General features: G+C 50.4%; 7 protein-coding genes across 17 annotated transcripts; 1 reads left to right on the top strand and 6 right to left on the bottom strand.

The window, feature by feature from the left end:
- Positions 1 to 1,280: 1,280 nt before the first annotated feature.
- LOC136650928 (zinc finger protein 777-like) lies at positions 1,281 to 17,062 on the bottom strand. Of its 3 annotated transcripts, none has more exons than XM_066626890.1 (7): positions 16,916 to 17,062; positions 13,729 to 14,121; positions 7,482 to 7,608; positions 5,700 to 5,816; positions 5,100 to 5,207; positions 4,453 to 4,566; positions 1,281 to 2,685 (listed from the first exon to the last, which is right to left on the bottom strand). In XM_066626890.1, exons 2-7 carry the CDS (start codon positions 14,101 to 14,103, stop codon positions 1,784 to 1,786), a joined length of 1,743 nt encoding a protein of 580 aa, XP_066482987.1. In that variant the 5' UTR covers positions 14,104 to 14,121; positions 16,916 to 17,062; the 3' UTR covers positions 1,281 to 1,783. The 3 variants fall into 3 exon arrangements, with proteins under 3 accessions (XP_066482987.1, XP_066482986.1, XP_066482988.1); XM_066626889.1 differs by having other exon boundaries at positions 13,729 to 14,118; XM_066626891.1 differs by lacking the exon at positions 16,916 to 17,062 and adding an exon at positions 16,667 to 16,778 and having other exon boundaries at positions 13,729 to 14,118.
- Positions 17,063 to 20,100: 3,038 nt separating this feature from the next.
- Positions 20,101 to 37,903, bottom strand: LOC136651883 (zinc finger protein 777-like). The gene is made up of 5 exons (XM_066628616.1): positions 37,514 to 37,903; positions 35,116 to 35,242; positions 27,896 to 28,009; positions 22,259 to 22,513; positions 20,101 to 21,479 (listed from the first exon to the last, which is right to left on the bottom strand). The coding sequence occupies exons 1-5, from the start codon at positions 37,775 to 37,777 to the stop codon at positions 20,353 to 20,355; spliced, it is 1,887 nt and encodes a 628-aa protein (XP_066484713.1). The 5' UTR covers positions 37,778 to 37,903; the 3' UTR covers positions 20,101 to 20,352.
- Positions 37,904 to 42,946: 5,043 nt separating this feature from the next.
- On the bottom strand, positions 42,947 to 54,318 carry LOC136651967 (zinc finger protein 398-like). The gene is made up of 5 exons (XM_066628746.1): positions 54,214 to 54,318; positions 49,754 to 50,128; positions 48,730 to 48,856; positions 48,302 to 48,418; positions 42,947 to 45,698 (listed from the first exon to the last, which is right to left on the bottom strand). The coding sequence occupies exons 1-5, from the start codon at positions 54,241 to 54,243 to the stop codon at positions 44,794 to 44,796; spliced, it is 1,554 nt and encodes a 517-aa protein (XP_066484843.1). The 5' UTR covers positions 54,244 to 54,318; the 3' UTR covers positions 42,947 to 44,793.
- A 1,812-nt stretch (positions 54,319 to 56,130) lies between these two features.
- Positions 56,131 to 71,172, bottom strand: LOC136651966 (zinc finger protein 398-like). Its single transcript, XM_066628745.1, has 6 exons — positions 71,032 to 71,172; positions 67,063 to 67,461; positions 65,761 to 65,887; positions 65,025 to 65,129; positions 63,436 to 63,543; positions 56,131 to 58,065 (listed from the first exon to the last, which is right to left on the bottom strand). The coding sequence occupies exons 1-6, from the start codon at positions 71,053 to 71,055 to the stop codon at positions 57,161 to 57,163; spliced, it is 1,668 nt and encodes a 555-aa protein (XP_066484842.1). The 5' UTR covers positions 71,056 to 71,172; the 3' UTR covers positions 56,131 to 57,160.
- A 383-nt stretch (positions 71,173 to 71,555) lies between these two features.
- Positions 71,556 to 77,965, top strand: LOC136651707 (tigger transposable element-derived protein 3-like). The gene is made up of 2 exons (XM_066628331.1): positions 71,556 to 71,657; positions 72,311 to 77,965. The coding sequence occupies exon 2, from the start codon at positions 72,345 to 72,347 to the stop codon at positions 74,280 to 74,282; it is 1,938 nt and encodes a 645-aa protein (XP_066484428.1). The 5' UTR covers positions 71,556 to 71,657; positions 72,311 to 72,344; the 3' UTR covers positions 74,283 to 77,965.
- A 2,374-nt stretch (positions 77,966 to 80,339) lies between these two features.
- LOC136651708 (gastrula zinc finger protein XlCGF57.1-like) lies at positions 80,340 to 100,427 on the bottom strand. Of its 5 annotated transcripts, XM_066628335.1 has the most exons (5): positions 94,926 to 95,191; positions 93,433 to 94,672; positions 90,987 to 91,107; positions 84,109 to 84,222; positions 80,340 to 83,288 (listed from the first exon to the last, which is right to left on the bottom strand). In XM_066628335.1, exons 3-5 carry the CDS (start codon positions 91,018 to 91,020, stop codon positions 81,949 to 81,951), a joined length of 1,488 nt encoding a protein of 495 aa, XP_066484432.1. In that variant the 5' UTR covers positions 91,021 to 91,107; positions 93,433 to 94,672; positions 94,926 to 95,191; the 3' UTR covers positions 80,340 to 81,948. The 5 variants fall into 5 exon arrangements, with proteins under 5 accessions (XP_066484432.1, XP_066484430.1, XP_066484431.1 ...); XM_066628333.1 differs by lacking the exons at positions 93,433 to 94,672; positions 94,926 to 95,191 and adding an exon at positions 100,369 to 100,427; XM_066628334.1 differs by lacking the exons at positions 93,433 to 94,672; positions 94,926 to 95,191 and adding an exon at positions 100,369 to 100,427 and having other exon boundaries at positions 80,340 to 83,285.
- A 4,245-nt stretch (positions 100,428 to 104,672) lies between these two features.
- DHX30 (DExH-box helicase 30) lies at positions 104,673 to 138,118 on the bottom strand. Of its 5 annotated transcripts, XM_066628444.1 has the most exons (21): positions 137,951 to 138,019; positions 136,027 to 136,107; positions 133,734 to 133,788; positions 124,630 to 124,760; positions 123,424 to 123,534; positions 121,748 to 122,103; positions 120,520 to 120,643; positions 118,416 to 118,565; positions 117,940 to 118,092; positions 114,803 to 115,624; positions 112,677 to 112,755; positions 111,413 to 111,517; positions 111,056 to 111,231; positions 110,015 to 110,221; positions 109,311 to 109,392; positions 108,949 to 109,142; positions 108,698 to 108,857; positions 107,347 to 107,504; positions 105,671 to 105,774; positions 105,377 to 105,516; positions 104,673 to 105,006 (listed from the first exon to the last, which is right to left on the bottom strand). In XM_066628444.1, exons 2-21 carry the CDS (start codon positions 136,057 to 136,059, stop codon positions 104,771 to 104,773), a joined length of 3,576 nt encoding a protein of 1,191 aa, XP_066484541.1. In that variant the 5' UTR covers positions 136,060 to 136,107; positions 137,951 to 138,019; the 3' UTR covers positions 104,673 to 104,770. The 5 variants fall into 5 exon arrangements, with proteins under 5 accessions (XP_066484541.1, XP_066484542.1, XP_066484543.1 ...); XM_066628445.1 differs by lacking the exons at positions 136,027 to 136,107; positions 137,951 to 138,019 and adding an exon at positions 138,045 to 138,118; XM_066628446.1 differs by lacking the exon at positions 136,027 to 136,107 and having other exon boundaries at positions 137,951 to 138,025.
- Positions 138,119 to 139,522: the final 1,404 nt, after the last annotated feature.

Raw genomic sequence — 139,522 nt, 5'->3', positions numbered from 1 at the left:
GGGTGACAGTTTTATGCCAAGGCTATGTATGTCAGAAGGGTAACAGACCAGAGGCTGGTGAAGGAGCCAGAGCAGGGGGCACACAAAAGAACTGCCACTTGAAAAGGAATCAGATAGGATGGCAGACCCCCACACCCTCCCACCCTCCCTCATCCCCTTCTCTGCTTTCAAGCCTTCCCCAGTTTCTGCCTCATCTTGCTGACAGTCAGGATAACCAGACCAAAGTCAAGATTCCCCAGGTCCAGAGTGTGTGTGTGTGTGGGCTATACAACACACATCTTAGATGGGATAAGCAGGCACAGAACCTTAGTGCAGATAGTCAACTGTCTGTGCACAGACACAATTTCTCACCGCAGTTAGAAGTCTGGGGGAAGACATTCTATTGACAACTCTCCTGGCCTTTGTTCACTGCTGTCACAGAGAGCTATTAGGACCGCAGGAACACCTGTTATGTAGAGATCCCCCGGGGGGGGGGGAGAAACACACACAACATTTCTCCCAAGAAAGAGGTGCTTCTCCCAGCCCATACTTGGCTGTACTGCCCCTTTTGGTAACAAAGGCAAAAGCCCCTCCATTTTGGCATCCTTCTGCCAAAACACAGCAATGAGGAGAAGGCAGGATCAAGCAGATTTTCACCTGACAGCAGCTGTCACTGCGCTTGAAAGTGAACTTTAAGAACAGCTCTCTGGCAAGCCAGAAATGCTCTGCTACTTCTCTTGGGGAAAGGAAAGGGGTTGTGTCAACCAAGCTGCAGTCCTAGGGCATCAGCAACATACTGAGTGTCAACACCACCCTAGCCCACATGTCCCCTCGCACCACTTGGGAGGCAAAGTCACTGCCGTTTTATACACGGGGAAAAGAAGCCAAGGGAGTAGCTTTCTGAAGGCAGACCAAGCCCAGGACTGAGCAGGGTCAAGGGATCCAAGATAAATTCAACACCACGGTGCAGGCAAACTGCCAAAACCTGTTCTGGAAAAGCTCTCTGGGGCAGAGCTGGACCCTGCCCCTGGGAGCTGGTCTGGTGGGCAGCAGAGATGGTCTCTCTTTCTGCCTCGCCTCTACATCAGCTGGGAGCCTTCCAACAGGGCCTTCTAGGCAGAGTGCATTGCTCCTTGTACAGATTCTAACAAGTGGAGTTTTATTGCAGCTTTAAAAACAACAAGTGGAGTTTTATTGCAGCTTTTGCCTTTCCAAGAGGTAAAGAAATACTTAACGTACTTGTTCATCCAGAAGTTCTGATTGCTGCAGAAAAATGTTCACTAACCACCAACACTCAGCTCTCTTTTCTCATCAGTTCTAGTTTATTTTTCAGTTTCCACAGAACAAAAAAAAAATCAGAAAATATATAAAAGTGTTCCTTTTTCCTAGTCCACGTGTACAGGAAGGGTAAAGGGAGCACCCTCTCTGGATCCACAGCACTCCATCTCGGCCAGTTCCGAGTGAGCACATTCTGGTGGCTCAGGGCTACACGGCAAGGCTGGGGAGGGACAGCTACAGTATTGTACACGCCAAACCAGACAGAAAGACAAATCCCAGAAGCACTTCGCTACTCACGACTCCACTGCTGTAGTCCCTCTGAACGCTCCCTAGAGAGCCTCTCTTCATTAAAAAGAAACGTTCCAATTGCTATCAAAGTACCGAGCCTACGGGACCCTAAACGCCAGGCTAGCAGGGAGACTACAGGAAGGCCCCTGCAAAGCCCTGTGTGTCTTTTACTGAGGTAACAGTTGATGCCCCCCACCACACCCCCGGGGCTACTGCAGAGCTGCAGCCAGAGAGGAGCCTAGATGAAGATGGCGTCCAGCAGGGCCTCCCGGACAGCAGTGCCCATCAGCCGGTTCTGCTCCCGCAGGTGGATCTTCTGATGTTGCAGGAGGTGCTGCTTCTGTGTGAAGCTTTTGTCACACTCGCCACACCGATAGGGCCTCTCCCCAGTATGGATCCGCTGGTGTCGGACCAGATCTGAGGGGTGGCTGAAGCTCTTGCCGCAGTACAGGCAGGCCAGAGAGCTGCCGCCCCGCCCTGAGTGCAGCCTCTGGTGGGTGACGAGGCTCTTCTTCTGGGAGAAGCTCTCAGGGCAGCGGTTACACTTGTACGGCCGCTCCCGCCCGTGGCTCTTCTGGTGCTGCCTGTAGGCAGACTTGAGGTTGAAGGTTTTCACACACTTGGTGCTGCCATATGGCTTCTCTCCGGCTGCTCCCCGAGGAAGGGACTTCAGGTTGTGACTCTGCTTGAAGGTCTCCTCACATGCCACAGATGTGTAGGCTCCCCCTCCTGTGTGGATGCGCTGGTGCAGGGTGAACTGCTGCTTGTAAGTGAAGCTCTTCTCGCACTGCGGCCTGTAGCAGCCCTCTGCAGCGTGGCTCTGCTGGTGGAGCAGGAGGCTCTTCTGCAGCCGGAAGGTTTTCCCGCACTCGGGGCACACCAATGGCTTGTCACTTGGGCGGTCCCGCTGGTATGGTGGAGCAGGGCCACTGCCACTCAAGCCCCCCTCGCCGGGCACCGCCTCATCCCCTGGACTCTCAGAATGCCGCCTCTGGTGCATCAGTGCGCTGTACCGACTCCCAATGGATGTGCCCTGGTGGGGACTATGGAGGACAGTTCCGTCAGTGCACTGCAGCCCCAAGCTTTCGCACAGTGCCCTCTGAGCCTGGAGAACTTCTGCCTTGAAGGCAAGCCCATCCTCTGGGGAAAGGGAAAGGAAAAAGATTAGTGCAGGCTCATACAAGTGAACGGTCTGAACGCTCACTTGTACAACCTCCCAATCCCAGCTAAGCCCCTGTGAAATGCCAACATGGGTACTGCTGTTTCCTGCAAGGGAGTTTTGGCCTCTGAGGGCCTCCTTGGGATAAGAGAACATTTGTTCCCTTGCCCTAAAGTAAGCCCTGACAACCACTATGGGTTGAAGTGTGCAGGCAGATCAGGCCCAGAAGGGGGACAGGAGTCTGTGGGTGCCAGTGCTGCCAAACCCACCACTTTCCTAAGCCCGAGCCGCCCTTCTCCCCCACCCCATTACGTGCTTGCCTGGATCCCCCTGACTGCACTCATGGATCCCCCTCCAACTCACGAAAGCACCTTCTTTCTCCCGGGTGCCAAGTCTCTCTCTTTCTTTCTGGTCAAACAGGACAAACACAGGCTGAAGGCAGGACAGCTGGGCCAGGATGTGGCCCTCTAAGTCTCACTGGAATGCTGTCGCTTGGACATTTAGCCCATGGAATGTCTCACCCTCTCCCTCATCTCCACACCAAAAAAATGGAAAAACAGGGTTGATGCAAGAAGGGCAAAACAAAAACCTCGTAACCACCAGCATCCTCAGAGTGCTGGGATAATTCAAAGGCCACCAACACAGTGCACAGCAGAAATGCCTGCCCAGAGCATCCAGTTTCTGATGTGCCTGTGATTTTATCAAGCCACCAAGGAACCTTGTAGATGGCACAGAACTCAGCAGCCTGGAAATCCCAGCTTTTCTTTAAAAAGCCAAAACAAGACCTTCTTGACTGCAGAAATCAGTTTTATGCCAGGGGGCTCTTGGAAACCGGCACAGGGTCAGGCAAGACAGTGTGCTTTTTCCCCTCTCCACCTCTCATTGACATGGATTTGCTCATTCTAATTGTAGCACTTGGCTTTTCACAGCATTAAACCGACTCACTTCAAGCACCATTTAGCAGAGCAGACGGCCCTTCGTGTCGCTGCTCCTTTAGCCACACCCTTGCTGTCCCCTTTCCCCAAGTGTGTGGCACTGTCTGTAAGGATCACTGGCCAAAAGGCACTCGGGCCATAACAACAAAGGTGCTTGAAGTGACACAGACCAGCCTGCCAGACCACAGTCACTGAGCAGGCAGAAGAGAGCTCTAGTGAGCAGAGCAGTCAAATCGATGGAGAATTGGGAGAGCAGCCTTACCTCTAGGCACAGTTAGATTGCAAAGTGGAAATGTAAAAAGGAGCCTGAGAACAAAACAACCCACAGTAATTCAGCAAGCAATAAACATGACAGCAGAATTCACAAAAGGGGGTGGAACAGCAAACTGCAGAGGCAGGCAGGTTTCAGACACACTGCAAGTGGGATGTGACTGAGGGCCCAATCGTATCCAACTTTCAAATGCTGATGCAGCTGTGCCAATGGGCACAAGCCACATCCTGTGGTGGGGGGCAGTCACAGAGGCCTCCACAAGGTAAGGAAGGGAATGTTTGCTCCTTTACCTTGACACTGCACTGCAAAGTTGGATAGGATAGGACCTGACTGAAGTAACATACCTTTTCCCTTCTCCCTTAGTAGGCTGTGCCTCACTGTACACTGGACAAGAGCAATTCTGCTTCAGATGAGGGGCTGCCTCAGTCAGTGACCCTGAAGGCAGCAGCAAGTCCTGGCTCAGTTGGCCTGGGGGCCCCAAGGACTGGGGCCCAAGGCCACCACCATTCCGGAGGCCTCCAACTGCCAGGCACACAACTCACCCATCCTGGACTTGAGGTGCAGCCCATCCCCCTCAGCAGCCTCCGGGCCCTCAAGGGTCAGCTCTTGGTCCCTCCTTGCTTGAGAGCCAAAGGAGGACCCCGCCATTTCATAGTCTGTTCAACAAAAGAGCAGTTAGACTGGCTCAGCACTGGTCCATTCGCTTTTCCTTGGAGCAGCAGTACAAGCAACCTTCTAAATTCCTGAAGAATCTGAGAAAGCCCCTGGCAGGGTGCAACAGGCACATCTCCTCCCATACTGCGATTTGAAAAAGGAGCCCACAGACCAGAGCAAGACATTTCTACCAGGAGCACATGACAACACAAGGGGCTGATGAAGTTGCTCTGTTCGCACAACTTCAGGAAAAAGTACAGAAACCAGATTTAATTTCTCAGCCAAATATATTTAGCATTTAGCAAGCCGAACTGTGTAGAACAAGCACTGTTTTCTTATACCCTCTTTTTGTAAGAATTCTCTTTCGGCAACTGCAGTAACTTTACATTTTCATTGCAAAAACCAAACGTAAGGACAAACTAGACCCTACCTCCTCAAGCACACTGTGTGACAGTCTCTTTCTACAAACAGTCTGATTTCCCATTAACTCTGAAGAACCTGGCACACCCACAGCTGCTGTCATCTTTTCACTCACCTGCACTGGAATCACTCAGGACTGCCCGTCCATCAGCTTTGTCTTGGTCTCCAACATTTTCTCCTCTTTCAATCTGGCAGTTCAGGTTAGGCCTAAAAACCAACGCTTCTGTTTTGGAATACACAGACGAGAGAGAGAGTTTATCCAGATATTTTGAGCCCATATAAACTACTTACTAAGCTCCCTTCCGATATCAGCTTGACATTTCAGAGGAGTTCAAAATTGCTCCATCCTTCTGCTTTGCAACCACAAGTGCAGCTCCACACTGGGAGCACAAAGACCAGCCAAGGTCTCTGGATTTTTCCCTGTGCTAGTTTTACAACCCCACGCCAAGATGAGCTCAAATTACACCAGGCACGAGACATCTTTCTTATAGCACAACCCTCTGCATGTCTACTCAGATGTGTGTTGAATAGGGCTTTCTTCCAAGTATATAAGATTGCAGCCTTGGAGAAATCTGGGTATTTTCAAATTATGTAGACAGGTAGGTAGAGGAAAGAGAATTGCACCAGGGGTTGAAACGAAAAGCAGAATCATCCGATCTTGCTCAGCAACATTTCCTGGCACAGGCTGATCAATGCCTTTGCATCAGCTTCTTACCTGGGTTGGGTTCTGCAGAAATCTCTTTCTCCTTGGAGGTCTCTTCTTCCTCCTGTTCACAGGGATGTTCTCCTTGCTCAATTCGGGACAGAAGGTCAGGTTTAGCAATTGCGCAGTCTGTTGGTGAAAGGTAACACTCTTTTTGCCCATGTTTTGCACCGAGCAGGAAATAATTATGTTAATGTGATAAAGGAGAATGTGGAGGGCACTGCAGTCTCTACTAAATGTGTATTTAGAGCCTGGTGTGTTGAGGCTACACAGAACTGACACGAGCTCTATCCAGAGGTGCTACAATCAACTACTGACAGCTGAAGTAAGGACAGGAAAAGGAAATCTGGAACAGACAAATGAGTCCCTGGACAGAAGAGGCAACGTGGAATGGCTGCTTCAGTTAGACTAGGGTTGCCCAGCAAAGGTTCTGCTGACCAGGTTTCCCTGGAGGAAAAGGGGAAGACTGAACCTGAGGGAAGACAAGGAGTAATGGGGAGATGACAGCAGAGAAGACACTGAGATAACATGAGCCTGAGTGGGGGGACAACACAAGAAAGATTACCAGGAGCTGACTTCAGCCCAATTCTCTTACTGTTCGGCACAATGAACCGACAGGAGGTCCATTTCTGAAATAAGTTATCAAGTCAGCTTGCAGAGCTTATATAATACTTCTTAAAACAGTTGAACCTAGTGAGATGTGTGCGGTCTCTGCATATGATCTCATGGGGCAAAAGCTGACATTTGTCACAGCAAAGCAAACCGATTCAAGATGAAGGGCTCTCTCTGCTGTCGAAAGTCCTACCTCCTGCCCATGGGGCACATCTGAACACCACACACATTTTCATCCTCCCTCAAAAAGTTGGCCTGGTGCAAAACTGGCACAGTCAAATCACTCTGGTGAGACTCTACCATAATCCAACAGGCAACATAATTTTAAGTGTGATCCATTGGTTGTGTTTTAATAATGTTTTTGAATTGTTTTATCTACATTTGGTTTTACTTAGTAAGCCACTTTGAGTACCCTTGAGTGTGGTAGAAAGGCAGGGTATGTATATGTGTATGTATGTATGTATAAATAAATAAATAGAATAAAGATGAGAACTGGGCACAGTCAGGTGCTTCAGAGTACAATCCTCCCTCCCTCCCTCCCCGCAGAGGAAGGCGCTTGGCTGGATTTCAGCCTTCCAGACACGCCAGCCAAGGAAGGTGACACTGCCACCTGCTCTCCAACACCTTTCCAGTGCCAAGACTCTTCTTTTTTACTATCCACTGCTGTGTTCAGCCTGTTGTCCACTCTGGGACTCTCTTGGGGCTGAAACGCAGGGTAATATATTGCTGAAATAACAACCTCATTAAGCCACCTCCTGACTTTAAATTCAAGGGGACACTGGCATTAAATATTTTGTGCTCACAGCCAATTCTCCCTTGCTCAGCAACAGCTCTCTTCCACGCCCAAGAACACTTGCCCAGCAGAGTCTCCTCCTCAGTGCCTGTGTGAAACCCCCTCACCAGCACACAGGCTATCATATGTGGTACGTCACGCACCAATTCAGAAAGGGGTTGACACGGTCTGTGCTCCCTCACCCAAAATAAAATTCAGAGGAAAACTGAAGCAAGACAATGAACAGGCAAACTGGGTTACGGGCACTAGAACTGCTCAAGGGATCCCCAACGTGCTTCAAGTGTTTCAGTGGTACCAAGGGAAGAAGGCGTCCGCTCAGGGAGAAGCCCAGCAGGACAAGCCTCAAGCTTCACATCAGTGCCAAAAAAGGGAAAAATCTCAGTCTTTACCCAGAGAGACCAACGACTCGTAGTTGCTCCTCATCACGTTCTTATACAGCTCCTTCTGCCACTCGTCCAGTTTTCCCCACTCCTGCTCCGAGAAGTAGACAGAGTTGTCCTCAAAAGTCACCGGCACCTGCAAGCACAACAGTCACAGACTTGGGCCTTCTTGGTCGATGGTCTGATGGCCAGCTGAACCTTTCCACTTCAGCACCACCACCAGCACTTCAGCACCTGCTCTCCTCCAGGCCAGAACACAACTGCTCGGCCCACCAATCCTCAGCTATACCAGGAAGGGAGTTGCTCAAGGAGTCATGCATCTCATCACCCTTTGACAACAGATCATCCAAACAAGCAGTTCAAAATGAATCTGTCCTGCACTTTAGCCTTTGTGGTGTGATCTAAAGTCCCAATTCAAACACAATAGCACAGCATCCATTCCCCACTGAACACAATGCGATGGGGAAAGGGGGTGAGACTGCCCAGACCAAATATGTAAAATTCAAGTGGATACAAGCATTTCCCATAGAATAACTCCACATTTGGATGCAAAACCCATGCAGGTTCCCTTATCTGTGAGCTTTTCTCCACAGAATAAACCAAGAACCTTTCCCACTTTTTAATCCATGACTTCCGAATCTTTCACAGGGGTTTTGAACGTATAGTAGGAAAATTCATATGGTTTTTGATATCCATGAGTTCCGAGGAGGAGATTCTTATCTCAGGAGGAGTTCTTATCTCAGAGGAGATAAGCTGGCACCCTAGACCATCTCCTGACAAAACCCTGCTTTGCCACAGCTTGTCCTCTCCTTGGCTTTAAAAGCAAAGCCTGTTTAGGTTTTAAAAAGCAGTAGTCTCCTCCCACTAGCTTGTATGAGAGAAAGACATGACAGCCTTGAATTTTGAAAAACATGAAAGCTTTGACTGACCCATGATGGCGGAAACTGAGGTTCCAACAGCTCCAACTACTCCTGTCAGCAACAAAGGACCTCCTTGCTGTCGGAGGAATCTTTCACGGAGAGAGGAGCAACCAAGAGCCTTCATAGCCTCAGCGACATCAGAACTCAAGAACTGTAACATGCTCTAGGTGGGAATGCCCTTGAAGACTGACTGGAGACCTTATTGCAGAAGGCAGAGGTCCACATGGTCTTGGGAGCAGAGCAATTTGACTGTAGTTGCACTGGCTGCCACTCCATTGGCAAGCCCAATCCAAGTTTCTCATTTTGACCTTTCAAGCCCTTTATGGCTTTGGGTTGGGGGACCCAAGGAACTATCTTCTTCCATATGAACTGGCTGGTTGTCCAAAGAGAGGACTTTCTGCGAATGCTGCCTTTGGCTGCAGCCCGACTAGCAGCAACAAAAGCAGCACCATTATTGTGGAATTCCCTCCCAATTGTGTTATGTTCTACACCCTCCCTGCTAGCCTTTCAGCAGGGGCTAAAAATGTGCTTCTTTCGTTCAGCCTGTCTTCTGCTGGTTTTTGTTTCCATTTTCCTCACTTTGTTTATGTTTTCTGGTCCTTTTGTGGGTTGTTAGATTTGTTTACTATTAATCCAGGTTGTTTTTACTTCTGTTGTTTTTTAAATGTTTGTACTGCTGTTATGGCGACTTTATGAATGTTGTAAACCACCTTGGGCACCTGGTAATTGGGAGTGGCCGGATCACCTGGGATTGTGATGAATGGCCACCAAGTCTTAGGACTGAGGCTAACCTGGCCAGCCAGCTGGGTCTTAGGGTACCCTCACCTATCAAGGTGAAGTTGGGGGTGCAAGTCATCTACTTAGAGGAAATTCAATGGTAGTGATGCAACTACCAGGCAAGGCCTAACAAAACCAGCACACATGTGAAGCTATCTTGTTTAGCCAGTCCCAACCATTGCAGTTTTGTTGGTGACCAGAAAATTGCCCACAATAAAATTGCCCACAGAAAAATTGTTCACAGAAAATACCCCACTGCCATAAATGTTATGAGAATGAATAGTTATTACCTATGTTTTATATTGTTTTCAATATCTTATGAATAAAATAAAATTTTGCCATGTTATAAATTCATATTAATACAATAAGTGTATTAATTCATTTTCAGTAGGAAAAATGCCCACACATTCTCATATTCACAAGTCTTATTAGGAAAATCAACAATTTTGGCTTGAAGATTGAATATGAAACAAATGTGAACATAAAAATTACAATGAAGTCTCTTGTCGAATTAATCTTTGATTTGAAAAGGGTTTTTGATCAGCTTGCTGCCAAATTTCCAGATAAAGAAACCTATGATGAGGTGCTTACATACTCCGTTTCCACATATATTGAGGGTGCAGCAGGTAGAGATCCTCAGTTTCCTATATGGAATCATCATGTTGCAGGCCTGGAACAGTCACCAAGAAGTACAGGGGTCCCTGTATTCACATCTGCAGTTTCTGTTAGCCGCAGAGGGTTCCCCTGTGTCCCCCACCCTCTGGAGGCGAGGGGAACTGTGCTCCCTCATCTCCGGAGGGTCTTCTAAGCCCCGGAGGGACCATGCATGTTCGCCTGTGGCCTCTGCGAAGTTCAAAAGACAATTATAAATTAAGAACTCCCCTCACCTCCGGAAGGTCTTCTAAGCCCCAAAGAGGCCATACCCACCCTCAGCCCCTACAGGGTTGAGAATGACGATCATAAATGAAAAACCATCACTTCTGGTTTTACCAAAAAAACCAGAGGTGATTTTTTCACTTCTGATTGTCATTCTGAGGCCTAGAGAGACTGAGGGCGGATGCGTGTGGCCTCTCCAGGGCTCAGAAGACCCACCGGAGGCACTCCCCTAGCCTCTGGAGGGGGGTGGGGTTTCCCTTTATACACAGATTCAGTTATCTGCAGGTGTTTTTGAAACAGAACCCCCTGTACAACTGTTGTGAGGGATTTCATAACACTCCCTTTCCTATTCCACTACAGTCATTCCAGTGTGCAGTTTCTATCTGATGGTCTGCAGAGGGACCTGGCTTGCCACAAATTAACACTGGCTAATGCACAGGCAAGTCACCTAGAGGTGAAAAAGAGGAAATATACTTGATAAAATCACAATGCACATTGTTGCATATGAATATGAAATATTTTAATATGTTTTTAATATACATAAAAATATAAAAAATATATAATTGCTTATTCATGTGAGCAATTTTCCATGTGGGTAATTATGACCTTGGAGTTTTTTTCTGTGAGCACTTTTCCTGTGGACAATTTTCTTAGAATCAGTTTTCCTAACCCCTTGAAGCATCATTGAAGACAGTGCTTATTCCCTTGCACCAAACATCCTTCCCCCACCCCCTGGAGGTGCAGCTCCCACCTTTTGATGAGATAGAGGAGGGTTCCACACCAACAGAGTCCCTCCCCTGCTACCATTCAAAGGAAATTTCTTGCAAGTTATTAATGTGGGTTTCCGAAATCCCTAATAATGTTATTAACAGATGGGGAAATGGCGAGTATTGTCTGACCTGGCTGATGAACCTTCTCCCTCACATGTCACAGCCCCGTAAGCTCGGGAAACATTTTGTTGCTGCTTGAGTGCTGGTCAGAAGGGAAGGCGCCTGGGGCCCACATTAGAAGCAAGGAAGAGCCAGTATGGCACAGCGGGGAGAGCACTGGACTAGTCGTGGAGGCAGAAGTTCAAATCTCCACTCACCCAGGAAATTCACTATGGGATTTTGAGCCTGTTACTATCTTCTGGCCCAATCTACCTCACAGATTTGCTGTGAGGATGGGGGGGGGGAGGAGAAGAATCACACACAGTCCTGTGCTCAAGAAACATTTAAAAAATGTGTATATTGTACTGCAAATGACCTAGGAAGACCCTTGGCATGTGAGCCACATGCGTGCAGGGAGTGAATGTGTGTTTCTGACAAAGTAGCCTAAGCCTACCTCTTGGCGCATCTCTTCCCATGGCTCAGCCATTCACATTCTATATAGAGAACTGGACCTGGGCACAACCTGGATTCCTAAATATCCCCAGTTTTATATATTTTAGGCAATATTTCTAGTCCTCATGGTGGTGGACACAAGTCTGAAAAATTCAAGCACCATTCACAAAGGGCCCTCATCTCTACAAAGAGGGTTCACACCACTAATAAAACCTCATTGTTACTGGCCAACACTTCTAAATTCTACAAAAATCCTATGTTGTAAATGTAAACAAATTTGTACCACTGATTTTGAAACCAGAAATGTAGTTTTCGTAATGCAGAATTGACCTAAGTTGAGAAGCATCTTATAGCACCCAAAGTAGTCCATCTGTTACCCAAAGCTGACCCATCAGGCCTTCAGTAAGAGGTACAGAATGCTTCCAGGCAGGTTACCCTCAACGGGTGAAGCCAAGGATTTCATATGGTACTCAGCTTTGTCTGTGCCTTCCTGAACATCCAAGGAAAGACACAGCAGCAGGCATCATTCAGCAGGAGGTCATCCACCCCCAGGCTCAAGAAGCAGATGAGTTGTGCCTTGGGTCAGCTGAAGCTACGGAGCCTGCAGACAGGCCACCTGGTCCTCCTGGTTAGTAACTATTTGTTACTAAGAGAAGGACAGGAAAACATTACATTACTGATAGTGCAGGCAGTTCAGATGTCCACAACATCAAGCACATGAGGACCCTTCTCGCTGAAGAAAAAGAATCTTTGCTATTAGCCTGAAGTGGACAAACAAGTCATTTCCTCAGTACCATTTCAATTACACAGTATCCACATGTGCTAAGTAAACACACATCTTGTAACACTTACTACAGGTCAAATCTGCCACCGTCTGAAAAAGCGGAACTGCAGATAAGCCTGGGAACTGAGTTTGCCACCAAAGATGGAGAATATTGTAAACGTCAATAGAAACACCACAGAAGACCTTCAACAGGCACTCCCAAACTCAACTTGTATCGAAAGCAAAAATGAAGAAAGAATTAAGACAAACAAAATCTCATCCCTGAATTGAGGAAAGAAGAAGCTTTAAAATGCTGGTTCTTCGGTATGCAAGTATCCCTATTCGCTCCAGTAAACTGTCCCTCCAGAGCCTGTGACTGGCATCTCCTTTGTGTTTCTTGGCACAGGAAACAATCTTTTCATTCCTTTCTTTCGCTGCGTGAACCTATTTGAAATTTTGTTGTTGTTGTCAAAAACCAGATTGTTATTAACACTGCTAACAATAATGGATACTGTTTGTAATTTGTAATTCCAGTCTTACAAATAAATCCACAAGTCATCTGTTCGTCCATATATAACTACAGCTCTGTGAAGACACACTACTGTTCATCTCTTCAACAGGCTTCGTACATTGTAAGCCAGTCTTGAATATCATGCTTCCTCCCCTCTCCGAACTGAATTTTTAGTCTTTAACTATTTTTATCAGTCCTTAAGTGCTTTATTGTTAAGTGCTGTATCTTAATCAATGCCACTATGGTTCCCATCTCAACCCATTTCTGCCCAGCCCACGGGTGTACACATTTGATCCCTGTTGCGTACATGCAACATTGGGCAGAAATGGCTTAACCAGTGTTTGTGTCTTGCTCAAATGAGAACAAAAAAGATGGATGTAGGGCAAATATCTGTGCCTTAGCTGACCTTTACAGGTAGGGAATATGAAAAGCCAAGTCAACAGAATACAACAGATCATTTTAATTTGTCAATATGCCCTAGAGAACATAACTGATCACTGGATCTCGGCAGCACCCAACTAAGAATTTATTGTGTACTCTAATGTGAAACTGCTGATCTTCTAACAAAAACACGTAACTTGTCCCTTAAATTGGCATCCATGACAGAGGACATGAAGGTGGCCAATGTAACACTATGTTTTAAAAAGGGTTCTAGAAAATTACAGGCATGTCAGCTCTACTTCTGTTCTGGGTAATCTAGTACAAAGCACAAGCAAAGACAAAATTATTAAGCATCTAGATAGAAGGATAAGCCTTACTGAAGGATAATCAGCGTGACGTCTGCAAAGAAAAATTCTGCCTCACTAATCTTCTGGAGTTCTTTTAGAGCGTATGGAGGTGATCCAGTTGATGTTGACATGAAGACTTTCAAAATGTCTTATACAAAGTGCATCATCAAAAGCTCTCAAGTAATCCTAGCAGTCAAGGGATAAGGGAACAAGTTCTGTTATGAACTGGTAGCTGCACAAAGATCAGGAAGCAGGGATCAAGAACACAAACTTCCAGCTATCAGCTCATTAGTATAATGGCAACAGCCACTGGAGTCATGAGAACTGAGGGCTTTCACAAGTAAGACTCAAAATCTTACCTTGGGGATCTCTCCTTTGAAGCCTGGGGGTAACCTAAGGATCCAAAAATTCTGGTTCTTCAGCAGGTTCTCCATGTTCTCCAACCTTCTCTGCAGCAGCCCGTATTCCTGGATCAAAGTCCCCAAAGCAGTCAACTTGCACTCCATTTGGTTGCCAAAATCCACCACAGCATTCTCGCAGTCCACATATTTCTTCTCATTGGTCACCATTCTCCTCTCAAGGTTTAACAGTCGAGTAGCATGAGAATCCACTTTCCTCTCCACAGCCTGGATTGCAGCCACCACAGTCCAAAGAGAGAGCTCAGCTGTGTTCTGTTTGGCATCTCTGACAAAACTCTGTTCGGGCTGCAAAGGCACTGGCTGCTGGGGCTCCATGTTGCAACAATGAGGCTGCTTGCAAAGAGCAAGAAAACCCTCAATTAGGTTCATTTATTTTGATGTGAAACTCCCCATGACCCAAAGACACAAACAGGTTCTCTTTCTTGAACATCATGGATTTTATGTTTACAGTTATAAGTTGGAGCATCTGACAATCATGCAATACTCAGGACTGGTTCTTACATACACATGCTCATCAAATTTAATTTTCTCCACACAATTCAGGTACATTTTGCACTGAAAAACTTTTAGTACCAACCAGCTATTTACATGGGACACATTCCTCTACATGGTTGTATATATACCCTTAGTATACAACTGGTCAAAAGCAGAAAAAACAAGCTCTGTGTGGGTAGGTTCAACACCCTCAAGTATTTATTCACAAGGGAAAAGTAGCAAACCTAAACCAATCGCATAATAGTAGGGAGTATATGGGGCAGGGGGATGGCAACCCACACACTGCTAACATGAATTCTTAGACATGTAGAAAGTTCATTAGATGTCCCCCTTAACGTGGGAAAGAGATATGCCTGAGCTTCTTCTAGGATAATTACCCAACATTTTTCTTGCCTGCTCACACTCTAGAACTATCAGCCTTCACACCACCTCCTGCATGAATCTGAGCAGGGATAGACCAAGCCCATTATATGACAATTGGTACCTGAACTTGCTTACCTCTGCTTCCCTCCTCATCACTTTCACTTTTGAATCATGTATTAGATATACATCGTTACTTTAAATTCTAAACAATGCTGAACAGGGTGGCAGAAAAGTGGTTTATAAGCATAATAAATGGATAAAACCAAGTTTAAAAAATGCATGTTCTCCTTTCCATCTCGTTCCTAGAGCAATAGTTCCCAAACTGTGGGTTTGGGACCCACCAGTGGGTCATAGTGACCCCATTTTTGGTAGGTTGCTAAACTGTTAGGACAAATTATGCTATATATATCAAGGGTTAAACAAGTTGCTACTTCGGGAGATCACAGTTGCCTAATCACCATTACAGCCACATCCCTTGGCATTTGTAAATCAGGCAGCAGCTTTTAAAAAGTTTGGGAACTACTGCTGTAAAGCAAAGTTGGGCACAGAGGATAAAACATCTCAAGAGCGATCCATGTTGCTGGTTGGAGCCAGTGGTGTCTCCCATATCTACTGACTCTCCAAGGCCTTTGGCATAGAGCAGGGGTGTCCAAACTTTTTGGCAGGAGGGCCACATCAACTCTCAGACACTGTGTCAGGGGCCAGGAAAAAATAGAATTAATTTACATTTCAAATTTGAATAAATTTACATAAATGAATATATTAGAGATGTAACTTATATGAATGAATGAAAGTCTTGCAATAGCTCAAGGCCTATAAAAGGCATTGCACAAAGCAAAGTCGGCCTTTCCTTTGCTGCCACTGCTGCATCACAGATGTGAAACAGCAAGCAGTGGAGTGAGCCCTCGTCCCACAGCTCATGTAAGAGGTCGAACACTTGGCTGTCACACTGAGAGAAGTTGCATCAGGCCAGCACGGGCTCCAGCAAGTCTCTGGAGGGCCAGAGGCTCATTGGAGACTGGGGTCTCCCTGAGGGCCAGATTGGGAGTCCTCGAGGGCCGCAAATGGCCCCAAGGCCGGGGTTTGGGCATCCCTGGCATAGAGTCTTGCCTGGCACCTGACAGCTTTCCTAACTGTGGAAGCTAGAGATCAATCTGAGAGCCTTCGGCATACACTGCATGTGCTCTGCCACCATGCTACAGGCAGTCCTAAGGATTTTAACTATTTGCTCAGCTTCACATGCAAGGACAGGGGGAGGCACCAGGATGCAGGTTGTGCCTGTTGTCTTTTGTGCTCCCTGGGGCATTTGGTGGGCCACTGTGAGGTACAGGAAGCTGGACCAGCTGGGCCTTTGGCCTGATCCAGCAGGGCTCTTCTTATGTTCTTATGACATGGCAGGTAGTCATAAGAAGTGCGCTGCTGGATCAGACCATGTAATCCAGCTTCCTGTGTCTCAGAGTGGCCCACCAGATGCCTCAGGGAGCATACAGATCTGCAACCTGGTGCCCTTCCTTGCATCTGGCGTTCTGTGGTCATCCCCTTCTAGTCTGAAGCATGGCTCCCAACAAACCAAACCCTGCAGACTCAACCACCCTCCTTTGCAGTCTTCTTTCCATGGTGCAGCCCCACAGTGAGAGCAAGAAACCCCCCCAACTTGTATTGATACACAGTAGGGACGTGCGGTGGGTAGGGAGGCAGTTGAGGCAGAGCCACCCCACTGGAGTCCTCCAAAAAGCACTGCCACTGCCAGCGCCGTGGGAGGCACTGAAGCACACTCAACCCACGCGCAATGCTGCTCCCCACCCACTACACCTCCCTACATTATAGTCAGTGGGACAGAGCCTCCCCACGAAAAGCAGCACCTCTGTGTCCTTTCCCCACAGGCACCAAGAGACTCCCCCAAGAAAGGGACCCCTTGCCTGGGCCCACCGCGCAGCAGCCCCACTGACAGAGGGCCTGAGGCTACAGTCCTGCGCACGCTTTCCTGGGAGTAGGCCCGACTGAAGGCGACGGAGCTTACTTAAGAGTAGACGGGCTTAGGACTGCGCCCAATACAGGAGGCGCCCTGCTGGGGCGAGGCAGGACAGGCCCCTGAGGGCTGCAGGCGGCGGGTCAGAAGGGCCCAGGGAGAGCCACCCCCGCCCCTTCTCCGCTGCCGGGCGGACCCCTCCCCGCCTACCGGGGCGGCCCAGGAGCGCCCCTGCCCGACGGACCAGGCCCCGCCCCCACAGGGAGGCACCCGAGGCGGGCCGACCCCCGCCCGCCTCACCTCCGGCGGCGGCGGCAGCAGCAGCGCCCCCCCACTCTGCTCCCCTCCCCCTCCTTGGACGAAAGGGGCGGGGCGGGTGCGTCCGGCGCTGAGGCGACCCACGACCGGGGCGGCGACTGAGGGGAGAAAGAGACACCCACCAGAGCGGCCGCCCTCACAAGGGTGCCGCGCATGCGCAGTTCCGGCGAGTCAGGGCCGGCAGCAGCGCGCATGCGCGAGCCTGCGAGGCGTGCCGAGGGCGCCCGCCCTGCCTGTGCGCGGCGCTGCAGTGCCCCCTGTGGCGGGAGGAGCTTCCTGCAGGCTGCACGCTCCCGGCCCGCCTCCTCCCGGGCCTGCAGGTGATCCCTGCAGGCAGCGCCGGGGCTGTCCCTGCAGGAGCCCAGCAAGGGGAGGACAGCGGAGGGGAGCCTGAAGCCTTCCCGCTGGAGCTCGCACGGCCGGCCAGCAAGCCAGCAGCCCCCCAGGACAGCACAAGCCCATGATGGTCTACTCTGAAGTAAGCCCCATTGTCTGCAATGGAGCTTACTCTCAGGAAAGTGTGCATAGGACTGCAGCCGCAAGGCCTGCCCACTGGAGTCCTTCGAAAAGCGCCTCCACTGTGGGAGGTGAGGCAAAGCCTCTCCCCTGAAGTCTGAGGCAGAGCCTCCCCAACTGGAGTCTGAGCCAGGTGAGGCAGAGCCTCCCCAACTGGAGTCCTTCGAAAAGCGCAGCCACCACCGTGCACTCAAGCACACTCACACGGCAGCAGCTGCGCTTTTCGAAGGACTCCAGTGGGGAAGCTCTGCCTCACCTGCCTCCCCACCCACCACACATTGGCAGGGTTGCATCAGCGCTGGAAAGCTGGACAGGATTGGGCCCCAAGGTGGAGGGTGAATCCTGAGGTGAAACCTCCCCCTTGCTGTGCCAGCCACAAATTACTGAGGAAGAGGGATGTTTCCCAAGTCTGGACCAAATCCTTGTAACCAGGAACAATCTCAGAATAGAAGCATGGAATCCAGAACCAGTCTTTGAGTTACCCAGCAGAACAGTTCCTGCCAACTTCATTTGCTCCTTGTGGAAGACACTCCACACATTTGGGTTCATGAGTGGCGGGCAATGCACCTTTTCTGCTCCGTTTGCAGTCGAGCAAAACCAGCAGAAACACAAAAACCCATTCTCTGCAAGTTGTGGTCCCCCTGGCCACACGTGCAGAGATGACAGAGGAATGAAAGGGGAAGCAATACAGCACAAAGACTCCCTTCTCCAATCTCTGTGCTTTGATATCTATCAGTGAGCACAGGAAGCAGGGGGAAAAGCAGTGCAACCTTGACAAGAAAATCAGGGAAGCAGAGGAAACTCCCAGAACAGGACCATTACAGGCAAGCAATGCAGCAGCCACAGAAGGACTCAATGCTTGCAACACTCCATCCCAGCAGATTATATCTTCTATCACACACCTACCAAGATGACAGATCAAATATGGCATAACTTAGCCCAGTGCTATGAACTGGTATCCTGCAATAGCATTCAGAGAACCCCAAGCTTAAGGCATTGCTGTGAGCCTTTTCCAACTCGAGCTTTGGCCAGCTCCTGAATAATGGGACTTTCTGGCAATCACTGGAATGCAAAGACCACAAGGTTTTGAAGGGCACAAAAGAACTCAGTGTCCTGTCTGAGAAAATACATGCTCAAAGGCTTCAGAGGAACACAAAGCAGCCCAATTATACGTAGAACTCCATATGCCCCACTGCAGCCATCATTCATATGCATTTGAAGCATAACCATTAGGCATTTAACAATCAAGAACTGTCTGCAGCAGAAAGAAATGTGTTTAAGCAGAGAGAATGACTCCCACAGTCTTCAGCTGTTATGTTCACGCACTCCTTGGCCAAGAAAAGTTAGAGATGCTTACTGTCCACGATGAGTACTTCAGAGGCTTCTGGATCTGGGCTGAGGAAAATATGAATCACTACTACATTCCACCTCCCTTGTTTTATCCTCAGAGGTCATGGAAAAGGCTTACACACTTTTCAGCATTTAGAAGCTATGATCTAGAACAGTGATTTTCACCCCTTTTCATTTCATGACACACTGAGAAGGCACTAAATTGTCAAGGCCCACCATCGATTTTGACAGTTCAGAAGACACATGTTGCTGCTAGTAGGGGGCTCACATTTCCCAATGGCCCTATTAATATATGATCATCCCCCAAACTCCTATGGTACATTCACGGCACACCAATGTGCTGCAGCACAGTGGTTGAAAATCACTGATCTAGAACATCATCCTAGTGCATGCCGCACATTACAATATCTCCTTTGCTGTTCCCAATGCACAAATCACAGGTGTATTCCCTGTTTACCACTCCTCCCATCCCATTCCTCCTCCCCTCCGCTGTTCCCCTTACATCGGTATCATCAACCTGTTTATGCACTCTTTGTAAAACACCATTTACACCATCTATCTACCCAAGGATAAATAAGCATGCACAACGATAAAATCTACCAGATTCTGAGAACCCAGATCCTAGCTCTCATGGTCCAAAGTTCCAAAACATTCCTGAGCACATGCATCTGGGCAACAGCTCATGGAGAGAGCGCACAGTTTGCACACCAGGTCCCAAGGTTCAGTCCCCAGCATCTCCAGCCCAAACTGACAAAGGCTCCAGAGAGCTGCTTCTAGTCTGAGTAAGCAGGGATGGAACAGTGATCTGCCTTAAAGTTGCTTCCAATGTGTTATTAGCAAGAGAAGGAATACATCTGGAGGCCTTCAGGGTAACAGAGACAGGGTTTTCTTCCTTCAGCTCACCTTTTGCCCTCTCCCCAGTATCTGAATCCCTACCTTCTTTCCCAGAAGAAAAAGCAAACTGGGACAAATCAAATCCTGCCAAACACACCAAGAACTCCAAACTGTGCAACTAGAATGTAAAGACGCTCCAGTTTGCACAGTGAATTTTGATATGCACATCCAGTGGAAAAGTTTAGGATGTGGGGATTCTACAGGCCCTGCTTAGTTGGTTCCCTTGGATCTACCCTCAAGTCTAAACATGTCAAGTTGGCACAATTCACTATCTCAGAACTTGATCCTTTCCTGATTCCCCCCACCACCACAATCCCCTTCAGTTCACCCAGCTGTTTTCCAAGATGCAAAGTTCCAACAGTTAAGGAGACAAACTTGAAACCTGAAGGCATTTGCTTACCAAATAAATCAGACTCCACATTTATTATCAAAAAGAACAGAATGGGGTGGGGAGGGCAGAAGCAAAGAGGAGAATTCAGGTCTGGCAAGCATCACTGTGCCAGCAGGTGTGGTTAGTTTGATTCTGAACCCGTTATTTATGTAAGAGAACAGGCCATAAGTCTGTGCTCCTGGGGGTAGAAGGGTATGCATGAAGGACTCCCCTGCCCCCGTTGGTCCTCTGTCCCAATGCCAGGCATTGGATGAGTAGGGAGCAGCCCTCATTCCCCCATGTGTGTCCGTAAGTGGTACTTAAGCGACTGTTTATAGCGGAAGCACTTGGCGCATTCCGTGCAGGGGTAGGGGCGCTCGCCAGTGTGAGCCCGCTGGTGCTCCAGCAGGTGGTGCTTCTGGGTGAAATTCTTCCCACACTCAGCACAGTGGTATGGTCGCTCCCCAGTGTGGATGCGCTGGTGTTCCAACAGATGGTGCTTCCGGATGAAGCCTTTGCCACATTCGCTGCAGGCATGGGGGCGCTCACGAGTGTGTACTCGGTAGTGGTTAGTCAGCTTAGACTTCTCACTGAAGGTCTTGTCACACTGGCTGCACTTGTAGGGCCGCTCACCTGTGTGAGTCCGCTGGTGCCGCAGGAGGTGAGAGGGCCGGCTGAAGGCCTTTCCACACTGCGGGCAGATGAAGGAGAGCTCACTCTTGCCAGCATGCACTCGCTGGTGCATTGCCAGCGAGATCTGCAGCCGAAAGCTCTTGCGGCACTCACTGCAGGCATATGGCCGCTCACCCACATGCGTGATCTGATGCTTACTCAAGCTGGACTTGTGACTGAAGCTGCTCTCACACTCGCTGCACTTGTAGGGCTTCCCAGGAGGCGGAGGCGGCCTGGCCTGTGGCTTGTGGCTGCGCTTGTCAGGGAAGGCCTGTCCACGGCGGGGTGGAGGAGCCACCCCTCGCCTTGCAGTGTGCAGCCGCTGGTGTAGCAAGAACTGCTGCTTGAGGCGGAAGCTGAGGTCGCAGGCATGGCACTCATATGGGCCCTCCTTGAGGTGGTTGCGCTGGTGGATGATGTAATTGATGCGTAACATGAAGCTCTTGCCGCACTCTGGGCACACGTACGGCCTCTCCCGTGTTCTATTCCTTTGCTGGAGGGTGACTGGACGTGCCTCCACACTAGTGTCTCTCTCACACAGGGGGGCACAGATGCCCACTGTGGCTCTGGGAGGCTTTGCAACCCGCTGGTCCTCCCGCATCACTTCCATGTTGCAATTCAAGGAGCACGGCGGCTCAGCTCTCGAGGAGAACAGCCCACGTGGCTCTAGGCTGACAGGATCATCTTCTTCCTCCTCCTCCTCTTCCTCCTCCTCTTCCTCCATTTTGATCACAATTCCATCATCTTGTGGCAGGGGAAAGAAACAAAATCAGGGCATGAGATGCATCACATATTAAGAAGAATATTAAGACTTCTGGAGATTAAGTAATTTCTAAGCTTTCTTGGAAAAACTCTGCCAGTTTGCTGGCAGTCCCAGTTTGCTGAAATGCTCTAAGTGCCTAGGGGCTTGGATCCTACACTGAGAATAAAAAGGAGCACATTCTGCAGTTCACACCAAAGTATTACATTGGAGCTTTGTTTGGCTTTAGGAATCCCTGAATTTGCTCCACCAGTAGCCTGGGGGCTGAGGGTGAGCTGGGATTTCCCCAGGGCCTGGTGGCACCACTCATCCAGAAAGGTTAACTTCTGATTGGTGCAAGGCATAGGAGAGAGATTCCGAATGCATCTAAATTGAGGCAGACAGGCAGGGTAGAAATGTTTTTAAATAGTAAATATACAACACATGCTGTGCAGGGTGATTTTTAGTAGATGCACCTTTGCCCCACTGCAAAGCTGACCTCTCCTGGTCAGGAGTTCACAATCCTGATGTCAAGGCAAGGGCCAGAATGTATCTGGACAAATATGCTGGGTCTGGAAGACCTGCATCCAAATCCCTGCATGGCCAGGTATTCCCTGGCTGGCCAGGCAAAACACCACTCTCAGTTCTCCAGTTAGACAATGATCACGATATGCTCCCCCACTTATGTTCTGAGGATGCCCCACAAGTGATGCCATCTGCTCAGAGCCAAAACAGGTTAGAAATCGGGCAGCAATAGGGGAAAGAGCACTCCATAAATCCTTACCTGTGCAGCTGCCATGTTGGACAGTGACTCTCTTGATCTCCCCGAAGCCCACGTCATACGCGCCTGATTCCTCCAGATTGTTCCCTGCAAAGTCGCCCATAGGAATAGTTGTGCTGTACGGACTCCCACAGGGGGCTTCCTGGTCCAGGCCTGGGAAATCCCCCTCTGAGCTCCCAGACATCTGGTGCTGCTCCAGGTCTTCTGGGCAGTCATCGGAATGGGGCTCCTCCGTTTTGATCACCACCCTGATGCCTGCTGCAATGTGGAGAGAAAAGCTTCTGATGAGCTGCAGGAGTAGCCCTCTGAAAATAGATGCCTGCAGCCATGGGCTCTGCAAAGCCAGGGCTGGCATCATGGGCCTCCCCTCCTTCTGATACACCCATGTTCCCCAGAGCCCCCCTTCACAGGTCTTGCGGTGCATCAGTTGCATGTCAACTGAGCAGTGGCTAGCACTGCACCAGAGGTACCAGTAACCTTGTTCAACCCCTAGTTCCAGACTGGGAGGGAGGTAAACCCACTGACTCACAGAAGACATTGTTTCTGCTGTGGGAAAGTCAGCGTGGTCAAGGTTTCAGGTTTGAGGCATGGACTGCCAGGGCAACTAAGAGACAGGCTCAGGTTCATGACCTCCCACCCAACATCTCCAGGAAGAGAAGACCGGGCACTGAAGAAGAAGACCGAAGAAGAGGCAGAAGCCATGACACAGAATGGCTTTGCTGGCAGACTGTGCCCATGGGCCGGAAAAAGGTTGTTTGTGAAGTGGAAAAGGGAAAAAGTGGCTGCCTCAGACAAAAGCACTTCATCTGTTTGCTGCCCACTGGCAATAATTCCACGGAGTCTGCCCACCCACTAAGGTCTTCAGGAGAGGAGCTGCTTTACGTGCCAATGACACCTGAAATTCAGCACACAAGAGAGGACCTTTTCTGCAGCCACACCTGGACTTCAGAACATACTTGTCCTGGTTTTCCTGACTTGCTGATTGACAACTTGCCTTCACCCAGTTGTTTTTTTTTTGCGGGGGGGGGGGGGGATGTTGTTGATTTCTCACACACTTTTACTGTTGTGATATTAAGGATTGTTTTATTATTGTTTTTAAATCTATTATAAGCCACTCTAGGTTTTTTTAAATCAATAAGCAGCAAAAAGATATGGAAATAAACAAATGTTTGTGGCATATTATAAAGACAGGGCCATCCACGCAGAGTGCACTTCTGAGAGAGGGAAGAGTCAGGTCCCTGCCCTGAGGGGCTCCCTATCTGAGCCATGGAGTCACATTCGCCCAAGACCTAAACCAGATTAACAGTCAATTGGTCCCTCTTAAGGAACTCAGGTAACCTGATTCTGGGAGCAAAAGGTAACACCTTCCATCCACCAAACTGCTACTCCCAAGCTGAAGGGGTAGACACTTAAAGTGATGCATTCACAGATAAATCTTGAAATTAGAAAAATGATCTGTGCATCTAAACGCAGAACTGATACAAGTTCCAAAAATAGGTGGCACCAGAGAAAAGAAACGTTACAGCAGACTAGAAGTGTTCAGCTGCTGTTCAAGCAACGGGTGAAGTGATTTAATCCTTTCTTGCAGAATAGTCAGGAAATGAGCCCGTGGAGCCATGTTGGCAACCTTCAGTCTCGGAAGACTATGGTGTTGCGCTCTGAATAGTGGTTCTGGTACAGCATCTAGTGTGGCTGAAAAAGCCGATTCGGGAGTGACAATCCCTTCCACACTGGGAGCAAGTGCAGTGTCCCTGGTATGTCTCCCTGGCTATGGGCCTTCCTTCTTTGCCTCTTTGCCTCAGTCTGTTGGCCAAGTGTCTCTTCAAACTGGGAAAGGCTATGCTGCACAGCCTGCCTCCAAACAGAATGCTCAGAGGCCAAAGTTTCCCATCTGTTGAGGTTCATTCCTAAGGCTTTCAGATCCCTCTTGCAGATAACCTTGTAGCTCAGCTGTGGTCTACCCATAGGGCGCTTTCCCTGCACAAGTTCTCCATAGAGGAGATCCTTTGGGATCCAACCATTGCCCATTCTCATGACATGACCAAGCCAACGCAGGTGTCTTTATTTCAGCAGTGTATACACGCTGGGGATTCCAGCTCGTTCCAGGACTGTGTTGCTTGGGACTTTGTCCTGCCAGGTGATACCGAGGATGTGTTGGAGGCAGCGCATGTGGAGAACATTCAGCTTCTTCTCCTGTTGTGAGTGAAGAGTCCATGACTCACTGCAGTACAGAAGTGTACTCAAGACGCAAGCTCTGGAGACCTGGTTCTTGGTATGTTCCGTTAGCTTCTTGTTGGACCAGACTCTCTTTGTGAGTCTGGAAAACATGGTAGCTGCTTTACCGATGTGTTTGTTTAGCTCGGTATCCAGAGAAAAAGTGTCGGAGATCGTTGAGCCAAGGTACACAAAGTCATGGACAACCTCCAGCTCATGCGCAGAGATTGCAATGCAGGGAGGTGAGTCCACATCCTGAACCATGACTTGTGTTTTCTTCAGGCTGATTGTCAGTCCAAAGTCTTGGCAGGCCTTGCTAAAACAGTTCATGCGCTGCTGGAGATCTTTGGCAGAGTAGGTGGTGACAGCTGCATCGTCGGCAAAGAGGAAGTCACGCAGACATTTCAGCTGGACTTTGCTCTCAGAGGTTGAAGAGCTTTCCGTCTGATCTGGTCCAGAGACAGATGCCTTCTGTTGCAGTTCCAAAGGCCTGCTTCAGCAGGACAGCAAGGTCAGCATGAGAACACAGCCCTGCTTCGCTTCGGATGTCAAAGGGGTCTGATGTGGAGCCATCAAAGAGTACAGTGCCCTTCATGTCCTCGTGGAAAGACCTGATGATGCTGAGGAGCCTGGGTGGACATCCGATCTTGGGGAGAATCTTGAAGAGGCCGTCCCTGCTGACCAGGTTGAAAGCCTTCGTGAGATCTATGAAGGCTATAAAGAGTGGCTGTCGTCGTTCCCTGCATTTCTCCTGCAGCTGTCTAAGAGAGAATACTGTATCAGTGGTGGACCTGTTGGATGCCACGGTAGTTATTGCAGTTGCCCCTGTCGCCTTTGTTCTTGTACAGCGTGACGATATTTGCATCCCTCATGTCTGTGGTACTCCACCTTCTCTCCAGCAGAGAATTTCATGCAGCTCAGTGGTGATGATCTCTTTGCAGCACTTTAGGACTTTAGCAGGGATGCTCTTTCCCAGGTGCCTTGCCAGAGGCAAGGGAGTCCAGGGCAATGTGAAGTTCTGCTAGGGTTGGTTCACTGTCAAGCTCCTCCAACACAGGCAGGCACTCAACGTTGTTCAGTGCTTCCTTGGTTACTGCATTTTCTCGAGAATATAGCTCAGAGTGCTGCACCCATCGTCCCATCTGCTGCGCCCGATCCTGGATGACCTCGCCTATGGCAGACTTCAGAGGGGCAGTTTTCTTCTGTGTTGGACCTAGGGCCAGCTTGATACCGTCATACATCCTCTTGATGTTGCCTGTGTCCGCTGCTATCTGTATCTGGGAACGGAGCTGGAGCCAGTAGTCATTAGCACATCTCCTGGCAGTCTTCTGGACTTTGTTGCAAGCAGCTTGAAGGACCTGCAGGTTGTGCTCACTGGGACAGGCTTTGTATGCTGCTAGAGCTCTCCTCTTTTCCTCAATGACTGGTGTCAACTCCTCAGAGTGGGCTTCAAACCAGTCTGCCGTCTTGTTGGCCTTCTTGCCGAATATGGACAAGGCAGTGTTGTAAACGGCATTTTTGAAATGTTCCCATCTGTTGGAAGCATCTGCATTGGCCGGGCCTGGAAGAGATTCCTCAAGCACTCGTGCAAATTCCTCCACTTTTCCCTGGTCCCGGGTCTTGCTGGTGTCAATGCGAGGTCTTCCTTCCCTTTTCGTGTGATACAGTCGCTTAATTAGCAGTTTCACTCTGCTGCACGCCAGGGAGTGGTCAGTGTCACAGGCAGCACTCTGATAGCTGCATGTGATCTTGATGCTGGGAAGGCTGGAGCGTCTGGTGAGAATCAGGTCGAGCTGGTGCCAGTGCTTTGATCTTGGGTGTCTCCAAGAGACTCTATGTTGGGGCTTCATGTTGAAGAAGGTGTTGCTGACGCAGAGACTGTGATGACAGCAAAGCTCTAGCAGGTGTTGGCCATTTTCATTCATCCTCCCAGTGCCAAACTGGCCTAAGCAAGTGGGCCACAAACTGTGATCAGCACCAACTCTAGCACTGAAATCACCAAGGATGAAAAATGGCTCTTTTTCAGGGATTTTTTTGATAGTGGTGGCCAGGTCATCATAGAATTTGTCTTTAGCTTCTGCTGAAGATGACAGACTCGGTGCATATGCACTGATGAGAGTGACAAGTCCTGCTGATGAGTGGAGCTGCAGGGACAAAATTCTTTCACTTCCTGCACAAGGTGGAAAATGAGAAATTTCTCTCCTTGACAGATCCTGAGTCCGGTAGCCTCGTCTCTTGAAGGGCGACGATGTACATCTGCAGTCTGCTCAGCTCCATGTCGATGACAGCTGTTTTGTGGGTGTTGTCTATTTCTTGCAGGTCGTCAGAGAAGCCAGGTGTCATTGTCCTAACGTTCCAAGTGCCCAGCTTTAGGGCAGGAGTTTTCTGTTTTCTGTTGCCTGGTGCAGAGTTGTCGATCTGCTTGTCAGTTTTCATCCAAAACCCCACGCACCCCATGAGGTTGACAGACCGTTAACAGACCGTTAACAGGCCGGGGACAGCTTAAGGCCGGCGGTAGCTACCCAATGAGATGCAATGATCTCTCCCACTGTTGGAAGCAGCCCCTGGTGTCACGCTCTACGCCAATTGAGCAAAGACTTATAACCGGTAAACTGCTGCTTCCCATGTTGTGCCGACGCCGTATGGCGAAGTTGGCAAGTCCTCTCCTGTGCGCAAGGCCTGGGTAAAGTGGGAGTAATTGGGAGTGGACATTGCCCGTGGAGTAATGTCCAGCATTCAGCAGAATGCAGTATGTATTTTATTGAAGCAAACTTACACCCCATCTTTCCTTATCAAAAGTCATCCCAGGGGGATTCTCGCTTCTACGAGTTGAATGCAGGTTCAACACCTCCCTTGTATTATCTGACTCCAGTTTTGGAAATGGCAGTTGGGGGGATGATGTCAAACAGACTGAGAACTTGGCTTTCAGACAAGGTGGAATTGACACTGGAAGATATAGATCTTTTCAGGGAACTGAGAACACCATGGCCAGAGATGGTTTCATGACAGGGACACAATCTAGTTTTGCCGTTGCTTCTAGAAGATGAACAGTGGCATTGTCCAGGCAACCCCTGACATTTTCATGTCAACCTTTCATGGATATAGGAACAGTGCTTCTAGCCTATGTGCTCTGAATCCTAGAAATGGACCTCTGTATGCAGGGCTGCACCTGAAGATGATTCAGAAGCTTCAGCTGATACAGAAAGCTACTCCTTGCCTCTTCGTGATGCAGAGATGCAAGGATTTTGTGGGATAGGTATGTGCATGAGAGATGCAATACTGAAGGGTCTCAGCTTAAACTGACTGACCCCCCCTTAACTGCCTCTGCTGCACACACCCCGAATCTCCTGCAGGACAGACCACCAGTGTAAACTCTCAGGCTCCAACACATCCTTGGAGCCCCCCTTCCCTATCAATAGCACCCACCTGCAGCAGGGTCAGGAGGGCTCCCTTGTTCCTCTGAGTCCTGCTCATCTCCAAGACATGAGTCGGCACCCAGCTCTGTCTGGGCCAAGACGCCTGGCTTTGAAATGGCATAGTCTGTGGGAGGAAGAGTGTATGAGTTATTTCATTCTTACTCTCTGGGCACCACCTTTCACATAAGTCAAATCCATTTCAGTGGCACTTCAGGGAGATGGTCTTCATGCCCCTTACAAGTGTCATCAGCTTTGCAGCCACATGGTTCTCACCAGCCTATTTTCTTGTTTGTCCATCAGCAGCACAGAAATGGCAGATGCGTTTCAATAGAGGGCTAATAAAGAGTTTAAAAAGGGCTTCAATAAACGCTAATAAAGTGTTCTGAGATGTCTGTGACAGCTCAGGAGAGAGATCTTGGGGGGGGGGTGGACAGGTGGATGAAAGTGTCGACCCAATGTGCGGCGGCAGTGAAGAAGGCCAATTCTATGCTTGGGATCATTAGGAAAAGTATTGAGAACAAAACGGCTAATATTATAATGCCGTTGTACAAATCTATGGTAAGGCCACACCTGGAGTAATAACCAGAATAACCAGTTATAGTCAAATAATACAACTGCATTATCTAACAAAAGCTGAATTTTATTAACTCAAAACTGACCAATGATACTGATCGTTCTGAGAACCAATTAGGTGTTATTATGATACAGCAGGGAACTAATAAGGTATTAATATGAATCAGCTCTTATTTCCATGTATCATAATACAGTTACTCCTGCTAACTGGGTAAAGAGGCGCTTTTTCAAATGGCGCTCCTCTTATATTTAGTAGAGGAAGAATAACTGTCCCCCTTCACCCCAGCACAGTGTCTCTAATCAATACAGGACACACTTTTTATTTACCTAATCAATTAAATTTAAATTTTGTCATGAAGGGGGGCTACAAAATCTTCTTTCAACCTCAGTAGCAGGTGCCTTGGCTATGCCACTGGCTGAGAGCAGAGCAAGGAGACATCAGTCTCCCTTTCAAGGAGGCAGCTATATGTAAAGAGCGCTTTACACTAAACACAAAAGGGGTCAGAGACAGAAATAGAGAACCAGGAATCAAGCCAGGTACCAGAGACAAAAATGCAAGAGACAGAAGGAGACTTGGGAAGGGAATGAATGCAGCCTTGCAAGAACCTGCACCAGGGAATCTGGTCTCCTAATATCTATGCACTAGTGCTCACAGTATGGGAAACAAACAGGACAAGTTTGCAAATCTAATCTGGGAAGGCAAATGCAATATGATAGGCATCATGGAAAGCTGATGGGAGAAGATTGGAAGGGGATAACTCATTCAAAATGAGCACATCCAACAGAATATATCAGGATTCTTTGTCAACCCAATGTGCGGCGGCAGTGAAGAAGGCCAATTCTATGCTTGGGATCATTAGGAAGGGTATTGGGAACAAAACGGCTAATATTATAATGCCGTTGTACAAATCTATGGTAAGGCCACACCTGGAGTATTGTGTCCAGTTCTGGTCGCCGCATCTCAAAAAAGACATAGTGGAAATGGAAAAGGTGCAAAAGAGAGCGACTAAGATGATTACGGGGCTGGGGCACTTTCCTTATGAGGAAAGGCTACAGCGTTTGGGCCTCTTCAGCCTAGAAAAGAGACGCCTGAGGGGGGACATGATTGAGACATACAAAATTATGCAGGGGATGGACAGAGTGGATAGGGAGATGCTCTTTACACTCTCACATAATACCAGAACCAGGGGACATCCACTCAAATTGAGTGTTGGGCGGGTTAGGACAGACAAAAGAAAATATTTCTTTACTCAGCGTGTGGTCGGTCTGTGGAACTCCTTGCCACAGGATGTGGTGCTGTCGTCTGGCCTAGACGCCTTTAAACATAAGAACATAAGAACAGCCCCACTGGATCAGGCCATAGGCCCATCTAGTCCAGCTTCCTGTATCTCACAGCGGCCCACCAAATGCTCCAGGAAGCACACCAGATAACAAGAGACCTCATCCTGGTGCCCTCCTCTGCATCTGGCATTCTGACATAACCCATTTCTAAAATCAGGAGGTTGCGCATACACATCATGGCTTGTACCCCATAATGGATTTTTCCTCCAGAAACTTGTCCAATCCCCTTTTAAAGGCGTCTAGGCTAGACGCCAGCACCACATCCTGTGGCAAGGAGTTCCACAGACCGACCACACTCTGAGTAAAGGGGATTGGACAAGTTTCTGGAGGAAAAATCCATTACGGGGTACAAGCCATGATGTGCATGCGCAACCTCCTGATTTTAGAAATGGGTTATGTCAGAATGCCAGATGCAAGGGAGGGCACCAGGATGAGGTCTCTTGTTATCTGGTGTGCTCCCTGGGGCATTTGGTGGGCCACTGTGAGATACTGGAAGCTGGACTAGATGGGCCTATGGCCTGATCCAGTGGGGCTGTTCTTATGTTCTTATGTAGGATTGTACAAACCCACACAGAAATCTAGAACTGTTAAAGAAAATAACAGCCCAAGAGAAAATCTGAGAAGTATATGCATGAGAAGTAGATGAGGGTCAGTTATTACGGAACAATACATAAGCATAGACCAAACTGCAGGGTTTATGTCAGGAAAGCTAAAGCACAGTGTGAGCAGAGGCTCACCTGGGATTCTAAAGACAACAAAAATGGGTTTTTTATTGTTGCTATGTTCAAAAGAAGAGGAAGATCAAAGGTCAGCAGGAGGTGTGATGTGGAGGAGGTGGAGAAGTGGCACTGGATGATGGAAAGAAGACAGAGTTATTCAACTCTTATTTTGCATCTGTCTTCTCCCACAAGGGGAAGGTGGCCTGACCTCAAAGCTGCAAAAACTAGGACCTAGGGGCATCATGTCTCAAGACAATAAAGAGATGGTGAAGGATGTTACTTTAAGGGCGCAATCCTAACCCCTTATGTCAGTGCTTTCTGGCACTGACATAAGGGTAATGCAGCCCTAAGGTAAGGGAACAAACATTCCCTTACTTTGACGAGGACTCCGTGGGTGACACCCAACTGCAGGATACAGCATATGTCCCATTGGCACAGCTATGCCAGTGCTGGAAAGCACTGACATAAGGGGTTAGGATTGCACCCTAAATGAATTGAGATCCCCAAAACCAGATGAACTACCCCCCCCCCAGTACTGAGTTTATGGATGTGATTTTGGAGCCACTGTCTGTAATCATTCCAAACTCCCAGAGAACAGGGGATGTGCTAGAGAACTAGGGATGAGCAAATGAAATCTCCTATCTTTAAACAAGGGAGGAAATTAGAGATGGTAAACTTGATGCCAATACCTAGAAAGATCTTAGATTATTTAAATTATTATTTGTGTCTGTAAACTGCTATGTGAACTTTTTTGTTGAAAAGTATACGAACATAAGAACCATGCCCCACCCCATAAGATCCAGCCCCACTGGATCAGGCCATAGGCTCATCTAGTCCAGCTTCCTGCATTTCACAGCGGCCCACCAAATGCCCCAGGAAGCACACCAGACAACAAGAAACGTGCATCCTGGTGCCCTCCTTTGCATCTGGCATTCTGACATAGCCCATTTCTAAAATCAGGAGGTTGCACATACGCATCATGACTTGTAACCCGTAATGGATTTTTCCTCCAGAAACTTGTCCAATCCCCTTTTAAAGGCATCTAGGACAGATGCCGTCACCACATCCTGCGGCAAGGAGTTCCAAAGACCAACCACACACTGAGTAAAGAAATATTTTCTTTTGTCTGTCCGCACTCAATTTTAGTGGATGTCCCCTGGTTCCGGTGTTATGTGAAAGTGTAAAGAGCATCTCTCTATCCACTTTATCCTTCCCATGCATAATTTTGTATGTCTCAATCATGTCCCCCCTCAGGCGTCTCTTCTCTAGGCTGAAGAGGCCCAAACGCCATAGCCTTTCCTCATAAGGAAGGTGCCCCAGCCCAGTAACTATCTTTTGCACCTTTTCCATTTCCACTATGTCCTTTTTGAGATGTGGCGACCAGAACGAGGCACAATATTCCAGGTGTGGCCTTAACAGTGATTTGTACAATGGCATTATAATATTAGCCGTTTTGTTCTCAATAACTTTTCTAACGATCCCAAGCATAGAATTGGCCTTCTTTACTGCCGCCACACATGGGGTCGACACTTTCATTGACTTGTCCATCACCACCCTAAGATCTCTCTTCTGTTCTGCCACAGACAGCATAGAACCCATCAGCCTATATGTGAAGTTTTGATTTTTTGCCCCAATGTGCATGACTTTACACTTACTGATATTGAAACGCATCTGCCATTTTGCTGCCCATTCTGCCAGTTTGGAGAGATCCTTCTGGAGCTCCTCACAATCACTTCTGGTTCTCACCACTTGGAAAAGTTTGGTGTCGTCTGCAAACTTGGCCACCTCACTGCTCAACCCTGTCTCCAGGTCATTTATGAAGAGGTTGAAGAGCACCAGTCCCAGGACAGATCCTTGGGGCACACCGCTTTTCACCTCTCTCCACTGTGAAAATTGCCCATTGACACCCACTCTCTGTTTCCTGGTCTTCAACCAGTTCTCAATCCAGGAGAGGACCTGTCCTCTAATTCCCTGACTGTGGAGTTTTTTCAGTGCCTTTGGTGAGGGACTGTGTTGAACGCCTTCTGAAAGTCCGGATATATAATGTCCATGGGTTCTCCCGCATCCACATGCCTGTTGACCTTTTCAAAGAATTCTAAAAGGTTCGTGAGGCAAGACTTACCCTTACAGAAGCCAGGCTGATTCTCCCTCAGCAAAGCTTGTTCATCTATGTGTTCTGAGATTATATCTTTGATGAGGCGTTCCACCATCTTACCTGGTATCTATACTAGGTTAGGCTGATTGACCTATAGTTTCCCGGGTCCCCCCTCCTTCCCTTTTTAAAAATCGGTGTGACATTTGCTATCCTCCAGTTCTCTGGCACTGTGGCCGTTTTGAGGGACAAGTTGCATATTTTAGTCAAGAGATCAGCAACTTCATTCTTCAATTCCTTAATAACTCTTGGGTGGATGTCATCAGGGCCTGGTGACAGCATCCACCCAAGAGTTATTAAGGAATTGAAGAATGAAGTTGCTGATCTCTTGACTAAAATATGCAACTCGTCTCTCAAAACTTGTTCCTCAAAAGCAGTATATACGACGATGACGATGACTACATCATCATCATCTACTAAGTGGGATGTCTGTGAGCATTTGGTAAACAATGGGGTGATTTCTAGGAGCCAGTAGGGGTTTGTTACAAACAAGTCAAGCCAGAGTAATTTCATTGTGGATAAAATTGTAAAGCATGGGCTGGATCCGGGGTTCTCAAACTTCTTGGGAATAAAACTTCCAAGGTAAGTCTTTGTGGGGGAGGGGTGTGAAAGCAGCACTGCGATCCCCAGGACTGTGTGGCTAATGGCGGAGAAGGGGATGCTTTTACTTACAGAGCAAGGGCTGCTGCAATGTCCAGAAGTTGTGTGAGCCCCACGCAGCCATCTGCAGGGCTCCCCAAGCCTTAAACTGTTGAAAAAAAGGGATCACAAACAACATCCTGGTTGTGAGCACAAATCGGAAGTGGTTTGTGATCACTTTTTTTCAACAGTCTAAGACTCGGGGAGCCCTGCGAAGGGCTGCGTGGGGCTACCTGCTACAGATTTTGCAGCAGCCCTCTGTAAGTAAAAGCACCCCTCCTTTGCTCCATTAGCAACACGATCCTGGAGATCACGTCACTGCCTCTTCCCTTACCTTATCCCTTAAGGGGCCAGAAGCAGTGTTACACAAGCTGGTGGGACGCAACCCACCAGTTTGAGTACCACTGGGCTAGATGGTACTCCTGTTAGGTGGGTTCAAAACTGGTTGAACTGTTCCCGACAAGTGCTAATTAATGGCTCCACATCAGTCTAGCAGGAGGTATCCAGTGAGCTGCCACAGGGCTCTTTCTTAAGCACGATGCTGTTTTTTAAATGACCTGGAGGGTGGGAGTGGGTAAAGGGGATGCTTATCAAATTTGCAGATGATGCAAAGCGGGAGGGGGGAATCTGAAAGATCATGTCAGGATTCAAAATTATTGTGACAGGTTCAATCACTGGATGCATGCTAACAAGATAAAGTTCAAAAGAAATAATGTAAAGTCCTGCATGCAGGTATAAATAAACAGAGGCAAATGTACAGAATGGGGGAGGAGCAAGTGTGAACACTGTGTTGTGACTGCAAAAAAAAAAAAAAGCTAATGCAATCCTGGGCTGCATTAACAGAAACAGAGAAAGTATTTAAATTATTTATTTAAAATGTATTAAATACATAAAAACAAAAAATTCAGAGTATGAGAAGTCCTCTCTACCATTCACTAGTTAGACCTCACTAGTTAGATTCACTAGTTGGACCTACACCCAGTTTTGGACAACATGTTTTAAAAAGGTAATTGATAAGCTGAAGGGGATCTGGAGGAGGGTAACTAGGAAGGTGAGGAATCTGGAAACCAAGAACTCTTGTGAGGAACTCTTTTCAGCTAAGTATTCGAACCTGGAGAAATGATGACTATAGGAAGAGGCAACAGATCAGAAGTTCAGGTACTGACATGCCAAAGAAGGAGCAGGCTTACTCTCTCTGGCTCCTGAGGGCAGGACTAGAACCAAAGAGTTGAACACCAAGGAAGAAGATTCAATTCAGACATGAACAAGACTGTCCAAAGTGTCAGAGCTGCCCAGCTCTGGCTTCGCCTGCCTCCTGCAGCTGGGGGCTCTGCCTCCTTATAGGTTTTCCAGCAGAGGCTGGTTGGCCACCTGTCAGAGATGCTGTGCCGTTACTTGTACTGAAGGGTTGGACTAGATGCCTACCAAGGTACCTTCCAACAGTCTATGATTCTATGTGCAGAAAGTAGAGCAGAATGTTGGTGTTAATTGCTGCTGTTTGTCTTACTGTACCTTTCTATTTGTGGCTGCTTTGACTCCCATAACGAAAGAACAGCAGGAGAGACAAATAAGAGTGGAACAAGCTTCCCAATGCTAAAACCATTGCCCAGATGAAGAGGTGATACCCTAAGAGAGTTGCACCATTTATTCCCAGCAGCAGGCAACCCGTGATTATCTGGACCTTGGTGCAAATAACGGCTGCCTTTAAAAGATGGCTGGCCACTTGCATCAAATCCGCCTCAAACCAAAAAAACAAGAAAGGCCCCCTCCAGTGTAGTAGACTGGCAGCGACTCACATGACCTTACCCAGAGAGATGAGAGACTCATGGTTCCCCTTCATCAAGTTCTTGTAGAGCTCCTTCTGCCACTCCTCCAGTTTCTCCCACTCTTTCTCATTGAAATAGACAGACACATCATCAAACGTCACGGGCACCTGGAACCAACAGAGTTGCACATTTACAATGACCTGAAATGCTTCTGGTCAACATCACATTCCACAGTAGCCTTTGCAGTAACTGGGATCCATACTTGACATTTGTGGTCCAAAATAAATCACAGGCATTTGCCTTATTACAAGGACTCGCATCACCTTCACACCAAACTGTAGGTGAGGAAATGATGTTGAGAACCAGCCACTTATCCCAAATCAGCCAGGTGGTCAGTAGGTGATTTGGGATCTGAACCAGACCACACACAATCACGGTCACTAAATCATCCCTTGGATACTGAGGGACCACTTGTTATGAACTCAAAGATCTGTGGCCCCCTGAATACAGGTATATGGAAACGGTTTTATTCATTTTATTCAAAAGTAAGCCCTTTGTGTTCAGTAGACTGTCCTCCTATCGTACTCACCAGAAACAAACAACCTCTACCCAAGAACTGGCAGAACCAAATGTCATGAAGATGCCCAGCAGCTTACAGGAAATTGAAATCCACATCCAAAGCATTACAGGACTTCCCGAGAGAGCAAAGCAAATTAATGGCAAAGACCGACCCTTTGAATCAGGCAGTGTAGGAGTATCAACACAGAGAGCAGTGCTTTAAAAACAGAGAAGTTCCATGGCTAGGATGGCCTCCAGAACACAGAGCGAGACAGCTCTACCTAGCAGCTTGGGTAGCAACCCAAGAACCCATTCCCAACATCCTTTATTTAAAAACTGTTAATCCTGCTGTTTTTTTGTGAGGGAGCTCAAAGTAGCCCACAGCACAGAGATGCAAGTAGTCAACATCAAAAACCTGTTGAAATATTATAGCAACAGAATCAACAATCAGAACAGATTATCAGCTCTGCTTCCCCCAATGCCATCTTTGTATCTTCATAAGAAAAGCCCCGCTGGATCAGGCCAAAGGCCCATCTAGTCCAGCTTCCTGTATCTCACAGCGGCCCAACAAATGCCCCAGGGAGCAGACCTGATAACAAGAGACCTCATCCTGGTGCCCTCCCTTGAATTACGGATGGGGTAATTCAAGGTCCCTTGAATTACGGACCTTAATTACGGATGGGGTGACAGACCCAGAGCAGGATGCAGAACTGAGAGGACAAGAGGGCATTTGAATACCAAGAGAGGAATAGTAGCAACTTCTCCCACATACTTAGGGCCAGTTAAGACAACAGTGTCTGTGAAATGTACTGCTGAGTTGGATATGCAATGGACAGTGCAATCCTGACTGCACATTAGGCTGGCACAAGTCCCTTGCGCCAGCGTAAGAGGGTTGCAAACGTACCATCAAGCACATTTGCTTGATGAGCTTGGCGGATGCAGGGGTCTGAGCAGCGCAGAGCAGCTTCAAGCCACTCCTCTCTCCTCGGAGGCGGCAAGCCACTCCTCTCACCTCAGCAGGCGGCACATGTCCGAGGAGGCCCATAGGAGCTGCAGTGGCTTACCTGGAGGTAAGGGGAAGAGTTTCCCCTTACCTCTGACTGAGCCACTTTGGGCACCTATCCTGCACTGGATACAGCACAAGCCTCTTGGGTTGCCTGTTCCAGAGCATGATAGGATTGCACCTGGAGTAACTTAAGACATTTCACCATGGGTAGAGGGCCAATGATGACTGGCACACATTTCCCTGCATTTGGCTGACATTCCCTTTCTTTCTCCTGTCTTTATTTTAAAGTTAACTGCCAGATCCTATGCAGGTTTACTCAGTCATAAGTTCCACTTAATTCAAAATAATATATTTCCAAGCAGCACACACAGGATGGCAGACTTCTAAAAAATCAAACCAACCAAGAACTGATCCCCCCTGCACAATGATACATCAAGCAACATAAAAAATTATAGGCAAATTTCATAATCTATTCCAAACAGCAAAACCTAGAATTTTTAAGGATGCAGAAATTAAAAGAAAAAACCATCTTGCATGGCTGTTAGGCCCACAAGTCTCTTTCTCAACTAAGCATGTCAGTTAAGATACAATCAAGATGAAAAGAAAGATTCAGGCCATCTTTGTGCTCTCAATGTTAGTATGAATACAAATATTTGTGATAAGCCTATTTGCCACCCTCCCCAGGGACATGGAATGGGCTTCTTGCTTCCCCATCCTTTCCTGGGTGTTAACTGTGTCCATCCCCTTCCAAGTTGTTTGTGACAAACTGAAATCCTTCCTAGGAAAACAAAAGGAACCAAACATTATAATGTCTGCATACCCAGACCATGGAACTGGGTGGGGTGTCTGTCATTATTCAACCATGACCACTCACTTTGGGGGTTTCCCCCTTGCTGCCTGGGGGAAGCCGGAGGATCCAGAAGTTCCGGTTCTTCAGCAGGTTCTCCATGTTCTCCAGCCTTCGTTGCAGCAGCCCATACTCCTGGATGAGGGTCCCCAGGGCAGCCCACTTGTTCTCCAGTTGGTTGCCAATTTCCACTGCTGTTTTTTCACAGTCTGTGATCTTCTTTTCAGCCGTTCCTGCCCTTCCCTCCAAGTCTAGCAGCCGCGTGGCATGAGAATCCACCTTTTTCTCCATAGCCTGGAATGAGGCTATGAAGGTGAGAGAAATTTCAGCTGTCTGCGTTTCTCTTTCAAGTGTTCGGTCAGAGTTGGTGGGGAACTGTGGAGACAACCGTCGCTGGGACTCCGTGTCTTGCTCTGAAGCCTGCTGACAAGGACAGATATGAAAAGTATGAATGCACCTCCCCACCTGTGAACATCAAGGTCCAGTCTCTAAGCCAGTCATGACCCCCATGTATTGGATAGTTTCTTGACACTTCTTTTGAAGGCTCCCTCAAGGGGTTTTAGGACACAACTGCACTGCCACTGATGTTTTTTAAGTTTCCTCCCACCTGATCCTCTGAAGGACTTCCTTTCTCTGCTGCACACGTGGCCATTTCTGTGGAAACTGAACCGTTGCAGACTACCCAGCCATCAAGAAGAAAGAATCTCTCATATTCTCTTGCACGGACTGACTCATGGGGACATGAGGGATACGGCTTTGGAAACTCTCTCTACCCGGAAGGACAGACACAGTTACTCACTACTCCAGATCTCTCTTCACTGCCCCTTTACTGCAGCTTCTCCTGGGAAACTTGAAACTACTGCTCTACGCAAAAAGGCATGGCGCAATGGACGAGAACTTTGGGAACTATGAGCTGGGATGCTCTCGTCCAGACCCAACCTGTACTTCAGCCATAAACTCACTGCATGGTCTTAGGCAGGTCACCAAGCTCAACCTCAGCCTCCTTTCTGCAACAGACCTCACAGGACAGCTGCAAGGACTTTTACGTATGTGAAATGCTTCCAATACTCCAGACATCAATTATTATCCTTCAGTGGCAATTTAAAAACCTGTTATTGAAGATCAAGAGCAAACTCCACAGCAGACGGGGCACATCCAAGGATATATCCAGCATTCCTATGAGCGGATCCCATTACTGAATACACCTGTAAACAGCATGCGTGAACAGGCAAAGCATGCAAGTTGTTTCTGGAAGTGGTTTGGCTTGTGGGTTAACCAAGAGGCAATGCACATCCATTAAAAATTCACACAAAACACACTTGCAATAGTGGGGCAGGGTAGGATGTACATTCCTTCACATGCAGGAGCAGCTCTCTGAGTCCTCCTGCACATTCAAAATCACTTGAGAAGTGGTCCCAAGAAAGGATACAGGAACTGCCTTGCTGGATGATCAGCCTCAAGTACCATTTGGCAAGAGGCAGAGGCCTGATTCCTTCCTGGCAAGGCACGATGTAGACACCCTCCTCTTGTTCTTTGTCTCCAGCATCTAGGAATCAGGGGCACAGGACCTCTGAATCCAGAGGTTCCATTCTAACCCCCTGGCCAAATTCAGAGTCCAGGGTCCAGAGCCCTCCAGCAGGGATCTGGGTTCCTTTGATTGGTTCTAAATGCCTTTAAAGGAGATCTGGAACACAAAGGCACTAATACAAACTTCCCTTTTGCAGCAGATTTATTTTTGCTATTAAGGTTTTTTTAAATTACTGTTTTATATTAGAATTTTTGTAAAGCAATAGAAACACAGTAAACGAGACAATTTCCTTTAAAGAAGACTCAGATATCTTGTTATAATTTAACATTTCATTGTACTTCTGAGAATTAAAGTTCATGATCGCAGTCTAGATAAACTCCAGCCAAGTTCCATTTCTACAAATGTCTCCAAAACCAGGACAGCCAACTACTTTCAAGTGTCATTGCTTGAATATGGAAGGTTGCAAGCATCAAAGCAAGCCACAAAAATATCCACCTCAGTTCCCAAAGCAACAGATATGTAACTTAATATGCACACAAACATTTATTTTCATGGATACTGCGCATACTTTAGACAGAGCATTTTTTAAAACCCTACTGCATAAGAAAGATTTCCAACCTTTCTCCCCTAAGGCAATGGCCTCAGAACCAGAATTCCAAGAAGCATCAGGTCCTTCCATCAGAAGCAAACCATTAACATGAATTTGTTGCTTTTGGCCAACAGCCCCCCCCCCCCCCGCAAGCAGCACACAATTCAAACATACATCACATATACAAGATAGCAAAAGCAGCTGGGGTCCAGTCATGATCTGCCTCCTACCTGGGGATAGGAACCTATGATGTAAGAATCACTCTCCAGAACAAACATAAACCAGCTTGATTGCCAAAGGCCTGGAGATTGTGAGGACATTGAGACTCACCTGACAGTGCACTATGGTTCCCACGGCAAAGCTGTGACAGAAGGCAGCTGGAAGCAACAAGCAAGGCCCTTTGCTCCCTACCTTCAGCCCCGTCTGTGGCTGGCTGGCTTACAGCACAAGCCCAATGCATGTCTACTCAGAGGCAAGTTCCACTGTCTTCAAAGGGCGAAAAGGATGGTAGCCTCAGTCACAGTTTCCCCCATAACATATCCCCACTCCTCAGAATCACACCTTACTCCCTGTCCCCTCAGGTGCTGTGTGGCTCCTGGGAATCCCTAAGCTAAGAAACTGGACTGAGTGCACACCCCTTCCCCAACGCACAAGACAAGCACTTAGTACAGATGTGGCCCAGTGCAGGGGCTGCAGACTGAGCAGTACCCTCATCTCCAGGCAGCTTCAACAAGCATCCCAAGTGGCCCCCGCATCCATCCCATGGCAGCCCAGTGGCCATGCCTCCCTTGGGGCTTTGCTGCTGAGAGGCTGCCAAGAGGCCCCCAGTCCAGGGCACTGGCCATGGTACTGTTCCTGTGCCAAGCTGTCAGGACCCAGGAGAGCCTCCTGCCTTCAGTACTGTGGGCTCTTCTCTGTGTGACCAAGGCAGGGATGTGTGGTGGGTGAGGAGGCAGGTGAGGCAGAGCCTCCCCGCCAGGGTCCTCCGAAAAGCGCCGCCGCAGTGTGAGACACTCGCGCGTGGGAGACTCTGCCTCACCTGCCCCCCTGCAAAGGGGTGAGCGGAGGGTGGAGGCAGCGCCTCCCCACGCTGTCACCGAGTGAGGTCACCTCACCTGGTGGTGGTCGGTGGGGAGGCCCTGCCTCACCTCCCTGCCTGAGGACAAGACAGCGGCCCCAGACCGAGGCCTGGAAGGAGGGCGGGGGCGGCCCGGGGCCACTGGGGGGGGCTGCAGCGGAGCCGTGACAGCGGCGCGGAGATCAGCACCACCCCCGCGGAGAGGGGAGGCGGGCGGGGAAGCGCCTGCAGCGGCCTTCCGGGGAGCGCCGAGGACAAAGCCCGGTGCCCGCAGTCCCCCGCCCGGGGCCAAGCGCTGACAGCCCGCCTGGGGGGAGGCCCGGGGGCCCTGCGCGGGCGGGAGGCGCCGCGGGCGAGGCCGGCGGCGGGGACGGGCCCGGCCCCCAGGGAGCGCGCTCCGAGGCCGCAGAGCCGGCCGGCGGGCGGCCCGGACCCCTCGGCGCCTGTCAGGCGGGGCGGCTGCTCACCTGGGCGGCGGGCGCGTCCCCCTCCATGGCCCCCGCGCCCCGCACGGGGCTCAGCGCGCGACGAGGCTCCGGCCGGCCGGCCGCGCAGCAGCAGCGAGGCTGAGGAAGCGCCGCGCTCCGCTGGGTCCGCCGCGAGTGAGCGCAGGCAGGCGGGCGAGGCGGTCCCGGCGCCGCCGCTCAGCGCTAGGGGGCGCGCATGCGCAGCAGCGCCGGCCGCTCTTGCCTGGGAGACCCCGACTCGTCGCGGCGCACCAGCGAGCGCGCCGCTCGTGCCCGCTTCCGGTTTCCGGTGCGGCGCCGCCACACGCTGGTTCTCTGCTCTTGTGCGCGTGCCCGGCCGGCCGGAGGCTCTGCTGAGGGGGGCCCCGGACTGGCTCAGAGGGCGGAGCGAGACCTCGCGAGCCGGCCCGGGACGCCGGCGGGAAGGGCGGCCTCCGCAGGCGGGGGAGACGACGCGCCCCGGCTCCGGGCCACGCGGGGGCGACGAGGCTCGCACTGGGCTGAAGCTCCGGCCCCGAACCGGGGCTGTGGCTGGGCGGGGAGGCGGGTGAGGCAGAGCCTCCCCGCGGGGGCCCTGCCAGCTGAGGCAGAGCTTTCCCGCCGGGCCGCCGCCTGAGGCGCATCAGCAGTGCCTTTCCATGCAACAGACCGCCCAGGCAGGCTGGCGGGCGACGAGACCGAGGCCGACCGCACACAGCAGAGGGTCTGCCTGGCTAGGCTGTCCATCACACTCCACCAGGAGTGGCTGCACTGCTAGAGGCAGGCGGGCGTGTCAGGAGAGGCCCAGGCAAGGCTTTGCCCCAGGACCGCAGCAGCCTGACCCGGCACTGCCAGGACCACTCAGTGAGCTGCATGCTTGACACAGAACTGATAGCTGGATCTGGGCCACTCTGGGCTGGTGTTTCAGCACCCTGTGGGGATAGCAGAAACCCCACTACACGTTGTTCATTTAGTGAGGCCTTTCCACCAAAGAGCCGCATCCCTTGGTTCAGATCTCCTTGTCAGGCCTCAGTCCAGTTCAGGAACAAGTAGTGGCCTCTAGCAGCACAAACCTAAGCATGTCTACTCAAAGCAAGCCCCAACAAGTTCAAGGGGACTTAGTTGCAGGTACACATGTACAGGGTGACAGCGCAAGGCAAGTTTTGGATACCAAAGAAGGAATGGTATCCCCTGGTCTGGCTGGACAGATGAGCTGCAGCACCCTTTCTGGCTGTTCTCTGAACAGACCAAACCTCCTTTCTGGGGCCAGACCTTTGCAAGGCCCCCTTCCTGTTCTACATCATTGCACTTGATGTCTCAGAGAAGTGGATCTGGTACAGCATCTCCCCCCCCCCCCACACACACACACACTTAACCCATTTTTGCCCAGCCCAAAGGTGCACACATTTGATCCCTGTTGCGTATATGCAGCATTGGGCAGAAATGGCTTAAGCAGGAAACAAAACATCTCCTTGTCTGGCCTTCAAAGGGCCCCCACCGTTTCCTCTTATAATTGAACGAGGACACTGCTGAGGCATTCGGAAAGTACCAGGCAGAGAAGTTCCCACAAAAGAGCTGTTCATGCCAAGATGAGCTCAGCCTCTGTTGGGGGTGCCCAACCCACAACCGTCCCTGCATCCTGTTTTTCATAACAGAACTTAAAGTGGCAGCAATCTGGGCTGATGCATAAAGATGAGACTAGTGACTAAGCCAGCCTAAGAAAGCAAAAACTTTTTGCCAAGCTAACCCACATGGTGTGCCCAAAAGAAGGGAGTTCAGCTATGTTGTAAATCAGACACATTCACACACATCTGTATAATTTATTCTGCTTCTGCAAGGCACAGCGACAGATCAGTGCCGGGCACTGGAACCCCAACCCACAGAAATCTAGTGCACTTGGGATGGCACCAGGCACCTCTTCAAGTCTTTCTTCGTGGCCCTGAGGGCAAGAACCATGGAAACAGAGGTTCTCTGGGTACAAACTTCTGCAGTATGCTTGTGTGGGGAGATTAGAGTATCCAAGGCTCTGCCTCTACCACTTGACGTGGGCCTATACTGAAAAGCATGAACATCAAATCAGTCAGAACTACTTAAGCCAGAACTCATGTCTGCCTCAGGCAGAATCAGGGGCTCTGGTGATGTGAGCCTACTTCCACACTACGCCTGCCTATTCACAATTCTTTTCAAGATCTCACAGTTACGTATAAAAGCAGTGCACTCCCAGATTCAGGCAGCAAGGCAAAGGCTGCAAGCCCCATTCAAGGTGCGAAACCAAAGGGCGAGGCACAACAAGGCAGAAGGTACTATTAGTCCAACATCAGCAGCTTCCATGTTAGACTACCGAACGTCTTCCATGTGGGGCTGCCCTTAAGAAGCATTTGGAAAATCCAGTGACTCTAGTGTTGTCTTGATGGACCTACTGGGAGCACTTTCTGGGGGTTCCTTCTGTTACTATCAGCCTCCTATTTGTTGCCAGGTTCATCAAAGTGCTGGTTCTCACCTTGAAAGCCCTAAATGGCCTGGGACATGGCACCCACCTTCTCGCATATGTTCCCTCTCCTGCACTGCCAGCAACATCAGAGGTCCTGGGGCAGGTGGGACCAAAGGGCAGCCAGGGCCTTTCTGCTGTGGCACCAGTTGTGTGGAACTCTCTTCAGGGCCCCCTGCTCATCCTGCCCCAGCGGTATACTTCAACTGTCATAAGGTTCAGCCTGGCTTTCAGAGGTTGTTGGATTGCTCCTTCTTTGCTGAGACTCCTGTTAGAACTTTTCCCCTCGGTGCAGCTTTCAGGCCGCTGCAGTGGGCTCTTGTACAGGCCATTTTTTTTTACCTTTTGCCGTCTTGATTTTTTTTTTTGGGGGGGGGGGGTCCTTTCTGTTTAAGAACATAAGAGCGCCGCTGGATCTAGTCCAGCTTCCTGTATCTCACAGTGGCCCACCAAATGCCTGAGGGAGCTCACAAGACAGACACAACCTGTGGCCTGGTGCCCTCCCCTGCATCTGGCAATCTGAGGCAGCCTACCTCTAAAACCAGGAGCTTGCACATACCTACTATGACTTGTAACCCATAATGAACTTCTCCAGAAATTTGTCCAATCCCCTCTTAAAGGCATGCAGGCAAGATGCCTTTAAGAGGGGATTGGACAAATGTTTGTTTTTTAGTTTGTTAGACGGTTTGATTTTTTTTTAAAAGGTGTTAATTGTTCAAAGAGCTAAGACTTTCCTCTCACCTGTGAAGGCAAGCAACTTGTGCCTGGACTTCTGGGACACGGCCCTGGTACCCACTGAGGCAGAAGCTCTAACTCACCCTTGCACCAATCACTTACCCGAGAACTGGTCAAGCAAACACTGACAAAAGCGGACAAGCAGGGTGAAAACCCCTTAATAGTGAGTCAGCCAAAGGAACAGTAGGTCTGTATCCTTTTCTTGGCCTTACTAAAGTTCACGTAGATGATTCAGGAGTGGGGGCAACAAAGGGCAAGCCTTGAGGTCTCTTGGGTGTTGGTTTTCCCTGTGTACAAAAAGCTTGCAGGGTTCCAGACCACAAGGACTTGAGTCCAAGATGCGCACTGTCACAACTATTTCTGTAGCCAGCACAGTTATAGGTCTCTGTCCCAAGCCAGTGTTGCCTGGCAGAACGTTCACAGCAAAGGGTGGGGAACGTCTTCTAACCAAGGGGAGGCACATTTGCCTCTGCCCTCGATTTTGATCTGCTCTGCTGGCTGTGAAGGTGTTTCTGTGGTGGGCGGTTTTCTAACCAGGGTGTGTCACTCTCATGGAGGCGTTGATGTCCCACCAGGTGTTGCTTGCGGGTGAAGCTTTTCTCGCAAAGGGGGCACTGGTAGGGCCGCTCCCCAGTATGCAGCCGGCCATGAGTAGCAAGATGTTCTTTGCGTATGAAGGTTTTTCCACACTCACCGCAAGCATAAGGTCTCTCCCCAGTGTGAATCATTTGGTGCCGCAGGAAGTTTGAGTGGTGGTTGAAGCCCCGTCCACACTCCCCGCAGATGTAGGAGCCCACCTTCCCGCCTGCAGCATGCGTCCGCTGATGGAGGCGCAAGTTGATTTTCAGCCGGAAACTCTTTTTACACTCCACACACGTGTGTGGACGCTCTCCTGAATGCCATAAGCGGTGTTTGCTGAGGCTCGCCTGGTGAGGGAAGCACCGTCCGCACTCAGGACAGGTATAAACCTTGGCCCCTACCTGAAAGTTTGATGTGGAGCTTCCTTGGGGCTCAGGAGAGGCTTGGGGGTGCATTCGCTGGTGCAAGGCATACTGCTCCTCATACAGGAAGCTTTTTCCACATTCGGGGCACACAAACGGAGCCTCCCCAGGCAGAGCCTCCTCCTGGACAATAATGGTGGTAAAGTCTCCAAAGTCCCTTTCCTGCGCCAATGGCTCCTCCAGACCCTCTGCGATGCTGACTGCCTGCCCATCAACTACGCATGCCAGGCCCTGCTCGGGGAACTGGAATGCGGCCTGCTCCCACACCTCTGGCAATGCGCTGCAGAGTCCTCGGTCTCCACTGCCCGTCTCTTCCCCAGGATGTGCCTGAGCAAGGAGTCCAGCATCTGCAGGGGGACCAGAATGGAGGTGAAATGGATTTGGGAAGGCCTTTCTCAAGGACATTCCCTTAACCTGCATGTGTTTGGCAAGCAAGCAAAGCATTTAGGTCACATTCACCGTATTTGTAAGCTGCTCAGAGGGCTTTTGAGTCAAGTGACAGGACATTACATTTATTATAAACAGCAGCAGCAGCACGAACACCCAATTATGAGGGGTAGTGATGTAGACAAACAGAATGAGAAATAGTGATTTGGCCAACTAAGAGTCTCGATCACATTACAATATAATTGCCTTAACATTTAGATAAGACTTAGGGCCCAATCCTATCCAACTTTCCAGTGCTGATGCAGCTGTGCCAATGGAGTGCACACTGGATCCTGCAGTGGGGAGAGGAAGTCATCAGGACCTCCTCAAAGTAAGGGAACATTGCATTGCTGATGCAGCCGCAATTCAATGTTGGATAGGATTGGACCCTGTATCTTGATATTTGAAATGATGTTGTCCAGTGCTATAATAAACATCTTCACCTGGGACCCAAATCACCCTCCAACTACAACTCTGTTCAAAAGGTCTTCCTCTCTTCTGGGCAATTCCTTGTACACAACAGATACACAAGTTAACATTTCAAAGCAGGCGTTACTATAACTTCTCGTCCTCTGTGGAGTGATTGGTAAGATGCAGGGGCAAATCAGGGTTGTGGTTGCACACTGCTGACATTCCAATTATTGTTTATTTATTAAATTTATATTCTGCCTTTCTCCCGAAGGGCACCCAAGGCAGCATTCCAAGTACTTGGTGTTCAAGTAGATTGCTGTCTAATCAATGCTGAGGTGTCCAGGCTGAGAACCATGATCACAAATAGGTCATTGTGGAGTTGTGCAGACCCAGGCTGGATACAAGCAAGCTAGGAGGTTACTCCAGCAGGATCTGGAACCCAGGGAGGGTTGAAATAGGCTGTTGGCAGTTGGGTAATGTCACCCCTTCTGAAAAAGCTTTTGGGGCTGACAGCGGCCATATGCTGTTTCTCCCACAGCTATGGAGCCTCCCACACTGCTGAAAGTTCTGAAGGGGGGAGGGCCTGCCTCCCCAGGTCATGCTAATGCAGGCCTCTGAGGCACCATTGCTAAGGTGATGCCTTCTGAGGAGATTCTCGCACCCAGTTCTCTCTGCCTTCAGCAGTGCTGGCTGAAGGGGGATCTGGTATCCCCACCTACCCACTAATGGCCCACTGGGCACTGTCCTGGACTGAGGTCCCAGAGGTCAGTCCAGCTGGGAGGACCCCATGATAGACACTGACCTTTGGTCAATACTATTCAGTGCCAGGTCTTGGGACCCACTTTCTGACAGTTGGGGGTGCAAGATGAACAAGAAGCTGTTGTCCTGCATCCCTCTGCCTGGCTAGTGGCCAGTGTTTTTGGACCCCCCTCCTCGCCGAAGAAGCCAGAATGGCGGAGGCCAGACTGGCAGCCGCAAGGGGCTGCATCTTCTGGGCAGCAGACCATGGAATTTCCTCCTGGCTGCATGGAGCACTTGCCTTCTGAATTCTGGTGCAGGGCACCCTGCTCCTCGTACAGGAAGCTTTTTCCACATTCAGGGCACACAAAGGGAGCCTCCCTGGGCAGAGCCTCCTCTGCCTTCCTGGTAGCCCCCCTGCAAGGGGCAAAATTCTCTCTTTCACTGGGCTCTCTTCCTGTGTTGGTTTCTTTAAGAGTTGTTTGTTTTTTGAGGTAACTAATGTTCTTATTGCTACTGCTACTGTGACATTATTCCATGTTTTACTTTACGGCATTATATTTTTACGACTTGTGTTTTGAGCTCTTGACCTTAATATATTTTAAGTTGTCTTGTATGCCACCTTAAGTGCCCCACTTATTGGGGGAAAAGGTGGGATAGAAAATTTTTAAATAAGTAACTAAGGAAGCCTCAAAGCCCTCTAGGGAAGATTGGTCAGCTGCAAGAAAATGCTGCAGAGATGAGGCTGGAAGAATCAAGATAGAACTGAATTTCCAACCTCAGAACCAGACTCATCTATGGTCAATTCATCCCAGGCTGTTGTCTGCACAAGTGTCCCTTTCTTCTGCATCCCACCTAACAGAGAGGTCAGTGTCCTGTTGGGCAAAGGAGACCGGGTCACTCATGAGCGAGGAGGATTCTGAGCACTGGAGAGGAGAGGAGGCCCTGGGTGCAGCTCAGTTCCCAGTCAGGTGCACAAAATTGGTCAGTACATGGAAAAAACCGGTCACAGCCTACAGCTATGTTTTTTTGAGAGAGATTCCAAAGACTCTTTTATTGTAGTCATCAGATGTCTTTCTTGTGGTTGTGCAAATGCCTGAGAAGCTCCAGTCAGAAAGCCACATAATTCTAGACAAAATCTCCAACCCTGAGCCAAGAAGATCCAAATTCCATACAAAAACCAGTGTTCATCTGCTAGAAACGCTCATGGAATGGTGCACACTTGACACCATGCATGTAACTGTGTGTGCTTAGACACTGCTGACATTTTAAGCTGAAGAAGAACGGAACAGATTTCTCCCCGTGAGAAAAAAGGTTCTCCTGCCCAGCCTATGTGAACTGGGGTATTTGTGAATCACCATGCCCCATTACTTGCCTGTGCCAGTGTTCCCGGGGGCCTCTTCTCCTTTCTCAAAATGGCCCTGAGCCTCGATGCATGGCTCCTCCCCACGTTCAATCCTGGACAACAGGTCAGGCTTGGCGATGGCATAATCTGGGGTGGGAGAAAAGTGAAAGGCCCAGGAATCACACGTTGTGAGGCAGGTGGCATCCTAAGAGTCTGGGCATTGATGTTCTTTGAAAGGGAGGTTCTTACACACCTGGTTCCAGAGGAAAGCCAGGCAGCATGTAAGGTAAGGAAAGCAATGCTCTGAGGGAGCTGGCAGCTGGCTCCTCAGCAGGATTCACCCCACTCCGACTCCCCTACGACTGAACCCCTTCGGAGACCCTGAGCCTTTGGCATGTGTGTGCACACCCACAAATACACACACACACACTCTTTAGACCGCCTGTAGTGCTCTTTACCCAGCGAGACCAGCGACTCGTAGTTCCCCTTCATTACGTTCTTGTAGAGCTCCTTCTGCCACTCGTCCAGGGCATCCCACTCCTGCTCAGAGAAGTACACTGAGACTTCATCGAAGGTCACAGGTACCTGGAAAGGCAGAGGATAAGAGACCATCACCCTCCTGTAGAATTGTCAGGACAAAGCATCATGCTGGAAATAGCAGCTGAGCCGTTCAAGAGGGCCAGCTGCGATGCAGTGCAGAGAGCTGGGTTTGGCCCTGGGAGAAGACCTCAGCTCAGCCATGCTGTGCCTGCCAGTCCAACACCAAAAGCTTTTTACAAGTGCCCCAGGCACTTCAGTGCAAGTTCAGAACAGATTAAAGAAAGCCTCACTTCACACATGGAGATTTAACCTATGGAACTCACAGCCACTGGCTTAGCCTCAGATCTTTTGGAGGATTAGACACATTTAAGAACATAAGAACAGCCCCACTGGATCAGGCCAAAGGCCCATCTAGTCCAGTTTCCTGTATCTCACAGCGGCCCACCAAATGCCCCAGGAAGCACACCAGATCACAAGAAGACCTGCAAGGCCTCCTGGGAATTGTAGTTTAAGAACATAAGAACAGCCCCACTGGAGCAGGCCATAGGCCCATCTAGTCCAGCTTCCTGTATCTCACAGAGGCCCACCAAATGCCCCAGGGAGCACACCTGATAACAAGAGACCTGCATCCTGGTGCCCTCCCTTGCATCTGACAGAGCCCATTTCTAAAATCAGGAGGTTGCACATATACACCTTGGCTTGTAACCCATAATGGATTTTTCCTCCAGAAACTTGTCCAATCCCCTTTTAAAGGCATCAGGCAGGTCTACTAACAGCTACTGCCATGACTAGAAGGCACCTCCATTCAAAAAAAAAAAAAAAGCTCCTGAGGACAGGGAGCCGTAGCACTCGCCACCTGGCAAGCAATGACCTTTGGATATGGAAAAGCCCTCTGGTACCCAATATTGGTGAGGCTCTGCCTCTTATCCCAGGATGACTCACCTTGGGGATTTCTCCTCGGGAGCCTGGGGGAAGCCGGAGGATCCAGAAGTTCCGATTCTTCAGCAGGTTCTCCATGTTCTCCAGCCTCCTCTGGAGCTGACCATAGGCCTGGATCAGGGTCCCCAAGGCATCCAGGTGACCCCCAAACTCCATTATGGCCCTCTCTGTCCCAGAGAGCTTCTTTTCAGCCAGTCCCGTCCTCTGCTCCAAGGTGAGCAATCGCCCAGCATGGAGGTCCACCTTCCTCTCCACAGCTTGCATGGCAGCCACCACAGTCCAAAGGGAAATCTCTGTAGCCTGCCGGTGGGGCTCCTCCACATCACTCTGCTTGGGGTGGAAACTGGACTGCAGGGACGCCACATCCCATTCCAGACCCTGTGGGCAAGGACAGAAAGTGGGAGGTGGCATCAAGACCCAGCAAATCATTATGTCAACACTTCACTCAACCAGTTGCCACTCATGGCATGAAGGAGGATGGGGGCCTCCCCTTGCACAGTCTCCCCTTTGCAGAATTTTGGCATGTGGGAGACCAGACCAACCCCCTCTCTTTATCAGTTTCATCAGCAGCTTGTGGCTGGATTCTGCTGACTGTCCGCTTGATTTTTAGCGCTGCTTGTAGGCATTGCAGTTTCATCGATGATGGTTTGACAGATGGCTTTCAACACCAACATGACGTTGGCGAGACAAATATTCCATTCTAGTCAGTGCAATCCCACTGCCACACCCAGAGCAGGCTGAACTGCAAATGCAGAGAACCACTTGCTAGGAATTTCTCCTGCACCTGCACTAGTCCCAGCACAATGAAGGGGAACCCCACACACCTGGTGGGGCCCTACTGCACACAAATTCCCAACAGAGTATCTGAGACAACGTTGCATTTGCCCCATTTCTCACTGGTGTCACTGGGGACAGAGAACCAAGTCCTTTGTCTGACCCAGGCTAGGGGGTGGCAGCACGAGGGTGTCATGAATATGTACATGTTAGGCCTAGGTTGGCATGTGAAGCCTGAACCAAAATAAGACAGTGTAACTGAGAAGTTGCTAGCAGTTCCCAGCTGCAAGAATGCGAGTAAATAAACAAAAGGATTGTTGTCTCTCCTTTGCTGGCCAGAAAGGACAGATAACAAGAATTACAACCCATTGGAATGTAGCACCTTTGCAGACAGAAAGGCGCCTTATCAAGCTGATGAAGTGCAACTGTGGATCTCCAGTTGGGAGGGGTAAGAACTAGGAGGAGTGACCAGCCAGGCCAAGTTCCAGAAGGTTCTGTTCCTCTAAGGGTCTGATTGGACAGACTAAATAATAATAATAATAATAATAATAATAATTACAGGTATTTATATACCGCCTTTCTTGGTCGTCAGATTTCTCCTCAGACTTTATTCAAGGCGGTTTACAAAGGCAGGCTGTTCTAAATCCCCATAGGAATTTTTACAATTGAAGAAAGGTTCTCTCTTTCAAGAACCACAACATTTCAGATGGGTCTTTCTGATCTGGTATCACATTCTGGCCTCCAGTTTCCTCCCATGCAAGCTGACAAGCAGTTCCTTCATCTCTCACATGGAGGGCAGCCAAGACGTTTCTTCGCTCACACCAAAGAGCAGGTGGAATGGCTCGGCTTCTCACCATTCACTGTGTCGGTGGTATGTATGAAGTATGAAGTCACCTCAGTACTATTAGCATAAGAAGTATAATAATGAGTGCCCAGGGGGTGTGTGGGTTCCTGCTTGGACAGAGTTTTGGGTGCAACATCCTGCACGCATGTGAGCTCCATTGTCCAACATGGGCACCTGGCCTCAAAGGTAGCCCTGGAGCTAAGAGATCTACAAGAGAAACTGACCCAGGTGAGAGATAGGTATTAATAGAGATAGCCAGCTAGCTTTATTATTTTATTGCTGATATGTTTCCTAGATGTTTATGCCTCTAGCATTTGCTGCCTTACTATAACCTTATGTACTTAATAAACTAAAATATCTTTTAGTAAGTTGTTTCATTGTCTGTGGGGGACAAAGGTTCAGAATCCTGCCTAGCCGTTCAGCAAGCTACCAAGTGCTCATTGAGGTCTAGTAACTTGAGGGCTGAAGCTTTAATTGAAGAAAGAGCTCAGTGCCTGCAAGGGATAGAATTAAGCCTAGAGGGTCTCAGTGTCCCTGGACTGAGACACTGGCACATACAGGGCGGTGGCAGTACTACTGAGCAGAGGGGCCTTGAGGGCTTTAGGGTTCGAGAACCAAGAACTCTGAGCACCCCAAACCCCCCTTATGTTTGCGACAGAGGGCAGCACAACCCTTCCAGAACTCGCTTCTGGGGGATTGAAGAATGATCCCTTCCCTCACAGATTTTTCATGAGGGCTAAAAACATTTTATTATGGGGAGCATTTGCTTGCAGGTTTCGGGTTGGGCCTCACCGAAGAGGCTTTGCAACCAGATAAAAGATCAGATGAAAGAGAAAGAGAGATGCCATCGGAACAAGAGAGGCTGGCGCTGCATAGCAGAAGGGCATGGAAGGAGAGGGAATCAGTGTTGGGGCAACAGCAGACGGGACTGGCCCAAGGAGCGCCACCCCCAGAGCCAAGAGAGCTGATAGGTTTCAGGGTTGTTTCCCACATTCCAGGCAGCACACTACACCATCAAGTAGGGAGTGTGGCAGCAGCAGAGCAGGTGTGCCCTTCTGGGGTGCCTCCCATCAGCCTCGGGCCATGGCTCTCTGTCTCCTCTGTATCCAAAGCTGGCCTCTTTCCCCCAGCCACCCCCCTGGATCCACCACTTCCTCTGTGGTGATTCTCCCCCCATCTCCACTGCCTTTTCCTCACTTGCCTACTGTGAGGCTCAGTAAGGGGCAACAACTAGCCGCCATCAAAGGTGTTCTCTTCAGGTCGAACTCCCTTCTAGCATGACTTGAACATTTAAAGGAGCTCTCGGAAGGAGATTTGGGGGGGGGGCCACCTTAAAAGGTGGGACCCAAAACTGGACCTAGGATTCCAAGCAAGATCCAAGGAGTGCAGAGCGGAGTGGAGCTGTGACTCCTCATGCTCTTTAGCCCAGGGGTGTCAAACCCATACAGTAGGCCAAGTAGCATTTGCAGTGCCTGCTGAAGGCTGGAAGTGATATTATTAAGCAGGAACAGGCTCTGGGAGAGCCCAGTTCTCATGAGGAGTGGAAAAAGAGGTGTAACAGAAGACTGTAGAAAAAGAAAAAGAGGACTGTAACAGACCCACGGGCCTTATGTTTGACACCCCCCGCCAGACTGCACCTCTGCTAAGGCAGACCAGCAATGCATTTGCTGTTTTTGCAGCCGCATCACACCACTGGATCATGTCCAACTTGTGGCCCTCCAAGACCCTGAGGTCACATGTGCTGCTGCCAATCTTGTACTTGTGCTTCTGTTTTTATTACACCTGGGTGCAGGACTTTGTCTTCACCTCCATGGCACCTCACTGGCATGGGGTCAAGGGCTGAGCGCGTCAGCTGCTTCCATCACACTCTATCTTGCTGAGCTCTTTTTCCTTCCACCTGCCAAATGGTTCTGTGCAGCTGGAAAGCTTGCATATTAATACCCCAGTAGAAGCGGACATGATCAAAAGCTCCTTCCCTCTTGCCCATTTTAACAGCCCCCTAGAGCAAGCCAGTTGCGCCACTTTCCAGAAGAGGAGCCAAGTTGGAGCAGCAACACCCTGTTTCAGGCTTGCCACTGTAAGGGCAACTTTGCCACTCTGGACAACTCTGCAGTGTTAGTGCAGCCACGCCCCCCTGAGGTTGGGGGGCAGTCAGGGAGGCCTTCTGAAGGTGAGGGAATGTTTGTTCCCATTGTGGCTGCAGTGGTCTGGAAAGCTGGGATAGGACTGGGCCCTAAGTTGTGAAGTGTGTGCAACACACACTTGTCCATCAGCACCTCAGGGCGCCCTCAGTCACAAAGGGGCTGCTGGCAACACAGACGCACTGGCGTCCTCCTGTCACCCCACTCTGCAGAAACCCAATTCTGAAGTCAGTCTCAATTATCTGGGGGTGCACTTGAGTCTCACCCACCTCCTTCTCTCCTTCCCAGAGCTGGGGGCCCGCCTGCCCCCCATCAGGTGGGTCCTCGGGTCACTGCTAGAAATCAAGCAGGGGCTCCGCAGAAACCTGAGCACAGAGCTCAGCCCTGCCCAGGATGGCAACTCTCCGCCCGGCACAGCCGCACAGCGACACCGCCCCACCGGCAGTCAAGCCTAGCGGGCACTTTGCGCCTGGCCCCCTGAGAGCCCAGGCATGGGGAGTGCGGGCGGGGGGGGGGGAGGTGTGCAGGGAGGAGCTGCACAGTCCCCAGCCAGGGCTGCTCCTGACCCGCCAGGTGCGTGCCTCTGAGCTCGTGCAGAGTGCGGCCCCGCCCCCAGTCGTCAGCGCAGCCAGAAGGGGCAGGTCCCGACTTCCAGAGCGCCTCCCGCCCCGGGAATTCACCCCGAGGGCCCGCGGCCTCCCCACCTGAGCGCCGGAGCCCCACTCGGCAGCCATCGCGGTCTCGGCTCGCAGCCGGTAGCAGGAGAAGCAGCACCCGCGGCAGAGCCCGGAGCGGATCGGCGCCAGGAAGGCGGCGGCGGGCAGAAGGAAGAGGAGGAGCCGCGCACCCGCAGCAGGCTCCGCACGGCGCCGGCGCCTCTCGCCCGGGCGCGGCCGGACGGAGGCGCTCTGCACGCGCTCAGAGGCGCAGCCCCTCCGCAGGCGTGTCGTGACGGGCCGGCCTCCCAGTCCGGCGGCCTTCCGCGAAGCTCAGGCGGGGCGGTCCGGGGGCGTCGCCGGAGGGCCGAGCAATCGGGCTTGCGGGGAGCCCCGCGGCGTCCCCGCGGCCCCCTTCGGAGCCGCTCCGGGCGGCTCGCCCTCCCCCAATGCGGCCTGCGGGGGGTCCCAGGAAGCCCGCCAGCCAGGGCCGGGCTGAGCGCGGACTCGCAGCCCGCCGAGGGTCCTCCCGTCCGGAGACCGGCCCCGAAAGAGCCGCTCTCTGGCCGCAGCAGACACGGTGCTCCGCTGACACAGCAGCCCGGTGCGGGGCGGGGCTGCTGCCTCCACGCCTGCAGCAGGCGCAGCAGCACCGCAGGGCCGTCCGGTCCAGCTTCCTGCAACGCGCAGGTGCCTGCAGGAGACCTGCAGCCGGTGCCCTCCCTGCATTCTGGCAGCCCGTTTCCAACCCCAGGAGGCTGCGCACCGCCCTGGCTTGTGACCCTGATGGGCTTTTCCTCCAGAAACTGGTCCAGTCCCCTTTTAAAGGCATCCAGGCCAGATGCCATCACCACAGCCTGACCACACACCGCGCAAAGAAACATTTTCTTCTGTCTGTCCTCACCCTCCCACACTCAGTTTCACTGGATGTCCCCTGGTTCTGGTGTTGTGTGAGAGTGTAATAATTTGTTTTTGTATAATTTTGTATGTCTCAGTCATGCCCCCCCCCCACATCTCTTTTCTGGACTGAAGAGGCCAAACACAGTAGCCTTTCCTAGTAAGGGAGGTGCCCCAGCCCAGTCATCGTTTTGGCTGCTCTCTTCTGCATCTTTTCTAGATCCACTATGTCCCTTTTGAGATGTGATGACCAGCTCACGGCCCTGCTGCAAGATCTGAAGCCTGCAACCATATGGAGTACGACAGGTCCTTTGCCAGCAGCCGCTCAGCCAAGATGGAAGGGGACCCTGAATGTGCTGAATTCACATGAAAGCACCTCCCCCACCCCCTGGGCTGGGCATTCCAGGTACTACTTCAGCTTCGCACAAGTATTGGGACCAGTTTTTAAATAATAAAAGTCGAACAGCGTGGGAGCAAGCATAGAACCCACAGTTCTGACAGCCTCAACTTTCATTGGAAACAAGATTCTAGCCTTTAGGGCTGTACAGCCAGGATTACAGCATGTGGGCAACACTTGCTGAAACCTTAAGAGTCACAGAGGGTGCCAAATAAAGGTTCTAGCTGTTAAGGAGTCCTGTCCTGTCTATCCTGCCTAACAAAAACAGAACAGACAGAATTTACATGGGTTGAAGATTCCAGTTTTTCTTGGTGCAGAGACAGCGACTCCAACTTTCATAATGAGTAGCTGAATGTAGCTCACAGGACAGAGGGTCTTGGGTTTGAACTCTGTCATCTCTGGTTGAAAAGAACCAGGCTGCCGCTGACAGGCAGGAGCCCTCTCTGCCAGAGACTTGGGAGAGTCACTGCCCATTGTGGAACACAGTCCTGAGCTGGATGGACCCAGCTCCTCTGCAGTTTGACCCTGTCTTGGGGATCTAGCCCCGAAGCCTTGCCCGTGCCTTAAACAGCAGGAGACAGACCTGTCCAGGAGAGGCTCTCCAGCACCTGCAACCTAGAGGGCCCCAGCCAGGCCTGGTTTTACCACTGACCCAGAGATGAGGCAAGGGCCGAAGAACAGACACACTGTATTGACATCCTTTGCAAAGGTGTTACAAAAACGCAGCCACAGACCAAACACCTGACATCACACAGAAGAAAAGCTGGTTCGTTACAGTCACCTCAGCTGACACTTAGTGCAACAACACTGAAATTCATATACAAGTCAACCAATATTTACAAAGATGTGTTTTAAAAAAATCAACACCAACAACAAGACAACGGGGCAGTTCTCGGATGCCTTGGAGTGTGTGAGAACCGAGGACTGGGAGACAGGCGGCACAACCAGCTGTAACTTCATAAGGTGGAACAACACAACACAAATTCTTGGCATTGTATTAGAACAACCAACTCGTACTGGAGTCTGGCTGCAGCTGCTCGGACTTGTACATGTTACTTGGGAGTGTCACCAAATGCAGTTTCAAAATTAAAAACAAACACATATACTAAGAACTAGTAACTGGAAAAGGATGGTTCTGACTTCAGCTCCATTGAGGTGCTTAGCAGACATAGAGTTCAACTTGCTTCGAGGCAGGATCAGAGAAGGGAGACTGACTGACACACTACATCTGTCACCATCCCAATTCCCAGGCCTGGCTGTATGGTTTGTGGGGTGCCAACCTTGGCCTCCCAGAGGGCTCTCAGCCTCAGTTCCCTGTGGCAACAGTATGAGGCAGACTTTTGAGATTTGGAACCTGTAAGTGCAGGAGACAGAAGCAGTGAATACTCACCACGGGGGAGGGGGGGGCGCAGCTGGCCCCTTTGTTGCCTGAAGAAGGAAGAGCCTCAGGCGTTGAGCCACAAAGGCCCACCCAAATGCAATGTGTGTCCTTTGTAGGCAAAGGAGGACTTGCGTCTTGGCCTCACGCTAAGCCCTCAAACGGGGCAGTTACACCCTAACAGTGCACAACAGGGAACCCCCATACACGCACATGTGCACACACACACAAACACACACCCCCACCGTGCCCTGCTCCGTCTGGGGGCAAACTGGGCCCACTCTTCAGCATGTTGGGTGTGGCCAACCTCTGTGCAACAGCAGCTACGGCTGCTCCTGTTTCAAGCCCCCCATGCCAGGCTGAGTCCCTGGCGCCAAGTGGTGCACTGTTGGGTTACGAGTGTGGATTTTCTGGTGGCAGTTCAGAGACTCCTTGTAGCGGAAGTTTTTCCCGCAGGTGGAACACTGGTAGGGCGTCTCGCCGGTGTGGACTCGCCAGTGCTTAAGGAGATGGTCTCGCCGGATGAAGCTCTTCCCGCACTCGGTGCACTGGTAGGGCCTCTCGCCTGTGTGGATGCGCTGGTGCCGCACTGCCTTCGAGAGGTCGCGGAAGTCCTTGCCACAGTACGTGCAGGTCAGTGGCCCATCGCCCTTCCCTGTGTGGAGCTTCTGGTGGAGGAGCAGGCTCACTTCCAGCTTGAAGCTCTCCTTGCACTGGGTGCAGGTATACGGCCTCTCCACCATGTGATTGCCTGGACGTTTCCCGGCACTGGGCTTGAGGTTGGAGCCTCGCTGGGGTTCGGGACGCTTTGAGGGTCTGGAGCGTGCCGGGGTTGGAGCACGCTGAAGAGCAACTGGACTGGGCTTTGGCTTCAGGCCTCCTCCAGTGTCCAGGGTAGGGTAGTTTCCGCCTCCCCCGTGGCTCTTCTGGTGGGCAGAGAAGAGCTGCTTGTCCAGGAAGCCTTCCCCACATTCGCAGCAGATGTAAGGGCCAGTGTGCACTTCCACAGCCAGCACAGAGGAGTCATCTTTCTGAACATCTGCCACACAGCGGTTAGATCTTCTCAGGCTGCTGCTCCCCGAAGGCTTTTTCGGTGCCGCAGTGGAGAACGGCTGGCTCTCACAGAGCAATTCCTCTCCTGGGCCCTGGAAAACCTCTGTCCACTTTCGAGGAAACATGCCAGGGAGCTCTAAGCTTTCAGGGTCTTCCTCCAAGAGCTGTGGAGCATCTGGTAAAACAAGGAATGCAGGCAAGTTGGTTGCAATCTCAGAAAACACTCCTGGCCAACCCACACATGACACCATCTTCCACGAAGCCCCCATCTGGCTCACTAAAGCTCCCTGGACTGGCTGCAGCTCTTGCCTTGTCACTGGATGTGCTGCCAGGGACTGGATAAAGAACTAAGGGCTCCCTCCCCACTGAGCTCCAGACCCTCCCAGGCACATCTCAGGGGGTGGGACTGGCAGAGCAGAACTCCACCAGATCCAGTACCCCACGACTGGTCTTCTGGCCCAACATGGGGCTGCTTTACTCTGCACCAGCTATATACTCTGTGCTGTCAAACATGAGTAGCCTCATTGCGGGGGCCCCGCCCTTACCCAGGGGAAGGGGACAAATATTCCTTTTCCTCCAAGGAACCACCAGCAGCTGCCTGGCAGCCACTTCATACAGTGGCAGCCACTTCGGCACCACTGCTCCTCTCTGGACACTGGGCAGCTCAGGATTGATTGGGCTGCCTGACTCTTGACAAATCCAAGGTCCCTTGAACTCTTAAATTAGTGTTATGGTTCTTTTGACCCTGAACATTTACTGGACATGAAGATGACGTATAATGCAGATTCTATAAGGGGCGCCCTGGAACGGACAAGTATCAAAGACACTGGGAAGAACTCTGCCCACTGAATCCCCAGCTTCACACAAAATATCAGGCATTTTTATACCATGAGTCTAGCATATTTTTAATTCGAAAAGTTTATTCCAGCTTTATCTTTATAAAATAGATTCACACAGGTAGGATCTCTTTATTTATGATTCCGCATCCATGGATTTGTCTCACTGCAGATGCTGAACCCCCAGATCGCCCCCCCTGCAGACCTCTCAGATGCAACTGATAACCTCCCAGACGTGACTGGGACAAGGTTTCTGAGGCTCCAAGAGACTCCTGCCCAGACAGACTGCCGCCTGGAGCCTTTTATGATGACTTTTGATAAACCAGAAGTTTTAGTCAACACAACTGTTGCTTGTGGCCTCTCCAAAGTTCAGAATGGCTCCAGTTGCATTTGGAGCAAAGGTGGGCTCCAAATACCACAGATTTCTTATCTGTGGTTTTCAGTCTCCGCGGGGAGTCCAGGAATATTTTCAATGCTCATTCGGATTCCTGATGTGCGTTTTGTAGATGCTTGTGTCTGCAGGCAAGAACAATGGGATGGCAGGAGAGAGAGAGTGCGAGAGAACATACTGATGGGGAAGGGATGCAGAGACACCCTTCTTCCAGCACGGTTCCCAGCTCTGGTTTGAGGCAGCTTTCAGAAGAGGGCAACAGTTTACCTGTTGCTGCTCATTGTTAGTTGCTTTTTGTACTTTTTGTGTTAGTTCAGACATAGCTAGTGTCAGTGTTTTGCAGCTGTCTATTTTATTGCTGCACTTGATAGTCACCACAAACATCATGACAGAAATAGTTTTAATAAATACAAAACAAATCTCCATGACCATAAGAACATAAGAACAGCCACACTGGTTCAGGCCATAGGCCCATCTAGTCCAGCTTCCTGTATCTCACAGCGGCCCACCAAATGCCCCAGAGAGCACACCAGATAACAAGAGACCTCATCCTGGTGCCCTCCCTTGCATCTGGCATTCTGACATAACCCATTTCTAAAATCAGGAGGTTGCGCATACACATCATGGCTTGTACCCCATAATGGATTTTTCCTTCAGAAACTTGTCCAATCCCCTTTTAAATCCTTGGCATCCTGTGGCAAGGAGTTCCACAGACCGACCACACGCTGAGTAAAGAATATTTTCTTTTGTCTGTCCTAACCCGCCCAACACTCAATTTTAATGGATGTCCCCTGGTTCTGGTATTATGTGAGAGTGTAAAGAGCATCTCCCTATCCACTCTGTCCATCCCCTGCATAATTTTGTATGTCTCAATCATGTCCCCCCTCAGGCGTCTCTTTTCTAGGCTGAAGAGGCCCAAATGCCGTAGCCTTTCCTCATAAGGCAGGTGCCCCAGCCCTGTATGCATCTTAGTTGCTCTCTTTTGCACCTTTTCCATTTCCACTATGTCTTTTTTGAGATGCGGCGACCAGAACTGGACACAATACTCCAGGTGTGGCCTTACCATAGATTTGTACAACGGCATTATAATACTAGCAGTTTTGTTCTCAATACCCTTCCTAATGATCCCAAGCATAGAATTGGCCTTCTTCACTGCCACCGCACATTGGGTCGACACTTTCATCGACCTGTCCACCACCCCCCCAAGATCTCTCTCCTGATCTGTCACAGACAGCTCAGAACCCATCAGCCTATATCTAAAGTTTTGATTTTTTGCCCCAATGTGCATGACCTTACACTTACTGACATTGAAGCACATCTGCCATTTTGCTGCCCATTCTGCCAGTCTGGAGAGATCCTTCTGGAGCTCCTCACAATCACTTCTGGTCTTCACCACTCTGAAAAGTTTGGTGTCGTCTGCAAACTTAGCCACTTCACTGCTCAACCCTGTCTCCAGGTCATTTATGAAGAGGTTGAAAAGCACCGGTCCCAGGACAGATCCTTGGGGCACACCGCTTTTCACCTCTCTCCATTGTGAAAATTGCCCATTGACACCCACTCTCTGCTTCCTGGCCTCCAACCAGTTCTCAATCCATGAAAGGACCTGTCCTCTAACTCCCTGACTGTGGAGTTTTTTCAGTAGCCTTTGGTGAGGAACCGTGTCAAACGCCTTCTGAAAGTCCAGATATATAATGTCCACGGGTTCTCCCACATCCACATGCCTGTTGACCTTTTCAAATAATTCTAAATGGTTCGTGAGGCAAGACTTACCCTTACAGAAGCCATGCTGACTCTCCCTCAGCAAGGCCTGTTCATCTATGTGTTTTGAGATTCTATCTTTGATGAGGCATTCCACCATCTTACCCGGTATGGATGTTAGGCTGACCGGCCTATAGTTTCCCGGGTCCCCCCTCTTTCCCTTTTTAAAAATAGGTGTGGCATTTGCTATCCTCCAATCTTCTGGCACCATGGCCGTTTTGAGGGACAAGTTGCATACCTTAGTCAAGAGATCTGCAACTTCATTCTTCAATTCCTTAATAACTCTTGGGTGGATGCCATCAGGGCCCGGTGACTTATTGATCTTTAATTTATCAATGAGGTCTGAAACATCTTCTCTTTCAACCTCTATCTGATTTAACTCCTCGGTCAGGAGGGGCCGTTCGGGCAGCGGTATCTGCCCGAGGTCTTCTGCCGTGAAGACAGATGCAAAGAACTTATTTAATTTCTCTGCCATCTCTAAGTCTCCTTTTATCTCCCCTTTCCCTCCCTCACCATCCAGAGGGCCAACCGCTTCTCTGACGGGTTTCCTGCTTCTAACATATTTGAAGAAGCTTTTCTTATTCCCCTTAATGTTGCTGGCCATGCGTTCCTCATAGTCTCGCTTGGCCTCCCGTATCACCTTCTTACATTTCTTTTGCCACAGTTTATGTTCCTTTTTATTCTCCTCATTAGGGCAAGACTTCCATTTACAAAAGGAAGCTTCCTTGCCCTTCACAGCCTCTCTAACTTGGCTGGTTAGCCATGCGGGCACCCTCCTGGATTTAGTGGAACCCTTCTTTCTTTGCGGTATACACCTCTGCTGGGCCTCTGTTACTGTTGTTTTAAGCAGCCTCCATGCACTCTGGAGAGATTGGACTCTTTTTACTCTCCCTTTCAACCTCCTTCTAACCAGCCTCCTCATTTGGGGGAAGTCTGCCCGTCGGAAGTCAAGGGTTTTTGTTAGAGATTTGCCTGGTATTCTTCCCCCAGCGTGCATGTCAAAACGGATCGCAGCATGATCACTGTTCCCCAATGGCTCAGTGACGTTTACATCTCTAACCAGGTCCTGCATACCACACATCCAGAGTCACCTGTCCTCTGGTGGGCTCCGTGACTAGCTGCTCTAAGCCATAGTCATTCAGCACGTCAAGAAATCCGGTTTCCTTATCGTGACCAGGACACAAATTGACCCAGTCAATATGAGGATAATTGAAGTCCCCCATGATTACAACCCTGTCCCTCCTTGTCACCTCCCTGATCTGTTTCCTCATTTCAAGGTCTCCATCCGATTTCTGGTCTGGAGAACAATAGCACACACCCAGTATTGCATCACTGCACAAGCCTGGTAATTTAACCCACAGAGATTCTACGGTGGAGTCGGACCCACCTTCAATCTCTACTTTGCTGGATTCTATCCCTTCCTTAACATAAACGGCCACCCCACTTCCAACACGCCCCTGCCTGTCCCTCCTGTAGAGTTTATAGCCCGGGATTGCGGTATCCCACTGATTCTCCGCATTCCACCAGGTTTCCATTATGCCCACTATGTCAATATTTTCCCTTGTCACCAGACATTCCAGTTCTCCCACCTTTGCTCGTAAACTTCGGGCATTCGCATAAAAGCATTTGTACACGGAATGCCCCAGGATGCGCTGCTTATTCGCTCCTTTGTCCCCGCATCCTCTCATTATGCCAAACCGTCTATCACATCCCATCACACTACCTTTCCCAATTTCTTCTCCTACCCTGCCTTTGTCTTGTTGTTCTCTAACCTCCCCATCCTCATCCCATAGGGATGAGGAGTCCCGAACCGGATGCCCCTCGGCTCCTGTCGGCCTTCCCCCAGGGATCAGTTTAAAAGCTGCTCTGCCACCTTTTTAATGTTATGCGCCAGCAGTCTGGTTCCATTCTGGTTCAAGTGGAGCCCGTCCCTCTTGTACAGGCCCTGCTTGTCCCAAAACGTTCCCCAGTGTCTAACGAATCTAAACCCCTCCTCCCTACACCACCGTCTCATCCATGCTTTGAGACCCCTGATCTCCGCCTGCCTAGCTGGCCCTGCGCGTGGAACAGGTAGCACTTCAGACCGTACAGACCAGAATCTTGTTTTATAAAAAAGAAAAGCCAAGCTGTTCAAGACCGTGCAAAAACACAGACCAGAGCCCCCAGACTCCAGTTCTCTTTTTCCTTTGCAGATAACTATCAAACTGCTTGCTCTTGGCAAAAGCATTTACTAGATGCCTCCTCCAGACTGGGCCTTGTGTGCCAGATCGGAACAATGAAATGCAGAGGGCTAATGGCCCTAAGAAGACGGAAAGCAGAGCTGCAACCTGCTAGCTCCACAATACTCCTGCAACAGAGGGGCTGGACCAGAGCCCAGGAAGGCTCAAAGGCAGGCTGAGGCAGCACCACTCAGAGGTGCTCACTCCACTAGCCCACCCTGTGCCCCAGCCACACCCTCCATTCCTCCCACATGGGGGGGGGGAATGGTGTGCTCTGCTTCTCGAACCCCAGCATCACAGGAGGCTCTTGGGCTCCTCTAGCCAACCTCTACCCAACTCACCCATCGTGGAGTCGATTTCTCGCTCCTCCAAGTCTTCCATGCTTTTGACAAGGGACATCTCTTCCTGTTCCACCCAGGAGCCATCGTTGAGAGCAGAAATGGGGGAGCCTGTTGCCAGGGGAGGAGAAGAACAGCCAATTCACCACCACACTGCAGCTGGACTTTCCCAGGGACTGACACATCCCAGCCTTAAGCAGTGGCCCTGCCCGCCCACCCACCCCCCAGCTCCTGCCATTGGAGGTCGACTCTGCCTCCTCCAGGAACTCAATTAGGAAGGGCTGCAGAAGCGCTGCGGAAACAGGGCAACACATCCGTTCTGGGTGCAGAACTTCATCTCCAGAACACGCTAGTTTTTCCTTTATTTTAAAAGGTTTCCAGCCCCTGTGGCCCTGCAGGCAGGTGAGGGCAGCATCCAGGGAAGTCACTATGCTACAGTGGAGATTCTAGTGGGCTGCGCCACAGCTGGTGTCTATCTTTCCAATAGTTTGGAAGCTCTTTCCTGCCACGACCCATGGGCTTAGAACTGTGCCTTGTTTTATCCTCACTCCACTGCTGCGAAAGAGTCGCAAAGGTTTGGAGGGAAAGGTTCCGTCTGGTCGGCTCAACCTTTTCTTTTTCTTTTCTTTTTTTTTTGGAAGGCACTGCCTTTCCAAGTGCCACTGTCACCAGGGAACAGGTGACGTGGCCCACATGACTGTCTCCTGAAAAGAAGTGGCTTCTTCACTCTCTGCCACTTCCTGATCTGGGCACTCTTCTTGCTGACTGCACAGTCCTGCCCCACTCCCCACAAGACAAGGCCAGGACAGGACATGCCAGGCCACATCAAGCTGACCTCATGACACTGCAGCCAGGTACCACCTGGCATCCTGCGAAGTACCAGCAGTGAGTGAGCAGCCTGAGGTCATCACTAGCATCATGCTATGCATGTCTGCTCCGGAGTCAGCCCCATGAGGTAAGTGTGGTCAAGGCCACAGCAACAGTGAATGCGATGTCAGGTCACCCTATCAGTCTTTGGTAAGCTAGGCTGCCTCCCCTCTGCATCCTTTGCAATATCTTAATTCCATCCCGACTGTCCACAGAGCAGCTGTTTGGGCTGGCCCCCATCTCAGTGTTAATGGAACGTGAGCATGGGACTGCCTTGGCCCACATCAAGTCTTGGCCCTTCCCTCAGTCTTACATGGGTTCTAAACTTCTCCACAAAGAATCATCCCTGAAACATCAGAGCAAGCTGAAGCTGCCACCAGAGCGCGCTCTCTCTCACACATTCACCCCCTGCCAACTTACATGGTACTAATGCAGCCCCAACTAGAATCCCTTCTGGCACTATTTTCTGTTCCATTTTCTCACTGTCCCAACTGACAGCAGGAGGGAGGGAGGGAGGGAGGGAGGGAAGCAAGCAAATGGCACATCCAGGGGAAGGATCAAAACCCTGAAAGATCCCAGAGGGAACAGCTTCAGAGTACCACTGAGGCTTCAAGAGGTGCCCCGCTGCTATCCAGCATCTCTGGAACGGAACTGGATTTCGGGCGCCCTCTTTACACACACGCGCGCACACACACCCCTCGGTACTGTGGCCTTTTGCTACTTACCCAGGGCGGACTCTCTGAGAGGCTCTCGTTCCTCACCATCCCCCTGGTGCAAGACTTCCCCTTCCTCAAGCCGAGAGAGCAGGTCAGGCTTGGAGATGGCAGCATCTGCACAGGGCAAGAGAGCATTAGCAGCAGGGTCCAGGCTCGGCTTTGCTCTTCTTTCACAGAAACAGAAATAAGAGGTGGCAATCAAGTGACCAGGTCGCATCTCCCCCCTGCCCAGCTCTTCCACCAGGCTCAGGGACAGGATGCCAGCTGGGGAGGCAATAGGCTCTCTTGAGTTTCCCTTAGCTGTCTCCAGGAGTGGGGCTGGCTCACACAACAGGACTCAGGGACTGATCACTCTACCCGGAAGCAGTCAGGAACTTCCTGCCAGGACAGAGACCGCCTGAGTCCTGCATTTGATGCCTACAGACTGGCATATCCCTGGCACCAGACATCTGTGTGACCACCTGCACCAGGATGGCCACAACTCAGACACAGATCTCATGCTTTGCATGCAGAAGGCCCCAGGTTCAGTGGAGCACAAAGAAGATCTTGGAAGGTGATTGCTAGTCAGAGAAGACAAATCTCAACAAGCTGGACCCCTAGCTAGACTCAGTAAAAGCAACGTCTTCTGATCAGGGCCACCGCTCTGCATTGCCGCCTGGATTTTGCAGGGGGAGCAATGAAGTCCCCTAGTGAGCTCTGGTACAGCTGGCATTTACACTCTGAGTTCTCTTCACATGACCCTCACCCATTGAGACCACAGCCTTGTAGTTGCACTTCATGATGTGCCTGTAGAGGTTCTTCTGCCCTTCGTCCAAACTTTTCCATTCTTGTTCAGAGAAACTACAGGAGGCTTCATCAAACAGCAGTGGGACCTGCAATGGCAGCAAACATCTTGAGAAGTCACAACCTGCCTCATCGGCCATCAACTTGGGCCTGACCAGAGAAGAATGGCCTGCTCCACCAGCACTGGTCCCATGTCCCTCCTAGCTGGTACCCATGTCACTCCTGTAGTTGCTCCTATGCACATCTAAGTCAATGTTGTCTCCACCATTGTACCTTATAACCCTTTTTATATTATGCTGAACTAGAGGCCTGCAGCCAAGTTTAGCTGGTGCACAATCCCAGCCCTGCCCACCCACCACCTAGCCATCCAAGCAGCATACCATGGACGACTCACCCCTGAACATGTTGCTTTTAATGGACTGCCCTGGTGTGTGTATGGGGGGGGGGGGGAGAAAGCAAAGCACAAATACTTTGAAATAATAAAACAAAATAATTTATTCAGCAGAAAACCTAAGCAGCCAATCTGGATTTTTGAGAAGTGTCACACACAAATATACTGTACGGTTGGTAACCTCACAAGAAGAGGTAGTGGAGGACCACACATTCAACTGAAATTGGATTCCCTACTCCGCTGGGAAATTCCCTATTCCCTGCTACCCTTTAAAATGGAGAAAAGTAAACTCACTCCATATTGTGAAGAGAGGTGACTGGTGTCATTTTTGTGGGCCAGACGTTTCAGGGGTTGATTGAGAGGAAAATGTTTAAAGCCCCTACTGCTTTGTATTAAAAGTGGGAAACAACCATTTTAAAATACAACTATTAAAACCATATCCATATTAACATCTTAAAGCTAAAATGTCCTCAAAACTATTTAATTTCCAGAGATCTTAGTAAGAAAAGAAGGCCTGAGAATCTCCTCCCTAAACAGCAAACCCTTCAAGATGGCTCCTCATCCTAAAACCAAATAAATGTGGCCAGAGATTTCTAATTATGTGGCTCTGTCACCATTTCCAACCTGCTTCAGCCTTGACTGTCAGAACACCTGAAGACAGACAAGCCTTGGAGGAGGGCTGTCATCTCAAGATCACCAAGCAACTGTGTTAACCCAGGAAGTGATGCAGCAAAAAAAAAGCCCTACTGATCCAGAGAAGAAGAGCGGACAACACAGAAAGCAGGAGTTCCACAATGCCTTTACCAAAGCAACCATCTGTGGGCAAGGAGAAAGCCTTAGCCGGGCTCTGCCTTTATCCCAGCCCCCCCTTACTTTGGGGATCTCTCCTCGGGAGCCTGGAGGAAGCCGGAGGATCCAGAAGTTCCGGTTCTTCAGCAGGTTCTCCATGTTCTCCAGTCTTCTCTGGAGCTGCCCGTACTCCTGGATGAGGGTCCCCAGGGCAGCCCACTTGCTCTCTAGCTGGTTTCCGAACTCAACAGCTGTCTTTTCACAGCCATCCAGCTTCGTCTCGGCCATGCCCATCCTCCCCTCCAGACTCATGAGCTGCGCAGCATACGAGTCCACCTTGCTCTCCACCGCCTGGATTTCAGCCACAACTGTCAAGGACAGCTCCGCGGTCTCAGGAAGCACATCCCCCATGGGTGTTTGCTCAGGAGCACCAAGGGGCTGAGTGGCTGTCATGGGCTGGGGCTCTGTGTCCCACTGAAGGGCCTGTTTGCAAGGAGAAAACGAAAAGTCAGACCCCTAGAGGGCCAGGAAATGAAACCATTCTCCCCACTACAGCCGCCAGTGATGCCTGTACTCCTCAGCGAAAGATCCTTATGAACAACAAGCCAGTTTGAAAAGAGCAAGAGAGAGATACAACGAAACGCAAGCACAGACAGCATTGCACGTGCTGCTGCTGGACATGGAAAACAGACCTGCATAGTGAGCCCTGGAAGACTCTGCCTGATCCTTTAGTTCTCACCCGGCTCTCACAATTTCAAAGCCAGAAAGGTTAGAAACTTAGGATGCTGCATTCCAGGCTGGCTGCAAAATCCTGCCTGTACAGTCCCTGTAGCTGCAAAGTGAGGTCAGTGGGAGAGAAGTCACTAGAGCAGCTCTCCCTACTAAGGACCAACTGGACCCCAAGTGCTGCACTGACTCTGGAAACAACTTGTGAATCTCCAGAGGGCTTACGAAAATCTGGACACACCACTGCAGTTTCAGCTTCACCGCCTCCACCCTGCCAATTTTCAGTTATGGTTATGCTACTCTTCTTTCCACCCAGAAATCCAGGAACAGAGCCCACTGGGGCAATGGAACAGGGAAAGTGTTTTGCAGTCGCTGGATCCGGCCCATGGGCCAGGGTTTGGTGCCTGCTGGACTAGATGACCTCGAAGGAACCTTCCAACTCTAATATTCTATTATTCCAAAACTCAGAGATCATTCCTTAAAATCTGGCCACAAACCGAATGCAACAGATCTGCTGATGGCTCAGTCTTTGGCAGCTGAAAAGAAAGGTCTATCACAGTGATAGGAAGCTCAAAATGCTTTGGTTTTAACACTGTGCACAAGTTCATCCTATTGTGGACCTGGGTGGACAACCTGAGGGCTCTTTCCTTGCTGATCTTAAGACACAAAGCCCAGGCGGCACTCGGCCTCTCCTGTTCCAACACTTTTTTGGTTCTCAATGCCAATTTTGTTCATTCCACTGTTTATTGGAAGCATTTTATTTGTATTAGTTTGGATTATTTTCAAACAACGCAATAATTTGCATGTTGGAGAGGATGAGGTTATTTGTAAGCCATTTGGGAGCACATCCAAATACCCAGTGACGGCAGGACACAAAACCACTCTCCCTAGTTCTCTAATGCTGACACACAACGCCTAACGCTACAAATGCCAGAACTGACAATGCAATACAGGTGCAGCCTGTTTATCTGCAGATTTTACAACTGTGGATCTGGCTCAATGCGGATCCCCTGAACCCTCACTGAGCCAGGCTCAGCTCCACCTGAGCCCTCCGAAGGGGACTAGAGCTGCAAAACGGTTTTTTCAGCTCTTAGAGTCATTCTGAAGCCCACAGAGGCAGTGGGTGGGCACGCACTGTCTTTTTGGGTTTCAGAAAGCCCTCTGGAGGTGGCTCCGGTCCCCTTTGGAGTTCTTAAGGGGGAGACAATCGCAGATTTCATTATCTGCGATTTTCGATATCAGCAGGGGGTCCAAGGATGGATCCTCCACAGATACTGAGGCCCCACCTGTCCTCCAATACTATAAATATGGGTGCTCCTATAAAAGCTCAGAGGGTGGGGGAGGAGATGAAGCACACACAGGCAAGGGCTAATTGTGCACTGTCCCTTCAAAAGCTCAGAGGAGAAAGGAAGAGAGCACAAGGCAAAGGAAGTGAGTGTCAGGAATGCTAATGTCTAGTTCCTCAAAAAGTTGAGGACTTGAATCCAGGAAAACATTTCATGGGAAGACTTAGAACAGAGACCTCCTGTAATCCACATAGTTCCACGTTTCATACAAACATGGAAACTGGTTTATTCAAAGCAGGTTAGATAACAAACCAGGATCTGAAACAACAGTTTTGATCTATTTTGTTTTACCTAATTGTGGTTTGAATAAATCACAGTTCCAACTTTGTATGTAACAATGACCTGTGGTTCAATTCAAAAGCAAAAGCTCTTATTCTCCTCCTCTTGTGTGCAAAGGAGGAGAAGGGAGCCTGTGAATGTACTGCACCCCGAGGTTCATTCCCATACCGAGAAAGCCATGGCTCGTAATTAAATCTGAACCTGGCTATTATTACTTTCTCTGGAGTGCCTCCTGATCACATCTATGGCAAAAATGAAACTAGTGCACAAGCAAATAAATTGTTCAGCACTGAGGGTCACATCAGAATAGACCTATCGAATTTGGAGCCCAGCCCATCCCATCCCAAAGATGCCAAGTGAAAACACGTTGAATAGCACACAAATCCCAGTAGCAGAATGAAAATGAATCAAATCAAAATCCAGCCATTCTGCTGATTTGAGTCAATCCCCCCCCGAAGGCCAGCTCAAATGGGGGATTTGCAGGTATTCCATAAGAACAAAAGAACAGCCCCACTGGATCAGGCCATAGGCCCACCTAGTCCAACTTCCTGTATCTCAAAGTGGCCCACCAAATGCCCCAGGCCCCAAATGCCTCAAGATACTTGAGTTTGGGTGGCCAAACCCAAGCTTGAAACGCCAAACTATTGTCCAAGGGCATGGAGCATCCATCCCACAGCATTTCTACTCAGTAACTGATGAACTCAACTATGACAGTTGTGGGACATAAGCCGCCTTTTTACCTGCTACCTGCCTCAATGCTAAGCGTTCTGCCATCAGATCTGTAAATGCCTCTGCAGCCACAGGGAGTTTAAGCCTTTCTCCCCTCCCCCAAACAAATAAATCTGGGACTTTCAGAATTTTAAGTGCCACAAACGGCCTGTAACAGGGACTGCCCAATTCTGACTCCCAAAGACTCATTTTCCAAACTGAGGAGTCCGGTTATAGTCTTGGCAGTCATCAGCTAACACCTGGAAGGCTTAGGAGTGCAATACCCAACCAGCACCCTCATAAGGACAGCATTTCTTTTCATGGCTACAGGTAGCATTACCAGGCCCCTGCCAAACACCTGAGCATGTGCTTCATTCTGCTCCCACTTGGATGGCACAAGTCAAGACAGGTGGCTGAGAAGCTGGAAAAATTTGGGCAATTAAGAAGGTTTGCAAGGGAAGGGAACAGGGATGCGCAGTGGGTGAGGAGGCAGAGCCTCCCCACTGGAGTCCTGTGGAAAGTGCTGCTGCTGTGGCAGGCATAGGATGGGGAGGCAGGGGAGGCAGAGCCTCCCCGCGAGGGTCCTCCCAAAAGCGCCGCCGCTGTGTGAGGCACTCCAGCACACTCAACTCACACGCGTTGCTGGGGGGGGGGGCCGCGTTGCGCGTGGGTTGAGTGTGCCGGAGTGCCTCACACGGCGGCGGCGCTTTTGGGAGGACCCCGGTGAGCCTCCCCTGGAAGGAGCCCCGCGGGGAGGCTCTGCCTCCCCTACCTCCCCACCGGCCCTGTGACAGCAGGGGCTGCCCCACCGCTAACCCCCCCAGGGCTGAGGCGACCCTTCCTCGGCCGCCCGACGCCCCCGGCAGCAGTGGAGGAGCGCGGCCTGCGCGGGGCCGCTTCTGGGCAGACGCGCCGGGCCCGGCTGAGTGTCGGGCGGAGCCTCCGGGCCCTGCTTCTGCCGCGGCGGTCCCTTCGCGCGGCCTCCGCGTCTCACCTGGGCGGGGCTCCACTCGGCCATGGCCCGTCCGGGGCTGTCGCTGCTCTGCTGGGCGGCGCCGGGCGAGACGGGGCGGCGGCGGCACCGAGCAGGCAGGCAGGCAGCCAGTCAGTCGGGGAGCGAGGCGACGGCAGCCGGGCCGGCCACTTCCAGGAAGCCGCCGCCGCTCCGCCCGCAGCGACCCCTGCCGGCCGGAGGCCGCGCGCCTGCCCGCGGGACGCAGGAGCTGCAGGGCGCCTGGAGCGGTGCGGAGGCGGCTGCGCGGGACCCGCGTCCCCCGAGCGAGCCTGCTGCGCGCGCTGCCTGCGGGGCCCGACTCGGCGGGCCGCGGGAGGCTCTGGCGCAGGTGCTGCGAGCGGCCGTCCCCTCGAGCCGCGCCCGGGACTGCGGCGCCCGGCCGGGGGAGGCTCCAGCCGCGACTGGGGGGCGGGCCTGCTGAAGCCTCCCTTCCTCCCATTGGAGGCAGCCCGGCCAATCCGGGCGGAGCGGGGCGGCGGCGGCGCTGTTGGGGGCGAGGCCGGGCCGGCTCGGGCCTTCGGGAGCAGGAGCTGGAGCTGCTCCGACCCTCCCGCAGCGGCGCTGCTGGCAGGTCACGAAGGGGCGGCCTTGGGCGCCTGGCTCAGGTAAGGCGTGCGGAGCTGGAGGGGCGGAGCGCCCGGGCTGGCGGGGAGCGGGCAGGCGTCCCCTTCGCAGCCATGCCCCGCACGGCTCCGCTCTGCCCCCGGAATAGCTCCGAAGGTTGAACCGCCCACAGCCCCCTCCAGCTCCGCCGCCGCTCTGAGCTGCTGGCCGGGCGCTTGCGGGCTCCGGGGAGCTGCCCTCGAGACCCCGCGTAGCGCAGCCCCGCGGCCCCGTGTGCAGGAACGGGTAGGACCGTGACTGGTCCGCAGGCCGCCGCGGGGCTTGAGGAGGGTCACTGGCGAACAGGCCTGGGGGGGGCTGCGCTGTGCCGTGCCTGGCGCTTGTCAAGAGGCCGGTGCTGCGGCCTGGTGACTGCAGCCCTCGCGAGTGCCGTGAGACGAAAGGGGCACATCCCCTGATCGCTGATGTGGCGCTTCCCTCCACGTTTCTCTGGACTCCTGTCCCTGGCAGCCCTGCGCCACCGCACATCAGGCCCGTGTTCTGGTCCCACCCCTGGGTGACTTTTTCCAGCCCATCTTGAGGGAGAAGCCAAAGAGAGTCCATCCTGGGTCTGGAATGCGGGACTCTGAGCGCACCTGCGCAAGCCGTTTGTCTTCACCACTTAACTAATCCTCTCTGGACTTCCTTTTCCCAGGCATCCAAAAGGAGTTGAGGAGGAAAAACAGGAGATGCCTCCGAACAAGAAGGAGGAGATTCCCAGCAAGTTACCTGGCAAAGCTGGGGAGAATGGACTTCATCACCCAACACCCAGGAAGAGCCTCGTGGAACCACCACAGCCCGACTCTGAGGAGGCCAATGACAAGGGCCTCCCGATAGACCCTCAAGTGGGATATGGCTCCGGCACACCTGCTCTTGGAATTTGCAGACCCCAGGTGGGAGAGATGTCCCACTGGTGCCTGGAGTGTGGAAAGGCCTTTGGCCAAAAGACCGAGTTAGAAGAGCATCAGTTGCACCATGCAGGACAATGTTCATACATCTGCAGTGACTGTGGAAGAGGTTTTGCAGACCCCGTGGCCTGGCCCACACACCGGGGAAGGGGCACAGCAGGGAATCCCCACAGCCATGCTAGGGGAAGGAGGAGGAGTTTGCCTCTGTCCAGTGAAACTGGGACGCAAAGGAAAGAACGAAAGGAGCTGTCCCTGCAGGAGAAGGTCCAAGTGCTGGAGATGTTGGAGGGGCCCAAGGTGTCCCAGAGCGAGCTGGCCAAAAGATTTGGAGTCTCCCAGCCCCAGATCTGTCGCATCATCAAGAACAAAGAGCGTATTCTGGCAGAGTGGCACAGGAATGCCCACTCTGGGCGCAAGCGCAAGCTGGAGCACACAAGCAGTAGCAGCAGTGCCGCCCTCTTGCAGTGGTTTGAGCGAAGCTGTGTGACCAGCGTCCCAGCCAAGGGGACACATCTACAAGGCAGGATCAAAGATCCACCTGGAATGTCAGGGAAATTGGACCTGGAGGTTGGCCTGCGTAGTTTGACCAAAGCAAGGCAGAAAGCAACCCTGGGAAGGACTCATGCAGAGAAACACAATGGAGAGCACCTGGAGGATAAGCACTGGAAATGCACCATCTTGCTCTCTGTCCTGAGCAAGTATGACCCTTCCAATATCTACGCTTGTGGTGAGGCTGGCATCTTGTTCAAGGCCACTCCTGAAGAACTGGCTCTGGAGCACAGAGAGGAAACCAAGGACCAGCTCACAGTCTTGCTCTGCACCAACATGGATGCTTCGGATAAAAGGGACACTGTAATTGTTGGCAGGAGAGAAAAACCATCTGACTTCCAAGGAGTCAGTGTGAAGGAGCTACCTGTGACCTACAGGGCCACCAGCAGGGCTTGGATGACGGCAGCCATCTTTACAGAGTGGCTGCTGACCTTCAACGAAGATATGAAGCATCAGCAGAGAAGGGTGGTGCTATTCCTGGCCCAGTGTGCTGTGCACCCCTGCACTGACCTCTCCAACATACAGATGGTTTTCATACCTCCTGGTCTTTCCCGGGCCCATCCTCTGGAGCAAGGGGTGATCCAGACTTTTAAAGGCCACTACCGGAGGAGGATGCTAACCCGCCTTCTTGTGCTGTTCGACAGTAAAGCCTCTGCTGCCACAAGCCAATTCTCCCAGCACTTGACACTGCTGGATGCTGTACACATGATAGTCCAAGCCTGGGCAGACATCTGTCCTCAGACAGTAATGGGAGGCTTCCATGCTGCGGGCTTTGGCTGGAGTCCCCATATTCTAGCTCCTCCTGCAGACATTGTCCAAGCACTGGGGTTTAGGAGCCAGAAGCAGTTTGAGCAGTATGTGTTGGTGGATGAGGAGCTAGAGTGTATGGGGGACCAGGAAGAAGGAGCTGCAGTGGTCAGAGAGAGCCCAAAGTGTCCAGAACCAGTCCGTGCTGCAGTGGAGGAAGAGGAGGCAGACAACTGGCACTTGCTGTCCTGTCCCTCAAAGGCAGAAGTCCTGGAAAGTTTGGCCAAGTTGAGGCGCTATTTTGAATGTCACTCGGTATCACCAACCGTCTTTCAGACTTTCTACCAGCTCGAGGACATAGTTTATGGAATGTCTCTGGGGAATATGCAGGCACTAAGAGCCAAGGCCCATGGCAAGGAATGACTGGGACCCATAATACATAGTGCAGCTTGTTGTATAGGTCTTTGTGTTCAGTCTTCGGAATCCACAAGGGCCTTTTGGTCACACTGAGATATCTAAAGAGGATCAGTAACCCATCATCATCATCATCAATGCAGGCTAACTTTACCAAATGGGTACTAAAGTGGACAAATCAGGAACACCTCCTAGAGACACAATCCTACCTTGGCTTGCTTATTCCAGTGCAAGATAGGATTGTGTCCGTAGCTGCTTCCCGTTTTGCTTGGAAAGCACACGGGTCTGGTTGACATCCTCATGGGCATCTCTAGGAGGCGTTCCTGGTTTGCTCTGTATCCACTGCAGGATAGGTGCCCAAACTGGCTCAGCCAGAGGTAAGGGGAAATTTCCCCTTAGCTCTGGACAAGCCACTGCAGCCCCTATGGGTCTCCTCAGACATGTGCCACCTCCTGAAGTAGCACAAGTCCGAGGAGAGCAGAGCAACTTGAAGCTGCTCTGTGCTGCTCCGGAAAAGAGGTTGGGATCCCGCATAACTGCCAGGTCCCAGCCCTGCCTCCCGCTCCCCACCCGCCCACTCCCAGGGCCGCCCACTTCCCGCCCTCCCCCACCCGGAATGCCTCCCTTCCGCCGCCGCCTAGCCCATTTCAGAGTCTTGCATCGGCCAAGCTCGGCCGACACAAGGCTCGGTGCCTCTGTCGGCATGGAGGCTTAAGTCAGCCAAGCTGACTCACAAGGCTTAGCCAACTTATGGCCTTTCTGGGCTGGGGCAAGGGACTTTCGCCAGCCCAAGCGCCCTGTATCACCTACCTAGTTAACTTTTAAAACAAATAATTATAATCATAATTATAATGTAAATTTTGAATAAACACACAACTCCGCTTTCTGTACTTCTGCTTTTGGAAAACACCAAAATCCATGAAAAAATAAAACCCATTTCCTCTCACTACTGCCAATAAACTGCCAAAATGTCTATGGCTATGTAGAGTGATGTATTCATTTTTACCCTCAACTGGAAAAGCAATTTGAACACAATCAAAATTGCATGAAGGGTATTCTTAGTTTATATCCCTCCTTTTCTCCCAGGCATGTGGGGTGCTGCATGTGATTCTTCCCTCTCCTCTGACCCGCGCAACAACCCTGCAAGAGGGTGACTAGCCCAAGAACACCAGCAGCCAAATCTGATACCTGGAGAAGATTTGGAGATACCTGGAGGTAATCTCTTACCTGGAGGAGGCCTTTGTGATTGCCTCCCCACCACAGGATGCAGTGCATGCCCCATTGGCACAGCTGTACCAGGGCTGGACAGTTGGATAGGATTTGGCACTCAGTCACTAGTCTCATCTTTATGCATTAGCCCACATTGCTACAGCCTTAAGTTCTGTTATGAAAAACAGGATGCAGAGACGGTTGTGGGTTGGGTACCCCCAACAGAGGCTGAGCTCATCTCGGCATGAACAGCTCTTTTGTGGGAACTTCTCTGCCTGGTACTTTTTGAATGCCTCAGCAGTGACCTTGTTCAATTATAAGAGAAGATGGGGGGGCACTTGGGAGGCTACTCAGCCTGTCCCCTACTGGGCCAGAAAATGTTTTGTTTTATGCTTAAATTGGGGGAGGGGGAAAAATGCTGTACCAGGCCCACTTTTCTGAGGAATTTAGTACAGCAGTGTTCTTACACTTTGGGGTCAGGACCCCACTGGAGTCACAAAACTGCCTGTGCCACAAACTGCATTTGGGAGCTTGCTGGCTTAGTGGTGGTGACAGACAGATGTCACACCAATGAGGTGCCAATATCACAGAAATGATATTGTCAGTGTCAAGGTGATTACGCGCTACCTTCACTCCATGGACAGCAGGCTGTGACAAGTGTTTACATGGATGCTGAGGCTGTTACTGAGCAGGGTTGTGCCAGCGTTGTTTTGTCAAGATAGGCCTAGCACTTGGCCCTTGTCGCAGCAGCATTGGTGCGCTGTTGGTGTGGTGTTGCCAGGATGGGCTTAGGGTAAGAAGGACGGTAAGTGGCATCCATGCAATATCGGCACAGTATACGAACATAAGAACAGCCCCACTGGATCAGGCCATAGGCCCATCTAGTCCAGCTTCCTGTATCTCACAGTGGCCCCACCAAATGCCCCAGGGAGCACACCTGATAACAAGAGACCTGCAAGGCCTCCTGGGAATTGTAGTTTAAGAACATAAGAACAGCCCCACTGGATCAGGCCATAGGCCCATCTAGTCCAGCTTCCTGAATCTCACAGTGGCCCCACCAAATGCCCCAGGGAGCACACCAGATAACAAGAGACCTCATTCTGGTGCCCTCCCTTGCATGTGACACAGCCCATTTCTAAAATCAGGAGGCTGCACCTACACATCATGGCTTGTAACCCGTAATGGATTTTTCCTCCAGAAATTTGTCCAATCCCCTTTTAAAGGCATCCAGGTCAGATGCCGTCATCACAACCTGTGGCAAGGAGTTCCACAGACCAACCACACACTGAGTAAAGAAATATTTTCTTTTGTCTGTTCTAACTCTCCCAACACTCAATTTTAGTGGATGTCCCCTGGTTCTGGTGTTATGTGAGAGTGTAAAGAGCATCTCTCTTCCACTTTATCTTTCCCATGCATAATTTTGTATGTCTCAATCATGTCCCCCTTCAGGCATCTCTTTTCTAGGCTGAAGAGGCCCAAATGCTGTAGCCTTTCCTCATAAGGAAGGTGCCCCAGCCCAGCAATCATCTTAGTCGCTCTCTTTTGCACCTTTTCCATTTCCACTATATCCTTTTTGAGATGTGGCGACCAGAACTGGACACAATACTCCAGGTGTGGCCTTACCATCGATTTGTACAACGGCATTATAATATTAGCTGTTTTGTTCTCCTTTTCTAATGATCCCAAGCATAGAATTGACCTTCTTCACTGCCACCGCAAATGGGGTTGACACATCAACTTATCCACCACCACCCCAAGATCTCCATTAGCCTATATCTGAAGTTTTGATTCTTTGCCCCCATGTGTATGACTTTACACTTACTTACATTAAAACGCATCTACCATTTTGCTGCCCAGTCTCCCAGTTTGGAGAGATCCTTCTGGAGCTCCTCACAATCACTTCTGCTCTTCACCACTTGGAAAAGTTTGGTGTTGTCTGCAAACTTAGCCACAGCACTGCTCAACCCTGTCTCCAGGTCACTTATGAAGAGGTTGAAGAGCACCGGTCCCCAGACAGATTCTTGGGGCACACCACTTTTCACCTCTCTCCATTGTGAAAATTGCCCATTGACACCTACTCTCTGTTTCCTCGTCTTCAACCAGTTCTCAGTCCATGAAAGGACCTGTCCTCTAATTTCCTGACTGTGGAGTTTTTTCAGTGCCTTTGGTGAGGGACTGTGTTGAACGCCTTCTGAAAGTCCAGATATATAATGTCCACGGGTTCTCCTGCATCCACATGCCTGTTGACCTTTTCAAAGAATTCTAAAAGGTTTGTGAGGCAAGACTTACCCTTACAGAAGCCAGGCTGATTCTCTCTCAGCAAGGCCTGTTCGTCTATATATTTTGAGATTCTATCTTTGATGAGGCATTCCACCATCTTACCTGGCATAGATGTTAGGCTGAGTGGCCTATAGTTTCCTGGGTCCCCCCTCTTTCCTTTTTTAAAGATTGGTATGACATTTGCTATCCTCCAATCCTCTGGCACTGTGGCTGTTTTGAGGGACAAGTTGCATATTTTAGTCCAGAGATCAGCAACTTCATGCTTCAATTCCTTAATAACTCTTGGGTGGATGCCATCAGGGCCCGGTGACTTATTGATCTTTAATTTATCAATTTGGTCTGAAACATCTTCTCTTTTAACCTCTATCTGACTTAATTCCTCGATCAGGAGGGGCAGTTCAGGCAGCGGTATCTGCCTAAGGTCTTCTGCCGTGAAGACAGATGTAAGAACTCATTCAATTTCTCTGCCATCTCTAAGTCTCCTTTTATCTCCCTCCCTCACCATCCAGAGGGCCAGCCGCTTCTCTGGCAGGTTTCCTGCTTCTAACATATTTGAAGAAGCTTTTCTTATTCCCCTTAATGTGCTGGCCATGTGTTCCTCATAGTCTCTCTTGGCCTCCCGTATCACCTTCTTACATTTCCTTTGCCACAGTTTGTTCCTTTTTATTCTCTTCATTAGGGCAAGACTTCCATTTATGGAAGGAAGCTTCCTTGCCCTTTACGGCCTCTCTAACTTGGCTGGTTAGCCATGCGGGGCAGCCTCCTGGATTTAGTAGAGCCCTTCTTCCTTTGCGGTATACACCTCTGCTGGGCCTCTGTTACTGTTGTTTTAAGCAGCCTCCATGCACTCTGGAGAGATTCGACTATTTTTACCTTCCCTTTCAACCTCCTTCTAACCAGCCTCCTCATCTGAGGGAAGTCTGCTCACCGGAAGTCAAGGGTTTTTGTGAGAGATTTGCTCGGTATTCTTCCCCCGACGTGCATGTCGAAACAGATTGCAGCATGATCACTGTTCCCCAATGGCTCCATATTGCCATCTCTAACCAGGTCCTGAGTACCGCACAATATTAAATCCAGACTCACCTGTCCTCTGGTGGGCTCCATGACTAGCTGCTGTAAGGCACAGTCATTTAGCATGTCAAGGAATCTGGTCTCCTTTTTGTGACCAGAACACAAATTGACCCAGTCAATATGAGGATAATTGAAGTCTCCCATGATTACAACCCTTTCCTCCCCTCCACCATGGCGTGGTCTCTAACCTTTAAATATTGGTTGCGTCTCCATTTAAATTTCCAACCTGATTCCCTTCTCCACGATCTACTAAAAGATTCTTATATTTCTAATTGGTTTAGGCTTTTCAAAGCCAAACTCCAATCTTTGGAAATTACCTTGGAATCACTTGCCGACACTGGTCTTAATCAGGCCCATTCCATCATTAAGACCAGACTTTTTGAAGTCGAATCCCAGTTACTAATTTCTAGCATTAACCCCATCTGCTCCCCTCATTATTTCAGTCTATCCTTTGCTTCTGACCGTGCTGTCAATTATTTTAGGGAACTAGTTAATCCTAGTAAGAGGCGGGCTTTTATGCTCGCCAGGTTCAATATTTTTCCCTCTGCAGTTCTTGAGGGCAGATTTTGCAATGTTCCGTTCAATAGTAGGACCTGTAAATTTTGTTTCTTGGAACCTGTGTCACTGCCCTGCTCTCCGAACACTTCGTGATTCTTTTCTAGATCCAACTTTGTCTGTTCTCTCTGGTTCTTCTGATGATCCCTTGCGTTTTCTTTTGGAAGATAATTTTGCGGCTACCACTGACTTGGTCGCTGATTATTTGTTAGCTGTTATAAAGAAAACATCCTCACGTGTTCCATCTACCTGAATATTATGCTGTGAACAGAATTTGTTGTTTCCTGTGTCCTGTTAAATTTGTTTTATGCCAATAAAGGTTCTCAAACTCGTACAACCCTTTCCCTCCTTGTCACCTCCCTGATCTGTTTCCTCATTTCAAGGTCCCCTTCTGGTTTCTGGTCTGGAGGACGATAGTATACCCCTAGTATTACATTGCTCCTCAGGCCTGGTAATTTAACCTGCAGGGATTCTATGATGGAGTCAGACCCGCCTTCAACCTCTACTTTGCTGGATTCTATCCCTTCCTTAACATAAACAGCCACCCTACCTCCAACATGCCCCTCCCTGTTCCTCCTGTAGATTTATAGCCCGGGATTGTGGTATCCCATTGATTCCCCGCATTCCACCAGTTTCCGTTATGCCCACTATGTCAATGTTTTCCCTTGTCACCAGACATTCCAGTTCTCCCATCTTTGCTCGGAGACTTTGGGTATTTCCATAAAAGCATTTGTATATGGAGTGCCCCAGGATGGATTGCTTATTAGCTCCTTTATCCTGTATCTGAACAGGACTGGGCCTTTTAGTTAATCAGAGCATTCGTTGTTATTAGAAATAAACTGCACTGAAGCATCAACCCCCGTACACTTCGTCCCTCCTGGCCGCTACAGCAGATTGAAAGGAATCCTAGAGGACATTAACGAGGTGACTCTCACTCTGTTAAAAGCTCTTTTGCTCACACAAATGGGATGGTTTAATAGGTGATCACACCAAGGATGGTCTCCAACATTGACACAACCTTATGTGCCAGTTTTTATGTGATGGATTAAACAGGAGGGTTCCCACAACTGCTACTGGGAACTGGAACGAGTACCAGTCCTTAAGCGCACTTTGGAAGAGGAATCGCTGTCATCCTTCTGCTCCTTGGCTTGGCTGAGCTGCAAAGGGAACCCTAAAGCACACTGAAGGGAAAAGGGACTCTGCCTTGGCAAGAAAGGTCTACAAAATGTACTAGTACTCCAACATTACTATCCTGCTCACATCTATCTGTATAAGTTCACTGGTAGTACACAGATGGACTGAAAGGAAGATACAACCTTGGTGCAAATCCTGACACACCTCCCAGGTGAAGGGATCAAGTCCCACTGAAATCAAGAGCAGTTACTCTGAACAAATATGAAAAGGACTTGATCACACACGCATAGACAGAGAGAAAGAGAGCTACATTGGAGGAGCCACACAGAGTCAGAGCAATGCAGTGTTCTTCTGCAGCTTCAAGAGAGGAGGAATTTATAAGCACAGATTAAATCAGAAAAAGTTCTCCTGGACAGGTGTGCATGCAAATGATCAACTTCTGAGTATAATTTTGAAAGCTAACCAACTACAAGTGATTTTAGTAATGACAGTGATTACCAAGTAGATTACAACTGATTGTAATTATTTGATTTTATCTGTAAACTGCTTTGTGAAAATTTTTGTTAAAAGCAGCATATAAATATTTGTAATAATAATAATAGTTGTTGTTACTATTTCAGGGCACACAACTTGGGTATCTCAACAGCCTACGTGCTGCTGAAATCTCCAGGACTGCTAGTGCCAGCAGCTCAGTCCCCCCATGGAGTGCAGCTTGCCAGCAGTGCAGGAAATCCTGGCCGTCCCCCTCCCCGTTTGTCATGAGTTGCCAGCGAGAAGTCCTCCATCTTAAGAGGTCCCAGATTTTAATCTGTCCCCCACAACTGTGTCCAACTCTCCCTCAGCGGATGGAGCAGCCTTAGGGCCACAAATGCCATCAGGCGTCCGGTTTGCTTTGCAGGGTCCTTGGGTATCGCCCACCTCTGGTGAGTTTGGCTGAGGAGTTTTGTTCCACTTCGCTTTTTGTCCAGGCCACCCGCCGCCTCCACCCCCGTGCAGGACAGTTGCCCTCTGTCCACGTGACCTGTTACTGAGGACTGTTGTGCAGTGTCCAGCTTGATGCAGCGTTGAAGGCCACACTGGACTCAGAGAAATAAACAGAGAGCCAGTGAGGCATTTTGAGAACAAGTGAGCCAGGTGCAGGGTGCCAGGAACACAGACGTCTTCCTCAGGCTGGATTTTTTGGAAAAATGGGGGGAGGGGAGAAAAAAAGAGGAAGAACATTATAGTTGCTCCTATAGAAGGTCCTGTACTTTTTAAAACCTGTGTTTGAAGTCTTAGCCAGAAACAGGCCGTTCCCCTTTTCTTCGGCATACGGCCAGAGGATGACTTGAAAGTTGACATCCTCCCTTTGACATGCTTGTGACCCCAAGCAAAAAGGCTCCCCTTGAAGCCCTGACGTCTCCCTCCCGACAGAGGCAGGCCCTTCTCACGTGTGGCTCCTCCGATGCATGGTGAGGTATTTGGTCTGGGTGAACTTCCTGCCACAATCAGTGCAGGCAAAGTCTCCCTTCCCAGCAGGCTGAACTGCAGCAGGGCTCCTCTGCTTGGTCCTGAGGCCTGTCCCTGGGCTGGCAAGTTTTAGCTCCATTGGGCTCTTGCCTGGCCGAGCAGGCAGACGAGGGCTGTGGCTGGGACCCAACCCAGCCGCACATTTCGGGGACTTCTCCTCATGGGTCTTTAAATGGGTCTGCATGATCTTCTCGTCCCGGAAACGCTTCTCACACTTGGGGCACTGATGGGGCTTCTCTTCCATCTCCCGGGCTCTCTTCAGCGCCAGGGCTTTGATGTCACCAGCCTCAATGAGATGCTGCTCTCCACGGTGCACCCGCTGGTGACTCTTCAGGTGTTGCAGCTGGCTGCAGGCCTTGCCACACAGCAGGCAGCGGTAGGGGCGTTCTCCAGTGTGCATGCGGTTATGGATGGTCAGTGTGGCCTGGTTCCGGAACGTCTTTCCGCACTCGGCACAGGCGTAAGGGCGCTCCCCAGTGTGAACACGCAGGTGGCTGATGAGCGGCTGCTTCTGGGCGTAGCGCTTTCCGCATGTGGTGCAGGAGAAGGGCTTCTCGCCAGTGTGCACCCGCTGGTGGCTCTCCACGTGGTGCTTCTGACCAAAGCGCTTGCCACACTGTGCGCAGGTGTACGGCCTCTCCCCCCCGTGCACCTTCATGTGGGCCACCAGGATTTGCTTGAGCCGGAAGCTGCGCCCGCACTCCAGGCAGGAGAAGGGCCGCTCGGTGGAGTGTGTCCCCTGGTGCTTCCGCAGGTCCTGCTTCTTGTTGAAACTCTTCCCGCACTGTCCACAGGTGTGTGGCCTCTTGGGGCCCGGGGCCGCCCCCAGCTGGCGCAGGAGCTGCAGCTTGGCCGTGAGACACTTCTTGCCCTTGGGGGCAGCGTTGGCATTTGGAAACTCTTTCCTGTGCAGGTGGGTTTTGATGTGCCGCTTCAGGTCCCCTCGGGAGGGGAAGCCCTTTGGGCACAGGTGGCACTTGAAGGGGCGCTCCCCAGTGTGGGTGCGGATGTGAATGGCCATGGCCACATTGCTCAGGAAGCTCTTGCCACACTCGGGGCACTTGGGTGGGTTCATCTTCAGCGTCAGTCGTGGGAGCATGTCGTCCTCAGTCAGGGGTGTGTTTTTAGCCCGTGTCACCAGCTTCTCGCTTGCTGGAGCAGGCAGCTTCTTTTTCCGCTTGCGCCGGGCTGGGCGCTGCTGGGCAGGTCCAGTCCTTTCGCCGTCCTCCTCCTCTGCCATCCTAATTCCATCACCTGCTGGGAAGAAAAGAAAAGATATTCCAAGCATCACAAACTGGGACTGGCAGGACTCTGCATACCAAAGTCTCAGGTGTCAGAGCTGGGAAGAGGCTCAGCCTAAGCCCTGGAGGAGACTTAGCAGAGTCCAACCTGCCTGCCTGCCCCTGTTTGAGGCCTGGTCTGCACACACAGTAGGAAGGGGCTGGCAGTGTTCAGAGGGGGCAGGATTGGCTTCTACAGGGCGACCACACACTTGAATATGTCTGTGGGTGAAAAACACCCTGCGTGGGGGCCAGGAGCAGAGCAGGAAGCAGCCCGGGCCACAGCCTCTCTCACAGCGGCCCTGGGCATTCGGTTTGGTTTTCGTGACTTTCCAGGCACTCAAAAATGGCTTCCTCCAACCCACAGTCCACAGTGGTAACATCCACTGGAGGACTCAGGTTGCCCCGACAGGGCAGGAAGGAGGCGGAAAGGCAGCAAGGGAGCGGGCTGAGGGCTGGGAAAAGTTCTGTCCTGGGAATAGCCCACCCTTCCCTCCAGGGCTATTTTGAGGTCCAGGCCTGCCCTCCACACAAGAAAGAGCGCGGTCCACCACCCTGGATCCAGGAACCCCACGGGCATGATGCATTCCAAGAAAAAATGCCACCCTTGCCAAAAAAATCTGGATATGCTGCAGGAAGCCCACTTTTTTTTTAGTGAGGAAAAGAATGCCAAGAAGTATCATTGCCCCAGAACTGGGGAACCAAAAGCCATTCCCCGTGGCCCAACTAACTCACCCGACTAGTTTGGGCTGCCCCTCTTTGTCTCCCCAGAGTACCCCCACCCACAGACTACTCACCCAGCCAGGGGCTCTGGGGCCTCCTCCACTTGGGGGATTCCAGTATCTCCTCCATGCACGGCTCCTCCTCCTGCTCGATTTTGCAGATGACCTCAGGCTTGGTGGACAGGTGCCCTGTTGTAGGAGCAGAGGACAACATAGAGCAGCTCTCTCGACAACGGGATAGCCATTTGGCTTGGCATAGGAAAGACTAGGTATAAATCTTTTCAGTAAATAGAATACGTGGGGTGGTTGAAGGTCCTTCTTCCCACCATTGCTCTACTCCCTCCTTTGTACACTCTTGCTTGGCAATGACTGAACAAAGAACCAGGAAGTACAACAGCCACAACGGAGGCCATGTGGGGGAAAAGGGACTGAGGAGTGTGTGGGGCACATCTGTGGTCTCAGGGTTGCACCAGGCTCCATTTCCCAATGTAAGACTGAAAGACTGTTTTGGATTCTGGGCCTTTAGCACCCGTGTACATCTGCTCTGGCAGAGGAAAGGCAGAGTAGAAATCTTTCAAACAAACAAGTAAATAAATGTGCCTGCCCCAGTCCTGCTCCTCCTCTCTTCGGCCCCTTTGCAGTTCTCCTCCCACGCTTTTATCAGTTGGGGGATGGTGTACAGAGAAACTATTCCTTTACATATTGCAGTCAGGATCAAAAAGAACCCCACACCTTGGTTCACAATCATCGGGACGACTTCAGAAAGCCCTGCCAGGCTGGGCCAACACCCCACTTCCCACAACTGGTCCCTGGACAGCCCCAAAGCAGGAGATGAAGAAGGCACCCTACACCTGCCAGCCCCAGAGGTGGCATGTGGCCATCGTGAGTAGTTGCCACCCAGAGCCATTATTCCTCTTCCATGACTTTTATCGACCTCTTTTCAAGCCATCCAAGCTGTAGGTACTCACCACACTTTGTGGCCATGAGTTCCAGAGGTTATCTATACACAATGTGAGAAGGGCCGCTTTTTGGCAGTCCTGAATCTCCCACCCACCAGTTTCATTGCATGATCCCTGGCTCCAGCACTGTGAGCGAAGGAGGAAGACTTCTAGCAACCCCCAGCATGGAATTCACGCTCTTTCTTCCTCACTGCCGGACACGAAATCCATGTTTTGCTTGCACTCTTCACCATGACCCAAGACCTCTTTCCTGGTTTGTGCCGCCCCCTCCCATTCCTCGGCTTTCCCCAATCTTTCCCCTACTGGTTCAAAACACTGCATAGCAACTTGTTCTGGGAAGGGAGGGGGTTCGCAAAAACAGGATGCAAAACAGAATGGGGGGGCTACTGCTCACACAGGCAGCCTCAGCCTCTAGCAGCAGTCCATGTGCTTGTATGCATCGCCAAACCTTGGCCAATTAGCTCAACATACATACAATTTCCCACTTATGCAGAGGTCATACACCTTCTGTCTGGACACAACTTCCTAATACCCCTTTAAGTCAAAGCTACAAAAGTGTGTAGGAGCAGGGAGGCCAGAAGCTCCCCATCAAGCTCAGGCCTGCCTCAGTCCAGCAAGGAATGCAAGACGTTCTGCTAGAAAGGAGTCTCACTTGGAGACTCACTTGGGCAGAGTCGCAGCAGCTGCTCAGTGAGCAAGTGGTTCATCTCAAACAAGGATTTTCAGGTTTTCAGGCTGTGAGATACAGGAAGCTGGACTAGATGGGCCTATGGCCTGATCCAGTGGGGCTGTTCTTATGTTCTTATGTTATGTTCTTAGGTTTCAGAGCCAAAATTATAGCCTCTGATTCTGACTGGTTGAAGTCCCCACTGGGAGAGCAGTCCTCCGTCCTTGCTGCAATCATCATCAAAGAATCAGCCTCACCTTCTGCTAAGTACTTAATTCTTGGCATTTACAACCCTGTGATGTTCCTGTTGAGTTTTCCATACAGCTGAATTTTGCTCAAGAGAATTGATGTGCCTGGATTTGTATTTCAGGTGACTGCTCAGACATGCAAATGAAGGAGTATGGGAGTCAGAGTAGAAGCTGAAGGCACCTGAATGGGGTCTGGGGGAGCAGCCACCCCTCCTCTTAGCCCTGCACCAAACTCAAGAGGTAGCAGGCCCGGGCCCCCCATTGGTCAGGCATGCAGAGGCTGGATTCTTCTTTGGGCTCAGCTCCCTTAAAAATGTTCTCAGCCATTCTGGGAGGAGCCATAAGAACATAAGAACAGCCCCACTGGATCAGGCCATAGGCCCATCTAGTCCAGCTTCCTGTATCTCACAGCGGCCCACCAAATGCCCCAGGGAGCACACCAGGTAACAAGAGACCTCATCCTGGTGCCCTCCCCTACATCTGGCATTCTGACTTAACCCATTTCTAAAATCAGGAGGTTGCGCATACACATCATGGCTTGTACCCCATAATGGATTTTTCCTCCAGAAACTTGCCCAATCCCCTTTTAAAGGCGTCTAGGCTAGACGCCAGCACCACAGCCTGTGGCAAGGAGTTCCACAGACCGACCACACGCTGAGTAAAGAAATATTTTCTTTTGTCTGTCCTAACCCGCCCAACACTCAATTTTAGTGGATGTCCCCTGGTTCTGGTATTATGTGAGAGTGTAAAGAGCATCTCTCTATCCACTCTGTCCATTCCCTGCATAATTTTGTATGTCTCAATCATGTCCCGCCTCAAGCGTCTCTTTTCTAGGCTGAAGAGGCCAGCCATGGGGAAGAGCAGCCCCTGTGTGGCCTGCAGACTGTCCCAGGCAGTTCATAGAATCATAGAGTTGGAAGGGGCCTAATAGGTCATCTAGTCCAACCCCCTGCCTTAGGCAGGAAACCATCTCCAACAGGTGCTTGTAGAGCCTCTGCTTGAATATCTCCAGTGAGGGAGAGTCCACCACCTCTCTCGGCAATCTCTTCCACTGCTGAACCACCCTGACCATCAGGAATTTTTTCCTGAGATCTAATCTAAATCTCCTCTCTTGCAGTTTGTACCCTTTGATTCTAGTTCTGCTTTCAGTGATAGCTGAGAATAAATTATTCCCTTCCTCCATATGACAGCCCTTTAGGTATTTGAAGAGAGCTCTCATATCCCCTCTCAGCCTTCTCTTCTTCAGGCTGAACGTGCCAAGTTCCCTCAACCTTTCCTCGTGGGGCTTGTCCTCCAGCCCCCTGATCATCCTCACTGCACTCCTCTAAACCTGTTCCAGTTAGGCTGCATCTTTCTTGAAGTGGGGTGCTCAGAATTGGACACAGGTTGGATCTCCTGTTCTGGGAGTGCTGGGTGTGAAGTTTAAAAAAAAGAAAAAAAAGAATAAGAACTTGGGCTTTAGATTCCTTTTTGGAGTTCACCATCCTCTTCTCCACAGTTGGGGGAAGTTGGTTAAATTGGAAGGCTGAAAAGCAGCTCTGTCATTTAGTCACTCAGATTGGCCAGTAAGAACTGAGCCTAGATGACTGCATTGATGACTTGCTAAGGCTGAGTTGACTGTGAATCGGAGGCCTCTGAGAGCCCTTCCTTGGGCAAGGCTGATAATGGTTTCAAGGTATAAGCAGCACTTTCAGGTTGGGAAAGTTTGTTGGTTGCCAAGCTGGGTCCTGCCTGTCTAGTTCAGGGTGGCCTGGCTGGGGGGTCCCAGTGAGTTTGGCCTGGCTATCTTAAAGGCTACCAAGGGAGAGTGAAAGTGAGTGAAAGTCTCTAAAGTGAGAGCAAGTGAGGAAGCTGTTTTAAATTGTGTGTGTTTTGCTGTAACCTTTTATGAACATCTCAATCTTTTTTATGTGTCACCTTAGTTATTCCTGAATAAATCTGGATGCGTACTTACCAGCCTGGGTTTTTCTGACACTGGGAAAGAGCCCGGCTGCCTGTCAGTGGAACTGAGTGAGACGGACCAAGGGCCTGACAGCACCTCAGTGGGTGTAGCACTTTACAGAGTAACATGCCGAAAAGTGTCCTTGGCATGATGGGGTGGGGGAAGGGTCCATTTACCAGGCCTGGAGGGAGCAGACTGACAGCATTTCCCTGACTTTATGCACCTGATGTCCAGACCTTGTGAGCTTTGCTGGAGCCCAGCTGAACAAGGAGCCTTCTGAGCAGGGAGCAGCTGGTCCAGGCCTTTCTCCAAGAGAGTGTGTGTGCACTAGTGAGACACTAAAGCTGGGTCATTGGAACCTTGGAGACACTTGGGTGTGCTCCTTAAGCTATGTGCTCTCTCAAGAGTTACCAATACCAGAATTCCTTGTGCATAAAAGGTAGGAGGGAGGGGCAGTGGGTGGGAAGGATAAAGCCCCATAATATTGATCCTTGCTAGGATAATGGGAGCCAGTGCTGGTTGGATCTCCTGGCCCTGCCCAAGTAAATGTTCTCTTGTGCGCCCTTCCCATGCTAGTCTGGTGACTAGAAATATAAAGAGGCAGCCAGAAATACAAGGAGGTCAAATGAAGGGAAGGCAAGAGGTGAAACTGCACCAGAAAAACTGCAACTGCTTGACTGGAAGAAGGGAACAGAAGAACATAAGAAGAGCCCTGCTGGATCAGGCCAAAGACCTGTCTAGTCCAGCTTCCTTTATCTCACAGTAGCCCACCAGCTACCTCCCATCACGGCTTGTAACCCATGACAGACTTTTCCCTCCATAAATCTGTCCAATCCCCTTTTAAAGGCACTGAGGCCAGATTCTGTCACCGTGCCCTGTGGCAAAGAGTTCCACAGACTAACTACATGCTGGGTAAAGAAAGACATTTCCGCCAACTCCTCTGTGCAGCAAGAACTGCTAAGCTTCACTTTTTTGTCTACAGCGTGTGAACGTGGAAGATTGACGGACCAAGAAATAATTCATGACTTTACAAGGAAAACAGCTAGAAAAATAAAGTTTTCAAATGACTGGGTGTATTAAAAGTCTTTACAAAAATATTTTTTTAATAATTTTAAAAAAATTTTAAAATAATTTTTAAAAAATCAACACATTGACAGGATAATACCTTTATTAGGACCAATGAAAAAGTTACAAAATAGTCAACAAGCTTTGTAGGACTTTTCTCTAAACTGGATATAGTAAACAAAAAGAGCAACAAAGTGAAAAAGGAGGCAGCACTTGTTTGGGCGCATGGGCAGAAAAGCTCTAGTGTGAGCCAGAAATGCAGAAAATGAAACTTCAGGATTCCAACAGAAACTTTCTTCCATGACTCATGAGACTGTGAGTGGGAGGGCAGCCACATGGCAAGCTTGCACCAGGCCCTCCAAAAGATGCTTGGGACCAGGTCCACAAGGAGCTGACAATCTGTATTTTGCCAGAGAATCTATACAAAAGATAAGTGGGGCAGGAGAGAGGAATAAAGCATAGTATGTGCGTATCCCTACAGATAACAAAAACAAAGAGGGGGGGGTGGGGGAGAACAGTGCCTGAAGCATCTCAGTGGGGAGGGGGAATCTGGACGTGCAGTAGTGACTGCAGGCAAAAGCCAGGTGGAAACTGACTGTGCAGAGTCAGACCACTCTGGAAGTGTCAACCCTACCCACAGCTAGCACATGATTTCAAAATTCCCAAGCATCAGCATTGCCTGTGTCTGAGTTTTCCAGCTCTGTGCACCAAGGAGGTCCTTCTGTTTGGGCAGGAGAAGTCCCCAGGCGTGCACGCAGATGCTGGCTACAAGGATGCGTGGCAGGGCACTGCTGAGATAAATGGACATCACTGAGTAGAGGGAGACCTCCTCAGACTGCCCAGCGGAGCCATCCAGCCACTGTGCACTCTCTGGGTGCAGTTTGCCATGCAGCCCTGGACTCTGGACCACCCAAACCCCAGACCGACAGCAGAAAAACCGAGAATACACTACTGCCACCTGGAAGTGCATGTGGGGCCTCAGTATCTGCAGAGGGGAATCTGTTCTTGGACCCCTGCAGAGACAGAAGATCACAGACCATCAAATCTGTGATCTTTGTCCCCTTAAGAAGGAGACAAGTGCTGTGCTCTGGTCACCTCTGGAAGACTTTCTGAAGCCGGCAGAGGCCGCATGCATTCACCCATAGCCTCTGAGGATTTCAGAATGGCCTTTTCGGCCCCCTCCCCCCAAAAGCCACTTCCCCTTGGGAAACTGTTTTTATGCCAGATATAAGGCATTCTGAGGCCTGGGGAAGGCCCAAGAACCTGCAGAGACCCATAGTGACCCCCAGGTAAGTTTAAAAGCAGTATGATCGTGTTGCTGCCCCTTCCTTACCCCCGCAAATACTTACAGGGTTCCCAAAGGCTGAGTAGGACTGCTCTAGACATACTAGGGGAGAGGAGGGGGGGGAGGCTTCTGATTTATCTTGAAGTTTCTCAGTCATTTTCTCTTGAGATAAATTTTAACAAGATCTTAGATCTTGAGACCACTTTCTTGCTTTTGTCTTAATTAATAGTTGTCTTAAGTTGTATTTTACAAATCTGTACATCACTTTAACAGAAAACTGAATAGAGAACCTTTTGTCCAAGCAGAAGCATTTCAAAAGTGTGATAAGAACATCAAAGAAACACACACACACACACACACACACACAGAGGTTTAGCTTTGGCCTCCCTATGTTGCCATCCCTCTGGGCAATCCTGCTTCATACACCCATCTCCAATCTCTCTGCAAGAGCTTTTCTGACAGTGTCTGGCCATCCCACCCCCCAGCACTCCATCCTCCCTTTTGCTTACCACTGGTTTAGTAATTTCTGTGGAACCCCACATCTTATGCAGTCTAACTAGTGAGCCTCCCTGTGTTTTGAAAACCAGGAAAAACAAGAAGTCTCAGATTAGTGCCTGGGCTGCAATGTTTGGACTGAAACAAAGTTCACTTCCATAAAGCGGGTTGTTGAAGCACCTGCCTGCCTTCACCTTTGGTACTGCAGGGACTCCCAGTTGCTCTCCCGCCCCCATTCTCTTGAGTCTTGAAAGCAAGACAGACCCTTGAGGGATGAAGACAAGATCCTTACCCAGCGAGGTAACTGCCTCATAGTTCTCCACCATCACAGCCCGATACAGGTCCCTTTGCCATTCTGCAAGCTCTGCCCACTCGGCTGGCGAGAAATAGACAGCCACGTCCTCAAACAGCACCTGCGGCAACAAAAAAGCAAGTTGCAGGCCCAGGACACGTCACCTCCTAGAGTGCCCCACAGTGACTCTCCTGGGTGCATCACGGCCTTTAGGGAGGGAGACTTTGGTCCACATTTGCTGGGAACAGTCTGCTGGGGGGCAGGGAGAGAGAAGAGAAAGAAAAGAAGGGACACTTGGCCTGAGAACAAAGCCAACCCTGGAACTGCGGTTTCTGCGTCACAGCTGTGGAGTGTGAGCAGGGCTGCCCTCACAAGTGCTGCTGCTTTGCACAAGTGACTGTATCTCTAGCACTGAAGACAGACAGAGATGCCTGCTCCATTTCCCCATCAGGCGTGAGTTTGTCACTGGACACTTGAGTTATACCCATTCTCTTGCCCCACCGATAGATCAGGACTGACAGCTGGTAGATCTCTGGGTGATTTGCAGTGGATCAGCAAAGTGCTTTCTGACTCCCAAGTATTTGCAGTAGCAGAGAAGAGAGCAAACCTAACACCACACATGGATCTGTCATGGCTGGACCGAGGCTCACAGCTCCTCACTCTGCCTCACCTGCAGAATAAGAGTCTTAGCTGGGTTCCTTGAACAAGTCCATGTGCAGGTCTGCTGATCTGTTTCGCATTGCAATCTCTGAGTGGCCAGAACTTAGACAGAGGTTGGTCCTTGACTGCCTCAGTCATCCCACTGGGTGTGAAACATGGGAGGTCATGGCCTTCGCTCCCTGAGCCACCAGTGTGTGACTGCTCCACTCCTGAGCAGCTGTTTTGCCCCTGGCTCCACTTTGTGGACAGACCTTTGTGGTCCTGGAACACACAACTGGATTCCTCAAGCCTGAAGGAATCTGCAGGTCCCTCTCTCCATGCTTCCATGGATGGAAGACGCTGCCTTCCTCAAAGAGTAGAAACTGACATTTTGGGGGCACTCAGTTCTGCACTTGTAGACACACAGAATACACCCAGGCCCTCAGAACAGTGTCTTAAAGAGGGGGGCAGCAACTGTGGAACAGTGAGGGTGGGAGGGAGGCGGCAGGAAAATATGGAGCAGAGATCAGAGATGGTTTGGGATTCGGAGGAATGACAATTGTCCCATTTGAGTCCAGAACTGGCTCCACATGCCCCACTCCATTAAGAAACAAACAACACTGTGCTAACCCAAGTGTAGCTCTTTAACCACCTCTCAATGCAATGGTTTGCTATTAAAAATAAGATTCCTATCCTGACATTTTACCACCTCCTCTTTCAAGTAGCTCTACAGAATTTTAGACCAGAGAACCTAGAGGCAAAGGGTATCTTTCACAGGTGCATCAATTCCATCCGAAACAGAATTCCAATAAGCGTCCAGAAACCATTCAGATACAGGCACGGCCTCAAAATGAAAAGGTGTGAGATTCCACCCGGGAACCATCGTCAGCACAGCTTTCCTTGAGATGGCAGAGGCGGTTGCGGCACAGGAAGAAAACAGCTGCATTCCCTCCAGTCTTGTTTACAGACCCATCTCAAACGAAGTTCCTCCTCCATTTCCTCAGCAGACCTCACAAGGAGGCCTCAGCTTGGCTGCTGTCCTATTTTAACCATTCCGAGGGGACTCAACCAGCTCTCTGGGATCCTGGGTTGTTGCGATTACTGAACCAACCGGCACCTGCTGGGCTCCCAAGGTGCAGAACATGGAGAGCTTCCAGAGATGCACAGTCAAGAAGCCCTCCTCTGCCCGGGTGGTATATAATTACCTAGTTCACCCCTCCAGTCAAACAGCTCATTGTAGGTTACAGAGATTGCTGGGAGGCTGCAGGACTCCGTTTTAATCTATGCTTGCCCCAGATTTCTTAAGCCGGATTGAGCCCTGCCAGGTCTTATTGAGCTGGTCTGTCTCATCTGGCAGCACCGTCTGAAATGGTGCTTTGCATGTATCCTGGTCAGGCTGAAGCTGAGGAGGGAAGAAAATCCTCCTCCTCCTCCCAGACCTCCACAGGCATTAGCAGTGCAACAGGATGGTCAGAGTCCCCGTCCCCCCATGTTATTACACTGCATTGTTCTGCCCCCCAAATCCCACAGACAGCTTTGCAATGCACCTGCTCCCAATTTCGTCTCCCACCCAACTCTTGACTATCAAAAGCTACAACACACTTTGCAGGAAAAGGTGACCGAAGGTGCCATTGCAGGCTGGACGCAGGAGCGCATCGTGCAATGTCCCCCCATGTGAACCATCAAAGATCACATCATCAGGAGAGCTGCTGTGTACTCCACTTCCCACTGCACTAGTTTACTACACGTGGGATCGTTCTCTTTGAAAACATGCGGGAGGATTCAAAGATATCACCTGCTCCCCCACCTGTGGTCAGAAGTAGCACACTGTAGAGTCCACATGCGGAACCAGCTTCATGGAACTTGTGGACAAGGGCTGGGCACAGCTTACCCAGTCTCCATCCTCACATCCTTGCGAGGCCATCCAGGATGCCATGCTGGGGTTGGTCACTGGGCTTGGCAATGTACCATTACTTGTGGAGGGGTTTTGCACCAACATCTTTGTAAACTGCTTTGGTGCCCTGGATGGAAGTCACACTCTAACCCTGTGTCCAAGAGAGGAGGCCAACAGAGAGAGTGCTTGGACACCCAATGCGACAGAGGAGAGCAGTGGAGTCACCATCCTGCCCTTACCATCCGGGTCGCCCACTGCAACTGTGGTTTATGAAGCCCCACCCACTTTCACCCTTCATGGCATGGGAGCACTGCAGCCATGCCCTCAGTTGAAGGGACAGTGGAGGGTTGTGATTCAGACTGTGGACTGTGCTGAGAGGCTGGCTCTGAGGGGTGGCGACAACCTGCCCACTTGCGCAATCTACACCTCTCTCAGGGCGTGGTTGTGCACAGTTCAGGAGCCATCTGTGTGGTGGGAGAGGAGCAATGGCATCTGCTGCCCCTCCCCCAGAGCTTACTCGAGAGGCAGCATGCAGATGCCCAAGAAGTCCAGGGGTGCTCTCTGAGGCTGATGCAGTAGCTGTGGCTGGTTCAAACAAAGAGCTTTTTGGAACAGACAAGAGCTGATGTGTGAAACTGTTTTATGCCACGTTACCCGTCTACCTGTCTACAGTCCAAAAACAGCCTGAAACGGTACGATTACTGCATTCCATTGTAGCGATAGCCATTTCCATGATCACATGAAACAAGCGCAGGCAGCCATTGCTGGGTTCTCAGAAGGGGGTCGCGCAGTCCCTCAGTGATGTAACCTGTCTTCTCCATTTTTAATTGTAGAGCCTGGAGAGGCGGCCTCCATCACAGCAGCCTCCAGGTCGGCCCTCATCATACATCAGGTGCCCTCAACAGCCCAACCAGCCCCCTGGTCCAAGGCCTGGTCTGGTGGTCATGCTGTCCAGGGCTCATTCCTGGCTGGCCGATGCCCCTCCAAGTGTGCATCCCACTCCTGGGAGTCTCTGTGTCGGAGCTGGTTTAGGGTGTCCAGGAGCTTGTCGCCGATTTCCTGGTTCACCTGCAAGAGTGCCGAGGAGAAGTCGAGACGCTGCAGCTTCCGCCTCTTCTTCAGATGTGGCACCTCTTCCTCCGTTGCTCGACTTCTGCAGAGGAGGACACAATTTTGAACAGTGCAGAGTGCAGCGCCTTCTGCAATCAGTGCCAAGGATGGGGAAGGCACTGCCCTGCACTCCCTGCTCTCGCCATCCAGCTATCTGCCACTTTCCAGTGTTGGTTTTAAATGGCACTCGCCCAGTGTCTTTAAGGTACGCCCCACAAGGTTTCCACTCCTGGCAACTAGCTGCCCCCCACCACCACTTTGCAAAGTATTCTCTACAAAGAAGAGTAAGTAGTCACCTGGGTTTTCAGATGCCTGCTGCGAAGAATCCTCACAAAGCAGGAGGATGCAACACCCCCAGGCATGGGGTGCCTCATCCAAGGCTGGAGGTCCCGCCTGTAGAGACGAAGACTTCTCTGGGCCATCAGGGACCAAGGCAAGGACTGCTTCTCTCTCACTGCCTGTCCCTGTGCTCCTCAGTGCGGCAATGCCCTGCTGGACCCCCTACCCCATGCTGCTCCTGCAGGATACGACCCACCCACAGTCCATTCAGAGGAACTGGCCAAGGATGTGAAGATGGCACCAAAGTCCCAGGGTGTCCAGAATGACTCTTGCCCTCCTTGACCAGCTTGGACTTCCTCCACAGTTCCTGCATGCGTCCAGGTCACGTCCTTCAGGCTCCCCCAAATGCGGTGGAACTTCTCCACATGGCAGTTATTCTTGGCAAGAGCTGCCTGGACCACCCTTCCTGCCACACATAGATGAAGGCTCTCAATGCCTCTTCACTCCCCAAAGGATTCCTTGGCTGGAGAGGACAAGCTCTGCTGTGGAGGAGAATAGCTTGAGTGGCAGAACAGGGCTTCTTGCCAACAAGAGCCAATGCAGACTAAGGGAGTTCCCAGGTGCAGTTCAAACCACCTCTGCTTTGGCCCTTTTCTCTCCTGCTTGCCACAAGCGAGGGGGGAGGGGATGGCTGCCTTTCAAAGTAGGCCACGAGGAGGAGCCGTGGCAAAGGAGAGCTCTCCAGGCAAATGATCTAGGACCCTGTCTCTCCCCGCCCCCCCAGTTCACAGATCTGGAAAACTACGTGGGGTCTGTGACTGTACATTCAACAACCCACATAGCAGGCTCCCAACTCACAGATTAGGGAGGAAAAAGTGGGAAACAGGCACTTGGCTCTTCTGTGGTCAAAAACCCACAGATGTCTCACAGATCAGGAAGCCTGTGTGGGTTTTGCATCCAAGGGGGCACTCATTCCACAGCAAATGCCTCTTTCCAAGGGGGCTGCTGCATTTGGGCCCAACACATGCAATATGTTGGGAGAGAACGCCAGTATTTGCCATGGAGAAGCCCAAGCCTCGGAAAGGACACAGATGAAATCAGGAAGTCCGAAACTGTGGGGTTGCCAGAGGCTGCGCATTGCTTCATGCATGTTTCAATGGCACGTGTTGCCAACAAGCAGATGCTGGAAAGAGGAATTTTGCTGGAGAGCGGCCAACAGATAGACATCTCCACTCGGGCTGATCAGTTGATCCAAAGTCAGGAGTCTTTGGTCCAGGTGGGCCAAAAAAAAGGTTGGCCCCCTATTTTGAGTTTGGGATTCCACCGAATGGGCAGGCAGCCTTTCACAGGAATAGGGCCAAAAGTTAAAATATTGACCCAAGACCATCCAGGTTACCCGGGAGGCAAAGTCGGGAGGCAATGCTAGTGAGCCTTTCTGTGAAACAGAGCCCAATACCTGCCAGTCTGTCAAAGGGGCTGGAGAGGGGGGAAACATTTCCAGTGGAGCACAAAGAAGGGTTGTGGGGGAGTTCTGTATGGTCCAATGTGAGGTGGATGAGAGTTAGGATGCCCTGTGGGAAACTGCTGGGTAGGGGAAGCTGAAGCCCCCTGAATTCAGGGGCAGCTGCATCTCTGCTCAAGGAAACCCAAGGAAAGCCAAGTTGTACACTGACCAGAGAAAGAAGCCCCTCATCATTTCTTCCAGTTTAAAAAATAGGATGAGGAACATCTCTCCGGATGTAACATATACAAGGAAAAACGGTCATTTTTAAGACGCTGATGTTTCCCCAAAAGCTAAATGGCAATTTAGCCCAAGTAGTTGGATTTCTTTGGAGGGCCATAATCGATGAAAATAAATATAGTGCGGACAATGGGGGGTGGGGGGAGGTCCTGGGCTGTCTTCAGGTCCGAGCACGTTAAACTGTCTGGGCACCATTTAAACTGGTGGCAATCAGTAAATAATGTTTGAAATGCCCCCATTCCCAAGGGTCTAAGCTCATGGTGTTCCAGTGTCCAAGCTAGTTCATCACAGATATCAAAGCTGGTCTAGAGCATTCAGGGTCATTCACATGTGACAAAGCATCCCTGGCAAAGAATAAAGGCTTCTATTCCCATCCTCTGGCCTTTCATCAGTCTGTTTTGTCATCTCACCACAGGCCAGGCCAGGACTGTAAGAAAAGCTTACACAGGAGGGGGCAGAGGGAGCACCTTTGCTTAGCGTCCCGTTGTAGAGGGACGCAACTAAAGCAACAGGGAAGCTGTCAGCTTGAGTTCTGAGTGATGCAGAACTAAAGCTTACATGTTGGTTCAGGGAGCAGGTGTAGAGGGATGATTCAGCTGAATCAGCAAGCACCTGGGACAGGCACACCCTGGATGTGACCAAGCCAAATACTGATTGGCTGAGCTGACTATATGAGTTTAGTTAGGAGGAGCCTCAAGTGCAGCAGTAGGGAAGTTGATGGAGTAACTGTGAGACTGCGGCCAGTGACTGAAGAGGCTGGATACTGTATGTATGTGATATTACTGACTTATGGACTGAATCTTTGACTGTGTATTATTGGAACTGATTTGGATTTGTTATACTGGAACTGACTGCTCTCCGTGCTGACTCTTGGACTGTTAAATTACTACTCTATATGTGTTATCCCTTGACCAATACAACTGCTGAAAGTACTCTGCTGTAGTTGAAGTGTTGTTCTTGCAACCTGCTCATATTGGGACAAGACTGGGAACCTACACCAATCCTCTTATAATTTTTTACAAGCCCCCCCTTAAACCTTAACAGAAGCAACTAAAGTCCTCAGAAATAACCCTAGCACTGGGGAAGCAACCTAGTGCCGAAATGCAGTGTTAAAACAGGGGTGGGAAGCCCAGTGGGTTCAAGCTGCCAGTTCACGCGATCCAGCACTTTCCTTGCATTGAAGGAGAGAAGTGCTGGGGGGTCCAATTGGATGGGACTGAGCCAGCACTTCTGACCACAGGCTGACACATGTGATTTGTACTGTGTCTGTTCTGCAGGAATCCCAGCTGGGAAACATGAACCAGAGACAGCAAATCATTGGGAAGATGCAAAGCCAGAATCAAAGCCAGCACCCTGACTTGGGTCTTTACCTGTTTTATGGAGTTCTGTATGGTAAACAGGCTTCCCAAAGAGGGGCGCAATGCTCCACAGACAAAGAGACTATAATTTCAGGGACAGCCCTCCAGCTAACTCTTTCCACTTCAACGGGAAGGCCTTGGGGGCCAGGGGGCTCTCATTTGACATTTGTTTATCTGCTGCCTAAAGTTCCTCCCTCTTAAGGGGGAGGCCAATACTGGCTTTTGGTCCTCAGTGAAATGGGGCCGGTGCAACTCATCTCAGGATCCCACAGCTGTCACTGAAGGATCTGTGACATTACAACACAGGTGAGAGTGAATGGGCAGAACTGACTGTTCATGTCTTTTCACTCAGTGCAAAGGATTCCAGCCTTGACCGGAATCAGTAGGACACCAGCTCTCTCGTTCACGGATGCTGGAGATGTGAGCCAGGGGTTTGCTCACTGCCTCTCCAGATTCCCTATATTTTTTATGTGCACAAGTTAAAAGGAATTCTGCCTGAGCTCAGTACAACACATATTTGCCTTTAAGGAGGCTGTGGAAAGTTTCCAGGGAGGGGTTGGAGACCACATCCTCTGAGAAAAGAGTGAAGGAGTTGGGCATATTTAGGTTGGAGAAGAGAGGACATGATATCTATCTTTCTACCTGAGGGGCCGTCAAGAGGAAGATGGAGTGGATTTGTTCTCCAGAGGGTAGGACCAGAGGTTTAAATTATTAGGGAGATTTGGATTACATGTTAGGAAGTGTTCTCCTGTTCAACAGCAGAACAGTCTGCCTCAGAAGGTGGTATACTCTCCATCGTTGGCGGTCTTGAGCAGATAACCATCTATCAGGGTGCTGTAATAGTGGACGGCCTGCACTGGTAGGGGGTTAGGTTCAACAACCTTGTCGGTCCCCCCTGTTGGAGTTGGTACAACTCCGTCTGCTTCCAAGAGGTGACAGGAGACTGTCCTAAAAAGGGTTAAGCCATAGTCCAGTGTCCTTTGCAATTTACCTGTCCACCTTGGATGACCTATGTGGGGCGTGGCCCCAGATCCTATATAACTCCCTTCCTCTCCAAGCTCTTCCCTCTTCCTCAAGACCACTGACCAGACAAGATCGGCACTCCCAGCAGGGCTCTGCTGGTGACGCCATCTTGACCACATGGCACATGCAGAACAAGGCAGCTGCAGGACCTTGTTGTCAAAGTTAGTGTACCTCTGAACATATTCAGATGCTGTAACCGTACTACTAAGGAACTGTGAGTAAATGAATCTGCTCTTGCAACTTCAACCAGCCAATGTTGTTTGTGTTTCTTGATTAGCAGTCAGCTGGGTGTGGGAGGCTCCCTGGGGTTGATTCCCAGCAATAAGGGGGGTTCTGCTGCTGAAGCGACTCTGCTCCCCCCCAAAGGAGGAAACCAGGTTTAAGAAATTCCTCCAACACCCCCAACCCTATGATACCTACCTTTGCAGCTAAAGTTGGCAGAACACTTCAGACCCAGTGTCTTGTCTCTAGGATTCAGAAGCCGGATGCTGCCACTCAAAACTGCCTGATGCTAACGTAAGATGGGGCAGGACTCAAACCTGACTAGAAGCTGCTCTTCTTCCCAGCCTCCTGTGCGGAGGCTGGTCTGGGCTGCTGCCTGCAAAACCAAGGACTGGATGGAACAGAAGCTCTGCACCTCCTGGCCACAAGATTCCGTGCTGGACAGTTGCTGCTGGCAAAGGGGCTGTGGGCAGGCATCCATGCCCAGCTTCTGCACTCCCTCTCCCCCTTTTACTGTTATTTGCTGCTGCTGCTGCTCCTTTAGGGAGCAGTGGAACTGGTTGCCACAGTTAAGTCTCTGGCAAGATCAGCTCAAGCCATGTAGGCAGCCACAGAGCAGGAGAAGCAGAAGGTGAGCCCCCCCACCGGCAACTGTCCTGGGACTGGGTCCTTCGAAAAGTACTGCCGGGTGTGAGGTGCTCAAGCACACTCAGCCCATGCGCAAAGTGTGTGGCTTGCGCACCTCCCACGGTGGCTGTGGCGACGCTTTCCCAAGGACTCGGGTGGGAGGCTCTGCTTCCCCTGCCTCCGAGGGCCCGGCTGAGCCTCAGCAGGCAGGGCCTCCTCGGCGGTGGTGCCGCTTCCCAGGAGGCTTCCCCAGCGGGTCCCGCTTTCCTTTCAGCACCACGCGAAGTCCGGCCCTTCTCCGGCTGCCCTTCCCGCGCTTCGCGCGCCCCGCTGCAGCGCCGCCTGCCTGCCTGCCTGCCACGAGCTGGACCCGGCCTGCCAGCCAGTCCTCCCCGGGTGCCTGCACCACCCGTCCGACTCCCGGCAGGTACAGCCCAGGCAGCAGCAGACGCGCACTCTGCACATGCTCAGAAGCACCCTCGCCCTTACCTGAGCAGGGACCCCCGCAGCAGCCATCTCGCCGCCCGCAGCAGCCGCAGGACAAAGGCCGCCGCCCCCAGCGCCGAAGGGGGGTCCAGTGCGCCCCGCCCCACCCCGAGCATGGCCAGCTGGGCGGCCCGCCTCTCCGCAGGCGCGGGGCAGTCTGGGAAATGGAGTCTACAATGCGCTGAGCGTCCCTCCTGCAGGGACGGCGGGGGAGCGTCCCCCCTGCCCGCCCAGCGCTGTCAATCCCGCCACCCAGTGCATGGAGAAGCGCCCTGGCTCCCCGCAGCAGGTGGCCCCACTGACCCCATTTACGCGGCCACGTTTTTGGAATAACACGGTCAGCCTTCCTGCCTGCGTGGCTGGCAGCACAGCTGCAGCTTATGGTAGAAATACATCTACTGCAGGCACGTGCGGTGGGTGGGGAAGCAGGTGAGGCAGAGCCTCCCCACCAGAGTCCTTCGGAAAGTGCTGCCACTGTGGGAGGCATGCACGCACTCTCAACATGTCTACTCAGAAGGAAGTCCAGTTATAGTCAATAGGGCTTCCTCCCAGGTAAGTATGGTTAGGATTGGGCTGTGAGCTCCCAGCTAAAAGTGCCACGGCACATTTTTAACAACCAACAACAGTCCTGTCTGCGAATCACTTGCTCCCGATCACCTGGAGTGCAGGTCTGGGCAGGTGGCTGTGAGTGAAGGTGTCTTCTTTTCCTTCCTTCAAACATTCTTCTTGCACCTCTGACTGGGGCACAGCAGCATTAGTGGTGCACAAAGCTCTGATCATTATCCAACTGAACAATGAACCAATGGCCACCTAGCAGGGCTCTCGGTGCTTCTGAGACTGATGACAGAAATGGAATGCCCCACTTCTGCTGCCACCAAACACACTGGGAAGAGCCCTCCCTCCTTCAGGCAACAGGAACCTTGCAGGTGGGTAGATTTTGCAGGCTCAGTTACAAGGTGGATCCCACAGCCCATTCTGGACAATGACACCTCCCTCTTGTGTAGGTCTTGGCTGGCAGGCCTGACAAAGGGCAGGTTTCGTGATACACACAGAGACCAGACCCTGCAACTAACCCAGATGCCAACCCTGTCCTTAGATTCACTCAGGCACCATCATCATAGGACCAGACCAAATATGTGCTTTCACCTCCCACCACTATCCTTCTGCTGTCTGTGCAGGGCAAGGGCCCAGTCCTACCCAACTTTCCAATGCTGATGCAGCCATGCCAACAGGCCACGCATTGCATCCTGTGGCAGTCATGAAGAGCTCCTCAAGGCAAGGGAATGCTTATTCCCTTACCTTGAGGCTCCATTGCAACTGCATCAGTGTTGGAAAGTTGGATAGGATTGGGCCCTGAGCAGATAAATCTCTCAGCTCTCTCTGGAAAACCAAGGTGGTAGCAGTTGCTACAAGTGTGTTCATGCAGCTTAGGCTGCTGCACCAAACGAAACCAGTTTGAACCAGCTCAAGCGACCTCTGCTTCAGTAACTTCAAGACTGAACTACTGCAATGTGCTCTCTCTATAGGGTTACCCTCTAAAACAGTTTGGAAACTGCTCTTAGTGTAGAATGTGGGGGAGTGGGTGGTTACAGGGGCTAGACAATATGACTTGGCTGGACCACGGCTTCAGCAGCTGCACTGGCTGCCATTCACTTCTAGTCCCTGTTAAAATTAATGTTTTAAAGCCTTGTTTAATGTTTTTCTTTTTACCTGTTTTGATACTTTGCACTTTATTATAAAGCTTTGTAAGCCTCCTTGAGCATTTGCTTCGGCATGGAAAAGACAGGATATTAATTTCTTAAATACCAATAAATAAAATTAAATAAATAAATCTTGCTGCGAAAGAAGAACTGGGCACTGACATGGCAATGTGCAGAAACCACCAGGTTTCAGTCTCTCAGCTCACTCTGCTGCAGACTTGTGGGTTGTGGATTTTACAAGCAAGGAATTCCGAGGGAAGACTCTTGAGAGAAACGTGGATTTTATCAGGAAACTTGATTATTTGATTTGAGCCGAATGAAGTTTAAACACACTGCTGAATGATTGAATCCAGCTAGAAAGACTCTGTTCTAACCTATTAGTGCTCCTGGTCATCATCATTGTTATCTCATGCACTTAGCTGCATGCCACAACAGCCACCTGCTGCATTTCTTGCATTCCATGGCTATTTGGTCAAGAGTTCTGACCTTCATAGAGCACCATTGTTCCTGCCTTTAACTTAGCAGAATCAGGGCAATTGCTTTGCCTAATACTCAGCATCATAATAGACACTGACTGTCCCCCATAGCCCTTGCCTTCCACTGTTTATAACTTTTCTTCTTTCCCCATCTATGTACATGCACAGGCATGAGTCTGTACATATAACCCTACCTTCCTACTCAAGATAACACTTCCTGCATGTCCATGAAGCTCTAAGGCTGCTCGGGACTAGAAGGCTCATTGCCTTTTGCTACAACAAAGGCAACAAGTCCTCTGGAGCTTGAGAACAGGCCTCATTTTGCAGGCTACACAGCTTGGGCTTTTCTTGGTTTAGATTTTCAACTCAGCTCAGAGGACACTCGTGCTCTCCAGCAGTCTCCAAGCACCTCCACCTTGCAGCACTTCTTGCTCTGGAGAAAAGGGGAGAGTAATGAACAAGTGCAAAGAGCCAGTTGGGCAAAATGAACCAAGGTCAGGAATGATTTATCCTGTTTATTAGCTTCTGGCTAAGTCGTAAAGAGATCCATCATCATATAACAGTCACTGACTTATCCCAACATGAGTCCACAGAGCAGGTTGGAACTATTTCAGGAAAGCATCGTTCTGAGTTTCCTCCTCCCACCCTCTGAAAAGGAGCAATACCCCACCCCTATTGTTCATCACATAGGTTGAAAAATTAAAACACTTATCAAAGCGTCAAGCACATGAGATACACCAAGTGGCCTGCCAGATATACTTGGACAGTGTGGCACACCCCCAACCCCTTCATGGGAAAAGAGCTTCCAAATAGCAAGCAACCAGGGCTGCCTTTCACACTCAACAGCCTGGTGGGGATTGCTGACTTGAGCTAGATGGAAAAGGGTCTGCTGCAGCTCGCCCTGAAAATGGTTCTTCTGAAGAGCTGGCACCAAAATGAGGCCCAGTTTTGATCCGCCATGCTTGCAAGAAATACCCAGCAGGATGGAGAAGGAAAAGGATCACTCTTCCTATCCTCATTTGGATTAATGCACAGGAGAGGTAGACACCAGCTGTGAGAACCAGGCTCCAACCCACCCTGCAGCAGAGCTTCTCATGTGCTCCAGTGCCTTGCTGCTGTTTCCCCTGAGACATAGGTGAGAACAACATGGGCATATGGAAACCTCAGGCCTTTGCATGAGACTCTGGGGACAACACAAATGCAGCAGAAAAAGAGCCAAGGGCAGTGGTTGTGGAACACCAGGAGCATGACATGCCAGGCTACAGAAGCTGAAGGTGCTGACAAGGTATACAACAGAGAAGATCAAGAGGGGATTGTTCTCATTGATAGACTGATGCTCCAGCTCCCAGCAGTGTGGAGGCAAGACCACTGGAAGACTTCCTGTTGCCAATGATGGGCATATGGGTCACCCTATGTGATGAGACAAACTCATGCACAGCCTGTAAAAGGGAAAAGTGGTTGCCCTGGAACCAGCCCTGCTTTTCACCAGAAGCCTTGGCATAGGATCTTTCCTCCTCTCCAAGGCCCCTGCTTATTCAACCTGAGGAAAAACAGCTGTGCTCCTTTGAGCCTGGCTTAGCAGAGCAGCAATGCTGAGCCCATCAGATCAGCTGGGAGAATTACAGCTGGCAGGAACTGGTTGCTTCTGCATCAACTAATTTCTCTAGGGATGGCTATTGATTCTTGTCTGTTTTTTTTTAAATGCATGATGAAAATCTATCTGTCCAAATCCCACAGCATCCTCTGCCAGGAAAGGGGACTTTGGGGGTTTGCTCACAACACTAGCTCCTGTGCACGGGAAGAGGGCCTGAGCTCTTTGCAGCTTTTCCAGAACTGGAGACAAATCTGCAACATCCCACACTGGGGTCAGCTCAATTTCTCTGTGGCTGGTGACAATCCATCTGTTCACGTGAAGCCCACACAGTAAGGACCTCATACACAGAAAATGCATGTTATGGCGGGTGCTACATCCACACCACACTCTTCCAGGGCTGCGAGGACACTCTTCCTCATCTGCATCCTGCACTGTTGCTGCAGACAGGAGTTGCTGTGCAGTCCCAAACCACAACAGGACAGGGGCAGCAGTGCCAGAAGAGATGCCAGGAATCTTCCAGCAGGGGGAGAGAGGATGTCACAAGGGATAAATAGAACTTTATTTAAATAAACATTTGTCAACATCAATTTACAAATTACAAGTCCCCATGTCCAGATCCTTGACTCCTGCTGGAATTAGGCTCCAAAACTGCCTGGAGGCCCTTTGAGAAGGTCAACTAGGATGTCCAGAAGTTGGCTGTGCTGGTGATGAAGATCTCCAGGGATAGCTGCCATCTCATAGCAAAGGCACGTCTCCACCATCCTGGAGAGTGCCACTCGGAAGTCACGCAGAAGCCGAATGGTGTAGGAGTCCCCTTCCAGCACCAGGAGGTCACTGTCAACCAGAGAGACGGTTGCCCGCCAGCCATCGTCTTCAGGGAGCAAAACAAGGAGTAGGTAAGAGGAGACCCCAAACAACACCAGGCAGTTTCCCTTTTCTGGGAAGCAGGCAGTAACAGTTCATAACTATGACCCTCACTAGCAGGTTCAAGGGCTTAGCTAGGTGGTCTAAAACTCTGTAAAACCCAGTTCTCCACCCAACACTTCAGGACAATCTTCCCCAGACTGTGTGGGAAGCTGTGTATAAAGATGCATGCATGTGAAGGGCTTGGACTCAGGTGAACGTGAAGAGGAAGACACTTGCCAACAGTGACTCTTACAATGCCCCAAAGATGATGCTCATGAGGCCTTTGTACATGCAGGATGCTGGTGGCCCTTTCATAGGCGGCAGGACACACTCACCCCGCACATGAATGTCTGTGTCCGTCATGAGTAGCACAGCCAGTGGGTGCACCTGCGAGGAGTCGCGCACAAACACCCCGCCGTTAGATTTGACCGCCATGAAGTAGGTCAGCCAGCGACTGTACAGCTTGGTCGCCTCTCTGCAAGAAAAAGGAAGGTGGGACGGTGTCCACCAGGACCTGACACTCCTGTGCATCCCTCTTCCTTTTTTGCTCCAACTGTGCTGACTTCCCCATTGAGCTGGACCAGAATCTGCTCTGTGGGGTAAGGGAAGGAACAGGTCAGGCCCCTCACCTGTTGATGGTAGACTTGTGCAGGAGGACAGTCCCAGCCTTGGTCCGGAATGTGTAGCTGTTGGGTTTGAACTTGCCTTGCCTGGTCACTTTGCCTTGCCTCACCTGGGAAGGGACCAGGGATATTCTTTATCATCAACAAGCCCAACTCATAGACTTGCACCTCAGGAGGCTCCTTCCAAGTAAACCCAAGAGGGAGCAGCAGAAGAATCCCCCTCTCACCCTCCCTCAATTTGCTCCTGCAGCTGCAGTTCAACAGGAAGACCCTCCCTAGAGGCAGCTCCACAGTCAGCTGCCTCCCCCACAAGTCAGACCCCAAGAGGTCTCATCTAGAGCAGGAGTGCCTACACAGACTGGCAGCAGCTGTCCAGGGCTTCCAGAAGAGAAATGCCTTTCCCAGCTCTACTTGCAGATGCTGCCCCCAGGGGTGAACCGTCTGATGCAAAACAGGCTCTACACCCCTGAATGGGACTGAGCTCTCTTGTACTTCACCACAGCCCTGCACCATTCAGTGCCAATCAGTTCTCCTGCCCTGAGTAGCAGCTGCACTCTTCCGAGGAGATTCTTGCTCTCCTGGAACTACACATGGGTCCTCCCCTTCCAGTTATATATAACTGCCTAAATAAGTGCCTTTAATGATGCACCTTTACTACCTCTTGCTTTAACATTTGTTATTCCATACCAACAGTAATGTATATATTTTAAAACTGCTTTTACTTATTTTTTTTATGTATGCACTCCTCCATTTGATGTACCGATGCACATAAAATTCATTCTGCATTCAGTTGGAAAAGTTAGAGGAACCCCGGTTAATGGCAATATCCCCAGACTGCAGCAATGACCTTTCTGAAGTTATGCAGCAAGGTGCTGATATATCATGTACCTTTTCAAAGCAAGTATAAATAATTGATTGGTGGCCAATTTGGAAAATGCACTCTCAGACTCAAGCCAACCTGATCATGATTTATCTGCAAGTTTTTCCCATTACAAGCCCTTTGTTCAACTTCACGCAGGTGGAAACTGCAGTCAGGTGTGACTTTCTCCTGGATGTTTATTACAGGGCCTGGATTTCTACTTGTTCCAAAGCTCAAAGTGTGACATGAGAACTGCCAGAGTTCCCTGGGATACACTGAAGTCAACCAAGCCAATGTTCTGTGGGCACCTGGAGACTGTGTGCACATTGCACAAACAAGATTCACAGCCACATGGGTTACAAATTTGATTTGTAAATCAAGATTTTCAGGAAGCTGAAAACTGTAACCAATGCCAAATTTTGTGCTCATGCTGATCAGTAGGTCATTCAGTGCTCTGTTGTGCCAGGTTCTGCTCCCCAGGAAGTTTCCTTCTAAAGCAAGCAGCATCACTCCCTGTGGACTTCTTGCCCCGCTAAGTGAAGGAACAAAACGTCAGATGCCACAGATCACAGAGGGGACTAGCCGCTGTAAGAAGGGTGTTACATAACACCCCATCAGCATAACAGAGGGGAAGTGCGGGGGTACCATTAGGTTGGGGGTGTTTTGTATCTAAATAAATTCCAGGACTCTGAAAGCTGCAGTAGATGAATTTGGGAAGAGGACTGCAAATGTGTACCAGTCTGAACAACTGAAAGAAAAATCCACCAAGGTATTTTCAGTATCTACCTACTTTATTTGGAAATTGCACTATCTGCTCCCTTACCTGGATAAGATTGGGGTACAGTCCAGCCATGAGGACACCCTTCACGAGCTCCTCTTCCTCACTGTATTGGTTGCATACAGATGACGGCAAGAGGCAGTCTGAGGAGGTCGGCACCAGGAAGGCCTCGTAGAGGTTCTCAGAGAACTGCTTGACGAGGCCTGCGGGCAGAGACAGAGCTAAGCATCACATCAACTGAGAAAAAGTGGCACAGTGTGGCTGGCTTACCCAGCAGGGCTCAGGAGACTTCTGTTAAGATCACTTCAAAGGCACGTGGGTACAATGGAAGGAAAGACTTTATTGTTGAGACCGCCACATTTGGAGGGAAAGAGAGGGGAGGTCCTGCATGCTTGGCAGTCTAGCTAGACAGGGGATTCTGGGAAGGTGGAGGCAGAAGGAAGGATAGTCCATGATTAGCAATCTACATACCAAAGAGCACTTCATTGGAAGACTGAGGGAGAAGCCTTCATGGCCCGTCTGGCTGCCTCACTAGCTGGATTGCCACCTTCAGGGGGTTTCAGATTCAAAGTATTTGAACTTAATAGGGAAGCGTAAAGGCAGGCTCATGAAGCCAGGGTCAAGAACCTGCCTTGTGTGCAGAAGACAGCACCTCTAGGCAGGGCTGGGAAAAGCCCCTCTCTGCCCAAGACCCCAGAGAGGCGCTGCTAGCCAGTGAGGGCAGCGCTGAGCTACACACACCCAGAGCTGACTCTGCAGAAGGCAGATTCATAGCTTACTCCAGGGCTTTCTTTCTGCCATAAAACCACCATCCAAAAGGCTGGGCTGACTATCAAACCCATCAAAACACACATACGCACACACACCCCATCTGCAATTAGTAGTATTGAGTAGACTTGGGCAACAGAAAAACTAAACTACTCTGCACTATATGCAAGCAACCAACACTGGCTTAGAACAAGAACAGTTGGCAGTGACAACGCAAAAAGCCCGTTTAATAGGAAAAACTCTCATCATGTTTATTGCGTCCTCATCCCACCCATTTATTCTCCTCCCCCCATTTATTCTCACAGCCACCCTGTAAGGCAGGTGAAACCAGAGGCAGTGACCAGAGCAACCCTTCAGGACTGACTGGTACATTTGAACTCTTGTTTCTCTCGTGTTTTGACTCTAACCATCCAAATTTGCAAAATATTCTTAACTGAGGGTATTGCAGGCTCACATGGTCCTCATTTGCCCCAAAACTCAGCAGCCACATCTTGCTACACCCACTCAAAGCACTGGCAAATGCCCACCCCCATTCTGAAGCAGCGGGTTCTTCATCAGAGGCTTCAGCTCCCTAAGCCAACGTACAAGCCCCCCACCCCACCTTGCATAAGCTGTGGTAGTGACTCACCATTGATGAAGCGCAGGCTGGGTGCATACAGGAGGTAATCTTGGAGGTAGTTGTCCCGAGCACGGCTGTCTCTGCGCCGCAGTACATCCTCCCAGCCTGCCACTGCCCGCACAAATGCCAGGTGGTCACTGCCGCTCTCTCGGCTTAGGATGGCCTTGGCCTGGGGAAGAGGAAGGCCAGTTGGATAGTGCAAACCCCACCTCACTCATTCATGAATCTCCCCCAACCACTGTCTCATGGCTGTATTGTACCTTGTCCACTTCTGTCCGGTTCTGCAGGCTGCTGCTGAAGGGGTCCCGTGTCAGGCAGGAGACAATCACCAAGAGTGGATGGATGCAGCGGTAGATGGAGGCCAGCACGATGGCCTTGGCCAGCCGAGGGTCTGTGGAGATCTGAGCCAGGCGCTTGCCAAGGGTGGTCAAGGCCTCCCTGTGGTCCAGCACACCTGAAAGGGGCTCCACATCAGCAAAGGAGACACTAATACAAGAGGAGTCTAGCAAAGACAGGAAGGAAACTGCTCTCCCCATACACTCCTTAGACTCACAGCTGACCTGTGTTGGTCAGACCTGCAACACAAATACCATCTCCATCTGTCAGCCTCCCTGTGACTCACCAATCTCCTGCAAAAGGATCACTGCTTCGTCCACTGCTTTGATATCAGGGCTGTCCAGGGCTTTGGAGAGGAATTCAACAGCCTGTGACCAAAAATATGAATGGCTTACCCAAGTGAGAAGGTGGGAAAAATGGAAGCAGGGGCGCTCCAGTGCCCACTGCCAAGAAAGAACACAAGATGAGAGACTCTAGTATACCAATTACCAGAACCCAGAGATAACAGTTTTGATGCTGAACGTCCACTTCAAGAACATCCAGAGTGAAGCGAAGCACAGAAGAGCAAGGGTTGACTTGTTCAGGTTGTCTGTGCTTGGGCCAGATTTGGCCTGAATCTGACTGCCTTAAAAGTGCAACACCAGAAGGCCTGCCTTGACCAGCCCTATTCTGTGCTTACAAACACTGACAATGGTCAACCCTCTTAAAAAAGAAAGAAAGCTAACTGGAGGTCACACTTGCACCTCTCATGCACCAACAATGGGGGAGGGGAGAGCAATGAAGCAAAGGAGGACTCGTGGGGTTAAGTCCTCCAACTTGGCTCCCTGCTCAAAACACTCCTCCCCACCCCTGGCTGTCACCAAATCCAAAATGACCCAGAGCCATTTGGCCATCTGCATGATTCCATGAGTGTCTATAAAGACAAACTTAACAAGGCTGTAAAAACTACACCATTAAGGGAAGTCACTGTGACTGAAGGCCTCCACTTACCGTTTTCTCTGGCATGTGGATCTTGGCTTGAACCACCAGGTTCTCCAGCGGAGTTCGGAGGATTTCAGGCACCTGGAAAGTGGGCATCCTGTCCAGGCGGCTACGAGGGAAGAGGTGGTAGGCAAAGCCTGACTGGCAGCGGCCGGCACGCCCTCTCCTCTGGATCACGTTGGATTTTGACACCCACACAGTCTCCAGGCAGGAGACCTGAGAAAAGAGAGAGTCACAATCCCATCCCCAGCTGCACTTGCCTGTTTCTGAAGCAGCAACTGCCTGTGTGGAAAAGCTGCACTTGCCTGTTTCTGAAGCAGCAACTGCCTGTGTGGAAAAGCACTTGACAGAAGTACACCCCAAGCTGCAGAAAAAGCACCGTGGTGCCCAAGGTGGGGCAGACCCTGCCCAGCTTCCCAGGAAGCTCTTGCCCAACACCCACAAAGCCCCTCCAGGGCACTGCACGACATGCTTGTCTAGGAGTCCACTGTAAGGGGGAAGCGAAGCCTCCCACCAATTCTCACAGGGAAGAACTGTCATCATCTGCATTCCATAAGTTTTTATTTCTATGTTAACAAATAAAGAGATGAATCTGAGAAGGGCCAATGGGGCAGTTGCTGATGGATATGCACAACCTCCTGGTTTTAGAAGCAGGCTACCACAGAATGCCAGGTGTATGGGAGTGGCAACAGGATAGAGGGATCTTGTGTGCTCCCAAAGGCACATGGTGGCCCACTGCAAGATACAGGAAGATGGACTAGATGGGCTCTTATGTTCTTATAGACTTTTCCTCCCCCCTCCCTGCAGAAACAATTGCCTGTTAAAGGCTGTGGAACACAGGGACGCAGATGCTCAGAAGGCTTAATGAAGCCCTTTGGGGACTTTACCCATGACCTGTCCTGTCCTTCCCCACCTCCCTTCCTTCTTTCCCTTCCACAGGCTTTCAGCTACTGAGACTACAAAGTTGCCAAAAGGCCCTGACATGGCTCCCCCCACATCCGCACAGTGCCATATCTCTCAGCACTCATGAGGGCAGCTCCCTGGATGCACCTTGGTCTTGAGGTCATAGCGCTCCTCCTTGTGGGTCCCACTGTCCACTACGTGCACAATGTCGTTGATGGTGATGGATGTCTCAGCGATGTTGGTGGCCAGGACGATCTTTCGCACACCAGGAGGAGGCCGTGGGAAGATGCTTTGCTGGTCCATCATTGGGATGTTGGAATGGACTATTGGGGGATGAGGAAAGAGGAGGGGAGAAGCAACGCTCATTATCTCTCCCCCACTCCCTCCAACAAGAACATCATTAAGCTCCAGGTCTGCCTTGGGACAGTAGGGTTGACCACTACATGCCCTCCTTCCCTAGTGCTGGCCCCCACCCACACAGAAAGTAGGGGATGCCCTGCTCACCTGGTAAGACAAGGTAGCGGCTGTTGTGAGCTCCAAGCGACTCTAGGAGGCGCTGTTGTACTCCTTTGATTTCCTGCCAGCCCGGGAGAAAGCAGAGGATTCCGCCTGCAACAAGCAAGGTCAGAAGACACACTTTTCTGTGACATCTGTACCCTAACTGTCTTTTAGGGAGCTCAAGGGAATACACATGGGGTGCTAGGCAGTCTCCCATCCAGACACTGGTCTGACCAAAACCTACTCAGCTTCAGCAAGGTGGCAGGTATCAAGTGACAACAGCTTCTTGCTTATGCTCTAGACCAGAGGTGCCCAAACACCGGCCCTGGGGCCACTTGCGGCCCTCAAGGCCTCTCAGTGCGGCCCTCAGGGAGCCCCCAGTCTCCAATGAGCCTCTGGCCCTCCGGAGATTTGTTGGAGCCCACACTGGTCCGACACAACTGCTCTCAGTGTGAGAGCAACTGTTTGACGCCTTGCATGAGCTGTGGGATAAAGGCTCCCTCCACTGCTTGCTGTTTTACATCTGTGATGCTGCAGTGGCAGTGAAGGAAAGGCCAGCCTTGCTTTGTACAAGGCCTTTTATAGGCCTTGATCTATTGCAAGACCTTCATTCAGTCATATAAGTTCATCTTTAATATATTCATTTATGTAAATTTATTCAAATTTTAAATGTAAATTAATTCTTTTTCCCCCCGGCCCCCAACGCAGTGTCAGAGAGATGATGTGGCCCTCCTGCCAAAAACTCTGGACACCCCTGCTGTAGACTCCAATAATGCCCAAGATTTCAGAGGGTCTCTGGTGGTGCAGGAAGGGGGTGGGAAGCAGTGCTCGACTACCCTAGCTGTGCTTTATGTGCTGCAATCTTTAATTGTAAGGTGTAGGGTACACCCCTCCCCCCCCAGATAGGTCCCTGTTTATGGTCAGGTCAGCCTGCAAGTACCTAGTGTCAATCGCTCCCCCCATGCATCTTCCGTGCTAAGGTTATTTTTATTTCTGCTACAAGGAAAGTCAATTCTATAATCATGCAAATGAATTTATATTTTATTTTTTCCAAAGGATCAACCAAATGCCTACTCTCTGCTCAGACTTTATGACTTGGACTGGCACTTACGAGGGTCAATTCATCCTAAGCTAAAATGGGGAACGGAGGAAGTCTGGCCCTCACCTTGGCGAACAAGGAGTCTGGAAAACAGTCAGTCCAGATCACAGACCAGCCCAGACTACGATGGAGGGCTGGAAGTTGCAGTGGCAGATCACCCTTCCCACCTACCTGGCTCTCCGTGGGCATCGATCTGTACAACAAGGTCAGTTATCAACTCCAGGTCGAGGACGCATTCGTCATCTGATTGCTGAGGGAGAAAGTAGGCAGAATAAGCATTTGAGTAAGTGGCAGGAAACCAAGCCCCCTGCAGGGAGGACCCACTCTGGTGCTTGGAGAAGGACTCTGATAGAAGAATGCTTCCAGCAGCATCCAATCAACGGAATGGTATTTATATACTGCAGCACTTTTCACAAAAAAAAAAACATTGGGCAGGAGGTCTGGTCTAGAGGGTAGAGCCTCCATTTGCCTGAAGATTAACATCCACAAGGTCGCCAGTTCGAGGCCACTGGCACCGTGCGACCTTGAAGCAGCTGGCAAGCTGGCAGATGGAGCTGTTCCATCTGTTCGGAGCGTGGGAGGATGGAGGCCAGAATGTTAAACCAGATCGGAGTGTAACATCTTGAATGTGGTGGTTCTTGAAAGAAAGAACCTTCTTTCAATTTGTAAAAATCCCTGCGTGGATTTAATAAGCCTGCCTATGTAAACCGCCTTGAATAAAGTCTTGAATAAAGACCAAGAAAGGCGGTATATAAATACTGTATATTATTATTATAACATCCATCACGTAGTTTCACAGCAAAAGGAATGAGAAATTATTCCTGGCCTCACAAGAGGCCAAGAATTAAAAAGACGTCAGGGAGACACCTGCAAACAACCAAGGGGGAAAACGCTACGGCAGAGTGAAGAGGAACAGCTGCTCTGTCCTGGTTCAATGCAAGAGAGCCATGACCTTAAAAGTGGCTTCTTACCCAACAGGCAGCATCAGACAGTCCACGTCTCTTGGAGTCCCAGTCCCTTCTTTGCCAAGAGACAACCCAGTCACTGAGGCAATGCTCTCTGATATGGGAAGATATGGACATGACTGGAAAGCTGCCAGGATCTCCCCATTGCAGAGGCTGTGGTAATCAAAAGAGTGGCAGAGGAGGAAGAGGAGGGGCTCTGCAGATCATCTGGAGAGGCTTCAGAGGTGCCCAGCAGGCAGCCTACTGGCCCTCCAGCACAGCATAGCCTCCGACATGGACAAAGGAGCATTAGCTTTTGGGTTTCCTCCTTGGAAGGATTCAGTCACCCTCCAGCCAATTAGAACAAGGTCCAAAGGATACAGAGGACCATGAAATCCAAACTTCTGTGCTAAAGCAGATTTCTCTTTGCATGGTGTGGGAAGAGCGGGCAGCGTCAAATTCTTCTCTCTCTCACACAGTGCTAGAACTTGAATCACCCCAAAAAACTGATGGGTAGTAGATTCATGACAAAGACAAGGAAGTCATTTTTGCACAAGGCACAATTAGCATATGGGAGTCATTTTCATAAGATGCAATGGCCACAGGCTCAGGTGGCTCTGAAAAGGGATTAGACAGACTCGTGGGTGTGTGTGTGGACTTTTAGGTCTCTGCCAACAGACCTTTTTTTGAAACCCCCACTGCCAATGAAGGTCAAGTCTGCGTCCTCTCTATGCAAAAACCACATCTGCACGAAAGTTGAATTCTGCAGCTTGTGTAAAGTACAGCACCCAAACAGATTAGCATAATTTGCTTCCATTGTAGAGTGCTTTATTTATGTAGAACTCATGCTGCCTTCCCACCTGGCAAGAGCTTTATCACTCTCTCAACATGTGATTTAGCTGCCGTTTGCAAACTCTCTAGGACCCTGATCAACAACTATTTTGGGAGGAAGACCACTTGGAGAAGGGAGCAAAGGGGAAGCGGAACAATGCTCAGCCTCACTGGAGCATGTGAGAGCATGGATACTTGTCATATTCCCCCCCCTCCGCTTTGTCTGTGTAACTAACTGGAGCCAAATGGCACCCTCCAGGAACAGAGGTGGACCAGGGCTGTCATTTGATGGCATCTAGGATGGGTAAAGAGACAGCAGCCTGCCAGCTGCAACAGTTCAAAGAAATAGCGAATGACCTGTTATCATCATCAGTGGTGCCACAGTTCACAAGATGTTTGGTGATGATTATTATTAATGCCTCACTGTAAGCAGGCAGCTTTGCAAGGCAAGGCACAAGCAAGAGTGATGCAGAGGATCTTTCCAGGTTCTGCATGCAGAAAATAAGGCTACCTTGTGCTCACCTTGATCTCATAGTGCCGGTGTCTGTGGCGCCCTAACATGGACACGATCTCCTCCAGGTAGTACTCCTTGACAGGATACATGAAGCCTGGCACCTTGACAACAGGACAGTCCCCAAAATACTGAGAAAACCCCTGGTTGTCTCCCGTGGCACTCATCAGTATCAGGCGGAGGTTGGGGTTCTGCCTCTGGACGCCCTTGAGCAGGATGAGCAGGAAGTCTGTGTTGACGTCACGCTCGTGCACCTCATCCACAATGACGTGGCTGACCCCCTCCAGGCGGGGGTTGCCCTGCAGTTTCCGCAGGAGGATGCCCACCGTGCAGAACAGGAGGGCTCCCCCCCTCGTGGGTGGCTTGCTCTCCAGTCGCACCTGGTAGCCTACGTTCTTCCTCATGTTGGGGCCCAGTTCCTGGGCCACTCGCTGGGCCACAGAGATGGCGCTGATTCGCCGAGGCTGTGTGATGACCATGTTACACTGGGCACCGTGCCCTTCCAGAATGTAATGTTCCAGCACCAACTGGGGGATGCGGGTGGTTTTCCCGCAACCTGTGTCCCCAGCTATCACCACCACAGGGTTCTGCTCCACAGCTGAGAGGATCACTTCCCGGTGGGAATCGACAGGAAGAGGATGGCTCTCCTGCCATGCGGAGCCCCTCCGCTTCCAAAGGGCCAAGAGGTTCTGGCTCAGACGCACTTCTTCTGACTCTGACATGGGGATGTAGGATTTGCCAGTGATGGCATCGCTGATGGCACCTGTCTCCTTGCCGAGATTCATCATGTCATCAGCCACACGTGGCCTGGACTCTCGAGTGTCTACTGGATACTGAGAGGAGGTGGAAGAAAATGATTTCAGCAGAGGGTTTCTCTTTCACATTAGGCCTAAGCAACACATTTAAGACAATTAAAGTTAAAGTCATGTCTTTCACCAAGGAAGGTGACACTCTCCCCAAACTAAACTGACAGTAGCCTGGAGTCTGTATGCATGTTAAATAGGTTTAGTCATCAACCAAAAGAAAACCAGGACCAAATGAACTACAACCCATATCAACGAAGGTACTGGCAGGTGTGATCTTGGAGCCACTGCCTGTAATCACTGAGAACTCCTGGAGAACGAGCGAGGTGCCTGAGAAAAGGAGGCAAGAAATGTCACCCTTGTCATTAAGGAAAAAGGAAGTCTAGGAAACTCCAGACCAGTCAGCCTGACATAAGATCCTGGAACAGATTATCAAGCAGCATGTCTGCGAACACTTGGAAAATTATGGAGTGGTTTCTAGGAACCAGCATGAGTTTGTCAAGAACAACTTGTGCCCAACTAAGTTCATCTCCTTCTCTGATAGAGTGCCTAATCTTGTAGAATGTGGAAACGCTGTGAACATAGCATACCTAAACTTGAACAAAGTGTATGACAGTCACCCACAATATCCTAGAGAATACCATGGAGACACGTGGGGTAGAGGGTACTACTGTTAGGTTCTCAGCGAGTTCTATCAAATGGCTCTTTGTCAATCTGGAGGGAGGTATCTTGAGTGGAATGCTACAGGGCTCTGTTTGGGTCCTATGCTGATCAAAATTTTTATAAATGACCTGGATGAGGGACTAGAGGGGATGCTTATCAAATCTGCAGGTGACACAAAGCTGAGAGGCTAACACCCTGGAAGACCAAATTAAGGTTCAAAGTGTTCTTGACAGGTTCCAGCACTGCACCCATACCACAAGACGAAGTTCAATGGAGATAAACGGAGAGTCCTGCATATAACAAACAAACAAACCCAAACAAACAAAACAAAAAAACCAGAGGCACTGGATAAAAAGAGATCTGACTCGGAAACAGGACATGTGAAAGCAATGTTCAATTTGTGCTCAAAAAACACCTACATCCTGCAGCCAGCAGGGTAATGAGGCTGCAAAAAAAGTGAATGCATTGCTGGGCTGCCTTAGCGGGGGCACAGAGTCCAGACCACAACAGCTAATAGTTCCACTCAACTCTGCACTAGTCAGACTTCACTTGGAATACTGAATCCAGTTTTAGCCACCATGTTTTAAGGAGAACATTAATAAACTGGAGCAGTTTCTGAGGAGGGCCATTAGGCAGGTGAGGGTCTGGAACCAAGCCCTATCAAGAATGTTAAAAGAGTTCGGTATGTTTAGCATGGAGAGGAGAAGACTATGGGAAGATATGAGAGCCATCTTAAAGTTTCTGAAGGGCTATCACAGGGAAGAAGCAGCAGACTTTTTTGTCTGTGGTCCTTAGAGCAGGACTAGAACCAAAACAGACTTTGGAAAGTGTTCCTAGTACCTAGTCTAACTGTATGAACTGCCAGGGATGCTGTAGTAGCTGCCTGCACTGGCAGCGGTTTGGACATAATGATCCCCAAGATCTTTCCAATTCTAACATTTTATCAGAACCCGATTTCCAAAAAAGGAGAGCTGGATTTAAATCTTTGATTGGCTACCCACTCTCTCACCCCAGCTGTCTACCTGGCAGACTGCTGTGATAAAAATAATACAGATCAAACTATTCAGAAGCGATGAATAATTATGATGGGACACTGCAGGGGCAATTCTGAATGGAAAAGAGAAGATCTGGAAAGAAATTTTGGATGCTAGAAAATCTGGAAACAATAACTTGTTTGGCTAAATGCAAATCCAAATGAAAATATTACTCCTCACCACAGCCCATTTTGCCCACCAAGCTCTCCTTGCCTCAATGATACAAAGTTCCCAAGGCTGTCCAAGAACACCTCCCTCCAGTTGTTCCTTTCCCAAGCTCCCTCAGGAGGCTCTCTCAAGTTTCGCTTCCAAATTGACTTTTTACTTGCTCTCAGAAGTTGCACTATCAGACACCATCATCAATACTTTCATTCTGAGCATACAAAACGTTTACAGGTATTCTGTGACATCACAGCAGCTCAGTCAATGATGGAAGGGAAGCCAGTAGGCAATGACTTTTAACCAAAAGAGGATTTCTTCAATAGTTTCCATAAACTGGTGGTGGAAGGAATAGCACCTTCTACTCTCAGATACACCCATACATGCATGCCCTGCATTGACACACATGCCCGTGTTCTCCTTGGCTGGTTCCAGTTGGAACCAGAACTTCCCCAGCCCCACTTTCTCAAACACATAAGCAAGGTTTACGTGATTTAGGTAGTTCTCAATCTTGCGCAGTGTGGCTTCAGGGACTTTGATGTGGCATGGCCTTCTCTGGTTCTCGCCCAGTTCCCGAAGAGATGTCATGTTGTACATGGCATGACTCAGAGGATTGTTGTTCTTGTCCACCAAGCCAAGACTCTAGAAGGGAGCAAGGGTACAGTTAGGCTGGAAGACAGAAAGGGCTCAATATGGCAAACAGAAAGCCAAGGCATGGGGGTGGCCCAAAGGATTCCATACCGAGGGGGGTGGCATGGGCTGAGCCCTAGAAGTGTGCTGCTTTGGGCCTCAGCAGAGACAGGCAGGAGGCCTTTCCCAGCCATCAGACACTGATGAGATTGGGGAAGGAATCCTGGGCCTTGACAATGTAAAACAGGCCCTCAATGATGGGGAACAGCAGCAGAATCCAGGCAGCATCTTGTGCCCTTGCCTGGCACCATTTCCACCCTGTGCCGATGACTCACCTTCAGCTTCTGGCAGGCCAGGGCAGCTGCTTTGTTTTCTGCCTCCACCTTGCGACGCCCCTTGGCAGCAAATGTCATAGGACAGGGCCAGCGCAGCGTCAGCTTGCAAATCTTGGTCTTGGTGCCCACTGTGCGGAACTGCATATACTCCTAACAAGGAAAGGAAGAAGGCTGGGACATGTGGACTTAAGCCAGTTCACGACAACAGCACCAAAGGACACAGCACTGCCATCAACGAGGCCAGGTCACAGAGGCGTAGCTAGGTCATTTGACACCTGGGGCCCATAAATTTTTGTCACCCCATATGACATAATTATTAATTATATAATATTAATATATAATTAATTATATAATATAATATAATTAATCAATTCACATTTTTATACCACCCTTCCTCTAAGCAGCTCAGGGTGGTGTACATGGTTTCTCCCCTTTTGTCATCACAACAACCCTATGAGGTAGGTGAGACTTAGAGACAGAAATAGTTATGACATGAAATTAATAATAATAATGGCCAGAAAATAAATGCAGTGAATAAGCAAAAGGATGGCAAGTCTCACAAGCAAAGGATGAAATTCTGCATCAAATGGCATATATAACATGATGGGATTATTCCTAAAAGCCACGATTTCCAAAGTTTTGGTCACTAGGGTGTCACCCCCCCCCCCCAGGATGTCTCATTGGCCTGTTCTGAGTTAAGGCAGCGGTTCTCAAACTTTTAACACTGGGACCCACTTTTCAGAATGACAATCTGTCCAAGACCCATCAGAAGTGATGTCATGGCTGGAAGTGACATCATCAAGCAAAATAAAATAATTATATATAATTAAAGAAAAACAGATAATTAAATAAGGGGAAGCCAGCCGTTCCACCAAGCGGATTTTGCTCTGCAGCCTGCCTGCAATAACACCCCCCCCACACACAAAAATATAAGTGAGATTTTCGGCCCTCCCCAGTGCCCAGTTCAGTGTAAATTCTTATATTTCAAGCATAGCACTATCAGGACCCATCTGACTTTACAGGTCTGAAAACAAATAAAATGGACCTTACCAGTTGAAGCCTGTGTTATTCTTTGGGGGGTGCTGCCTTCTGGAGCATTTGTTGAGCTCCACTTTCATCAGATTGGGACCATGCAGCTAGCCTTGCATTCCCCTTTGTCTGACTTGACCAGGAGCCAAGACACTTTAGCTTACTCACAAGTAAACACGACCTTGTGGCTTACTTTCTCTTTTCATAGGGCTTAATACATTTGTCTGCTTGGAGGGAGGGACTTCCTTTTCGGGTGTTTTTTTGGGGGCTGCTTTCACTGGATAGGAACCATTCTGGTGTCACTGAATTCCTCTCAGCCTGCCCTTTCTGATGAACTATGGCAAGTTTGCCTACTCGTGAGTAAACACACGATATGGCTCACATTCTCCATAGGGTTCCATGCATTTTTTTGTTTCCGGTCTTTTGGCCATAACTTTTGATGGAAAGGAGATATTTCAATCCGGTTTTTTGCATTGCATTCCACTGGAAATTCCACATCCAATGATATATAGCTTGATGATGTTACTCCTAACCTTCACGATGTTAGCAATGTTGGGGCATTTGTCACCCCGCCCAAGGGTGGTACCCAGGACGGACCACCCCCCACCCCCGCTAGCTACACCACTGCCACTGCCAGGTGACAATCTCCACAGCCTCAGGGCCCAGCAGGCACCAGACTCAGTCAGGAAGTGGCTCCAGGTGCCTCTGCAGGCAAGAGGTGGGGACCATCACATGTCTTCCCAAGGGCTATTTCAGCAAAGAGCAGCTTTTCTCCAGGGCAGGCTGGCTTGTGTCCCTGAAAGCTGCTGCTTTCCCTCACAGTGTGCAGCTGGGCTCACTGGCTTAATCCTTTGGAGTACTGCTCTGTGAACCCTTTTGAATACTGTGAACCTATTCCCTGCTTCTGAAAGCTCCTGTTCCAAGTCCCAACACTTGGCACAATGCTTAAAGAGCTGCTCTCTATTTCTCTCTTGCTCAGGGATGAAAAGCCTTCGTCTGCTCACCCCACCTACTGCTCTAAGAGCAGCTTCCAGCGGAAATCTGGCTTCTCTTCCCAACTGCTGCAGCAACTTACCTTGACTGTTGATGAAGAAGTTGCTATTTGGATCACTTGAGCCAAGAGGTTCTTGGGCAGGGGAAACTGGGTCAGAGCCCGAAGGGCCGTGTTGTCATCTGTCATTTCAGTGGAGAACCCATCCCTGCAGCAAAATAAAGGACAAAGCAGCCCTCAGAGCTTCTCCTTTTTCAAACATGCCTCTATCAGCTGGAGTGTGTATGTGTGTTGTATGCACATGTGAAAGAGAGATTCATATTATGCTTTTAAACAATCACACATTGGGACAATCTGTCATTGCATTATGTGAGAGTGGTTCTAAGATGAAGAGGAATGTATGTGCTCATTCTGTTATGTTATTAAAGGCGGCAGAGTGAGTCTTGGTGGGTGCCCGTTTGGTACATTTGCAGAAAGGCCTTAAACCTTAGGTGATAGCTACACAGAGGCAGGGGAACAGAAGCCGAGGGTTATGGAGAACACCTGAAAACTCTGCTCCATTTTCCAGCTTTTACAGCAGGAGTTGATTTTCTGGTTTTCCAATTTCTTTCTGCAGCGTCAAGAGTCATTCAAACAATCAGAAGGGACACTGACATTCTCAGTAAGGTTCTGTACAGGGCTGCACATCTGAGCAAGGACACTGCTCAATGAAGGTTCCCCAGATGACAACACGGCAGGGCATCTCTTGCAAACTAAGCCAAGCCTTTCTGTGCTCCCAACTGTTTGCATCACACTGACTAGAGAGAACCTCCAGAGCATTCTAGAGTGTGTTCAAGATGATCCTGTCTTTGCATCCAACCCCCAACTAGAAAGGTACGGTCTAGAGAGAAGGAAGGCTGCTTTTGTAGGCAACAAGGCACACAGCCACAGGTTCACCCAGAGCAACATCAGTGGTGAATGGTGCTGCATGGGGGAGGCATACTTGTTGCTCCCCAACTCTGAAGGTATGGCGGTCACCAGAGCAATGGTGTCCCAGAAAGAAACACCAAGCAACATTACTACATCTGAGTCTCACACAGCTGAAATTTATGAGCAATGGGGGGTCTTGAGATCCTGTTGCTTTACCCCCACAAGTAGACTCAAAAGCTGTGTTCTTGGTTTTCCACTATCCAATGCTGACTTTAGTGGTTCCATACATCGGGACAGGACACAACACAATGTCACACACCTCTGCTGGAACCTGGAATCAGCTACGTCCACTTCACTCCCACCACCTGCCCCAAGAGTCCATGTCAAGAGGACTGGTTCAAACCTCATGTCTCTGGGTGGGGTCCGTGCGCTGGTATGTGTCATGGACAGGTAGTCAGACATATCGATTGGGTCTTCCTCCAGCTCCCCCTCCTCCAGTTCACCTTCCTCCAGCTCTCCTTCTTCCAACTCTTCTTTCCGGATGTGTTTCGACAGCCTGTTCTGCTCCAGAGGTTGGATGGGCTCATCAGACTCTACCCGTCTCCAGCAAGTGGAGATGTCAGCTAGAGAAGGCCCAGACTTGGTGCGCCACCTGCCCTCAGAGTACCATCTCTCATCAGGGCAGCCCAGCTGCTCAGCAAGAATGCGATACTTGGCAGCATCAAAGAGTTCATTCCGGGGCCCTAGTAAACCCCAGCCCTGAAGGGGAGAAAGAGAGAGTGTCAAGATCACTGTAGCAATCAAAGGACAATGGGCATTTTAAATGCACAACGATGAGTAAGACAGATAGAAACCTTCTCTGTTAATGTATTTGGTGCCTGCAGACTCCCTGAGAGGGGACTTGGATTCCACACGCTCCCTGCTTGCCTGGCATCATCTGCCACCTTCTCATCTTCTATTACGAGGCCCATGCACTTCCGCTCAGTTCTGTTCACTGGTCATCCAAAGCAGTTTTAACTCCTTTGCACTTAAAAAACCAGCACCTGGAGCTTCAGGAGGAGCAACCATGGCAGAAGACAGATGGCTGGCCCCAGGATGCAGTGATGGCACCTGGCTTAGATGTCTTTAAAAGGGGATTGGACAGATTGATGGAGCAAGAGTCCACCACACGTTACAAGCCATGATGACTATACGCTACCTCCAGGTTTTCAAGGTAGCCTATCTCTGCATGCCATGTGCGAGGGCGTGACAACAGGATGCAGGTATCTTGTTGCCTTGTGTGTTTGCAGAGGCCATCTGGTGGGCCACTCTGGGATACAGGAATCTGGACTAGATGAGCTTTTGGCCTGATCCAGCAGGGCTCTTCTGAGGTTCATACTGGTCCACTACAAAACCTCGCTTTTGTAGACCAGAAACAGACAGACTTCAGGCTTGCAGAATCAACTTTGGTTCGCCAAGTTCCTGAGATCCATCACCTGGAGTCAGGTACACAGTAAAAAGCAAATGGACACAAGAAGGGCCCAGTAAGACCAGAGCAAAGGTCTATCTAGTCCAACATTCTGTGCCTCATGGCAGCCAACCTGATGCCTCCAAAAAGTGGGCCATGTAGAGAAATAGTCCTTGCCAGCTGTCACTCTTCGGCCTCTGGTGTTTAGCAGCTAACTGCCCCTGAACATGGAAATTCTATTACACTATCCTGGCTAACAGCCACTGATAGAACTCTCTTCCTTTACAAATGTGTCTAATCTTTTCAGTCTTGTTAAGCAAACGGTCTTCATTTCTCACAGGAGAAAATTCCAGTCTAATGATGCAATGTGTGACGTTCTTCTTTTTGACTTCCCTGACTCCCCTGCCAATCACCTTCGTAAGAATATCCCAGGTTCTGCTGCCATGGGAGAAGGAGAAAAACTTCTCTCCCTGCCTTCTCTACACCAGGCATAAAATTATTAGTCTCTATCATGCTTCCTCTTGTTGCCTTTTCCTTTTTTTTTTTTTTTGAAAAGCAAACAGGCCTGAGAGCATCCAAAGCTGTAAATGGTCATCATTGGAGAGGGGATGCTGAGAATAGCCCCTGAGCACCTTGAAGAGCTGGCAGGCAGCTGCGGCAGCTTGTCGCTCGGCGTCAATCTTTTTGGTCCCATAGCCCTCCACTTCCACATTCTTTGGCCATTTGATGACCAAGGTGACTTTCTGCCAAGAGAAAAGAAGAGCAGGGAGTCAAGCCATCCGCCATGCAACTCCCAGTTCACCTTTCCTTTCAACAGAGGACTCAGAGAGAGAGTTCTTCACCACGCAGCACCAACTCTCTCACATGTCTTAAGTGGAGCTGATGTTCTTTGATCCTTTGTACAGGGTAGAAAGAGAATAGTCACTTGCCTGAAGTGACATTAGGAACACAATATGACTCCATGTCCACAACTCCCATCTGCTGGAAGTTCCACTGCTGACACTGTTCCCTGCCATTGGTTACCCTGACTCTGTGCTTTCTCAGCCCTCAGCCTCAGTTCCCCTTCCTAGCCTTAGGCCATGGAGGTCACCAAAATGGAATGTTTACTTCCATTCTGCTTTGAGAAAGCTCAGAACAGAGCCTCACAGTAATACTTTAGAAAACTGAAAACAAGATGATCCAAGTGCCCCTACAACATGCTGTTTAATTTTTTAGCTCCTCTGAATGTTCATGGAAGCTCAGAGAAGAAGTTATTTCTTATCTTTTTTAAAGGAAAAACCAAGAGCAAAACAGGGAGGACTGACAGTCTGAAAAGCATCAAAAAGGCTGCAGAAATGAGGACGCAGATAAAGAACAGGGGATGTTGGAAGGGCGAACGAAAGAATGGGTTGTGGTGAAGGTATCTTGCTAAAATACGAAGAATGTAGGGGTCATGTTGGAGCTTTCCCACCTATGGTATTGTCGATGCTCCATAGGCCCAGCTATGCTGCCACATCATCACAGCAGCACACCACACGTGTTGCCAGGTGACAAAAAGAGGTCTCATGCAAGTGTAGAAGAGGTGACCAAAGCCAATTCCAACCTGTCTCTCCAAACCTTGGGTGTAACAAAACCTTTTGTGTAACAACCTGCAGATACTTTTCTCCCCCAGCCATGCCTGAGGTTTGCTTTCTAGAATGTTTGCATCATCAGTGGAGGGCTGGTTTCTGTCTAGGAGTACACTTCATTATGCACGCATACTGGTGCTGTTGATGGAAAAGGGGTGCAACAGCTTTCCAAATAAACAACTACAATTAATCTTCATAGGCTTTTAGCTGCACCTGAACAGGTGAAGTTACCTTTTTCCGTGGCCCATTGGTATGGATATACACCAGCTTGTCTCTTGCATGGGAGATACCGAGAGCTCTTCCAATCACACTATTGAGCAAGTTTTTAGGTTGGGGAAATTCCTTCAACAAATCTCTCGTATCTGAAAAGGAAAGAATTCCAGGGGCATTTTACAGCACAAAGTGAAAGACACAATTCATCCAGCATTGATGTGAGAGCAGCAGCAACCCTCTTTACAGACAACATCTCAGAAGCTCTCCATTTAGCTTTATTACTTAAAATTCTAAAAATCCAGAAATAATGACCCTCCTCCCCCTTGCAGTAAACTTTCACACTCCCACAGAAAGCCAGTTAGCAGAATCCCTGGTTGTGCGTGGACATAACAAGCTTTCAAGTGTGTGGTCCTCAGTTTCCATTCTATTTGCTCAATCCAACTTTCAAATGCATTTAGATGGTTGAAATGTATGAGCTGAGAATTCAGCAAACCTTTCTCAAAGTGTTCACAGCAAATCAATGGAACCGAACCCCTTCAATTACAGAGATTCATTCTTTGAAGACACACAAACATACACATCCCATTGCAAGAGTTGTGAGTAGGAAGGGAAAATGAAAGCGACTCACCTACTTGCATTGTCCTATCTAAGGAGGGAAGCAAGAAGGAAAATATGCGGAATGAAAAAAAGTCTTAGAAAACAGTTGGTGCATGAACAAACATACCCCTGGGTTAATCTTGGCGTCAGCCTCGTCCCTCCAAGAAGCCAACAACTCACAAACGTAGATAGTTTATCTTTGACCACTACTGCACAGAACACGGATACTCTGGCTATTCAACAAGGATGCTACATGTTTTATGATTTATATCCCGCCTTTCAGCTTATATTATTTATTTATTTATCCAAGTACTTATACCCTATCTTTCTACCTTTGAAAAGGCCCCAGTATTAGGACTTCAAGGTAGTTTACAAATCAAAAAGATGCTTATGCTGCAGTATGTTTTTATTTAAAACAAAGAAAAAGCCAGCAGTCAAATAAACGCCTAAGAAAGTGCTAGCCCAACACCTTAAAGCCAGCAGCAAATGGGCATCCTGGACCATTAAAAAGGGGGTCCCAGGAGCTGGGTGCCAACAGTGTGAAAGCCCAGCTGCTCATAGCTACTGCCCTAGTTTCTGAAGACTGAGACACTCAGTGGGTTCTTGGGTGTTAATCCAAGCATCAGGGGAGGGTCCACATATTCATGGCACCATAGCATTTTCTTGCAGAAAAACTACCCTTCATCAATTTGTTAGGAGTTTTCAAGCACAGCCTGGGTGGCCACCTGTCAGAGATGCTGTAGCAGTTGCCTGAACCAAACAAGGGGCCTCTAGGATCAAATTTACTTAAAGCAGCAGAGTACATAAAATCCTTTCCTCTTAGAGCCTGGCCCCAAGAAGGCCGCTTGCCAAAAGGAAGCACATGGCCCCGCTGCTGCTTCAAGAAAGGCTACAGCTCAAGTGCATTCTCACTCCATGCTCAGAGACGGCAAAGAATAAATCTGCGAAAGTCTTCATCACCAGAGTGCTAGAAGAGGAAATCTTGTGTCAGAAGCCTGTGAAACCCTTATTGTGAACTTTTAATTCACTCAATTAATTGATTTTATTTTATCGTATCGCAGTGGTTCCCAAATGTTTTTGACTGTTGACTCCCTTGACCTACTGGGCCACTGGCCATGGCTCTCCAGTAGAACTACAATCCTGTACGTTGTATGGGGCAGTGGGCTTTTTGTGAAGATTCCATGGCTCCCCTAGCTGTTTTCCATGGCTCCCCAGGGAGCCACAGCTCCCAGTTTGTGAGCCACAGTTGCATGGGAACTGTTAAAGATTTGCCTGTCAAGTTCATGACATCACTTCCGGTGGGTCCCAAAAGTTTGTAATTCTAAAAAGTGGGTCCTAGTGCAAAAAGGTTTGAGAACCACTGCCCTAGCCCTTTGTCTTTCCTGAAATTACTGTTCTGAAGCTGCTCACTATTTATTTGATAAAGTTTTATCCCACTTTCCAGGCTGAAGCAAATGCCCAAGGATGCTTACAAAGTTACATAACAAAACATACAATGTATAAGAAGTCATTAAAAAAGAAACCACACACACACACAACAGAATAATGTGTGAAACCCGTGGGGGGGGGGGGGTTCCAAAAAGAAGCAGCTAAGCCACAGCACTAATACAGAGGATAGATATTAATCCATCACCGAAACAACAAATGGAACAGGCATGTTCTGAGCCCTCCGTGAAAAGCCATGAGTGGGTGATTCTTAATAAGAGGGTGGACTGGAATGTATGGGGGATGGCAGTCCCTCAGATAGCCTGGGCCCAAACTGTGAAGGGTTTTAAAGGTCAATACCAACACCTTGAACTGAGCAGACTAATAGCCCAATCCTGTGCTGCCTGACGGGCATCCTAAGCACTATCCAGGCAGTGCTGGTGACTCCTTGGGGGAAGAGGACTTTCATCCCCTTCCCCGGGTAAGGCACGTAGCACTGCAATGGGGCTACTCAACTCTAGGGCAACCCTTGGGTCGCTGCAGAATCAAGAGCCTCTGTGTTAGGCCAGCAGCCCAAAATGGAGGCTCAGGATCCGGTGAAGCGCTCCACCAGTCCCACCTCCCTCCCATCCCACCCCCTCCCCTTGACACGACTCCTCCCTGCCTCCCCCCGCGTCCCAAACTACCTCTCTACCACCTGGTGGTCTGTGCGACCCATGACCCACCGGTGCTAGTCCAGCGTGCTGAGGTAATGCCGGTGCTAGGACCTTGCAAACGTGTCTTACGGCATGTTTGTGCCAGCGCGTGCCAGTGGTAAGCACTGTCTGTCCACGCACTGATGAGGATTGGGCCCTAAGGCACTCTCTGGGGTACCAAATTTCCTGAGGCACCACGAAAGCGAAAGCCTTGTGTTTAAATGAAACAAATCCCTCTGTGCTTCGTATGGGAAAACAAGCTGATCAGCCTCCCAGCAGAAAGCACCTGACGGGGGCCAGCCAGGAGCAGGACTGTGGAAGGGAGGCCCGCCAAAAGGTCTGCAGGTGAGCGCTCGGTGCTGTTCCGAGGGGGCCTCTCCGACTCAGGGGATGACAGGAGGAGAACAGAACAGCAGCGGGTCCCCCACTGGCGGTGACCCTGGAACCGTGTGCTTCAGCTGTCCTAGGCCGTGACGGGAAGGTCCCAGAGGAGAGCGTGCTTGCAAGGAGTGCCCGGCTGGGGAGGCAGGCGAAGCAGAGCCTCCCCACGGGAGTCCTTGGAAAAGCGCCGCCGCCGCGGGGGGTGCTCAAGCACAATCCACCCCTGGCGCTTTTCCAAGGACTCGGGTGGGAGGCTCTGCCTCGCCTGCATCCCTGGACGGACCCCGGCGGCCTCCCCCCCACGGCAGTGCCTGTGTACTCGGCCCCGCCACTCTCAGCGCCCCGCGCTCTGCGCCTCCGGCCTCCCCAGGAACCTGCGCGCACGTGGAGGGGCGGGACGGGAGGACGAGGCGCCGTTCGCCTGCCCGGGAACCAGCGCTCCCGGGCGGCCGGCTCCCTCTCCTCTCCCGCCGGCGGGGGGAAGCGGCCCCGCGCGCCGCGTGGGGGCGAGAGGCGGCCTCCCGCGAAGGCCGCAGTCCGGCCCGGCTCCGCCCCGCCCGCCCGGCTCACCCTGCAGGCCCATGCTGGCGGCGGCGCCGCCGTCCTCGTCCTCCTCGCGCGCCCCGGCCGCGCGCTCGCTCAGGCCCCTCCGCAGCCAGGCGCCGGGCGCCAGCCGCCGCCGCTCCCTCCGCCTCAGCAGCAGCGTCTGCACCAGCCGGCTGGGCGCCGCCATCTTGGGTGGGGGAAGAGGCGAGCAGCGCCGCCCGGCGCGCCCCCTGGCGGGCCCCGGCGCACTGCACGCGGCCGCCCAGAGCGGGGAGGTGCTTCCTGCGTGTGCGCGCGGGTTGTGGGTGCCTCCCGCGGCGGCGGCGCTGCTCTTCGAAGGACTCTGCTGGGGAGGCCCTGCCTCTCCCCCCCCCACTGCACATCCCTGTCATCCCCAGGAGGAAGGCCACCCCCCACTGTGGACCAGGGTCACACCAAGGACCCGTCAGTCACAACAAGGCTGGGAACCAGCCGTTGAGGGACACCAGCAGCTCTTAGAGCCAGCCCAGTGGCCCGTAGCTATGGGGCACTCTGCACATGCCCAGGATCAGAGAGAATCCCAAGACTGCGCACAGGGGAGCGGCACAAGCCCGGCTCCCCACCGAGCCTACTTCTCCCCTTTCCAAAGCAGCGCGACGAGGGCCTTCCAGCCACAGCACTCCTTTGTTGCAACTGGGCATGGGGAGCAGGCTAGGATTAATCTGCTATGCTGTGTCAGCAAAACGTGTTGGGCAGTGCTGGGATGACACAACAGCACTCACACCTCATCCCAGATGCCTCTTTGCTGGAGCACTTTATGGGACGGAAAAATTACTTTGATAAGAACATCAGAAGAGCCCTGCTAGATCATGCCAATCTAGTCCTGTATCTCACAGAGGCCACAAAATGCTTCAGGGAGTGCACAAGACAACAAGACACAACCTGCATCTGGTGTCCTCCCCTGCATCTGGCACTCTGAAGTAGTGATGCTTTAAATACTGCTTTATGCAATTGCTTTTACACTCCCCTTGGGACCAAAAGCAGCCTAAAAATATTTTTAAAATTATAAAATGTATGCACACCCAGAGAGAGCTAAGAGCAGCCCCAGTGAAGGCTGGAAAAATCAGAACAGTCTATTTGGACTTACCAATGTTGTGGAAAGAAGTACAAACAAAAAAAGCTACTAACCAAAATAGTCCAATTGAAGAAAGCCTTTCGTGTCACACAAAAATGCAGACAATATCCAAGGATGGATGGGTAAGATACAAGGAAGCCATTTTCATGTCTTAAGTTCACAGCTCAGTTCTGTCCAGCTGGCTGAACTCCACACTGGGCCTAAGCAAAAGCCTTAGCTGGTTGCAGTGATGCAAACACAAGGATCAAAGTTTCACCCCAACGCAAGAAGCCCATAAGGAATGAAGGATACAACTGTACCTATAGATATCATGCGCGGGTTGGCAAACAGGACTACACACTGGGGGCTGATGCAAGCCTGAGCTGTAGCCCATGATATAGCTGCAAGCACGTAAACTACAGTAGATTAGAAGCCATGGTCCATGGCACAAGAGCAGAATGCTGTTTCCACCCTACGTTGCAAACACAAAACAAAAAGCAGAACCAACAGAGAGTGCTTTGGTGATACAAAAAATAAGCTGGAGTACTAGTAAGTGGGTGGCAAACTGGAGAGAGAGATGATGTTAACAGGACATCAAGCCCAAAGGGAAGTGCTCGCACATCTAAAGGAGCAACACGCTCACAAAAGAGGACTGTGTGTGATTTCAGATGCCCAATAAGAACCCTGCCACAGGCATCTGGACATTGACACCAAAAGCAATTTCAACTCTGCAGCTGCAACAGTGGGTGCCCAGACAAGACTCCACTCTCCTAACTGTTCTATACCTCCCCCTCCACCCACCCACACACATATGTCATTAGGACAAATGTGCCATTTCAGTGTTTTGTTTTTATGGCTTCTCATATGAGAAGGCAGTCCCAGTTGAGATCAGGACTCTATACCAATCATTCGCAGCTGTTTCTCATTCACTTGTTGCAACTGCAAAACCAAAAAAAAGCAAATTCATGTTAACAAGAATCCTACAGGAGGTCAATGTAGGTGCATGCACATACAGCTGCACATACTTGCACAGTGTCCCACCACTGGAATGGGCAAAAATGCAGAGCACAGGCAGTCACAGGTCAGGTCACTAAGCAAGCACGTGGGACTGCTGGCCCACAAGGAATGCTGGCCAGACACTCACCTTTCCTTGCAGAAACACAGTCACGGAACAAACAGCAGATCAGCCCCAGAATGAAAACTAGCTCTGAGACAACAAGCACATGCTTGTGGTATCATTTCCTCATGTCCGCAAGCTATCCACACAAACACACCCGGGGAGATAAGCCACTTATAAGCAGACTATTTGAGCACTAACATACCATCCCTTTCCATAGTGGCTGTGGACATCAGAAACTGCTTCCCCACACAAGTTTTTCTTCAAAATGAGACATGCTCCCAACTGTAGGGAACAAGTACTGATCACCTGGCCAAGCAACCAGCAGCAGCTGGGCTCAGAATCCCCCCAACAGCCAACCACCTGTAGAAAAAAAGATGATCTCAACAGCCAGAAGGGAAGGTTTGCTGCACTGTCACTTAGCACAGTTATAGGCGGGATGGAGACACATGCTGCCAGCTCTCCTACTACATTGTGTTGTGGTATTGCCACACAGCTCTATGAGTGTTGTCTAAGTTTGCCACGATGATTGGTGGAAGAACTTCAGACAAAAATCTGCAAGGGACGTTTTTGTGTTTGAAGTTCTGCACTGGCATGGCTGGTCATTATCTTCTTGTTGTTAGTGACAAACAAAAGGAGACACTTTTCTGTTTATCCCAGTTGTCTGTGGTTTGTGAGGAGCCCTTGTGACACTTTGGTGACAGCTCACACTCACTCACTCTCGCACATATAAACACATTTCTCTTCTGACCTGTGCTGGAACAGAAGTGAAATACGTGATCAAAGTTGCCAAAAAGGGGGCAGTTCCAGCTGGTGCCTTCACCCTTCATGGAACTCTGGTGGGTATAAAAGAAGGTCAGTGATTTGAAAGACAATAGGAAAGAGCACAGAAAAGGAACACAGGACACTTGACATGAGTAAGAAGAACAATGAGCAGAGACGGAGACTAACTTAGGATGTGGGGTGGGTTGACAGCCAGGACACACCAGTCAGCGGGAAGGGTGGGGGCACTAGTTTTTTCCACAGCATTCCTAGAAAGTTATGTAAAATGCAGCAATGGGGAAGAAGAGTGGCTGGAATCACGTATTTGACAGGAAAGAAGGAGAACGCTGGAAAACAGGAATGCAAAACTCAAGAGTAAGGGCAAAAATGGTCAACCTACAAATGAGGACGGCTAGTGGTTTGTCACGGTGACTTAGATCAAAACTTTCCAGTCTGCTCACACAATGTGTAGGGGAAAGATGTCAGAAGTCAACGTTCTCCTTATTTGGAAAAATAATATATTTTATTAAGAAGCTAAAGCGTTTTAACAACATTTAATTCACACCTTCTGTCCTGTAGTCCAGTAGGTCAGGCTGACGGCACTACTGGCCACTGTTGTCTCCAAGGGGACGGAACCAGCACCGACTGAACCTGTCAGAGGCAGACAGGAAGGAAACTTCGCTACTTTCCTTTCCAATCACAGCACCACCACGGAATCCATGACAAACCACTAGCCTGGTTATGAGAACTCCTGCTCTGCTTTGGCTCTCTGCCCAGCCCGGATTAGAAGTGTTCAGATTCTGCTGCTGCAGCTGATTCAGCCATCGCCGCCATCATCATGTCAACTCACCTGGCACCTGTGCCAAACATGTGAAAATAATCCTTGAATCCATTACTTCTGGTGATGAGAATTTGCAGTGTATCTTTATGTCAAATTAAAAATCAGTGCAGGGACCTTCATTGAGCAGACAAAGCAATTGCTCTCCCCACATCTCTTGTACAGCCACAACCAAGATATTCTTTTTTTCTGGCATGAGCACCACATTTAGAACTCAACAGCTAGGAGCTTGGAGAGAACAACAAGGATGACTGATGGTATTAGTGTGGAGAACTAATAAGGAGCTAAATGAAGAGTTTGGTTAAGCAGTGGGGAGGGGTCGACAATATGACAGAAACTGAGAACATGTTGTAAGGATGTCAGCACCAAGGACAGGGGTCTCACTGAGGTGGTACAAGGAAGGAAAACCGAGACTTGGGATAGAAGGCTACAAAAAGGGAATGTTTCAGACTGCTTGTATTTAGGTGGGAAAACAAACCCAATCTGATTTGCAAACTCAGTATCAGAACCAGTGTGGACAGAGCTGGATGTGGGTTCTAGCCCCCTCCCCCAGATTCATTCTGTGGCTTTTGTCAAGTCATCATTTCTAAGCCCCAGCAAACCTTTGTACAATGAGGTGTTGAACAAGGCTGCTTTGGGGAGAACCCAAAGACAGCCAAGTACTTTGCAGATTAGCAGCACAGTCCTATGCCTGTTTGCTCAGAGGTAAATCTTGTTGTGTTCAATGGGACTTATGCCCAGGAAAGTGTGTGTAGAATTGTCTAGTGTTCTAGATAAAAAAGCCAGGCTGAGGCAACAGAGTGCTGCTTAGATCCTGGGTAGGAGAGGAAAACCTACAATGCCTTGTGACACTGCTAACATATGCACTGGTACATGGTCTCATTCACACATACACAACTTCAGCAACTATTTTTGCATTGTGTATTGTTAAAACATGCTTTGACAGAAATACAGCAGGCTGTCAGTATCCATGGGGATCCATTTCAGGACCGCCCCCCATACCTAATTCCACAGATAATGAAATGGGGGGGCACCCCAGGAAACTGGAAGTGCCTTTTAAAAGTGTATGGTAGGCCTTCTGAGGCTCAGGGAAGCCGCATGTGAACTCCCCACACCTCAGAAGACCACCCGAACACTTATGAAAGGCACTTACGGTTTCTTGGCAAACCACATGCGCCTTTTAGAAGTGTCCAAGAAGGGGGAGCTTCTGAGGCATGGGGAGGTCACGCATGACCTCCCTTGCCTCAGAAGGTCTCCTGGAAATGACTGGAAGGCACTGCCAGTCGCGTCCTGGAGATCCTCTGAGGCCCTCCAGCCACAGGCTTGCATCTGCGAATATTCAAATCCATGGATAAGGGGCCCATTGTGTACTTCTGGACCAACTGACAACCCAAGAGAGGAAACTTTCCAACACAGCAGATGGCCAAACACAGTCATCCTGAAACCACCTGCCCCTCTTTCTTCTCAGACAGTACATTAGGAAAAAAAGCAGCCTGTGCTGGTGTGGAACATGCTTATATTCATGCACTATCAGTCACACTGGGAACTCAAGACTCCAGAAGAACAAGATCAGTTGGAAAGACTCAGTTGTAGAGCTGCCTGACCAAGCTTGCAAACAACTTTTCCTCCATAGCCCCTACTGCTCCATTCAGACAGCCTGTTTCTTACCTCTTCTACAAGAATTCAGGGAGAACATCTCTGGCAGGGCCAAATGGTCAAATTCCTGAAAAACAAGACAATGAGAAGATAGGAGGCAAGATGTGCCAAGAACAGCCATTTCAATTTTCATCCATCCTCAACTTTTTATAAAAATAGCCTTTTTATGCAATTCACAGAGAGAGAGAGAGAGAGAGAGAGAGAGAGAGAGAGAGAGAGAGAGAGAGAGAGAGAGAGAGCCATGAAGCCAATTGCTCAGGTTGTAGTCTTGTTACAGGAGTTGCCCAACTACCTGACTGGGGCCGGAGAGCTTGTTTTGCTCCACTGAACAGTACTGACTAATTTTAAGATTTGTAGTGACTCTGATAGTAACTACAAATCTTAAAACAACTCAGTGCTGTTCAGATCCCAAGTGATATTCTACTGCCACATATTAATCTCAATCCATAGCATACTCTTTCTGTCTTGATTATACATCAGTATCGGCTTCTCAATAATTGTTCTATTCAAAGTAGAAAGAGTTGCTTGAGCTTTTTAGAACATAAGCACAATATCCAATATTTATTTTAACAGTTATAAATGGAAAAATGTATTTTAAAAATTTACTTATATACTACTTGCATCTGAAACAAAAATCTATGCAACTATTAACTTTTTCATTCAAGACCAGTAAAAAAAGATAAATCCCTGTCATGCTTTTTGTTTTCACAGTACTTTTTGCCCAGCTTTGGCCAAAAACCAAAACTTCTCTAGCAAAAGTTAGTAGAAGGCAGCCAAAAGGATACCTGAATGGGTTGTACAGATCTACACTCCCTTACGCACCAAAGAATTCACATTCTCAGCAGAAACCACGGGCCTTGCTACAACTTGGAGGGCATTTAAAACCATGATTGCGTGTACAATAAACTGGTTCTGCCCTGCCTTCTCCTCAGATACCAGCCCCATGGACCTCTCAGGTTCATATGTATGTAACTCCAGGTATCAGCACAGAGCAGGAACTTAGCACAGCGCTCATCTCTGGATCATAAAGTAATTGACACTGTCTGGCAGGTCACTTCAGGGCAGAGGAGAAGTCCTCTCCCTTTTCCTCATTCGTTAGTCATCTTTAGGGATGGACCTCAACAAGTGGGAAACCCTGGCCTCTGAGCAGCCCGCTTGGAGGCAGGCTGTGCAGCATGGCCTTTCCCAGTTTGAAGAGACACTTGGCCAACAGTCTGAGGCAAAGAGGCAGGCCCATAGCCAGTGAGACAGACCAGGGACAGACTGCACTTGCTCCCGGTGTGGAAGGGACTGTCGCTCCCGGATTGGCCTTTTCAGCCACACTAGACGCTGTGCCAGAACCACCTTTCAGAGCGCGAAACCATAGTCTTTCGAGACTGAAGGTTGCCAATGAGTCATCTTTTGTTTAACTATTGTTGGTGTCTATCCTATTGTGTATGTTATGGTTTATATATAGTATTGGATGTGTCAGATTTCTTGTGGGTTTCCCAACGTATGTCTCACCCCAATCCCAATGTATGTCTGACCACTATAAGTTGCTGCACTACAGAGTGGCATTGCAGGAATGCTGAAAGCCTTCTCTCCCCCCCTGAAGCCCAGCTCACGGGTCAAAGGTGTGAACACTTTCGTGGCCCATCACGAGAAAGCAGTGATGGGCCAGAGAATTGCCACCTGACCTGCTACCGTTGAAATATCAGTGCAAGGCTTTCACCAACACTGCAAACTCTACCGTGGAAAGAAGCACCAGTTTTTTAAACATTCTGCACCATCAAAGTAAGCAAGTAGCCCCGATGGAGAAAAAGGAATCAGAACATTTTAAGCGACGCCAGCTACTGGCATGGTGCACAGCAACACCTGAGGCCCTCAAGAATAGATTATAAGTTCAGCAAAACTTGCTTCATTACAACCATCACAGCTCAGTTCAAGACTATAATTGGATAAATCTTGCTTCATGAACCTAGAGTCTAGAAAATAGGCACCTGAGGGGGGACATGATTGAGACATACAAAATTATGCAGGGGATGGACAGAGTGGATAGGGTGATGCTCTTTTCCCTCTCACATAACACCAGAACCAGGGGACAGTCACTAAAATTGAGCATTGGGAGAGTTTGAACATACAAAAGAAAATATTTCTGTACCCAGTGTGTAATTAGCCTGTGGAACTCCTTGCCATAGGATGTGGTGATGGCACTTGGCCTAAATGCCTTTAAAAGGGGATTGGACAGATTTCTGGAGGAAAAGTCCATCCCAGGTTACAATCTATAATGGGTATATGCAACCTCCTGATTTTAGAAATAGGCTACCTCAGAAGGCCAGGCCAAGAGCAGCAGCAGCATGATGCAGGTCTCTTGTCTTGAGTGCTCTCTCAGGCATTTGGTGGGCCACTGTGAGATACAGGAAGTTATTTTAGATGGGCCTTTGGCCTGATCCAGTGGGCTCTTCCTATGATCTTAATGGAGAACTAATTAAAAAACAAATCACATCAAGCTCAGGATGACTAAATGCAAGGAGGATGGCAAGGGGCCTTAACTTGTAAGGATGATATGTCCATTATTTTTCTGAAGTATTTGCCTGCACTGAGCAGAGGTTTGTACTAGATGAGCTCCAAGATCCTTTCCAATTCTAACATTGCATGATTTTATGTTGTGTGGAAGCATTATTTCAGGATGTGTAACATTTTTTCACAACAAACTGCACCTGCCAAACTCAGACTCAATGGCCTCCAATAACCTCATGGTGTTAAAGATTCAAATATGTACCATATAGTGCCATCCATGGCTGTTCCCCACAGGAGGGTTTTACTAACCTGGTACACTGGTCTTTGGGAACAGGGAATAATTTATTTATTTTGATACAAATAAACAAATTTGTTTAGTAGTTCACGTAAATTGCTTTCTGAACTACTCTTGTTGAGCAGCCATATATCTTTAGCTGCTCTGCTGTTTTTCAATGCTTTTATTATTAGTTTTCTTACTTTCAGTTTTTTGAGATTCTCCCAATAATCATTATTAAGAATATTTATACAGAGCTTTGTAACAAAAAATAGTTCAGAAAATGGTTTACATAACAAAATAAACGGATATACGTTAAAGGGTCCACAGTCTAAAAAGGGGTGCCGAAAAGACACCCGCAACAGCCACTGGAAAAGGCTCCATGCTGGGGAGAAAAGAGACAATTGTTCTCCTCCTGCTAAATATAACACCAGTTTTAAAGGCAGCTATTTTCCCATTCAGAAGGGGGACTGTATATGTGGTATTCTAAGTTGTAATCCTTGTATTTTAAATTTTTTTTGTTAGCCGGCATCCTGTGTTGTGGGAGAAAAGGCAGGATATACTTATTGGAGATAACATGCAGACTCAAGCAGGCGTCCCTGTGCCTGGGATCAGGCTGGAATCATTCAGAGCTGTTCTTGCTTCTTCCATCCAAGCCCAGCTGCTCCAAGGCCGTTCACAGACACTCAGCAGCCTGCAGCTCCCTCGTGGAAAGAAATGCACGGGGCAGCCTCTCAGCAGCAGCTGTGCTGCAGTGGTGGGGAGGCAGGCGAGGCAGAGCCTCCCCACTGGAGCCTGGCGTGAGGCGGAGCGTGTGGGCGCCTCACAGGCAGCGGCACTTTCCAAAGGACTCTGGTGGGAGGCTCTGCCTCACGCGCCTCCCCCCCCCCTCCTGGAACAAGCACCTGCACCAGAGCTGTGCGGGGCTGTGCCTGGAGCTGGGGGAGCCCTGCAGGCAGGAGGCCTCCCCAAAGGTCCGGGCCAGCAGCGGCACCTGCTCGGGTGCTGACCGGCTCCACAGGCTCTGCTGCAAGTCAAGGGGGTTCAGGAGCAGACGCGGCAGGACGGGCAGGCAAGCGGGGGCCGCGTCCACTCGGAAGTCACTCCCGCAACAGTCCAGGGGCTACAGCCTCAGCTCCCGTCTCCTCAGAAGCAGGCCCCATGAGAGTCAGCGGGGCTGGCTCCGGGCACGTGTGGAGGGGCTGCAGCCTCAGAGCTCCGTCCGCGCAGAAGCGCCCACTGCAGCCGCGGAGCGAGACCGGCAGCCGCTCCGCCTCCTCGAAGTGGTCCCGCGGCACTGCCCGCTCCCTCCCAGGAGGTGGCCCCGACTGCAGCCCGCAGCGCGTCCAGCAGCACCTGCCAGTCCCGCTCGGCCCCGTCCTCGCCGGCGCCCCAGGCTGCTGCCGCCCCCCCAGGCCCGCCACCGCCGCCCCGGCCGGCCCCCCAGCAAGCGCACCGCTCCGCCGGCTTCTCCGCGCAGCGCCTCGCAGGACTCCCAGCGGCGGCTCCTGCTGCTCTCGGCCCGCCACCCCCCTCGGCCCGCTTCCCACCTCAGCCCTCGCTCGGCGGCTCTGGCGGCGGCGGCGGCGAGTGGGGTAGCTGGCCGGTCGGACCCGCTCGTTCTCTCAGGCGCCGGGACCACAACTCCCAGCAGGCTCCGCGCCCAGACCCGCTTCCGGTGCCTTCGCGACCGGAAGGAGAAACCCGGCGCCCTCCGGAGGAGGGATCAGGCGTGGAGCGAGGAAACTGCCAGAGTAGCGCGCGCCTTCGCTGCGGGACTGCATGCTTCGTCCGAAGCAGACGAGCCGCCGAGCAGCAGGCCCCGCCCCCGCTAGGAGGCGCGCCCATTGGCTGAGAGCCGCCTCAGGTTCGCGCGCTTCACTCTGGGCTTTTTACGTCTCTGTGAGGAAGGCGGGGCGGGGCGGGGCGGGGCGGGGCGGGGCTTGTCTCCAAGGGAACGCGTCTCGCCAATGGAAGGCGGAGTGGGTGGGTCCTGAAAGGAGGGAGGACTGACAGAAGGGAGTAGAGGCAGGTGAGCGAGCGAGAGAGCTCGCTGGCTGCAGGGCTGCCCCCTCCTCGCTTGTGGAGCGCCTTGCTGACGGCGGTGCCGCGGAGGCGCCCGTGCCCGGCCTCGCCCGCGCCCGCGCCCGCGCCGCCCCGCCCCGCAGCGCACCGGGCGGTAGGAGGCCCGAGCAGGGCGCGCCGGCGGGGCCGCCTCGCTGGGAGGAGAGGTGGGCCCCGTGCAGTCCCCAGGGACGTGCCAAGGGTGGGGGCGCTGGTGAGGCAGAGCCTCCCCACCAGAGGCCTTTGGAAAGCGCCGCTGCCTGGGCAGGTGAGGCAGAGACTCACCACTGGGCTCCTTCATGAAGCACCGCCTTTGTGTGAGGCGAGGCGAGGCAGAGCCTCCCCGCTGGGGTCCTTCGTAAGGCTCTTTCTCCGTGTGAGGTGAGGCAGAGCCTCCCCAGTGGGTGGGGTCCTTCGAAAAGCACTGGTTCCGTTTGAGGTGAGGCAGGTGTGAGGCGAGGCAGAGCCTCACCCACTTGAGCTGTTTGAAAAAGAGTATCCTTGAGCGCCTCACATGGCCATGGTGGCGCTTTTTGAACAGCTCCAGTGGGGAGAATCTGCCTCACCTCACACCTGCCTCACCTCACACAGAGGCAGTGCTTTTCGAAGGACCCCACCCACTGGGGAGGCTCTGCCTCACCTACCTCCCCACCAACTGCACATCCCTGCTATGAGCCAGATTCCGGTAACCGCCAGGGAAGGACTCCAGGATTCAAAGTTCCAGATAGATAGGTAAGTAGATAGACTTTTAAAAGCCACGGCCTGCGTAGCAAGGCAAAGGTGGAAAAAAAGCATTAAAAAGGGGGTTGTTCGAACAGGGCTCCAGGCTGTTTTGCTGGAATTGAGAAAATGTTGTGGTTTGGAAGGGGGAAGGCTCCGCTGCTACAGTCGGATCAACTAGAAGCCCTGCCCATGGTTCTTCAACTATAAAGCGCCTTTCTGGGCCACGGGTACAGAAGCCGAG

This window comes from Tiliqua scincoides, chromosome 5 (assembly GCF_035046505.1).
Source record: "Tiliqua scincoides isolate rTilSci1 chromosome 5, rTilSci1.hap2, whole genome shotgun sequence".
NCBI lineage: Eukaryota > Metazoa > Chordata > Lepidosauria > Squamata > Scincidae > Tiliqua > Tiliqua scincoides.
Note: the sequence above shows the minus strand (reverse complement) of the source record. Positions and strands in the feature narration are given on the sequence as shown.

Coding starts and splice junctions, on each gene's coding strand:
- LOC136650928 (XM_066626890.1), bottom strand. CDS start 14,103: ATGGAGCCCCAGCAGCCAGTGCCTTTGCAGCCCGAACAGAGTTTTGTC. Junction 5,817..7,481: donor CGAGTCGTTGGTCTCTCTGG/GTAAAGACTGAG, acceptor TTTCACCAACAG/ACTGCGCAATTGCTAAACCT. Junction 5,208..5,699: donor TTCTGCAGAACCCAACCCAG/GTAAGAAGCTGA, acceptor ATTCCAAAACAG/AAGCGTTGGTTTTTAGGCCT.
- LOC136651883 (XM_066628616.1), bottom strand. CDS start 37,777: ATGGAGAAAAAGGTGGATTCTCATGCCACGCGGCTGCTAGACTTGGAG. Junction 28,010..35,115: donor TGAGTCTCTCATCTCTCTGG/GTAAGGTCATGT, acceptor TTCCTCCCACAG/ACTATGCCATTTCAAAGCCA. Junction 21,480..22,258: donor CCAACATGGCAGCTGCACAG/GTAAGGATTTAT, acceptor CCCTGCCACAAG/ATGATGGAATTGTGATCAAA.
- LOC136651967 (XM_066628746.1), bottom strand. CDS start 54,243: ATGGCTGCCGAGTGGGGCTCCGGCGCTCAG. Junction 50,129..54,213: donor AGTGGGGCTCCGGCGCTCAG/GTGGGGAGGCCG, acceptor CCTTGCCCACAG/GGTCTGGAATGGGATGTGGC. Junction 48,857..49,753: donor CCCGAGGAGAAATCCCCAAG/GTGAGTCATCCT, acceptor CTGCCTTTCCAG/GTACCTGTGACCTTCGATGA.
- LOC136651966 (XM_066628745.1), bottom strand. CDS start 71,055: ATGGCCGAGTGGAGCCCCGCCCAG. Junction 67,462..71,031: donor CCGAGTGGAGCCCCGCCCAG/GTGAGACGCGGA, acceptor CCTTGCAAACAG/GCCCTTCAGTGGGACACAGA. Junction 58,066..63,435: donor AGAAATCGACTCCACGATGG/GTGAGTTGGGTA, acceptor TTGTTTTACCAG/ATGCTCCACAGCTCTTGGAG.
- LOC136651707 (XM_066628331.1), top strand. CDS start 72,345: ATGCCTCCGAACAAGAAGGAGGAGATTCCCAGCAAGTTACCTGGCAAA.
- LOC136651708 (XM_066628333.1), bottom strand. CDS start 100,395: ATGGCTGCTGCGGGGGTCCCTGCTCAG. Junction 91,108..100,368: donor CTGCGGGGGTCCCTGCTCAG/GTAAGGGCGAGG, acceptor TTGTTGCCGCAG/GTGCTGTTTGAGGACGTGGC. Junction 84,223..90,986: donor TGAGGCAGTTACCTCGCTGG/GTAAGGATCTTG, acceptor CTCCTACAACAG/GGCACCTGTCCACCAAGCCT.
- DHX30 (XM_066628444.1), bottom strand. CDS start 136,059: ATGCTGCTGCTGCTCTTGGCCTGGCCTTCTGAG. Junction 109,393..110,014: donor TCCACATGCCAGAGAAAACG/GTAAGTGGAGGC, acceptor TTTTGGTCACAG/GCTGTTGAATTCCTCTCCAA. Junction 109,143..109,310: donor GATCCTTTTGCAGGAGATTG/GTGAGTCACAGG, acceptor AGCCCCTTTCAG/GTGTGCTGGACCACAGGGAG.